At 36.8% G+C, this 136,933-nt stretch overlaps 8 protein-coding genes and 1 long non-coding RNA gene across 18 annotated transcripts in view; 4 read left to right on the forward strand and 5 right to left on the reverse strand.

Moving 5' to 3' along the window:
- The window catches only part of LOC104116970 (SAC3 family protein A), a 16,947-nt gene extending 15,444 nt beyond the window's left edge, over positions 1-1,503 (reverse strand). Inside the window, exons 1-2 of one of the 4 annotated variants that reach the window (XR_011415968.1) lie at positions 1,154-1,499; positions 207-281 (exon numbers count right to left, since the gene is read on the reverse strand). Coding sequence is in view for 3 of the 4 variants with exons in the window: in XM_070202067.1 (XP_070058168.1) it covers positions 207-266 (60 nt within the window). In the remaining variant the exon portion in view is untranslated. Of the gene's footprint in view, positions 1-206; positions 282-1,153 lie in introns of all 4 variants that reach the window. The other 3 variants (XM_070202067.1, XM_009627931.4, XM_009627933.4) reach the window with 3 other exon arrangements.
- A 35,791-nt stretch (positions 1,504-37,294) lies between these two features.
- On the forward strand, positions 37,295-40,851 carry LOC104115061 (serine/arginine-rich splicing factor RS2Z32-like). 2 transcript variants are annotated; one of them, XM_070202068.1, is made up of 7 exons: positions 37,295-37,419; positions 37,689-37,800; positions 38,812-38,851; positions 38,987-39,082; positions 39,574-39,770; positions 39,868-39,951; positions 40,284-40,851. In XM_070202068.1, the coding sequence occupies exons 2-7, from the start codon at positions 37,694-37,696 to the stop codon at positions 40,666-40,668; spliced, it is 909 nt and encodes a 302-aa protein (XP_070058169.1). In that variant the 5' UTR covers positions 37,295-37,419; positions 37,689-37,693; the 3' UTR covers positions 40,669-40,851. The 2 variants fall into 2 exon arrangements, with proteins under 2 accessions (XP_070058169.1, XP_070058170.1); XM_070202069.1 differs by having other exon boundaries at positions 37,358-37,419; positions 38,580-38,851.
- Positions 40,852-46,187: 5,336 nt separating this feature from the next.
- LOC108948314 (uncharacterized) lies at positions 46,188-49,006 on the reverse strand. Its single transcript, XM_018777288.1, has 2 exons — positions 47,675-49,006; positions 46,188-47,581 (listed from the first exon to the last, which is right to left on the reverse strand). The coding sequence occupies exons 1-2, from the start codon at positions 47,886-47,888 to the stop codon at positions 47,055-47,057; spliced, it is 741 nt and encodes a 246-aa protein (XP_018632804.1). The 5' UTR covers positions 47,889-49,006; the 3' UTR covers positions 46,188-47,054.
- Positions 49,007-51,447: 2,441 nt separating this feature from the next.
- LOC104115059 (MAR-binding filament-like protein 1) lies at positions 51,448-57,072 on the forward strand. Of its 4 annotated transcripts, none has more exons than XM_009625631.4 (5): positions 51,448-51,598; positions 53,400-53,695; positions 53,801-55,652; positions 55,746-55,952; positions 56,556-57,072. In XM_009625631.4, exons 2-5 carry the CDS (start codon positions 53,427-53,429, stop codon positions 56,868-56,870), a joined length of 2,643 nt encoding a protein of 880 aa, XP_009623926.1. In that variant the 5' UTR covers positions 51,448-51,598; positions 53,400-53,426; the 3' UTR covers positions 56,871-57,072. The 4 variants fall into 4 exon arrangements, with proteins under 4 accessions (XP_009623926.1, XP_009623925.1, XP_009623928.1 ...); XM_009625630.4 differs by lacking the exon at positions 51,448-51,598 and adding an exon at positions 52,273-52,629; XM_009625633.4 differs by lacking the exon at positions 51,448-51,598 and adding an exon at positions 52,636-52,737.
- A 9,640-nt stretch (positions 57,073-66,712) lies between these two features.
- LOC104115058 (deaminated glutathione amidase, chloroplastic/cytosolic) lies at positions 66,713-77,737 on the reverse strand. Of its 2 annotated transcripts, XM_033660991.2 has the most exons (10): positions 77,517-77,647; positions 75,091-75,389; positions 73,162-73,298; positions 72,732-72,860; positions 71,716-71,774; positions 71,215-71,327; positions 71,047-71,139; positions 68,298-68,400; positions 67,281-67,363; positions 66,713-67,001 (listed from the first exon to the last, which is right to left on the reverse strand). In XM_033660991.2, exons 3-10 carry the CDS (start codon positions 73,185-73,187, stop codon positions 66,963-66,965), a joined length of 645 nt encoding a protein of 214 aa, XP_033516882.1. In that variant the 5' UTR covers positions 73,188-73,298; positions 75,091-75,389; positions 77,517-77,647; the 3' UTR covers positions 66,713-66,962. The 2 variants fall into 2 exon arrangements, with proteins under 2 accessions (XP_033516882.1, XP_009623924.1); XM_009625629.4 differs by lacking the exon at positions 75,091-75,389 and having other exon boundaries at positions 77,517-77,737.
- Positions 77,738-89,531: 11,794 nt separating this feature from the next.
- On the forward strand, positions 89,532-97,251 carry LOC104115057 (peroxisome biogenesis protein 12). The gene is made up of 10 exons (XM_009625628.4): positions 89,532-89,814; positions 91,024-91,129; positions 91,514-91,662; positions 93,074-93,323; positions 94,166-94,275; positions 94,937-95,011; positions 95,242-95,328; positions 95,466-95,552; positions 96,310-96,447; positions 96,970-97,251. Exons 1-10 carry the CDS (start codon positions 89,707-89,709, stop codon positions 97,039-97,041), a joined length of 1,182 nt encoding a protein of 393 aa, XP_009623923.1. The 5' UTR covers positions 89,532-89,706; the 3' UTR covers positions 97,042-97,251.
- A 2,633-nt stretch (positions 97,252-99,884) lies between these two features.
- On the forward strand, positions 99,885-104,609 carry LOC104115056 (multiple organellar RNA editing factor 2, chloroplastic-like). Of its 2 annotated transcripts, none has more exons than XM_070202071.1 (4): positions 99,885-100,461; positions 101,977-102,074; positions 102,169-102,234; positions 104,233-104,609. In XM_070202071.1, the coding sequence occupies exons 1-4, from the start codon at positions 100,043-100,045 to the stop codon at positions 104,361-104,363; spliced, it is 714 nt and encodes a 237-aa protein (XP_070058172.1). In that variant the 5' UTR covers positions 99,885-100,042; the 3' UTR covers positions 104,364-104,609. The 2 variants fall into 2 exon arrangements, with proteins under 2 accessions (XP_070058172.1, XP_070058173.1); XM_070202072.1 differs by lacking the exon at positions 99,885-100,461 and adding an exon at positions 100,539-100,597.
- Positions 104,610-106,673: 2,064 nt separating this feature from the next.
- LOC104094392 (uncharacterized) lies at positions 106,674-113,148 on the reverse strand. The gene is made up of 3 exons (XM_009600315.4): positions 112,947-113,148; positions 110,449-112,320; positions 106,674-107,520 (listed from the first exon to the last, which is right to left on the reverse strand). Exons 2-3 carry the CDS (start codon positions 112,027-112,029, stop codon positions 107,134-107,136), a joined length of 1,968 nt encoding a protein of 655 aa, XP_009598610.1. The 5' UTR covers positions 112,030-112,320; positions 112,947-113,148; the 3' UTR covers positions 106,674-107,133.
- LOC108944812 (uncharacterized) lies at positions 107,897-110,434 on the reverse strand. The gene is made up of 2 exons (XR_001968938.2): positions 109,815-110,434; positions 107,897-109,761 (listed from the first exon to the last, which is right to left on the reverse strand). It is a non-coding gene; the product is annotated as an uncharacterized lncRNA (long non-coding RNA).
- Positions 113,149-136,933: the final 23,785 nt, after the last annotated feature.

Raw genomic sequence — 136,933 nt, forward strand, 5'->3', positions numbered from 1 at the left:
TTTTGACAAAATCATCACATATGCTAAGTATGCATAAAGCCAAAAAAACAAGAATATGCGACAAGGAAAAAAATATATGGGCCATAACAATATACATCTTTCAGAAACAAAGTTTGAATAAGAGACAACAACAAATCCAGTTTGATCCCATAAATGGGGTCTGAAAGTTTGAATAAGAGAAAAGAAAGCAAAATTCGGGTGGTTACCTCCTGTGGACTGGGATCCAAAGTGGCCATCGTGTTAGTAGTGCTTCCTTGATTCATCATCCTCTCATTAGCATCCTGCTTAAACAAAAAAAATCGCATTCAGACATACATTTATGACAAAACCCGAAAAAAATAAACAATAAACAGAACACAACTAGCTAAGATTTGAATTGCAACCTAATGGTTACAACTCTACTTATTTACATCGCAGGTGGTTCAAATCCCACAAAAGTTTTCTTTTCTGCACTTCCATCCCGACTATTTACCAGCCCACCCATCACTCCAAAAGATATATTGCAGAAAAAAAGAAACTAACTAGGACTGGAATTGCAGCCTAATGTTCACATATCCACCTACATATATCCATCTACCTGTGTCACTGGTGCACGGTTCCAATCCTCTAAAGGTGTCCTTTCCTAAATTCTATCCCGAACTATTTACATGCTCACCCAGGGGCAGACCAGGCGGATCCAAAATTAAAACTCTAAGGGTTCAGTCTTTAAGGTTTTTAGTATTGAACCTATTATATTTTAAAATATGGGTACAGACCTACTATTTGTTGCAACATTAGTGAACTTTTATACACAAATTTATACACTGCATCGAAAGAACGAGTACTATAAGGCTGCATTCGCCTCAGGGCAAAGCTATGTAAAGCCGAGGGGATCCAATTTTATTGGAAATTATATTGCGCAACAAGAGAAAAAAAGGAATTTTTTTGGATATATATAAACTGTTGAATCTCTTGTCTTAAGGTAAAATTCTAGTGTAGGGGCAAAATGATTAAAAAACTTTTAGCTCACAGGTTCAAATTTCAAGTGTAATATTCTAATGTTATTTTCCACAACTCACAGGTTCAAAAAAGAAGAACCTGGCTGGGACTGGAATTGCAACCTAATATTCTAAGAAATTTAATATATACAAAAAAGGAAAATAAAAGGACTAACCGAAATCTGAATAATTCAACAGCTTGAGCCTTCAAGGAACGTGGTTACAATCAGCCTCGAATAAAGCAGCAACAAATTGAGAAAAAATAAAACAAAAAGGAGAAGAAAAAAAAGAGAATAGATATAAGAAAAAGGAGAAATACAACAAATATGGATTGATTGGGAAGAGAAAGAAGTAAAATTATTCAGATTGAAGAACAGATAGTATTCAATGCAGAGAAGAGATTTTTGATGTATGAACGTCCGTCGGTAAAGAAAAATTATGGAGATTGAAATAGAAATTTTTCAGATGAGTTGTGTGTATTTATGCGTGACTTGATTTTAGTCGGAAAACTCCCAACCCGATTGACTTATTCGGGTCGTGATTGGGGGTTTGGCCAAGGTTTGTGTCCTTGGGTCTGGCGAAGTGCACAAAGTCTTAATGATAGCTATTTAGACAATAATCAAAGTTTGTAAAGTTTTTATAGTTTAGCTGTTTCATAATTTGAAATTTTAATCACGAATCTAAGTAGGCATTTGTCCATAAATCCTAAATAATTTTTACTTTATTTAAAATTTATGAAGCTGGAATTTTAAATGAAGTTGCGTTTGGTTATACTTTTTGCAAATGAGAGAAAAGAATATTTTATTTGAAATTTATAAAAATGGAGTTGAAAAAATAAGTTTAGAGCACTTTTCTAAATTTGGAATTCAACTCTAGATTGGATTTGAACATTTTATAATCAAATATTGATTTTAAAATAAAGTAAATTTTTATTCCGAGAAAAAAGTGAATAAAATTTATGGCCAAACGACTCCTAAATTTGTTTAGCTTAACTTTCTTTTATATGAAAATCTAATACTAGTAAGTTCTTTTAAGAAAGAATCCTGATGAAAAGTTGTCACGAGAATATTTGCTTATTCTTAGGGTAGTTTGGTAGGATGTACACGGAAAAATAATATATGTATTAGTTTTGGTATTATTAATTTCTTATTTGGTAATGATTTTCAACCTATCAGTATCACTTTTATACATGGAAAAATTATGGCATTAGCAATACCATAGCTTTTAATACATGGATAAGCATGTATAGAGATAAAATTGTCCTTTCAAATTATTTAATAGTAAACTACAACAAACAGTCGATAAGAAATTATTCCAGCATTACGAATCTCAATATTACTAACACAGCCTATTCAGATTCATGTTAAGGGAGATCGGCTACAAAAACTACTCACCTTGTGAGGAGATTAGTGGAGCGGTATAGGGAGAGGATGAGGGATTTGAATATGGTGTTCATAGACCTAAAAAATGCATACGACACCGAGGGAGGTTCCATAAAGATGTTTGAAGGCTAGAGGTGTGCGTGTAGCATAAACTAAGGTGATTAAGGACAAGTATGATCGAGTTATGACCTGGGGTAAGAACAAGGGAGGAGACTCGAAACACTTTCCAGTCGTGATGGGTAACACCAGCGATTAGCTCTTATCGCGTTTTTATTTGCCTTTGGCGACGAACGTGCTTACACATCATATTCAAGAGGAGGTGTCATGGTGCATGTTATTTCATATAACGTAGTATTGATTGACAAGACGCGGGGCGGGGTTAACGCGATGCTGACGGTTTGGAGATACACTAGGTTTTAAGGTCATCAGGACCAAAATATAGTACTTGGAGTGTAAGTTCATTAACGCGACTTATGAAACGGGCGTGGACGTGAAGTTTGATATACAAGTCATCCCTAAGAGAGGAAATTTCAAGTACTTAGGGTCAGTAATATAAGTAATTGGGAGATTGACGATGATGTCACTCGTCGTATTAGTGCGTTATGGATGAAATGAAGGCTCGTAACCGGTGTTTGTATGATAATAATGTGTCGCTAAGACTTAAAGGTGAGTTCTACAAAGTAGTGGTTAGACAGACTATGTCGCATGAGACTGAGTGTTGGTCAGTCAAGAACTCTCATATTCAGAAATTGCAAGTAGCAAAAATAAAGATACTGAGATGGATGTATGGGCATACTAGAAGAAATAGGATAAAGAATTTACTTATTCGAAACAAGGTAGGCATGACCTCCGTGGTGGACAAGATGCAAAAAATAAGAGTGAGATGATACAAACATATGGAGAGGATATGCATTGATGCCTAGTGAGAAGGTGTGAGAGGTTGGTCACGATAGGCACGAGGAGACGTAGAAGTAGGCCAAAGTAGTATTGATGATAGGTGATTAGGCAAGACATGACATATCTTTAGCTTACCGAGGACATGATTCTTGATATAAGGGTGTGGAGGTCGAAAATTATGATAGAAGGTGTCACGACCCAAAATCCTAACCTGTCGTGATGGCGCCTATCTGAATACTAGACAAGCCGACACTCTCAATAAACCACAATTACTTTTAAGTTTGAAACCATAATATTTGAATTCCATATAAAATTTCACAATTACTCACATAGAATACACTCTCAAAACCTAGTGTCACTGAGTACATGAGCATCTAAATGATAACAAAGTTTGACTAACAAAAATATTGTATGAAAATATAGAACAGTACAATAACTGAAAGGAAAGAGATGTCAAGTCCAGCGGACGCCAAGCAGCTATCTTGATATTATCCAACAGATAAGTCCTCAACTCTGACCACCGCCGTATCCGGATGTACTTGGATCTGCACACAAGGTGCAAGGTATAGTATGAGTACAACCAATTCAATAAGTAACAAGACTAACCTCTGGGTTGAAAGTAGTGACGAGCTCAGCAGGTACAGTCCAATATAGAAATAACAGTACATAAATTTAGGCATGCTTTCAAGTTAAACAGTTAAACTCAGTCCAAATAAAATAGATAATTTTTCCATGATACGAGGAATATGACATCTCTATATCTACATGCCAAAATATATGTTGTATGTGATGTACCATAATGGAAATCTCATATACTCACACTCTCAGAATACCCAATCACTTAGTACTGTATATGGTAAATCCAGCACAGGGAACTCCATCCCACATATACATATATATATATCGATTGACAGTCAGTCATTCAGTATTGTACAAGGCCAATCTAGCCCAGGGAACTCCATCCCAATATAAATAAATAAGACAACTCCATGCCTAGAGAACTCCATCTCAAATATAAATAGATAAGGCAACTGCATGACTAGGGAACTCCATCCATAATATAAATAAATAAGGCAACTCCATGGCTAGGGAACTCCATCCTTAATATAAATCATCTACGCTCACTGTGGGAGTGCAGACTCCGGGGGGAATCCTTCAGTCCAAGCGTGATATAAAGCCTATATGGTCTGCCGCAGGCGGGCAATCCCGATCAATATAATGTATATAAAGCCTATAAGGCCTTCTGCAGGCGGGCAACCCCGATCCCATAAAATATTCTCACAATGGATGAACATGACTGAGTATAAAATATACATTTTAAAATAATTAAATTTAACAGCAACACGATCCTATGGGTCCCAAAAAATCGGCACGTAGCCTAAACATGATCTTTAATACGAGTCCTGGCTCAATTTCTCTAACACATGGAGAATATGCGGATAATAACATGATTCTTTCATTTTACAACTCCACATAATTTATTCAAGTCACAATTTCTATGGTGCACGCCCACACGCTCGTCGCCTAACATGTGCGTCACCTCCAAACGATTGATATAACACCAAATTCGGGGATTCATACACTTAGAACCAAGCTTAGAAGTGTTACTTAACTCAAGCCGTGTAATTCTTTACTTCGTTATGCCTTTGCCTCGCGAATTGGCCTCTCAAAGCTTCGTATCTAGTCATAATTATATCAATTCAGTCAATACAAATTATAGGAATTAATTCCATAGGAAAATACTAATTTTTCAACAAAATTCGAAACTGCACTCAAAAATTACCCATAGGGCCCACGTCTTGGAATCCGACGAAACTCACAAAATCCGACAAACCCATTCAATTACGAGTCCAACCATACTAGTTTCACTTAAATCCAACTCTGAATCGACATTCAAATCCCAAAAATTTATTTTATGAAATTTCTAATATTTTCCCCAAATTTCCAGCTCAAAATACAAATTAAATGATGAGAACAATGATAGATTCATGTATATTAACCAAATACAAGTTAGAATCACTTACCCTAACGAATTTTTTGAAAATTCCATGAAAAATCGCCACAAACCGAGCTCTCAAAGTCCAAAAATAAAAATGAAACCCTCGTTCATATAGTACAAAATCTTATCCCCCATTGTGCTGACCGCAATATTTTTTAGCGGTCCGCACATTCCGGGTTATACGGCCGCAATCCAAATTATGCGGCCGCACTTCAGCAACCTATGCACTAATAGACTTTAGTAAATTGACCATAACGTTGTCTACAAATGTCCAAATGGTGATTGGTTTATCTTACTGAAAACTAGACACAAAGGGCAAAATCTTCTTTCTGTGGTCGCGAGAAGATTTCTATGGTCCGCACATTTACTCTACGGTTCGCACTTTTCCTCTGCGGTCCGTATTTTTCCTTTACGGTTTGCACCCGAGGCTTTGCCTCAGCACTCCAAAATGTGTCCCCCGCACTTCCAAAGTCCCAGAACAACATTAGAGTGCCGAAATGTCCAAATTCGCTCAAAACTCACCCCGAAAAACACCCAAAGCCACTCGGGACCCCATCCGAATATATCAACAAGTCCTAAAATACGATACGAACTTAGTCGAGCCCTCAAATCACATCAAACAACATCAAAAATACAAATTACACTCCAATTTAAGCCTAATGAAAACTAACAATTTCCAACGTTTACATTCAATGCCGAAACCTATCAAATCAAGTCCGATTGACCTCAAATTTTGCACACAAGTCATAAATGACATAACAGACCTATTCCAGTTCCCAGAATCGGATTCCGATCATGATATCAATAGTCAACTCCTCGGTCAAACTTCCAAACTTAAATTTCTATTTTAGTCATTTCAAGCCTAATTTAACTACGGACATCCAAATAATTTTCCGGATACGTTCCTAAGTCCAAAATCACCATACGGAGCTATTAGAATCATCAAAACTCCGATTCGAGGTCAAATACTAAAAGTCAAACTTGGTCAACTCTTCCAACTCAAAGCTTCAAACATGAAATTTATTTTTGTGAAGTAATTCTGAAACACCTAAAAACCAAAATCGATAATTTACACCAAGTCATAATATATCGTATGAAGCTATTAAATACTTCAAATAGTTGAAAGGAGCATAAATACTCAAAACGACCGGTCGGGTCGTTACATTCTCCCTTACTTAAGCATATGTTCATCCTCGAATGTGCCAAGAGTTATTTCCAAGTCATCAAATCACTATTCCACCTTACCACGCACATACCCGGGGGTGATCTCACGCCACCCTATTTCATAGGCCTTATAACACAACACAATTGAAGATCATTACGTTAACCTTAGTCCGTAAAATATAGAACCCAAATTCCAATATCCATAATTTCTTACAGGACCCGAGTCTCACATTTACACGCTGTATAAGTTTGAACAAGTCGTATCAAGCCATAACCATAACCACATATATAATCACATATCATACTACACAACTCGCATACTCGCAACACCATTATTGATCATAGTAACTACTTAAAACCAACATGGTACTAGTATTAAACCCTATACCAAATAAAATCTCATTCCAAAACCTTCGTACACTACTGATAATAAAATAAACAGGCGGAATCTCATGACCGCTAATCAGATCAACAAGTCACGGAGCTCTCTCGTCCCAACCAGAACCATAATCATTTTCTATGCCAACTTTCAATATTATCCTTTCGAATATACCGTAATCAAACCTGATAGTACCCATTCTAGGTCCAATGACCTTATATTATTAAACACAACTATCCCACAGACATGCCACACCAATATGACTCAAGCCATAACTACGCAATCCGTGTACCCAAAAATGGAAAATATCTAAAAGAAGAGAACCGTTTTTGCAGGGTCAACCAGCATCACCACAACCGCAATGCTATGACCTCATCATATATAGTAGAACTATGACACGAATCTAATAACGATAACCATCTCTCTCAGCGCTCACATTAATATCACCCGCATGGATAACTCACGTGTTATAGTATCAATATTTGGACTCACACGGACAACTCACGTGCCAATAATATAAATACCTGGACTCGCACGGATAACTCACATTCCAATAATATCAGTATATGAATCCGCACGGACAACTCACGTGCCAATAACATAATCCGCTTAGCATGGTCACATGCCTCCAGTCCAAGCATATCATACATGAGCAATCAAATAAGTACACATGTATATGATAAATGAAATGAGATTCACATGCTCCTAGACTGGTATAAATAACACGCCATAGAGTAGGCATGTACAAAGTGTGCTATCACAACTCAAATCGGCAAGTTAATGCAAAAATACTAACTACCGAGTTTATTCAGGGAATCAACCTCTTTGTAACCTCAAGTATAGCCCAAATAGTTCTCAACAAAGGTACGAATAAGATAAACGTTACAACTTTATGCTTAACAATAAACTCTAGGCATATCATAGCCGAAGCATTCCTCTGAGTATGAATACTTGCTCTGGTACTCGCACATGGGGTCACACCTCATATATATGAGCACTCATAGCGCATAGCTATCACAAATAATTTAGCGCAACTAGTGCCTCCACTGAGTTTAAATAAAAACTCACCTCAAACAGGCCGCAACCTGAAATAATATGCTTCGGAGAACTCCCAGTCTCCAAATTCATAAAACACATGAACCACCATAACTGATCCCAACTCCAGCACTCGAATGACTAACACATCTTTCATGCACAATCATCCCGCGAGGAATACTTTCATAATTTTTGTGTGTCACATAGCAATAATTTGAATATCGATAGTCTATCAACCAGGTGAGTACCACAATACCAATGAACATCTGTAAGTCAAAACTCAACGCGCCTTTTGAAATGCGCACCCTTCTCAGGGATTACAGAGCAATTATAACATTCATCTAAATATCTGAAGCTGGCCATTCTGTCCAAAATTTGTGATCTTCCTTTTAAGAATGAACTGTCACCTTGTACATGTAAATCTAAATCTCGCACAACACAACACATCTATTATATGAAAAGCACGAGAATCTCATTATAAACTCCGAGTTACCATCAAATTACATACTTTATTAGTTAGAAACCTTTCTCTTTCTTATTTCCAGAAAGAAATCACAATACACAACACGTTCCCCACACCGATAGAAAATATATGGCTCAAACCGTGGTAGAAACCATCAAGAACACTTTGAAATCCATTTGCACATAACCAAGCTATGGGAACTGAATTCCTCTAACTCGACCAAGCCACACAGGTTGCCAAATCTGAGAGTATTGCCACAAAACACCCATATAGCCCTACCTCATCATAAGAACCAAAAGAACCGAGCATACTATTATCATATTGATCCAGTATGTTACCTATTTGTCCTATTTTCTCCGAGTTTCTTCTGAATTATCCTCAAGTTTATATTTCTCCTTGTCAGAACACTACGATCCTTACTCAAAACTCACTACAAAACATCTTAACATAAAACCACACCGCCCTAAGGCCCAAAAGCCATTGTATTCTTCTTAAGCACCCCAATAAGTACCACAACTGAAACGCCCACTCTGAAAATACCTTATGTGAATTTAAAATTGTTCCTTTATCTTTCTTATACTGGAATGTAGAATCCATAGTCATACAAAATTACCGCATCTCCAGACACCATCAAATGTAAATATCAGATTCTATCCATACACAAATTCGAAAAAATTCTTGAATGCTATATATAAATCTCGAACCCATTAGAACCTTCTAGAGAGTCATCCACTCTGCTCAAATCTAAATTGCACCTCCCAAACTACCCGAAAGACACATGCTCCCTTAGCTTAACAATACTCAAAGAGGTAACCCTGCCTTAACACCACCAATCAATTTATACTTCGTGCGTACTATATCCAACAATAACAACTCGATCATCCCATAATTTTCATATACTCATAAAGTGCAATATAACTTGTATCCCAAAAATTCTTTACTCGAGTCATCCTCGATCTCAATCTCTGCAAGTCATAACAGATTCACATGTATACCTCAAACCAAAACTAGTACAACACATAACCATGAAATCAAATCGTTAATATCAGGCTCCCCCACTTGGGCCAAAGCCATAGAACAAAATATTCTATAACTCACAATATCCATACTCTATTACTACCATAATCGTAACGACCCAGCCAATCGTTTTGTGTATTATAGCTCGTTCCTTCATTTACTGCTTAAATTGTGCTTTACAGTTGTTATGTGACTTTTTGGGGTAATTGGTTCGGGTCCAGTAAAGTTTCAGAATGATTTGAGACACTTAGTCTCAAAGATGAAAACTTAAGTTGAAAATATTGATCGGATGTTGACTTATGTGTAAAACAACCCCAAAATAGAGTTTTGATGATTCCAATAGCTCTGTATGGTAATTTTGGACTTATGAACACGCCCGAAAATTATTTGGAAGTTTGTTGTTAAATTAGGCTTGAAATGGCTAAAATAGAAATTTAAGTTGGAAGTTTGACCAGGGAGTTGACTTTTTTGCTATCTGGGTCAAAATCCAATTATGGAAATTGAAATAGGTCTGCTATGTCATTTATGATGTGTGTGCAAAATATGAGGTCAATCGGACTTGATCTGCTAGGTTTCGGCATCGAATGTAGAATGTTCCAACGTCGTTTCTTCAAGATTTAAGTGGTATCACATTAATAAAATGAGCTCCAAATTCAGTTTTGATTGAAGCATTAGATTCTTATTGAAATTTTGGATACATAGCAAAAAAATCATCGAATTCGGACATCGTATGAGAGAGTTATGCCCATTTTTGTGTTGGGAGATATTTCCCGTCGTCCTCAGCGTTCAGGGTAGATTGGGGCACTATACCTGGTGTTGGAACTTCTGGAGTACTGGAACTGTGGCGCTACAAACATAATGGGGCTCTATAAACAGAGGGGGTTTTGCCATTTTTGGCATAAACATAGTTAGGGAGCTCGGTTTGGCAATTTTCAGAGGCAAACTTCACAAATTGGACTGGGGTAAGTGATCTTATCTTGATTTGGTCCGTTATTCATGAATCTAAAACAATTTTCCAGCACCTATTTTGTGATTTGGGGGATTATAATAGAAATTTTCCAAAAAATGATTTGAGTGTTTGAAGGCCGAATCGGAGTCGGAATTTAATAATTTTTGTATGGTTGGACTCGTGGTTGAATGTGCATTCATATTTTATAACTTTTGTCGGGTTCTGGGATGTGGGTACCACTGTTGATTTTTGAGCTAATTTTAGATTTATATTGTGACTTGATAAATTCCATAAAAACATGTAGTTGAATAATGTGTTGATATCCATACATTTTTCATGTATTATAGAAATGAACGATAAATCATGTTTAAACCATGTGTTGACACTGTAGGGACCCACAAAGGTCGTGTATATGTTAAATTATATGATAAATTATTGATTTGTACGCAATCACAGTTTTACTTGCACACGAGATCTCAGTCTATATTGTTCATTATTGATGCATCATATCATTGTTGTTTGGGTTGTTTATCATGATTTTTGAGAGACCGAGAAACTGGAGATGTTGATGACTGAATAAGACCGGGGGACTGATTGTGAGGATATTTATGGGATCGGGCTGCACGTCGTAACATGTTTCATTGTTATATGCCATGATTGGCTTGTTATAACGCTTGGGCTGAAGGAGCCTCTTCGGAGTCTGTACACATCCCCAGTGAGCAAGGTACCTACTAAGTACGAGTGCCGAGTGCTGAGTACTGAGTGATTTAGAGGAATGAGTGACTGTGAGGAAAGAGAGATTGTGAGGTTGGAGTGAATAAGAGGATTGAGTGACTGTCGATCCGAGAGGATGCATTAGTTTCATTATTGTTGCACTTGAGCTGTCATATATCAATGTTTTTGGAAAATTTTCTGACAGATATTATCTTATGTTTCAGTTGAACTTGATATGAAATTACTGTTTGGGTCTTAAATGTTGAACTTGAAAGCATACATACCTTCTTATGTTGGAAATTACTTTAATTGGACTTAGTTGTGAAGCTCGTCATTACTTTCAGTTCTTTATTTAGTATTATTACTTACTGAGTTGGTTGTACTCATACTACACCCTGCACTTCGTGTGCAGATCCAGGTGTTCCCAGACACAGTGGGTGTTGATTCCTTCGCACATTTGATTTTCCAAAAATTCCGAGGTAGTTGCTTGTGTTTCGCAGACCTTGTCTCTCGTTCCCTATCTTCTTGTTTACTGTATTTGGACTCAGACTATTATAGCCCGTGTTTCCAAACTTGTGATGTGTAGATGCTCATGTACTCTATGACACCCCGATAGTTGGGAATTTCGCGTTATGTTTGGGGGTCTTAATCCCGTTTATGAGAACTGTTGCTATTAAATATGCTTTAATTCATTCTTGTTAAAAGTGTTGGAAATATTTTGTGAGAAGTTGGCTTGCCTAGTACCACATTAGGCTCTATCATGACAGGTTCGGATTTTGGGGTCGTGACAAGTTGGTATCAGAGGCTAAGTTACATAGGTCTCACGAGTCATGAGTAGGTTTAGTAGAGTATTGGGATCGATACAGAGACGTTTGTACTTATCTTCGAGAGGTTGCCAAACCCTTAGGAAATTCCACTTTCTTGTATTATATCGTGCGACATTGATTCAGCTTGAAACATAACTCTTTGAATCCCTTCCACACATTCGTGTGTGCATGTGAGCGCTCAGTATCGTCTGTGCATCACTGGCTTGTGATTCCATGAACGAGGTTTGAGATGAGTATTCTGTATTTTGGTGATGGGCCAGTCTGGAGGACTTGAAGTCGGGGTTAGACCGCAACTTAAGCTCGATAGTTTTGGTTGTGAGAACTTGTGCGTTTGGACTTATGCTTTCAGTAGTATCCTTATGAGTGGAATTTGTGGCTCAATGAACGGTTGAATGACTATATGATAGGTATGATGTGAATGCAGGATGTTTTCAAATAGGTTGAATGAGACAAATAAAGTCTACTTGTGACTCAAGAGTTTGCTATTGTGTACTTGATTCCTGTTTTGATGTGACGTACAATCTTTAGTTGTGAGTGCGTCGAGGGATCTATCATGTTGTTTAATTGTAGAGCGAAGTAGATTTTCATGTCATGTTGATGAGTTTAAAATTAGAAATATTAAGTGATTCCGTAGTAATTGTGGTTGCGAAAGGGTATAACAAGATGCCAATTTGAGGCTAAGTAGGTGGGTTATCTCATGCGGAGTAATCTACGTATGTTTGTTCCTTATAATGTTGACTGGATGGTTTCTTTTATCCCAACGGAGTATATGTGTTGAGATTTGAGTTGGATTAGTTGAGAAAGTTGACTTGACCTTCACGGGGATAAAGACGTGCTTAGTAGATGATTTGAGGTATTTTATGGCTTGTGTTACATGAACTTATGAAGAATTTTCGTGGAATTGACTGCGGGATTATGACAATAGTAGAGTATGTGTATAGTGAGTTATCAGATGTTTTGTTATATGGCTTTGAGCCAAGTGGGGGAGTCTGCTATCTACGATTTGATTGCACGATTATGTGCGGTATTGGTTTTGGTCTGAGGCATGCTTTTTGATTAATTATGACTTGTAGAGGTTGAGATCGGGGTTGACTCGAGTAAGAAAATTTCTTGAATGCGGGTTATATTGCACTTTATGAAAATATAAAAAATTATGAAATGATTAAATTATTATTTTGAAGGATGTAGTACGCACGAAGTATGAATTTGATTAGTGGTGTTAAGGTAGGGTTACTTCTTTGGGGGATGTTGTGTTAATGGAGCTTGTGTCTTTCGACCCGTTTGGGAGGTGAAATTTAGATTTGAGCATAGTGGGTGACTTTTGAAAGGGTTCTAATGGATTCAAAATGTATATGTGTCAATTCAAAAAATTTCGGAATTTGTATATCGCCAGAATCGGTTATTTACACTGGATGGTGTCAGCCCTTGCGGTAAGTCTGTATGACTATGGATTCTACATTTCAGTGCAAGAAAGGTAAAAAAAAAAGGGAACAATTTTAAGTCAACATAAGGTATTTTCAGTATGGGGGTCTCAGTTGTGGTACTTTTGTGGTGCTTAAGAAGAGTACAATGGCTTATGGGCCTTAGGGCGGGGGATGGCTTTATGTTAGGATTGTCTTGTAGTGAGCTTTGGGTAAGGATCGTAGTGTTCTTACAAGGAGAAGTGTCAACTTGAGGGTAATTCAGAAGAAACTAGAAGTAAATAGGATAGCTGGGTAGTAGGCTAGACCAATATGGTAATGGTATGCTCGGTTGTTTTGGGTAATTATGATGTGGTGAGACTTTACTAATATTTTTGTGGCAATATTCTTGGGTTTGGTGACATGCGTGGCTTGGTCAAGTTAAAGAAATTCAGTTCTGATAATTTGGTTATTTACAAATGGATTTCAAAGTGTTCTTGATGGTTTCGACCATGGTTTAAGCCGGATATTTTATACCGGTGTGGGGAACGTGTTATTTATTGTGATTTTCTCGTAGAATGAATCAAGAGGGAGATTTCTAACTAACCGTGTATGTAATTTGCTGGTGACTCAGAGTTGATAATGAGATTCTCGTATTTGTCACATGATGGCATGATAGATGTGGTGTGTTATGCGGGATTAAGATTTACATGTACAACGTGGCAGTTTATTCTTGAAGGGAAGGTCACGAAATTTGGACAGAATGGCCAGTTTCAAATATTTAGATTTATGTTATAACTGCTCGGTAATCCCTTAGAAGGGTGAATATTTCAGAAGGTGCATTGTGTTTTGACTTACATATGTTCATCGGTATTGGGTACTCACCTGGGTGATAGACTGCTGATATTCCAATTATCGTTATGCGGCATCGAAGAATTATGGAAGTATTCCTAGTGGAATGATCGTTCATGAAGGATGTGATAGTCATTCGAGTGCTGGAGTTGTGATCAGTTACGGTGGTTCATATGTTCTATGAATTTGGGTAACTCAGAGTTATGAGAAGAAAATTGTTTCAGGTTTGCGACCTGGTTGAGGTGAGTATTTTATTTAAACTGAGTGGAGGCACTAATTGCGTTAATTATTTGTGATAGTTAGATGCCGTGAGTGCGTACATATGGGAGGTTTGAGCCATGTGCGGGTATCGAGGCAAGTATTTATACTCGGAAGAATGCTTAGGCAAAGATATGCCTAGAGTTGACTGTTAAGCGTAAAGTTATAACGTCTCTCGTATTCATACCTTTGTCGAGAACTATCTGGACTACACTCGAGGTTACAAAGAGGCTAATTCCCTGAATAAATTGGGTAGTTACTATTTCTGCGTTAACTTGCCGATTTGAGTGGTGATAACACATTTTGCACCTGCTTACTCTATGGCATGTTATTTATACTAGTCCAGGAGCATGCGAATCTTAATTTATTTATCATATACATGTGTGCTTATTTGATTGCTCATGTATGATATGCTTGGACTGGAGGCCTGTGACCATGCCAGGCAGATTATATTATTGGTACGTGAGTTGTCCATGGTGGATCTACATACTGATATTATTGGCACGTGAGTTGTCTGTGCGAGTCTAGATACTGATACTATAGCGCATGAGTTGTCTATGCGAGTGATGATAATGTGAGCTCTAGAAGAGCTGGTTACTATTATTAAATTTGTGTGTCTTGGTTCTACTATATATAATGAGCTTATGGCATTGCAGTTATGGTGGTGCTTGTTGAACTTGCAATACGGTTCTCTTCTTTGAGACATCTTTCATTTTGGGTACAAGGTTTCACAGTTGTGGCTTGAGTTGTATTGGAGTAGCATGTCTGTGAGATAGTTGTGTTTAATAATATATGGTCATTGGACCTATAATGGACATTATCAGATTTTATTACGGTATATTGGGAGGATAATATTGAAAGTCATCTTAGAAGGTGATTATGGTTCTAGTTAGGGCGAGAAAGCTCCATGACTTGTTGATATGATAATATGTTATGAGATTTCGCGTGTTTCTTTCATTATTAGCAGAGTACGAAGGTTTTAGAATAATATTTTATTTGATATGAGGTTTAATACCAGTACCGGGTTGGTTTTGAGTAGTTACTGTGATCGAGAATGGTTCTGCGAGTGTGTGAGTTGTGTAGTATGTTATGCGATTATATATGGAGTTATGGTTATGGCTTGATATAGTTTGTTCATACTTATACAGTGTATAGATGTGAGATTCAGGTCTTGAAAAGAAATTCATAATGTTGGAAATTGAATTCCAAGGGTTATGGGCTAAGGTTTAAGTAATGATTTTTAATTACGTGGTATTGTCAGGCCTATATAGAATAAGGTGGTGTAGGATCACTCCCGCGTATGTGAGTGATAAGGTGGAATAGTGATTCGAAGGGTTAGGAACAACTCTTGGCACGCAGTTTACATCACAGTTTTGGAGAGCAGTGCAGTGAGACTTAGGTACACAAGTTAAGTTGAGTACAATATTTCACCCTCAGATGTACGGACAGTCCGAGCGCACTATTCAAATATTGGAAGATATGTTACGTGCTTGTGTTATAGATTTTAGGGGTTTTGGGATCAATTTTTTCCACTTGCAGAGTTTTCTTACAATAACAACTATTAGTCGAGCATTCAGATGGCTCTGTATGGGAGACAATATAGATCTCTGGTGGGTTGATTAGAGCCGGGTGAGGCTAGGCTATTAGGTACTAATTTAGTTAGGATGCCTTGGAAAAGATTAAATTGATTCAGGAATGACTTCTCACGGCGCAGTCTAGACAGAAGAGTGACCAAAAGGTTCGCGATACTGCTTACACGGTGAGAGAGAAGGTACTACTCCAAGTTTCGCCTATGAAGGGTGTTATGAGATTCAGGAAGAATGGCAAATTGAGTCCTAGGTTTACTAGACCTTTTGAAATACTTAAGAAGGTTGGAGAGGTGGCTTATGAACTTGCTTTGCCACCTAGACTATCGGGTGTTCATCCAGTGGTTCATGTATCTATGCTCCAGAAGTATGTTGGGGATCCGTCTCATGTTTTGGATTTCAGCACAGTACAGTTGGATAGTAATTTGACTTATGATGTGGAGCCGATGCCCATCTTGGACCGACAGGTTCGAAAGTTGAGATAAAAGAACATAGCTTTAGTGAAAGTACAGTAGAGAGGTCATCTAGTCGGAGAAGCTATTTGGGAGATTGAGTGGGAGATGCGTAGCAAATATCCACACCTATTTGAGACTCCAGGTATAATTCTAAACTCATTTGAGGATGAATGTTTGTTTAAGAAGGGGAGAATGTAACGACCGGTCGATCATTTTGCTTATTACAACCCTATTCCCCTATTTACTGCTCAAATCGTGCTTTACAGATGTTATGTGACTTGTCGGGGTAATTGGTTCGGATCCGTTGAGGTTTCGGAATGAATTGAGACACTTAGTCTTAAAGATGAAAACCTAAGTTGAAAATATTGACCGAATATTGACTTATGTGTAAACGACCCCATAATAGAATTTCCAACAGCTCCGTATGGTGATTTTGGACTTAGGAGCATGTCCAGAAAGTTATTTGAAAGTCCGTTGTTAAATTAGGTTTGAAATGGCTAAAATAAAAAGTTAAGTTGGAAGTTTGACCGGTGAGTTGACTTTTTTTAAATATCGGGATCAGAATCCGATTCTGGAAATTGGAATAGGTTCGTTATGTCATTTATGACTTGTGTGCAAAATTTGAGGTCAATCGGACTTGATTTGCTAGGTTTCAGCATCGAATGTAGAATGTTCCGATGTCGTTTCTTCAAGATTTAAGTGGTATCACATTAAGTAAATGAGCTCCAAATTCAGTTTTGATTGAAGCATTAGATCCGTATTGAAATTTCGGAGTTATAGTAAAGAGAATCGTTGAATTCGGACATCGTATGAGAGGGTCGAAAAATATTTCCCATCAACGTCCAAGGTAGCGTGGGGCGCTATCCCTAGCGTTGAAACTTCTGGAGTACTGTAAACGGCACCACATGCAGCGCCCCACGCCACCTACGGTGCTACAAACATAAGGGGACTCTATAACCCGGTGGTTTTTGCCATTTTTGGCATAAAACATAGTTAGGTAGCTCGGTTTGGGCGATTTTCAGAGGCAAACTTCACAAATTGGACTAGGGTAAGTAATCTTAACTTGATTTGGTCCGTTATTCATGAATCGAACACTATTTCCAACACCTATTTCATGATTTGGGGGATTAGAATAGAAAATTTAAGAAAATGATTTAAGGGTTTGAAGGCCGAATCAGAGTCGGAATTTAGTAATTTTTGTATGGTTGGACTCGTGGTTGAATGAGCGTTCATATTTTGTAAAATTTCCACTGTTTATTTTTGAGTTAATTTCGGATTTATATTGTGAAATTTAGCATTTTCATATGGAATTGATTCCTATACCTCGTGTTGATTGTATCAAATTATTTTGACTAAGATTCTAGGCGTTCAGAGGTTGAATCGCGAGGAAAAGGCTTATTGGAATAAAGAATTACTCGGATTGAGGTAAGTAACAATTCTAAATTTGGTCTTGAGGGTATGAAACCCCGAATTTTGTGATACGTGATTGGTTTTGAGGTGACACACATGCTAGGTGACGGGTGTGTGGGCGTGCACCATAAGAATTGTGACTTGATAAATTTCATGATAATATGTGGTTGAATAATCTGTTGATATTTGTGCATTTTTCACGTATTAGAGAAATAAAAGTATAAATCAGATTTAAACCACGTGTTGACACTGTAGGAACCCACATAGGTCGTGTACATGTTGAATTATCTGCTAAATTGTTGTTTTGTACTCAGTCACAATTTTACTTGCACACTACATCTCAATCTCTATTGTTCATTATTGATGCATCATATCATTGTTGTTTGGGCTACTTATCATGATTTTTGAGAGCCAGTGAGACTGGAGTAGCTGATGACTGAGTGAGGCCGAGGGCATGATTGTGAGGATATTTATGGGATCGGGCTGCACGCCGCAACATGTTTCATTGTTATATGCCATGATTGGCTTGTTATAGCGCTTGGGCTAAATGAGCCTCTCCGGAGTCTGTACATACCCCCAGCGAGCGCATGTACCTACTGAGTGCGAATGCCGAGTGTTGAGTGCTGAGTGATTGAGATGAATGAGTGACGGTGAGGAAAGAGTGCTTGTGAGGTTGGAGTAAATGGGAGCACTGAATGACTGTTGATCTGAGAGGATGCATTAGTTTAATTATTGTTGCACTTCAGCTGTCATATATCACTATTTTTTTAAAAATTTATGTGAGATATTATCTTCTGTTTCAGTTGAACTTGATATGAAATTACTGTTTGGGTCTTAAAAGTTGAACTTGAAAGCATGCCTACCTTCTTATGTTGGAAATTACTATAATTGGACTTAGTTGTGAAGCTCGTCACTACTTTCAGTTCTTTATTTAGTATTGTTACTTACTGAGTTAGTTGTACTCATACTACACCCTGCACTTCATGTAAAGATCCAGGTGTTCCCAGACACAGTGGGTGTTGATTTCTTCGCATATTTGATTTTTCGGAGATTCTGAGGTAGCTGCCTGTGTTTCGCAAACCTTGTCTCTCCTTCCCTATCTTCTTGTTTACTGTATTTGGACTCAGACTATTATAGACCGTATTTTCCAGACTTGTGATGTGTAGATGCACATGTACTCTGTGACACCCTATAGTTGGGAATTCCGCGTTATGTTTGGGGGTTTTAATCCTGTTTATGAGAACTGTTGCTATTAAATCTACTTTAATTCATTCTTGTTAAAAGTGTTGGAAATATTTTGTGAGACGTTGGCTTGCCTAGTACCACGTTAGGTGCCATCACGATAGGTTAGGATTTTGGGGTCGTGACAATAATACTGTAGTCAATTCAACGAAAATTCTTCACAAGCTCAGGTATCATAAAACATAAAATACCTCAATCCATCTGCTAAGCTCGCCTTAATTCTCATGACAGTCAAGTCAACTTTCTCAACCATATTCAAATTCAAATCTCAACACATACACTCCGCTGGTAGCAAAACAACTCTCCACTCAACATTATAAGGATCACACATCCGTAAATTACCCCGCATGTGATAACCCGCCTGCTCGACCTCAAATTGTCATCTTTCTATACTTTTTTACATCCACAACTACTACGTAATCGCTTAACCTTCTTGAGTCCCAGCTCATTGACAAGACATGAGAATTTAATTTGGCCCGCAATTTAACAACGTGAAAGATCTTTCAATACACTCACAACTCGAGACTATACGTCAAATCAAGACAGAAATCAAGTACCCAATAGCAAACTCTTGAGTCATAAGTAAATTTTATTCGTCACATTCAACCCATCTGAACACATCCCGCAATCACATCATACTTATCATATAGCCATTCAACCGCTCTTCGAGCCATAAATTCCACTCATAGTGACACTACCAGACATATGAGTCAAAGTGTATAAGTTCACACAACTGAAGCTACCGAGCTTAGGCTGCGGTCTAACCCTGGCCTCAAGTCTTCCATACTGGCTCATCATCAAAACACATAATACATATCACAAACCTCGTTCATGGAATCACAAGCCAGTGATGCACAACTGATACCGAGCGCTCACATACGCACACGAATGCATGAAAGGAATTCAAAGAGTTATGTTTCAAGCTGAATCAATTCCGCACGATAGTTACAATAAAGTGAAATTTTCCTAAGGGTTCGGCAGCCTCTCAAAGATAAGTACAAACGTCTCCGTACCAATCCTCAAGACTCTACTAAACATGCTCATGACTCGTGAGACCTATGTAATCTATGGCTCTGATACCAACTTGTCACGACCCAAAATCCTAACCTATCGTGATGATGCATATCTGAATACTAGGCAAGTCGGCACTCTCAATAAACCACAATTTGTTTTAAGTTTGAAACCATAATATTTGAATTCCATAGAAAATCTCATAATTACTAACATATAATACATTCCCAAAACCCGGTGTCACCGAGTACACGAGCACCTAAATGACAACAAATTATGACTGGCAAAAACACTGTATGAAAATATAAAATAGTACAATAATAGAAAGGAAAGAGATGTCAAGGTCAGCGGACGCCAAGCAACTACCTTGATATTCTCCAACAGATAAGTCCTCAACTTTAGCCACCGTTGTATCCAGATGTACCTGGATCTGCACACGAGGTGTAAGGTGTAGTATGAGTACAATCAACTCATTAAGTAACAATACTAACCTTTGGCCTGAAAATAGTGATGAGCTCAACAAGTACGGTCCAGTATAGAAATAACAATACAGCAATGTAGGCATGCTTTCAAGTTCAACAGTTATACTCAGTCCAAGTAAAATAGATAATTTCAGCATGATACGAGGAATATGACATCTCTATATCTACATGCCAAAATATATGTTATATGTGAAGTACCATAATGGAAACCTCGTGTACTAACACTCTCAGAATACTCAATCACTCAGTATTGTATATGGCCAATCTAGCACAGGGAACTCCATCGTATATATATATATATATCGATTGACAGTCAGTCACTCAGTACTGTACAAGGCCAATCTAGCCCAGGGAACTCCATCCTAATATAAATAAATATGGTAACTCCATACATAGATGTGATGACCCAAAGGGTCATCTTGTGAATTAAGACTCTATTCCGGGCCCGTTAGCCTTAAAACCTTATTATTACTCATCTCGATTTTTGTGCGTAGTTCGGGCGTAAATCCGAAAAGCCTTTATGTGGAAATTTATGAAGTAATAATTTTTAGGATTTAAAATTAGTTTTTAGTTGACTTTGGTCAACGTTTTGAGTAAACGGACTCGGATCCGTGTTTCGACACTCCCGGAAGGTTCGTAGTAAAATATGAGACTTGGGCGTATGTCCGGAATCGAATTCCGAGGTCCTTAGCTCGAGAAATAAATTTTTGATGAAAATTGTAAGACTGAAATTCTATGGATTTAAAGAAATTGATTAATGTTTGATCTCGTTGGTATCGGGCCCGTATTTTGGTTCCGGAGCCCGGTACAGATTTAATATAATATATAAGTCATGTCTTTGAAATTTGGTAGAAATCAGAGTTGATTTGACGTGATTCGGACGTCCAGTTAAGAAGATAGTAGTTTTGAAATGTTCTTGAAAAATTCATGAGTTTGGTGTTAAATCCATAGTTTAGGTGTTATTTTTGTGATTTGATTGCACGAGCAAGTTCGTATGATATTTTTAGACTTGCGTGCATGTTTGGTTTGGAGCCTCGAGGGCTCAGGTGAGTTTCGGATAGGCCACATGATGTTTTGAACTTAGAAGATTTTGCTGGTATAACTGAACATGTTGCAGGCCTCTAATCTCGCAATTGTGAGATCAGGCATCGCAAATGCGAACCAAGCAGGTATGGCAATAACGAGGTTTTTATCGCAATTGCGAAGAAAGCCTAGACCTGCAATTCTCGCAATTGCGAGTTTATCTTCGCAGTTGTGAATGGCCAATTGTCGCAAATGCGACATACTCTTCGCATTTACGAATGCAACGGAAATGTGAAGGTTCTCGCATTTGCGATGAACCATTCGCAATTGCGAAACTCATGTCGCAAATGCGACATCCGCAACTCAAAGCTTTGGACTTAGACGAGATTTTTCATTCATTCTTCAATTTTTCGAACCTTAAACCTCACTCAAGAGGCAATATTTGGGCGATTTTCACGGAAAAACATTAGGGTAAGTGTTCCTTATCCTATATTGATTATATTTCATGATTTCATAGTCATTTATATCATGAATCAGTGAATTTATGGAAGAAAAATCAGATTTTTATAAATTCTTCCAAAAATGAAAATTTAAGATTTGAAGGTCTATTTGATATCGGAACTGGATAATTTTTATACGGTTGGACTCGTCTCGGAATGGGTGTTCGGATTTTGTAAGTTTTTTCGAGATTTGAGACATGGGTCCCATTGCTGAATATTTTAATGAATTTTGAATTTTATCCGGAAAATTAGTAAATTCATATGGAATTAATTCCTATGATTCATATTGAGTATATTAAATTGTTTGTGAATAGATTTGAAGCTTTATTTTATTAAGACCTTTATTTGTATTTATTCTAGAAGCTCGTGCACTTGTGACATAATTTCTGGGATGATATTTAGACATCGTCGTTTTTATGGATTAATCACTGTATTGCAGACCTTACTTCCGCGTTTATTTCTTTGTTATTAATAAATCTAAAGATTGTTTAAAAATTGGTTAATATCATTCTGACATTGGCTTTCCTAGCAAGTGAAATGTTAGGCGCCATCACGGTCCGAAGGTGGGAATTTTGGGTCGTGACAGTTGGTATCAGAGCACTAGGTTACATAGGTCTCACGAGTCACGAGCAAGCTTAGTAGAGTCTGAAGGATCGATACAGAGACGTCTGTACTTATCTCTCAGAGGCTATGAAGTTTAGGAATAATATCACTTCTTTCTTATTCTGTCGTGCGATTTTATTCTATCATCGAGGATTGAACCATTCTACTCTTATTCTCTTGCAGATGGTGAGAACACGTAATACCTCTACCGATGGATAGGGACCAGAACCCTCGGTGGCAACTATGGCCAGGGTTAGAGTTCGAGGTCGTGCCAGAGGCCGAGGTAGAGCTCAGTCCAGAGCTCGAGCAACTGCACTTGTTATAGAACCTCAGGTGGACCTTCAGGAGGAGGTTCCGGTTCAAAATGTACCAGCTGGACCAGTTCAGGTCCCAAAAGGATTCATAGCTACTCCAGTGCCTCAGGACACTCTAGTCCGTTTGGTAAGTCTTATGGAGGGTGTGGCCCAAAATGGTACATTTCTAGTGGCACCAATCGTCTCATAGGTTAGGGGAGGAGCACAAACTCCCACTACTCCTGCTCCGGAGCAGATGAATCCCCAGAATTAGGCTCCAGTAGCCCCGCCAGTTGGGGTAGTTCAACCAGCTGTTGCGGCACAGACCGGTGATAGGCCCGCCATGTCTTTTGAGGCCTTATTGAGACCGGATAAGTTTACTAAGCTCTTTCCAGTTCACTTCAGTGGTACACCTTCTGAGGACCTGCATGATTATCTTGAACGCTGCCACGAGGTGTTATGGAACATGGGTATAGTTGAGACCAATGAGCTGATTTTACTGTATTTCAGATGACGGGTTCCGCCAAGAGTTGGTGGAGGGATTATACATTGACCCGACCAGTCGGATCGCCTGCACTTACATGGGAGCAGTTCTCTCAGCTATTTCTGGAAAAGTTCCTCCTTATCACACTGAGAGAGGAATTCCGCAAGAAATTTGAGTGTCTATAGCAGGGCAGTATGACTGTTACTTAGTATGAGTCCCGTTTTGTGGATTTGGCCCGACATGCTCTCTTTTTACTACCTACGGGAGGGAGAGAGAGTGAGGAGGTTTATTGAGGGACTCACTCACCCAATCAGACTTCAGATGGCCAAGGAGACCGAGATGGTTCTTGCGCATAAGAGAAGGCAAAAGTCCAATAAGAGGCCTCGTCAGTTTGGTGGTTTCAGTGGTGCCTCGTCTAGAGTCATATGTAATTTTGGTAGGGGTCATCCTCCCGGACCGTTTCATTCAGCACTTCATGTATCTCCCGATGATTCAGGGAGTCGCGGTCCTATTATGCATTACTCTGGGCAGCCAACATTTAGTGCACATTTAACTCATATCAGTGCACCACCACTCCAGAGTTACTACAGTGGTTATCCTGCCCATCTGGGTCAGCTTCAGCTTCAGTAGCCATGACATCAGGATGGGTGTTATGAGTGTGGAAATATTGGTCACATCAGGAGGTATTGCCCTATATTGGCGAGTAACAAATCTCGGCAAGATTCTCGTGCCATCATACTGGCACCGGTTGCTTCACCGCCTGCTCAACCAGCTAGAGGTAGGGGTCAGGCAGCTAGAGGTGAAGGTCAGGCCATTAGAGGTGGAGGTCAGACCGTTAGAGGTAGAGGCCAGCCAGTTAGAGGCCGTCCCAGAGATGCAGTTTATAGTGGTGGGGCCCAACTCCGATTTTATGCTTTTCTAGCTAGGTCTGAGGCTGAGTCATCTGATGCTGTGATCACAGGTATTATTCTAGTTTTCCATAGAGATGATTCAGTTCTATTTGATCCAGGATCAACTAATTCCTATGTGTCCTCCTATTTTGCTTCATATTTGGTTGTGCCTTGTGATTCTCTCAGTGCTTCTGTTTTTGTATCTACACCGGTGGAAGACTCTGTTGTAGTAGATCATGTCTATCGTTCGTGTGTGGTTGCTATTGGTAATCTTAAGACTAGTGTGGATCTTCTACTTCTTGATATGGTAGATTTCGATGTCATCTTGGGTATGGATTTGGTTGTCACCTTATCATGCTATATTGGATTGTCATGCCAAGATATTGACCCTAGTTATGCCGGGGTTACCTCGGTTGGAGTGGAAAGGAACTCCTGGTCATTCTGCCAGCAGGGTTATTTTTTATATGAAAGCTCGGCGTATGGTAGAGAAAGGGTGTCTAGCCTATTTGGCTTATATTCGCGATCCCAGTGCGGATGCTCCTTCTATGGACTCAGTACTAGTTGTTCGTGAATTTCCAGAAGTATTTCCTGTAGATTTGCTGGGGATGCCACCCAACAGAGATATTGACTTCTGTATTGATTTGGCTCCGGACACTTAGCCCATTTCTATTCCACCATATCGTATAGCCCCGCCAGAGTTGAAAGAATTGAAAGAGCAGTTAAAAGACTTACTAAAACAGGGATTCATTAGACCAGTGTCTCGCCCTGGGGTGCACCATTATTATTTCTAAAGAAGCCAGATGGCTCTATGCAGATGTGTATAGATTATCGGCAGTTGAACAAAGCCACTATCAAAAACAAACATCCGCTGTCAAGAATTGATGACTTATTTGATCAGCTTCAGGGTGCCAAGGTGTTTTCGAAGATTGATTTGAGGTCTGGTTACCATCACTTGAAGATTAGGGCATCTGATGTCCCTGAAACAACTTTTCGAACTCGGTATGGGCATTTACGAATTCCTAGTGATGTCATTTAGATTGACAAATGCCCAAGTAATATTTATGGATTTGATGAATCGGGTGTTCAAGCCTTATTTAGATTCTTTTGTGGTTGTATTCATTAATGATATTTTGATTTATTCCAGCAGTCGAGAGGAACATGAGCAGTATCTTCGAAGTGTGCTTCACACCTTGAAGAATAATCAGTTATATGCCAAGTTTTCAAAATTTGAGTTTTGGTTAGACTCAGTTGCCTTTTTGGGACATGATGTATCGACAGAAGGCATAAAGGTGGATCCTAAGAAGATTGAGGTTGTTAAGAATTGGCCTAGACCTACTTCAGTTACAGAGATCTGGAGTTTCCTAGGTTTAACAGGTTATTATCGTCGGTTTGTGGAAGGGTTTTCATCTAAAGCAAGCCCATTGACCAAATTGACCCAGAAAGGTGTCCCATTCAGATGGTCAGACGAGTGTGAGTTGAACTTTCAGAAGTTCAAGAACGCTTTGACTACGGCGCTAGTGCTGGTATTATCCACAGGTTCAGGATAGTATACGGTATATTGTGACGCATCTCACATTGGGCTTGGTGCAGTATTAATTCAAGATGGCAAGGTAATTGCATATGCGTCGCGGCAGTTGAAAGTTCACGAGAAAAATTTTCACGTTCACGACTTAGAATTGGCAGCCATTATTCATGCACTGAAGATTTTGAGGCATTACCTCTACGGTGTCTCGTGTGAGGTATTTACTAATCATCGTAGCCTTCAGTATCTACTCAAACAAAAAGATCTTAATTTGAGGCAAAGAAGATGGTTGGAATTGTTGAAGAACTATGATATCACCATTTTGTATCACCGAGAAAGGCCAATGTGGTGGCCGATGCTTTGAGTAGAAAGGCTATGAGTTTGGGCAGTCTTGCGGATATTCCGGTTGGTGAGAGGCCATTAGCTGCAGATGTTCAGACTTTGGCTAATCAGTTCGTGAGGTTAAATGTTTCAAAACCCAGTCGGGTTCTAGCTTGCATAGTCTCTCGGTCTTCTTTATATGAGCACATCAGAGAAAGGCAGTATGATGATCCTCATTTACCTGTCCTTAAGGACACTGTGCGGCACGGTGATGCCAAACAAGTTGTTGTGGGGGAAGATGGGGTTCTGCGAATGTAGGGTCGTATTTGTGTGCCTAATGTGGATGGGCTTCGTGAATTAATTCTTGAAGAAGCATACAGTTTCAGGTATTCTATTCATCCAGGTACCGCCAAAATGTATCAAGATTTGCGGCAACATTATTGGTGGAGGAGAATGAAAAAGGATATAGTTGCATATGTAGCTCGGTGTCTAAATTGTCAGCAAGTTAAGTACGAGCATCATAGACATAGTGGTTTGCTTCAGAAGTTAGAAATTCCTGAATGGAAATAGGAGCGTATCACAAAGGATTTTGTTGTTGGACTCCCACAGACTCAGAGAAAAGTTGACGCAGTTTGGGTCATTGTGGACAGGTTGACCAAGTCAGCATATTTTATTCCAGTGGCAGTTACCTATTCTTCAGAGAGGTTAGCTGAAATTTACATTCGGGAGATTGTCCGCATTCACGGGGTGCCCGTGTCTATTATTTCAGATCGAGGTACGTAGTTTACCTCACATTTCTGGAGGGTTGTACATTGTGAGTTAGGCACGGGGGTGGAGTTGAGTACAACATTTCATCCACACACAGATGGACAGTCAGAGCGCACTATTCAAATATTGGAAGATATGCTCCGCACTTGTGTTATAGACTTTTGAGGTTCTTGGGATCATTTCTTACCACTTGCGGAGTTTGCTTATAATAATAGCTACCAGTAGAGCATTCAGATGGCTCCATATGAGGCATTATACGGAAGGCGATGCAGATCGCTAGTTGGTTGGTTTGAATCGGGAGGGGCTCGGTTGTTGGGTACCAATTTGGTACAGGATGCCTTGGATAAGGTCAAGATTATTCAGGATCGACTTCGCACAGCTCAATCTAGTTAAAAGAGTTATGCCGACCGTAAAGTTCGTGATATTGCATTTATGATTGGAGAAAGAATATTGCTCTGGGTTTCACCTATGAAAGGTGTAATGAGGTTCGGAAAGAAGGGCAAGTTGACCCCTGGGTATATCGGACCCTTTGAAATTCTTGAAAGGGTGGGTGAAATAGCCTACAAACTTGCATTACCACATAGTTAATCAGTGGTTCATCCGGTGTTCCATGTGTCTATGCTCCGGAAATATCATGGTGACCCGTCCCACGTGTTAGATTTCAGCTTTGTCCAATTGGACAAGGATTTGACTTATGAGGAGGAGCTGGTAGCCATTCTAGACCGGCAGGTTCAACATTTGAGGTCAAAGAGTTACCCTTCAGTTCGAGTGTAGTAGAGATGTGAGTATGTTGAGGCAGCTACTTGGGAGTCCGAGTCGGACATGCGGAGTAGATATCCCACTTGTTCGCCAGTTCAGGTACTTTTCTATGTTCGTTCGAGGACGAACGATTATTTTAGATGTGGAGATTGTGATGACCCAAAGGGTCATCTTGTGAATTAAGACTCTATTTCAGTCCCGTTAGCCTTAAAACCTTATTATTACTCATCTTGATTTGTGTGCATAGTTCAGGCGTAAATCCGGAAAGCCTTTATGTGGAAATTTATGAAGTAATAATTTTTAGGATTTAAAATTAATTTTTAGTTTATTTTGGTCAACGTTTTGAGTAAACGGACTCGGATCCGTGTTTCGACGTTCCCGGAAGGTTCGTAGTAAAATATGGGACTTGGGCGTATTCCCAGAATCGGATTCTGAGGTCCTTAGCTCGAGAAATGAATTTTTGATGAAAATTGTAAGATTGAAATTCTATGAATTTAAAGAAATTGATTAATGTTTGATCTCGTTGGTATCAAGCCCGTATTTTGGTTTCGGAGCCCGTTACGGGTTTAATAAAATATATAAGTCATGTCTGTGAAATTTGGTAGAAATCGGAGTTGATTTGACGTGATTCAGACGTCCGGTTGAGAAGATAGTAGTTTTGAAATGTTCTTGAGGAATTCATGAGTTTTGGTGCTAAATCCATAGTTTTATGCGTTATTTTTGTGATTTGATCGCACGAGCAACTTCATATGGTATTTTTAGATTTACGTGCATGTTTGGTTTGGAGCCCCGAGGGCTCGGATGAGTTTCGGATAGGCCACGTGATGTTTTGAACTTAGAAATTTTTGCCGGTATAGTTGAACCTGTTGCAGGCCTCTGATCTCGCAATTACGAGATCAGGCATCGCAAATGCGAATCAAGCAGGTATGGCAATTGTGAGGTTTTTATCGCAATTGCGAAGAAAGCCTAGGCCACTAGTTCTCGCAATTGCGAGTTTATCTTCGCAATTACGAAGGGCCAATTGTCGCAAATGCGACATACTCTTCGTATTTGCGAAGGCAGCAGAAATGTGAAGGTTCTCACATTTGCGATGAACCCTTCGCATTTGCGAGCTTCGTAATTAGTAAATTCATATGGAATTAATTCTTATGGTTCGTATTGAGTATATTGAATTGTTTGTGAATAGATTTGAAACTTTCACAGACAAATTTAAAAGGAAAAGCTATGGTTAATTGTTGCATAATTATTTGAAAAATTATAAATTATTTTAAATCATGAATTAATTATTATAATAATTATTTCTCTCGTATTTTTTGTCAAATATTAATTCTTGATTTCGTGCATTAATTGCTACATGCTATTTGAATTATGTGCCTTAATTGTTATTTGACATTTAACATATTAAATATTAAACTGCATATTTTTCCTCTGATTTTCATAATAATTTGCTATTTGCCTTTGTTTATTTCATAATTAAATCATAATTATTGTATGCTTGTTGTCGTATAATTTTATATTAATTGTTGTAATTATTGGGGAAATTTCTTCTATAAGAATTGGTAAATGAATATGTTGGAGGAGCGGGTTGCACACCGCAACATGATTGATTATAATGAATATATTGGAGGATCGGGTTGCACGCCGCAACATAATTAATGATAATGAATATATTGGAGGATCGGGTTGCACGCCGCAACATAATTAATGATAATGAATATATTGGAGGATCGGGTTGCACGCCACAACATAATAAATATATTGGGGAATCGGGTTGCACGCCGCAACAGACTTGATTAAAATGAATATATTGGAGGAACGGGTTGCACGCTGCAACATAACTGAATATGAATATATTGTGAGAGCGAGTTGCACGCTGCAACATAACTGAATGTGAATATATTGTGAGAGCGGGTTGCACGCTGCAACAGAATTGATGGAAATGACAATTGGTTATGACTGCTGAGTTGGCTTCAATTATTATAAACGAGTTACCTGATTTATTTCTATTGTTGTTGTTGTTGTTGTTGTTACTAATATTGCGTACAGGTAATGTAAGTGACCCGCCTTAGCCTCGTCACTACTTCGTCGAAGTTAGGCTCAGCACTTACCAGTACATGGGGTCGGTTGTACTGATACTACACTCTGCACTTCTTGTGCATATTTTGGAGTCGGTCCCAACGGCGTATCATAGCTCGGATTTCAGCTACTCATAGGAGACTTGAGATATAACTGCACAACGTTTGCAGTTTTGAAGTTCCCGTCTACTTTACTTTAGTTGTGTGTTTGTTTTCAGACATATGTATTTTATTCAGACCTTTATTTGTATTTATTCTAGAAGTTTGTGTACTTGTGACACCAATTATGGGATGGTATTTAGACACCGTTGTTTTTATGGATTAATCACTATATTTCAAACCTTACTTCCGCGTTTATTTCTTTGTTATTAATAAATCTAAAGATTGTTTAAAAATTGGTTAATATCATTCTAACATTGGCTTACCTAATAGTAAGTGAAATGTTAGGCGCCATCACGGTCCGAAAGTGGGAATTTCGGGTTGTGACACCAGGGAACTCCATCCGAAATATAAATAGATAAGACAACTCCATGCCCGGGGAACTCCATCCCTGATATAAATAAATAAGGCAACTCCATGACTAGGGAACTCCATCCCTAATATAAATCATTTACGCTCACTGTGGGGGTGCCGGAGGGGCACTTTCAGCCCAAGCGTGATATAAAGCCTATATGGCCTGCTACAGGCGGGCAACCTCGATCCACATAATATATATAAAGCCTATAAAGTCTTATGCAGGCGGGCAACCCCGATCCCATAAATATTCTCATAATGGATGAGCATGACTAAGTATGAAATGTATATTTTAAAATAATTAAATTCAACAACAACACGACTCTATGGGTCCCAAAATATCGGCACGTAGCCTAAACATGATCTTTAATATGAGTCTCAGCTCAATTTCTCTAACGTGTGGAGAATATGCAGATAATAACATGATTCTTACATTTTAAAACTCCACATAATTTATTCAAGTCACAATTTATATGGTACACGCCCACGCGCTTGTCACCTAGCATGTGCGCCACCTCCAAACAATTGATATAACATCAAATTTGGGGATTCATACACTTAGAACCAAGTTTAGAACTGTTACTTACCTCAAGACGTGTAATTCTTTACTCTGTTGTGCCTTTGTCTCGCGAATTAGCCTCTGAAAGCCTCGACTCTAGTCACAATTAATTCGATTCAGTCAATACAAATTATAGGAATTAATTCCATAGGAAAATATAAATTTTTCAACAAAATCCGAAATTAGACTAAAAACGCCCGTGAGGCCCACGTCTCCAAATCCAATGAAACTCACAAAATCTGACAAATAATTCAATTACGAATTCAACCATACTAGTTTCACTCAAACCCGACTCTGAATCGACATTCAAATTCCCAAAAATGTGTGTTATAAAATTTCTACAATTTTTCCTAAATTTTCAACTCAAAATACTAATTAAATGATGAAAATGATGATATATTCATGTATGTTAAACTAAATCCGAGTTAGAATCACTTACCCCCAATGAATTTCTTGAAAATCCGACAAAAAATCGCCACAAGCCGAGCTCCTAAAGTCCAAAAATAAAAAATGAGATGAAACCCACGTTCATATAGTACAAAATGTGATCCCCCATTGTGTTGACCGCAATATTTTTGTGCAGTCCGCACATTCCGGGTTCTGCGACCACAATCCAAATTGTGCGGCCGCACTTCAACAACCTCTGAACTACCATGTTTCAGTAAATTGACCATAACGTTCTCTACAAATATACAACTAATAATTGGTGTACCTTTCTAAAAACTAGTATGAAAGAGCTACAACTTTCGTTTTTGAATCATCTCTGAATTCCTTGTAGATTAAAAGATATAAGCTTCCGAAATCGGACCATCGAATGTGCAACATCTTCTTTCTACGGACGCGAGAGGATTTGTGCGGTCCGCACTTTTCCTCAGCGGTTCGCATTTTTTCTCTGCGGTCCGCACCCGAGGTTTTGCCTCAGCACTCCAAAATATGCCCCCCCCCCCCGTGCACTTCCAAAGTTCTGGAACAACATCAGAGTGCCGAAATGCCAGACTCGCTCAAAACTCACCCTGAAACACACCGAGCCACTCGAGACCCCGTTCGAATATACCAACAAGTCCTAAAACACGATACGAACTTAGTTGTGCCCTCAAATCACATTTAACAACATCAAAAACATAAATCGACTCCAATTCAAGCCTAACGATAACTAACAATTTTCAACTTCTACATTCAATGCCGAAATCTAATAAATCAAGTCCGATTAACCTCAAAATTTGCACACAAGTCATAAATGACATAACGAACCTGTTTCAATTTCCATAATCGGATTCCGACCTCGATATCAAAAAGTCAACTCCTTGGTCAAACTTCCAAACTTAAATTTCTATTTTAGCCATTTCAAGCCTAGTTTAACTACGGACTTCCAAATAATTTTTCGGACATGCTCCTAAGTCCAAAATCACCATATAGAGCTATTGGAATCATCCAAACTCCGACCCGAGGTCGAATACTAAAAGTCAAACTTGGTCAACTTTTCCAACTCAAAGTTTCAAACATGAAATTCATTCTTCCGAACTAATTTCGAAACACCTAAAAACCAAAGCCGACAATTCACACAAGTCATAGTGCATCGTATGGAACTATTCAATACTTCAAATAGTTGAAAGGAGCATAAAGACTCAAAACGACCGATCGGGTCGTTACAAAAATTTAGTAGGGAGTAGAGCATATCTCTTTTCCATATCAGTAGTGTTAGTAGTACTATTTTCGTAGTTGCCAATTCATATATTTCTATTACTATATGTTGTTTCTTTCACTTCGGTTATATTATCATCTTATTTTGTTGTTGTTGCTACTTGTTGTTACTATTTTTTTTTCGTGTCTTTGAACCGAGGATCTGTCGAAAACAATATTTTTATTTTCACAATGCACGGGTAAGGTTTGGATATACATTTGACTTGTTATTGTTGTTGGGTGTAGTGTATTATTTCTACAATTTGGTGACGATACTTTTTATTTAAAACAAATATTTTTTTATAACTCGTAGTAATCAGATAATGGAAAAATAATTTAATGAAAGAAAATTTCATGCCATACCATTTTACCAGTTTTTATCAGCCAATCTAGAAGCAAGCAAACTTGAGGTATTTGTGCACAAAGTTTAGATATCTCTTAAATATTCTTCTTCTCCTGGTGCGAAATATCATAGACATAATATGTCAAACTGAGAGTAGTTCAAATAATCAATCTTAGTGGGCGTTTGGACATGAGAATTGTAAAATTTCAAAATAGGGGAAAAAAGTTTTTCAAGTAAAAATGGTATTTGAAATCTAGAGTTGTGTTTGGACATGAATATAATTTTGGGTTGTTTTTGAAGTTTTCTGAGTGATAATTTTGAAAAAAAACTTTTTGGAGTTTTTCAAATTTTTGAAAAATTCCAAAATGCATTTTCAAATGAAAATTAAAAATTTTATGAACAAACGCTGATTTCGAAAAAACGTGATTTTGTTTTTGGAAAAAAAGGGAAAAATTTCTTATTTCCAAACGGGCTCAATATTCCCTTACAGTTTTTTCCAAACCTTTTCAACAATACCCACTTTCGGCTATTTAGGTTAATTTAATCCGACTAGATATTAAACTGAATCGGCCAGCTATATTTTTCTATTATATAGAAATGAAAAGATGGCCGACCACGAGCATAGTCATTTCATAAACTCATGTGTTCTTTGCATTTTTTAAATAATACCCCTCCTTGCATTTCTTAAGAGGTAATGTTTGATACACGTGGACCCCGCATTCCCTAGTGAGAAGCCACAACTCTCCTTATTCCATGAAGTATTGTGAACATTTTTTCTTAAATGCATTGTATGTTAGTGTCAATTAGACTATATTTGCAGGAAGTATTGTGAACCTTTTTTTCTGTAAAATTATTAATTTTGTTTTAGTCAAATAGACGTTTTCATAAAGAAAGTAAAATTAATCTATACTATATTAAAAGCACGAAGGCTTTAGCGAAATGTCGTTCGCCGTTTATACCATCTAAAATTTGATTTCACACTAGACAAAATAGTCATTTAATTATTTTCCTAATTTTTAGGAATTTGAAATCAACTAAAATTTTACTTATTATTTTTTTTCCTGATTTGAATTATGTAAAAGTCCTTACATTTTGACTTCAACCGACATGTAACTAAATCAAAACTACTAACGTTAACGTCCAAAGCAAAGTAGACCTCTTTTGTTAAAAGTCCTTCAAAATTTAAAAAGTAAAAAAAAAATTAAAAAAATATTGGATATTGCCAATATTTAAAAAATATAAATCAGCTAATATGTAGTATTCTAAATTCATAATTTACCACTTTTCCTTTTTTAAACTTTTTATCTTTTTAATTAATTAAAAAAGAATTTTCTTTCCAGCTCAAAAATAGAATAGTTCATAATAACAAGTAATATAACACTGAATTTGCATTGGAATAGAAGATCTTAAACTTTCAGTTGTAGCTAAATTAGAATGTGTCAAGCCTTCGTTGGAAGATAAAAATTAATTTGTACAATTAGGATACATTCTGTTTTTACTATTTCTTTTTATTAATTATAAGGGTCTAAGAAAAATTATTTCACCATCAAAATATTGTTGAATGTCTATAATAAAATAATAATAAGCACTAATTTTCTACCTTAAGGCTACGTATAATATACCCTCGTGGTCCGACTCCGCGCATATCGGAAGCTTAGTGCAGTGTGCTACCCTTTTATTAATTTTCTACCTTAAATTTTTATGACAATATTTTATTTCAATCCAGAAATAAATTTAGTTGAATTTAAATATTACCATCCAATTAAGTTCTTTCGTATGATAACTAAACTTAATAATATGAACTCTTTTTTTTATTTTTCGTATTTTCAATTTGAGTTCCAAGACGAATAAGATGAAGTTCATATTAGGTATTTGAGCAAATATAATTCATATTTCTAGGACAATGAAGAACATAGTATTGTTGCATTATATTTAACTACAAGTCAACATACTATATATTCGACTCTAACCTACTAAAGCAAACGCATAATCCATACATTGACGTTATAATAAAGCATTAGATTACTTTTGTGTGGCATAGTTTTTTCCAGCATTACGTTGGCTAAATATGATCAGTATTAATTATTTTTCAGTGTTTATGTTTTTTAAAATTATATTCAATAACTCAATTACATGGTTTAATAGTATTTGCATAATTTTAAAGTATTTATGCTCGTTAAAATGGAATACACACACAACGCGCGTACCCTAAAACTAGTTTTTAAATAATAGGGCAACAAAAATTTACAAGTTTTTTATATTTACCCATACTATTTTAAAGCATTTTATAAATAGAATTAAATGGTTTCACTTATCCACACTATTTGAAAGCGATTTCAAACTAAAAAAAATTATATTTAAAAGTAATTTTAAAAAGTATAGTTTGTTAATCCTCAAAAGTTAATTTAAGTAATGAGATTTGTTCCTACCGGAGACTATCTCTTATATACTTAATTGATGTAAAAATATAATCTAGGGGTTATACAGTACCCTTCCCAGACCTCACTTGTGGGATTATACTGGATTTTTTATTTTATTTTGTTGTTGTTATCTATTCTTCCATGATAAGTTTTCAACTGTCAATAAATTGTCTTAAATATTACTTGTTATAATTTTTATATTGTTTCATTATGAAAATTAACATTGATAATTCTGTAAAAAAATAAAAACATTTCTCCCATCTCCTTAAATTGAGGGGGAAAAAATTAAAATTCGCATAATTTATATAGACTTCTATCAAATATTTATTATTTTATCACCAGTTAACATAATTTTAAATGAGTTATAATGAAATATAATTTGAACTGCTATATTGAATTCCTACAGTTTATATCATGTAAAATATAATAATAAAAAGGCAATCTATATCATATTAATATTTGTTTTAGTGCCTATTGTTCTCTTTGTTTGAAGTAGTAAATTGCCTCATTAGGAATGCAAATCACCTTGAAAATTCTCTTGGCTTATTGAACTAAAAATAATTCTTAATTTTGATGTATACAAGATATGAAGTAAAATCATACCTCTTTTCATCTTTTATCGTATTATAAAGAATGACATTTTTTTCATCAAGTAGTTATTTGGTCCCACTGTTAAGACACTTGCAAGACAAGTTTGGATGTATTCCAGATTAGTTTATAGAAGATAGATTGGTATTCTTTTTATTCTATAAAATTATATTAATATAGATGACACTTGCAACTTTTTAATGTATTCTTTTTTAAAATATATATTCAAATACATTGGGGAAATAATATCATTGATATCAAATTTTCAATTTGATGTTTGTGTTTGACACTAATCGGAGATTAAAATGAGTATTATAGCACACAATCGTTTTATGCTAATTGAAGCAACTTAAACAAGTTATAATTTGTAGCTTAATTTTATGTAAATTATTAAAATAAATTAATTGTAAATTGTGATCCCAATATCATTCTCTATCCATGATTAAAGGGATATAATAATGATAATTTTTTATCAAAAAATTAACTAAGCACCGGCAAATAACATTTTTAAAATGAGAATATTATATAAATGTCTCAAATAAGTTCAAACTTACCAACCTCTAGCCATTAATCATAGACTTATCAACACTAGTCAAGCTCATATAAAAATTAAAAATTTAAATAAATAAGGTTCTTTCTCTCCAAAAATCACATGCAAAGATCACCTTCCATATTTTTAAGCGTGATCAACAACATTAGATGCAAGACGAAAAGAAATAAGGTTCTTTCTAAGTAAAAGGGGACGTTTTTCAATGAGTATGGTTGAAATTCATTGAAAGCATATAGATGAGTCAATATACGATTTTTAGGAAGATTGAAGATGATTTGGATTGATTTGGTATAAAAAATCATAGTTAAAATCGAATTCAATTTTTTCTCCGACACATATATCACATATACAAAAATATATGGATATACATGTGATATACCTTTTATACAAATATGATACATATGTGATACACAAATGATGCACAATACGATACACATCTCATTGTTATCAAGTTTTATCTTCTATTTCAGATTTTTCAATTCAAACCATATCAAAACTCTACCAAATCATCCCAAAATTGAGATTCAAACTCCTTAAAATGTACTCAGTCTAATCTAATAACAACCACTCAAAAGAAAACAGAAATTTAACACTTTTTGGCTACAAATAACTAATTGCTAACATTTGGCTAATACTAATAGGAGTAATATTTATTGAATTTGGCCAATTTTTATAATAAGCTACTTATAAATGCATATAACCGGTAATTTTTCCAAAGAAATTGCAATATTGGGCCCATATACGGGCCTTTCCTCATCTAGTAATAAGTGTATAATCTTTGTATACCGATTAAAAAAAATAAATAATGAATTAAGCCGGCTATTTCTGCAAAGATCCCAAATGAGAATGTACCACATTAGCTCAATGGGCTTGAAGTGAGAAGCCCGCTCTACGAAACAACAAACCCATTAGCTGCTGAGGCCCAGACACTGAACTATAAATGTCAGAGAGAGAATATGCTCCCTTCCTCTCTTCGATCGAATCGGATCTAGGGTTCTTGCAAAATTTTGTGCCTTCTTCGACCTTCAGGTAAGCAAATTGCGCTTTTCAATCTATTTTCTCACACACATTCATATAAAACATTCACTTATAAATGGACAGACGAAATGCGTATGCGTAATTCATTTAGGAATTGCTTTTTTAATCGACAAATTTGTTGAAGAGGTGTTTTTCTTGTTTTTAGCTTTGTTTGATGTTTTAATTGAGTTTCCATTTGTGTCAATTCATTTGAAAGCAATGGAGCTAATTATACTGATAAGTAAAAAAGTAATGGAGCTGATTAGATTGTTTTGTTGCAGAGAAGATGCCGCGGTATGATGATAGGTATGGTGGTACACGCCTCTATGTTGGACATTTGTCTTCCAGAACGCGATCTCGAGACTTGGAGGAGGTCTTTAGCAGATACGGGAGGTAAATTTTTAACCATTCGTAAGTTTCGGTTAATGATTGAACACATGCGATCGTAAATTAATTTTGAGTAGTTGTAAATTGAGGTTCAATAGGACCAAGACTAAACTTTTAGTGATTTATTTAGTAGTGGAATGAAATGGGCAGTAGAATGGATATTAAGGATTCTATAGCTGACTAGTTGATTAGTTGAGTGATGTACATATTGATTATCTTATTGTGATCACTTTTAAGATATGATGTTGCTTTTTTAGTAGTTCAGAGATCCCCGTTCTAGGAAGTAAGGTGGTCTTTTTGTTGTTTTTTTTTTTTGGGTGGGTGGGTGGGTGGGGGACAGTGTTGTCAAAGGCGCGCACTTAAGCCCTGAAGCAAGGCACAAAACCTGTTGAGCGCTTTGCTTCGCTTAACAAGACATACTTTTCCTTGCCAATGAGCGTAATCCTAAAGAGGCGACACTAAACAATTGATATTTCACTTAATCCTAACTTTTTCTCCATATCTTTGTCCACATATTTGTTATTTATGCTTATAAGCAACACATATATGTTTTTATTTTTTCTCCAGTTGTGCCTTTCTTCATTAAAGCCCACGCTTTATTTGCGCTTTGTTTACAGCCCCAACGGACCTTAGAGTTTTTTGCGCTTTTCGCCTTGGTAATACTGGGGGAGTGGGACACCCAAGTCGTTAAAATGGCTGTTCTTTGTTTTTTGAATTTGTACAAAATGTGTGAGAGCAACATCCCTCGTGTCGTAGTGTTTTTAACTCGAATGATGTTTATGAAGGTTTCTATGTTTTTGCCCATCCTGGAGGTTTGTGGTGGGAGGTTGCCTTGGTGGAATTGGTTCCCATTCTTGCGGAGTGTGGCGATTCTTTCTATAATGTTATTGCGTGTTTTTTTGATGGAAATGGCACAATCCCAAAGTGGTGTTTAGTTCATCTTTGAGGGGCGAAGTAATCAACCCTTCGGTTCTTATGACTTGATGGCCTTACTCTTTCTGGAACCCATTTACGCAGAGTACGTGATGTGGATATGAAGCGTGACTATGCTTTTGTGGTACGTCTTTCTTATTTTTTTTCTTCCCTTTTCTGTTAATGATATTTCTTAAGGTTGCACCGGGATTACCTAATCCTTGTCTCATATATTTGAGATATAAGCTTCTGTCTGCTTTTCATATACTGCTAAATCTAGGAATTTAGTGATCCTCGAGATGCTGATGATGCAAGATATGGCCTAAATGGACGGGACGTTGATGGAAGCCGTATTACTGTGGAATTCGCAAAAGGGGTGAGTTTACACAGACTGCATTTGCTATATGTTCCTAAATGTTATATGCTTTAGTTGTAGTATCTTTATGTTGTTATTCGTACAACACTAGAAATTTACATTCACATGACATTTGCATTTTGAATATTAGTAAAAAAGATACATGAAAACACTGTCAGGCTGTATGGCCAATGAGTAGGAAAATATCATGGAGCTGGTTGGACATAATTATTTTTGGGAACATGCTTTTGGAAGATTTGGAGATAATGTTTCAATTCTCGATATAGCTTTATTTACCTTTGGCATGTCGCCCGGGGGTGGGGGGAGGAGGATCTTGGTTTGTCGCTATCCCTTTCAGTAATTAAGTTGCTTTCAAGGATCTGGTTTTCTTGGTATTTTTCAAGGTATGCCTTGATCATGTGATTTCATTATTTTTCTCCTTGATCTATCTGTTGTTTTCAGATTGTTTAAAACAAGACGTCTTTTTTTATTAAAATTTATTTGCATTGCAGGTACCTCGTGGTCCAGGTGGATCTCGAGAGTTTGGCGGCAGAGGTCCTCCTCCAGGTACAGGTCGTTGCTTTAATTGTGGACTTGATGGCCATTGGGCTCGAGATTGTAAGGCTGGGGACTGGAAGAACAAGTGTTACCGCTGTGGGGAGCGAGGTCATATAGAAAGAAACTGTCAGAATAGCCCCAAGAAATTGAAGTATTTTCCTAGTTGCCATCTTATTTCACGCTGTGTATTCTTTGATGTTCTAGTTTGTTTTAATGGTCAAGTTTTTTATTTGTTTTTTAATAAACAGACGTGGACGAAGTTATTCCCGCTCACCGTCTCCTCGTCGTGGCAGAAGTCGCAGCCGCAGTTACAGCAGAGGTCGTAGCTACAGGTCTCTCGATTTGTTCTTCCTCCTTTTGGAATGTGCCCCGTTTCACTTCGTTGATGGCTTTGGCCTTATGTTTTGAGATACTGAATTGGCATTGTCACTCATGGTTGAAATAATACCATCGGAAAAGTAATTGCATTTGTCATTTCATGATGTATCGTGTGGATAATATGTGAAAGCTTACATTGATAAACCAAGAAATTGTTACTGTTGTGCCATCACTACTAACACATTCTGGTTATCTCATCTGGCTTTTATGATATTGAAACATCTTTACCATCACCTATCTAAATAAATAAATAAAGTATTAACAGATGTGTTTGATTTCTTCGCAGCCGATCCAGGTCTCCTGTGAAGAGGGACTCCAGGTCTCCTGTGAAGAGGGACCGAAGCATTGAGCATGAAGAGAGAAGATCAAGTAGTCCTCACCCTCGAAGATCATCACCACCTCAATCAAAAGGAAGGAAATACAGCCCTTCACCTGATGAAAGAAGTCCACAAGAGAGAGGTACGCCGTCCCCTAGGGGTGATAGGGCAGCCAATGGTTCTGAGTATAGCAGGAGCCCTACAGACGATGCTGGAATAGACGAACGCAGAAATTTGAGCCCTATTGAAGAAAATGGCCGCAGTTGCAGCAATAGCCCCATCCATAGGGAGAACGGGAGCCCAATGGGTGATGATGAAAATCATGGTTCTCAAAGGGGCAGCGAGTCACCTTAAAAGGTGCAACATATGATACAGTCAGCTTGGCAAGTGTGTGTTAATGTTAATCACAAGTAATTATTGTCCTTGCCTTTTAATTTTTAAAGTATTTCTCCTTCTATTTGAAAACATGTAATTGAATTATTTGGAATGACCTGAATTTGAAACTGTCTTGCACATGGCATGCTCTTTCTTCGAGAACGCTGTAAGCGGCTTGTTACTTTCTTCAGCTTGAATTCGGTTAGGTGTGGGACACTGGTTGGAAGTGCTTTAACTATGAACACTGGTTATATCACTTCTTAAATACTGTATTATAGCATGCACCATTTGTGAAGTTGAAGTACAGCAGTTGGTGCAAATTTGAGATTCATCTGGCAAATCGATTGGAAATATGGTGAGACGCATATGAATACCGTTCTGCTATTTGTGTTGCCCGTCTCTTTGTATCTTATGACCTGTTGTTGGAAGTGGCAGATATCATGCTTATGACCGTCTGTTAACAAAATGTTAACCATTCCATGGAGTAGTAAATTTGTTTTAACTACTGTATAGACATTGTGTGAATAGCGAAAAGCTCTGAGAGCAGTTCTATGCATTAAGAAGTTGGTGTATTATTGTCCATTATTTCTGGTTATGGACGGTCCAATTGATAACATAGAATTGTGAAGCATAAGCCTTGAATAGAAGCTTGTTGTAGGGCAAGGGTTAGCTACCCTTGCCGCTACACTAAAAGCTTCACTTATATTAAGAGTCCGTTTGGCCAAGTTGTCAAAAACTGCTTATTTTGAAAAGTACTTTTTTCCAGAAGGGCTTTATCCAAAAATACTTTTGAAAAATAATAATTTGTGTTTGGCTAATTCATTTAAGAAGTACTTTTTGTAACATTTGGTAAACAAATTGTGTTTGACCGATCTTTCTAAAAAGTATTTTTGAGTATCAAATTACCAAAAAAGATAGTATCAAGGTCTTATAATTATTTTAAAGAGAAAAATGAACATAAATATTTATCGTAAAAGATTTTTATTATTTTTTATTTTATTTTATTAAAATATACAATATAAAGTAAACATACATATTAAAGATTTAAATCAATATAACATATATAATTATACCAAAGCATATAATATTATCTAGTATAATTACTTATTATTACATGATGATTTGATTAATCAAAATACATCATTCAGTATGAATTAGAAGTCTATTCCACAAATTACTATGTATTGATAATCAACCATGAAATAATAAGCAAAGTCACTCACACATGATAACAGTTCTCAATAATTTCATCTTTAATTCTATCACACAACGCCTCTATATTAGTAGAAGACCTACCTTGCATTTCTAAAGGAATACCAGAAGGCCAATCTCCTTCCTCAATTCTAAAGTAATGTCTTCATTAGCATAATAGTTGAATTCCTTATCGGTAGAAGAATTTCGCCGGATAAAATTTTGTATAACTAACTATGGTAGCTGTAACAAGATAATTCTCAGTGTCAAACTTGAAATATGGCATTGCGCAAAAAATAGAAATAATTGTAAATATATATAAAAAATATTATTTTCGTAAAAAAATAATAGTTAAGTATGTTTAATTCAAATTCAAAAAGAGTAACTAATTATTAACAACACATAATGCATAATTTAATTTTTTTAAAATTTAAATTTAAAAAGAAACTAATTATTACCTAACATAACTAACTTTATCCTGAATTGCCAAGTGGCCTATTGCGAGGCTTCCATTTGACTTAGTGTAGAGGCCTTTTCTTCTTCTTTTAATAATATATAGATTATGCGAATATTATGCGATACAATTATAAATTTATTACCTATTTGTAGGAATTTTTCACATATTAGATTTGATAACAATTTTAAAGATCGGGGAATTAATAGCCTATAAGAGAAGAAATTATAAATAATTATTTGTAAGAACATAATTGATAATCCAAAGAACGTAGATAATTTGCTTTAGTGTGAGAAAAGATAAAGATAATTTGGAAAGTTACAAGATATTACATAAAGAAAAAATAAAAAAATAAAAAAAAGTCAATAAAAATTTTGGAAAGTTACAATATGATTCATGTATATGATATCTTTAAATTTAAAAGAATGGAAAAACTAGAAAAAAATTAAATCAATAAAAAATAATTTAGAAAATATAAATTTATAGTGAGGATAGTTTTGTCTTGAATAAATTTATTTTCTGTTTCTGCTTCTGCTGCTGGCTAAAAGTACTTCTCCGTCTTGGCCAAACAATTTAATTTTCTAAAAAAGTACTTTTTTGAGGGAAAAAAAGTACTTTTGACCTCCGAGAAGCTTGGCCAAACATACTCTAAAGAGATTTACAACTATTAATTTACTAAAAATAGTTTTTATCCTATTTGCACAATATAATTCTTGGAATTGATACGTTCTAACTCCCTTTGGATAATTTAGAGATCCCCTGCCCGCTATTCCCTTGCTTAGCAGGCAAAATATACGGATGGTTTGTTAAGATTGCCATGAGAATCCTACTGCATCGGCCAAATCCATGTATGTTTAAAAATTAAAACAAGTTAACCTCAGCCATTTCTTGCAGTGTATGTCATTAAAAGTGATAAGAATGGACCTTGTGCCTAAGTTAATTCCAAAAGTTAGCTCAAAGATTAAGGATTGCCCAAGCTATAAAAAGAGTCTAAGGAACTCATATATTTCCGATGTGGGATTCCATCACCTCCCGCGATGCCCATATCTGTCAACTGGAGCGTGAACAATCTATCCGGGAGCCCAACTTCGGGGGCCTGGCTCTGATAGCCGAACGGGTCTAGCTAAACTCAAAAAGCTAGCTCAAAGGATGAGGATTCCCGAGCCATATAACTAATCACCGAAGGAAACACTAGTACTGAACCAAGAGAAGGCAAACCTTAGAGTTGGTTCTTTTTTGTATTCATTAGTTCTTTGATTGTGTACCTGAGAATTTTTGGGTGATGCTGCTTTGAATATGGCATTGATGAAAAGGCAAAGCAGAAGCTCTTCTGTGCTAGAGGATCATTATCCTTAGGGTAATCATCTTCGAAGCAAAGTCTACATTCTCGTCAAGTCAAGCCCGGGGCCAGCTCTAACAGTGTATGGGGGTAAGGCAAATGCCTTAGGGCATCTCCAACCTTTATCCCTATTTTGATTTCACTATTTCGGGGACAACTTACTCCGACCATTTCCCATTTTTTTTCCTCCAAAAGAGAATATTCTTTTTTATATTCTTCTCTCTCTTCTATATTATATTATTATCTTTCATTTCAATTTTATTTTATAATTTCCATTAAACAAGTTCCATCTTTTATTTTCATTAATTTGTAATTTCCATTAAAACAATTCCATAAAATTTTAAATAATATAATTTGTAAGCAATTATTATAGATTAACTAATAATTCAAATAAAAGTGAAATCATTGCGATACAAGATTAATTAAATAAATATTACATAACGATAAAATTCATTCGAAATACTACATAAATATTCAACTTCAAACTCTAGTATTCTCCCATAAATAATCTATTAATGCATTACGAAGTGCAAAATGAGCATCTTTGTCCTTAATTCTTCTATGTCGAGTTAAAAATTCTTGAAATCGTTGATTTTCATCTACTGCCATTTTTACTGTTGGAGGTGGACCTTCCAAATCATCTTGAATTGGTGCATTAAGATCACGCTCATTCTCGATTATCATGTTGTGCAGTGTAATACATGTAGTCGTAGCAACATCAAATATTTTATATTTGCACCTTTCATTTTTTGTGATGGTTATATCGTTTTCATACAATTATAACTCATAATAAAATTAACTACCAATTTTACATAAAAAAATAGATGCACGATAATTAATTTTTTAAAATTATACGTCAAAGTTAAGATGAAAAATTAATTAGGTAAATATATTATATAAACATAATTAAGTATATATAAAAAGATAAATTAAAAGATTAAATAATAAAAATAATAATATTTTAATAGGGAATAATAAATGGGGAGATAAATAGTGTGTCCCCAAATTTGGGGAGACAGTATTCACTCCCAATTTTGGGGACAAAAATGGGGGAGGGTTGGAGTGAGATTTTTTTATTTTTGGGGGACAAGGTTGGAGTTGCTCTTAGGCCCCAATTTTGGGGAGCCCCATTTTTTAGGAATAATATATATTTTATAGGTTTGTAGTTTTTTATTTTATTTTAAATATATATATATATATATATATATATATATTACTTTTTATATAAAAAGAAAGAAAAACTTTTAAATATATTAATAAAGTAAAACTTAAAATAGTAGAAAAATAGTTGTCACTTTGATTTGATTTGACAATTTTACTTTTTACTCTTCTTCCTAAGTAATCCCAATCCAACGTTTCAATTTCATTTCATTCTTCATAGACATATATTCTTCATTCCTCTTTATTCATGCTCATCATCTTAGTTCTTTCTATTAGATTTCTTTCTTTCTCCGAGACTCCAACAAGCCAACAACTAGATATTTTGGAATCAAAGTCTTCAAACTTCTTGAATTCGTCAGTCATTGGGTAATATCATTCTAACTTTCTCTAGTATAATTTTTATTTGTTATTTATTATTTTATTAATTTTACTCTGTACATGTTGTTTATTTTTTTTAAAATATAAATATGTCAACAAGAAAATATGCATCCGGTTATTCAAAATCATCTTGGCACCAATAGCTAGATTCTAGAAGAATAGATTTTAAATAAAAATATATATTATAACATTCCTATAAATATTTAGGCCCCATATTAAACTTTCGCCTTAGATCCCATGTGCGCTTGAGCCGCCCCTGAGTTAAGGTGAGGTCTGCAATGACTAAATCTAAAGTTTTTTTTTGGTTCATCTTTCCTTTTTTCCTGCAGGTTTATATACGTGTTAGGTACGGTCAAAATATACTTTTGTTACTTTTTTTGATGTATTGTGAAGGTTTTTAGTATAAAGTATTTATACCATGCAAAAGCCGTTCGATACAGATAAGATGCATAATAGATGTCAATCAGCGGCGAAGTTACACTCCGGCAAGGGTGGTCTAGTCGGAAAATTATACTGCATATGTATGTAACTAAAATATTAGGTTTTAGAGGTATATAATATATATTGAACATTCTTTATCAATATTTTTTTAATTCTTTCAAGTTTGAACACCATTAAGAAAATTACTGACTTCGCCACTAATGTCAATCACTGAAAATTCCTACATGAAAAAGCACCAAAAGCACAATAGTCTAATATTTGAGAAATCATGAGTAAAACAAAAAAGAGAACAACATCCATCAAGTGATATTTGGACCAAATAGAAAAGAAGGCGGCTACAATTGGGATTAGTCATCAAATTGAGAGAGGTTTTTATGTTATGGTTTAATAGTCAACAAAGTGAGTGAAAATTCTAACAAATTAGAGTTCAAATACCTACTAGCAAAAAAGAAATCACGTCTTCTTTTCATCTGCTTAAATTTTGGTGGACATAGTTACCTAATATCAATACTAGTGGGGCTAATGAGAAATAGCTGTAACAACTTCAAAATACAGATTATATTGATGGTAGTATCTAACGATTACAACTCAACGAAGTAGAATAACAGTAATGGAAATACAAAATGCTGAAGTTAAGATAAAATAGAACCAAAGAAAGGGATGCTAGACTCAGAATTGGGGAGGAAAGGATTCAAACATATTTCTCAACAGTATTCGCATGCCCTGCATATCCCCTAGATCCCAAATATAACTCCCCGATATTCTATTCGGTTGTTTAATCCTTGGGCTTTCTCTTAAATTAGGTCCTGACCTAATAGTCCTAACTGGATCAGTCTTGTTCACAATAATACTCCCCTCCTCAAAAAGAACCTTGTCCTCAAGGTTCGAGTTAGGAACACTACTAGCAACACGTCCCGCACCAAATGTTGGCCCGATGTAAGCGAGCATTGAGCCTCCAGTAGGAATGGAGTGCATATACAAGTCTTTCAAACAACAAGAGAAAATATCCATTGCGCATAGAAAGGTGATTGTTGCAGATTCTGCCATTACAAACAAGAGCCTATCTTTTGAGATGCTTGGTTCTCAGTCTATACTCTTAGTACTGTCATGATAAGAAAGTAGATGGCTAACAAGTGATTTTGTCAAGAAGCCAAAGACCAGTGTACTAATGAGCATAACAATAGTTGTAAGGGTATATAGAAAAAGAGCCTTATCTTGATAAAGAGCCTGCAACATACAAATAATTTCCATTGCCGAGAATATTGCTCCAATATCTGCTACCAACACAGATTCAAAATATTGTAACACCCCAACATCACCTATAGTAACAATATAAGTATACCAACTTTTTCTTCCAACAAACAAATGAATGATAAGTCCACGTAAACAAATCATGGGGGACTAGTTGTTGGCATACACGACTTTAACTAAATGCTCATCACCATTTCTTTCTACTATTTCCACAGGCCCACGAACACTAGTTTGAATCTCGTCAAATTGCGCACCATAGTTCTGGAACCCAATAACAGCATCAAGCATTGCAATATGATTCATTCCAACAAGCACCATGTAACAAATCTCAGTTTCGCAATCAAGAGCAGTACTAAAATCATGTTGTGAAACTATTGACCATGTGAAGTTCTCCACCAAAACTTTATGTTTAACATCCAAATATTCATCTAAGACTATTGTATATTCTTCCCCTGCAATTGAAGGACATGTGGATGCACTATAGTCATAGACAACATACAACCCATTGGACAATGTGTGATTACCTACAATTATAAAATAAGACCACAAAGGTTCAACTAGAACCAATACCAAGTCATTTTCCGTTGAGTGCAGGCTAAAACAAGAAAGCATTAAAGCTTCAACTTGAGAAGCATCACTGTCACTTTTAAATGCCTTCATTAATATGTCCCTAGTCTCTGAATCAGCAATTGGAATGTCAATGATTTCATAGGTCTTGTAGAGAGAGAAAATAAGGGAGGGACGATGAGAAAAATAAATTCCCAAGTTACCCATGTCTTTAGGATCCAATGCACAGGCATCAAGCAATACTTGGCACCCATCTTCATATGTCAAACTCATGCAGTGATAAGAGAACACAAACAATTCCATTTTCTTTCTTTCCTTATTCTGGTTATTCTTTTCTAAGTAATTATCAAAGAGATTAAAAATTGAAGAAGTAGCAATTACCAATGTAAAATCAAATAGAAAAATGGAGAAATACATACACCATTGCTATCCCGGATCCCACACATGAGTCATAGAGTTAGAAACCATATACTTTGAATAGAATCTTAGAGTTAAGGTCTTGGAATTTATCCCTGGTGCCGTGATAATGTGATTTCTAAGAGGGCTCAACTCAATTTCTAGCTCAGTCATAGTTTGGTTGGTAAGAGATTGAAGACTTGGAACCCGAGACTTGATAATATACTCCAAATGTTTCGACAGGATTTTCTTACGATGTTCTGTATCTGTCCTGTGAGCGAGATGCCGTAAGATTGGGCAAAAATGCCCTGGAACCAATTCCTGTTTGATATTTGCAGCTTCCTTGATTAGGCTAGCAGCAGTCAGCTGCTGTTGAACCGCAGGCACTGAGCCTTCGACTAGCACCTTCACATCGCTCCCTTCCTCTGACTTTCCATCCTTGAAGGTAGACTCCATTGGTGTTATAGGGAGTAAGGTAGTTACGTTTGAAAGAGAACTAATGTTGACTACTTGGCCGTTGGTGTTCCCGAAATTTCCTGTGCCAAACAACCAACATCCATGCTATGCTTACGATCGATCTCCTTTTCAAACATTTCATCGAACACCTTGCATGCTTCCGTTTTACCTCTGTAGTCAGATCGCTCCGGCTCGCCAAAGCATAATAAAATAGCCTAAAAAAGACTCTGGTACTCGGACATAGTAGTTGTTTGCCGGAGCTTCGCCAAGCGTCCTTCGACTGATTCTAGTCCCCTTTGACGGAAACGAATTCGCACCTTCGCAATAAAATATTCCCAATCCACCAGTTGCTTGTTCCGGAAGAGCCATCGATACCAGTCTAAAGCTTCTCCATCGAGATAGGACGAGGCGAGAAGTAACTTGTTGTTTTCTGAAATTCCATAGAATGCAAAGTATCGCTCAGCCTGTGGATTTCTCGCCACAGAATCGTCGGAATTCCACCGGAGTGGGCTTACTTGTCACAAGGTTTCCAACTAACTCCTGTAGCAGTGAACGAATTTCAGCCAAATCCTTAGACTATGAATCCTTCGTGACCTTTATTGAATGGCCGATAGTCTGAAATATTTGTTCCTCCGTTGAAAACCTCTGGATCAGTGCCGACCCAGGCGTAAGGTTGCTATATCTTTGGGCGTCGTAATTTTTGGGGCCCCAAAAATATTTTTAATAGGTTATATATTAATTTATTTTTAGAAGAATATTTAGTACTTTAAATGAGAAAATATAAATTTTTATAATAAAAAAATAGGATTAAATTGTTGATCATAAATTTAAAAAAAAATATATTTTTGGGAATCACTCTCTAAACCATAAATTGATAAATGATTCGATTATTAATTCATAACTTAAAGAAGGTTAAAACTTTAATACAGTCCCACAATGTGTATATCTCAAGAAAAATTAAATGGATTAGATAAAATTATTAATAACTTTTCATATGAAAAATTAGAAATACAAAATTTAAATGAAAATATATATGAATTTTTTCTTTTATATAAAAAAAGGTCTCTCATTGAATTTTTGCTTTAGGCTTCCATATTTATTGAGCCGCCCCTGCTCTGGATGAAAGCACCAATGTAACAATTTCAAAATACAGATTATATTTATGGTAGTATCTAACTATTACAACCCAATAAAGTAGAATAACAGTAATAAAAATACAAAATGCAGAAGCTAAGTAATATAAAATAGAACCAAATAAAGGGATGAGAAGCTAAACTTAGAATTGGGGAGGAGAGGACTCAGACATTTTTTTCGACAGTATTTGCATGCCCGGCATATCTCCTGGATCCCAAATATAACTCCCCAATATTCTATTCGGTTGTTTAATCCTTGACCTTTCTTTAAATTAGGTCGTGGCCCAATAGTCCTAACTGGATCAGTCTTGTTCACAACATAGCAAATACTCTGATGGAATAGTAGAATACGCGCAAATGGTCCAAACATCACTTTAAAAAGGCACTTCGATGCATAAGGCATCCCACGTTCATGCAGGGGTCTGGAAAAGGATTGTACCTAAAAGGATATGATGTAGACAACCTAACCTAATGAAAGCATTAGTGACTGCTTCCTCGGCTCGAACCAGTGACCTATAGGCAAAGACAGATTCATGATTTAAACTCTATTGGTTCAACCTTCAAGGTTTTAATGTTGAACTCATTATATTTTTAAAGTTATGAGCTCATATCTACTATTTATTGTAATTTTATTGAATTTATAAGTAAATTTTATTCCGTGTCGAAAATAGAGCCGCACCTACTTATAACACACAAAGACAATTTTATATTTGCTCGGAAAAAGTTGAGAGAGTCTAACGTTGATAACGGATACGATCTTAGTTGGGAAAAAGCAAAAGCTGATTAGTCATTAGATTCAATTATAGAGGAGTGCATCATTATGCGTCACAAAGAATGAACAAACATGATTGCTTATTGCTCTTTCCCATTACCTTAATTATCTTTCTTTATAACCTTTTGAAACTTAATTTCTTGCATGTTTCTTGGAAATGAATATATTTGAGTGTGAACTGCTCTTAGTTTGTTCCTTTATTTATCGAATTTAATTATTATATACTAACATTGTAAATAATTTTCACATTATATGTATATCTTAACTGATTATAGCAGATTACTTAGTCAAATTTCTATGTTACCTAATTAAGATTACTATAAACAATCACATATTATTTTAAGATCTTTATACAAATAGTTAGCCATATTCTTTATTTTTTTTCCTAGATGATATACATAGATTATATACAAATTATATATATGCGTGTGTGAAATTTTACACAACTCTACTTTAACAATGTGTTAGTGTATGCTTATATGAGTATAATATAAGAAAAATTAATTTATTCGCAAATGACAATCCAATTAATGCAATGCACATGTTTTTCTTATACATATTTTCTACGTAATCGTTAATTATGTTATTTATTTACTTTAACTTTTACCTGATAAATATTGTATATGTATAGTCACTCGTAGAAACCCCAAAATTCACCTCTGGTGCACGCCTATTTGTGGAGTTTTCTAATGATTTAGCAGAAAAGGCAATTCCTACCCTACACACACATGTTCAAAATGGTTATTTATTGATAATGGTTTTAATTTTTCAAACAATGTAACTAAGGGATCATTTATTGCATTTATTCAGTGTTTGAATATTATAGGTATTAGCTAATATCAATATAAATCTTATATCAAAATTGTGGTAGTAATTATTATCCCACATTGAATGTGGGATAATAAAATTAGAATTATAATCCTTGAATAACTTTATCGCTAAGTATTATGCTGTATAATATATCTTTCCTAATATATTAGTAGTACTTGGCTATTACAAAAATAAAAGAAAATGAAAAAAAGAAAAGAAAAGAAAGTCCGCTCCTGAGGCCCACTGCCATAAGCCCATCCAACTAAAAAAAGGAAGAAAATGAAACGTTACCTTTTTTCCGGCCCCCGCTTTCTCCGCCACATTGAAATTTTAAATCTTTTTCATTTGGACATATTTACCCCTTTCATCCAATCTAATTCCCTTTAAATCCCTTATTATTAGTCCAAATAAACAGTACCTGCATTTTGCCCTCATCATCATATACATACATACACAAAAATTTCATACTCAAAAAATCTCTATTGAATTATTCTTTGATTCTTCCAAGTTAGATTCTCACACCCTTTTGCCGGCTCTTACCCTGTCAACTTTTTGATTCAGTAATCTCTTTTTCTTTCATTTTCCTTTTTTTAAGTTTGTATTTTTTCAGCACATGCGGATCTTGATTTAAATTGAGTGGATATACATTCTTTTGTGTGTGTGTGTGTGTGTGTGTGTGTGTGTGTTTGTGTTCTGACAATTTTATATATATATTCTGAACTTGAGGCTCTAGCTGGAGCCGTCTCTGCTTCAAGTTTTTACATTTATGCAATTCTCTTAATTACATGTAGGTATATCTGTTCTTTGTATCCTGCAAGTGTTTCCTTGTGATTTTGTGGAGAAAGTAGTTAAGAAAGTTAATTAGAATTAAATTTGGATTTAACCCTCCAGGTGGGATTTTCCTTTTAGTTTTAAAAAAAAATTACTTGCCATAAATGATTGTAGACTAATTATTTGTTTTTTTTTTCCAGAAGGATTTGGAGTAACTTTTGGTAACTTTATGAAGCTCTTTGAATTGTTCTTGTGCTGTTTGTTTGTGGGTATTTTTTTATATATTCGTCTCTAACAGTAACTTCAATGCTAAAAAAAGAAGGTGATTTTGACAAGTTAAGACACTTAGCTTCTTGTCTTAAGGTTTATTGAAAAGGGTTTATTCATCTTTTCTGTTTTTTATGTTATTTTTTTTAAATTTTCTTTCAATTAGATGTGATAATTTATGTTTTGTTCTTGGTTGTCTTTGATTTAATACTTGATTTAGTATTCTGATGTAATAATTGATAAATTTGTGAAGGTTTTTTCTTTTTCTTGTATTATCAGTATATAGTTAATAGTCCCAGGTGGATATGAATAATAAAAGGTGTGTTTCTTGGGTTTAAGAGGAATAGGGGTAGTCTGGTCTTTTAGATTATGATATATTTTTCTTAGATTGACAGAGAGTACTCATTACTGTTTCTGACACTAATGATTTTTTATCAGGAGTAAGAAACAACTTGATTGATTCTTTATGGGGTTCTCATGAAATGTTTCTTCCTTTAATGAAAGGGTTGGTGAAATAAATGCTCCATTTGCTTCTCCCTTGCTAAAACTCATGGTAGTTTCAGTTTTATTTTTATTTTTTATTTTTTATAACGTTGGTGTCAGTGCCAATTTGTGCGCACCTACTAATTCCATTGGATATATGCTACCTCCACCAGCATAGGTATCGGTTAACTCTGCCCTCATGGTAGCTTTTATACCACACAACAAGTAGATGTGATTTACATTTTCTGCTTTGAGTTGTGCCGATTAGTTTTCTTTTAGCCTTCTGAGAGTGTAGGGTCAGATACTCAGGAAAATAAGTTTGTTAGTTCTTGAAAACTAATTGATCAGCTTGTACCTCAGACCTATCAGGTAAAAAATTACTTTTTGGTGGGTTCAATAATGCTTCTTTGTCAGATTGATAGATTCTTTTATGTTGAAGAAGAACCATGTAGAAAGAGAAATCTTTTACTTTGTTTTCAAAGTTTTAGTTAGCTGCAATATTTGCATGAATTGCTGATTGGTGAGTTGTTGTTATGAGTATTTTCTGGTGGTTTTCTTGAAATGCACTTGAGGTATCAGTTTTACAATCGGAAACTGTTCTTTATCGTGATGTGCCTTGGAATTATATGTCGTGTTTTTAAGCGTGAACAAGATTGTTTTGATATAAAGGATTAATGTAGCTGATTGAGGTGTGGTTTATTGATTGATGATTGTGGGTCAAGTTTAGGATAAAATAAGGTTCAGTCCAACGTTATTTCAATATCTCTGTAAACTCTGGATTAATCTTGCAGTATATTCTCAATGTCCTCTGAAATATCATGGACTTGTTTGTTTGTGCAGATTCATGTGCAGTGTCCGTACATAGAGATGAAGAAGTTCTTCTTTTTCCGAACATCATCTAATGATGTAAACAACATCCCTTCACCACCATCAAAGGACAAATCATCAGACAACATCGACAAATCAAAAAGCAAGAAGGAAGTTTCTTCTCCAAGTCTTAGAAGGAGCGTTTCATTGTCATCTGGATCCTTTTATGACAGTGGGTTAGGACAAAGGAATTTCAGGGATCCGAGCAGATCTCCATGTCACAGTAAGAGAGCTCATCCTAAGAAATCAGGTCGTGATCCATGCCGCCGGTATGTATTTCATTTTCTGTAGCTGATTTTTCACACTTACAGTGATGTTTCAATTTGCATTTGCTTCTCCAAACTAATGACACATATTTTCATTACTTTTGTCAGTGGTCGTACTCGTACTCCTGAGAGGCAGCCCCCAGAGAATTTCTCTCAGGCATGTTATACAGAAAATGGTTATTTCAGAACACAGTATGATCCATCAGAGAGCTCTTCTTATTGCTCCAGTAATGTCTCGAGCAAAGTTTTAGATCGGTATATAGATGGAGAGCAAGAGCAGGAAAAAAGTGCCTCAGCTAACCACTATCCTACGGAAGATCATGTCGAGATTGGATACGCCGGCAGACAGCTGCCGCCAAGAGTTCACTATACTGCTCCTGCTTCGCCACCCGATGCCAGGAAGCAGAGACCAATATCTCAATCTTTCAGAGAAGCAAAAGCATCTAAACTATGTTTTACATCTGGAGAGATGGACGAGATTGGTTTTGAGCATGCGTCTCCGCGAAAACTAGCGAAGAAGGTGGTTGAGAGACTCTCTCAGTCTCGGTCGATGGCAAAAATAAGTTCAGAAGATTTTGATGCTGACGGTCCAATTACTATTGAAGATATCTACTGTGGAAATTTAAGTAGATGTCCAAGTGTATGTTCTGATGGTGTTTCCCGGAAGAGTAGTTCTGCAAATGAGTCTAATGGTAGGATGTATGAAGAGATTCCAGTCCTGTGTGAGAGAAATTATTTGGGGATGGAAGACGATTCAGATTTGGTATTACTGAGAAAACTTAAAGAAGCTGAGGATCGTGCTATGTTGCTCTCGGAAGAGCTTGAAGAGGGAAACTTTCTTCATGGCAGAGGCCTTAGTGTTCCAATGTTGATTCAGACTATTAGAAGCTTGACAGAGGAGAAGGTACAAATGGCTTTTGACGTTTCGAGCATTCTACGGGATCAAGTTGCTGAAAGGGCTTCTTCTAAGGAAGAAGCCGGACTACTAAAGGCAGAATTAGATTCATGGACACGAAGACTGGAGACAGAAAAGAATGAGTTACAATCAGCACTGGAAAAGGAGTTGGATAGAAGATCAAGTGAGTGGTCTCTAAAACTTGAGAAATACCAAGTTGGAGAACATAAACTCCGTGAAAGGGTGAGGGAGATTGCAGAGCAGAATGTTTCTCTACAAAGGGAAGTCTCTTCACTTAATGAGAAGGAGGTTGATAATAGAAGCAAGATATCATTTTCAGAAAAACAACTTGAAGAATTGACTAAAAGAATAGAGGAAGTGTCAAAGGAGAATCAAAATTTACAGCAGCAGCTTTCTCAGTTACAAGAGGAATACCGAGTAGCTCAAGATGATCGAGATTATGTCCGCGAAAACTATGAGGAAAAGGTTAAAGAATGCGAGGACCTGAACAGATCTATTGCTAGATTGCAAAGGACTTGCAATGAACAAGAGAAGACAATCGATGGTCTACGAGGATTTTGTGAGGATGTTGGCAAGAAGAGTCCAGCAAACTATGACAACCAGTTGGAGAAGTTGCAAGTAGAGCAAATAAGATTGGTAGGTGTTGAGCGTGCTCTAAGGAAGGAGGTGGAGTCTTATAGGCTTCAAACTGATTCTCTACGCCATGAAAACATTTGCTTATTGAATCGTTTAAGAGGCAATGGAAAGGAGGGTGGATTCTCAACATTTAAGCTTGATCAGGAATTGTGCAATCGGGTTTGCTGCTTGCAAAATCAGGGGCTCAATTTGCTTAGGGACAGCAGCCAGCTTTGTGGAAAGCTAATGGAGTACACAAAAGCGAATGTCAGACAAAGTGGGGGAATTGATGGTCAATTTTTAATCGAATGCAATGTCAAAATCCAGGGTCTTAACAGGGGAATTGAGACTCTGACTAGCAGTTTGCAGACAGTGTCGTCTGTGATAAATGAGAAGTCCAACCCAGTGCATTCAGATTCTCAGCCATCTGTAAGTTGGTGCTATTATTTTGCAAGCTGCTTATCATGCTCATTTATGTGTTGTTGATTAATCTTGCTACCTCTTTGTTTTGTTTCATTTTAGGAAATGAAGCAATTAGAGCTCAAATCAGAGACTTTGCTGACAACTGTGTTAAGGGAAAAGCTTTATTCCAAAGAGATGGATATAGAGCAACTTCAGGCTGATCTGGCAGCAGCAGTTAGAGGTAAAGACATCCTCAAATGTGAAGTGCAAAATGCGCTGGATACCCTTTCTTGTGCCAAACACAAGATGAAAGATCTCGAGCTTCAGGTAAGCAAGCGTATTAAGATCTTGCAGCAAAGGGAATTTTTTTTTCTGTTTCAGCTTTGGATTGCTTAGGAGCTTTTGTTTGCATGTTACTTTCTCTGCGTAGGCTTTCTATTCTTTGGCTTTTTCTCTTTTAAGGTTCATCTTTGTTCTATCTGAAAATCAGGGTTTTCTTGGTGGAATTGCATACATGAGTTACTGGCATGTGAATATACCCGCTGACTCCATTGTGGTAAATAATGAGAATTAATCTAAGGGAAGTAATGCTCATCACTGGGTTGGGCAGTGTGTAATCAGTTATACCAAACAAGAGCATGACAATCTTTGTGATATCCTTATATCCATTGATCTGATTGTGCTCTGATGTGGTAAAGTACTGTTGCCTGAAGTTCTCTCTTTCATATGAATTAAATAGTTGGACAAGTTCACAAAAAGTAATATACTGTGAATTAACAGTTCAAGATATTTTCTTCTGTTTTAAGCATGTAGAACTGCTTAATGAATTTGTTTGAACTTCTTGGTTATGAGTTTGATGTATATTGCTGAATGAAATGTTGTTCATGATTTTTTTCTCTCTTTTTTATTCTTTATGGTTGATTCTGGCAGATGATAATGAAGGATGATAATATCAATCAGCTCCAAAATGAATTGCAAGAATGTATGAAGGAACTTAGCGTCGTGAAGGGGATACTACCAAAAGTATCTCAGGAGAGAGATGTAATGTGGGAGGAAGTTAAGAACTGCAGTGAGAAGAACATGTTGTTGAACTCTGAGATCAACATGTTGAAAAAGAAGGTAGAGGCTCTCGACGAAGACATTCTTATGAAAGAAGGTGAGATCACAATCTTGAAGGACTCGATGAGCAAACCTTTCGACCTTCTTGCAAGTCATGATTCTAGTAGAGAATTTCTGTTGGAGTGATCGATGGCCAAATAAAGGATTTTGTTCATACTTCTCGTATACTTTCTGGTTTTACTCCTTTTCCCTTTCCTTTTCGTTGCATACTTGTTAAATAGAAAGTTTGCTTCTTTTTCCCCCTTTTGAATCCTCAATTCAATTGTAAACATTTCTTTTACTTGTGAATCTGTGATCAAGACAGTGAACTGTATTTTTTTTTTGTTTACCTTCATTTGGTTTTGTAAAGTATTTGGCTGCCTTTTTCTGGAATAATAGTTGGCAAAGGACCATAGGAAAATTAGATTGCTTTAACCTCTTGCTGTTAAAATTCCAAAGTCCCATTTCCATGGATAAGCCGAGGGTTTATCGAAAACAATCTCTCTACCTTCACAAGGTAGGGATACTACCCTCCCCAAACTCCCCTTGTGGAAATACATTGGGTACATTGTTGTTGTCATCTCCACGGAGAATAAGTAAATAAGGAGGTAAATAAATAATGGAAAGAAACTGTGAAATGCTGATTTGCAACTTTACTCATTATTTTGTTAGAGGTCAATGTTTCAGAGATCCATATAAAGTCTTATGATGCAAAAGATATATTTATTGTTTTTTTCAATCATAGACAGTGGACAATACATGGGATCAACCTGATTAATTATTAAGAAATCCAATAAGAAAAAACTAAAATCATTAAAAGAACTGATAAGCTCCATCAATTTAGGAAATTCACGTGATCTACAAATTATCTTCAAAATTTTGCATTAGTATTTATGACTATATTTTCAGTCTTCCATTAAATACCAGCTCGTTGAGATTTTTTTGACAAATATTTATCAGGTACCAAACATTTCCATTAAATATTTAAAGTATTGATGTGTATTTCTTTTGGTCATGGGGATTGCATATATATTAACAATAATTACACTGCCGAGTACTGATTGTTAGGGGAATACGGTAACCCCTCTGTGTCGGACAAATTCTGTTCCAAATTGTCAATATTACAAGCCAAAATACTTCTAGTTACTTCAGTTCCTAGGATGCGGAAAATAATTCATTTGCAAATACCCGAGGAACTCACATCGTTGTTATTCTTCCCAAAAAGTTGGTTTTTGCTCCTTGCTTTGCCAACACATCCGCCACCCTATTCTGCTCCCTGTAGTTGTGCTTCACTACTACTCTGGTCATCCTTTGGATCAACAATCTGCATTCACAAATAATAGAATCATAAGTGTTACTCCCTATGATTAACATTCTTATTACCTCTGATGAGTCTGTGGCTACTTTCAGTGGGGTTAGGCCATTCTGCTATGCAATTTTAAGTCCCCTTAGCAATGCAGTCAGTTCCGCGAGGGTGTTGGTAGTGTGTGGCATGTTTTCCAAATAACCAAAGATTCAGTCTCCACTGGATGTCCTAAAGACCCCACTAATTCCCCCTACTCCTGGGTTACCTTTAGCTACCCCATCTGTATTTAGCTTGTAGTGACTCCATTCTTTGTGCTTGCTACTATGTAGAATTCAATGGCTTTAGTAATGGTGTTCACAGTGTTTATGGGATGTTTCCTATTGTTGAATAAGTTATAGTTTCTTGTTAACCAAATATGCCAAAAGCAGAAGGGAAGGATAACCTCCCAGGAGATAGTATTATTAAAAGGCGTTTTCCTAAGTTTGTTCCATGTATGGCCCAAAGTTGGGTTGTGAAGTTTGGGTTCATTTGCTGGCTTTCATCTGTGTCTTTTGAGGTTAGATCATGTCAGAACAATATGGCATTTGGACAATCAAAAAAAATATGGTTGCTTGTTTCTGGAATTGAGGAGCAGAAACAACAGGCAGGGTTACAGTTAACCCCAATTCTGTGCAGGAAAGCTCCAGTTGAAAGCCTTTCATGAGATAACAACCAGATGAAAGTTTTGATTTTATTGGATACCCGTAACTTGCATAGCCAACCGAAATTATCCCCATCCCCATTCTTGAAAGGCTTACCATTGTTGCTAAGGAATGTGTAGGCTGATTTGGTAGTAAAGATGCCATTTTGTGTCAGACCCCAAATCAGCATGTCTTCCTTGACAGTGTTTGTAGGGATGAAGGTGGATTTGATCAAGTTCATGATACTATCAGGGAGATTGAGGGAGATGGAAGGGGTATTTCATTCTCCATAATTATAGATAGTATCCACCTTGGCATTAAGGTCATTGTGAGTCAGAGGACCCTCAATCATGTCCCTGATGGCTGAATTGTATGGTATCCATGCATCATTAAGGAAGCTTACCCCGTTTCCTTCATGAACAACCCATTTGTTGGCCTGCCTATATGTATCCCACCCTTTAAGGATACTCTGCCAGATTGGAGATTTTGATTTTTTTTTGTGTGATTCCAGTTACAGTGCTTGGAGATAAGGACTCTTGCTCAAAGGCAAGAGTGTTATGGAAAATTCTCAAGGCAAGGACCGCATGGAAAGCCCTGTTTTTGTAGTCCACTTTCTGCAAGCCCAACCCCCATGACATTTCTAAATAATGATTCTATCTCAGTTAACCGGATGTATTTTCTTCTTATTTAGAGTAGTTCCCCAAATGAAGTTCCTTTGTATTCTGTCTATTAGCTTGATTGTTTTGGTGGGTAGCTTGATGAATTACATGACATGGCTTGGTATACTACTAAGGGAAGCTTTGGCCAATGTTACTCTACTAGTCATGTTTAGATAATTTTTTTTCTAGCCAGCTTGGATTGCATATTGTCAATTATGAACTGAAAATCACTATTGGAAGGTCTTTTGTGGAATATTGGGAAGCCTAGATATTTACTAAAGGAGGTTGTAACTTGAATGGAAAGTGCACTAGTAAGATTTTTCATGGTGTCAGGTTTGCAGTTAGAGGAGAAAAGCACCCTACACTTTGTGAGGTTGATCTTTTGCCCATATGCTTTATTGAAAGACTGCAAAATGATGGTGATTTTGCTGCAGTTTCTGATGTTAGCCTTTGCAAAAAAGGTCAGGTCATCAGCAAAGAAAATATGGGATATCTTGGGGCCAATTCTACTGATGTTGATTGAAAGCCATTGCTTATCATAGACTGCAATGTCAATTAGCCTAGAGAGTCTCTCCATGCACATGATGGATAAATATGGAGAGATAAGGTCTCCTTGTCTAATTCCCCTGGTTGGTTTGAAGGTGTCAGTTTTGCCACCATTCACTAATATAAAGATAGAGGAGGAACTGATACATGATAGGATTAGCATTGTTAGTCCAGGTGGGAAATTGAAAGCCTAGAGAGTGTCTCTAATGAAAGACCACTCCAGCATGTAAAAGGCTTTCTCCAAATCTATTTTGAGGATCATGTTAACCTGATTTCCTCTCATCTTGCAAAAGTGAGTGATGTATTCTTGGACAATAATGACATTATCAAAGGCCCTTCAATTGGATAAGAAGTTATCCTGGCTAAGGCCAATTATGTCAGGGATGGGGGTTAATCCTATTTACAATGACCTTTATGACAATTTTGGATATGGTATTGTAGAGGCCTATGGGTCTGATGTTTTTGATCATAGTGGCATGAGGGAACTTAGGGATGAGACAGAGAAGGGTCTTATTCATGGCATCATGTATAGTGTGGGTGGCAAAACATGAGTTACAGAAATCAATCAATGACTTCCCCACTATGTGCTAGTACTTTTTGTAGAAGAAGGGATGCAAGCCATCTGGCCCAGGAGCTTTGAAAGGCTTGAAGGAGAAATGACCATTTTAATCTCACTTTCCCTTAAAGGTGTGTCCAGGTTGTCCCTTTGAGAGTTGTAAAGTATGTGAGACTGACCAACTGGACTGGTTGTTTGGAGATGGGCTTGAGTGTGGGATGAGGTGTAGAGGGACCTGAAATAGTTCAGGAAGGATTCTTTGATTTCTTCATGCTCATATTGCCAATTTTCAGGTTCATATTTTAAGGACAAGATTTTGTTTCTCCTCTTCCTATTGAGAGTAGAAGTGTGAAAGAACCTAGTGTTGGCATTACCCTCAGTTAGCTAGTTGACTCTTGATTTTAGTTTCCTGAAATCTTCCTCATTTTTGAGGATAAAGTCAAGCTCATTAATTAGTCTGCCTTCTAGGTTCAAGAGAAAGTCACTAAACTGGTAGTTTGGTGAATTTTGGATTATAGCTATTCTGGCCATATTCTTCTCTTCTTTTGGAATATGTTGCCAAAGGTATGTCTATTCCACTAAGTGATTATGTTTTTAAAGAGCTAGGTTGATTGAGTTAGATGAGAGTTAGGAGGGAATGTCTCAGTGTTGAGATTGGGGAAAGTTGGATGGATAGTCCACATAGATTCAAACCTAAAGGGTTTATTAGAGGTATTGACATATTCCCCCTTTAGCCTTATTAGCAATGGGCAGTGATCAGAGTGGGTCCTAGGTAGGTGGGATACACATGCCTCAGGGTATTGAGATATCCAGCAGTCATTAGCAAAATATATATCAATTCTCTCTAGGATTAGACTGCTCCTATTTTTATATCTTTTGTTAGTCCATGTGTATTTACTACCCTTGTAACCTAGGTCTACCAGTTTACATTCATTGAGACTGTTCCAGAAGAGATTACTTCTGTTAGGGTTGATGGTATTACTCCCAAACTTATCCCTAGCTTTCAAGACTTCATTAAAGTCACCTCATATAAATCAATTCCCAGAAAAATTCCTCGAGATAACAACTAAGTCTTCCCACAACAGTTTCCTATCAGTTAACAAATTGCTAGCATAAATTGCTGAAAATAGTCGGGGAATATGAGAGGGCAATATCTTAACTATGGCATACACACCTTGGAGAGTAGTAGACACCTCATCAATTTGCACAGAATCTGCCTTCCACATCATGACAATCCCTCTAGAAAGGCCCATTGTTGGGAACTGAATTAGCATGTCAAAATGCATTTCTTCAGCCAGCTTCTTGTGATCAGCCATTCTAGTTTCTAACAGCACCAACATGACTGGTTTATGCATTTGAACCATGGCTAGACAATGCCTTCTGACCTCAGCATTGTCCCTACCCTTAATATTTCATATGATGTAATTTATGAGGGGGTGGGTTTGGTTGGGGATTCTGTTCTCTGTGCCTTCTCTGTCCCCTGAGAAGGCATCACTAATTTCCTCTTCTCCTGGTTTTTCATACTTAGAATAGGGTTTAATGTCAACAGAGGCTTGATCACACCTTGACTTTGATGAGATCCCTGACCCACTCCACACTTGGTAAAGGTCCCGGGGAACAGAAGAACTAGGATCTCGCTGCTCTCTACACTGAATTCTATCGCCCTAACAGAGTCTATTAGGAGTGAGTCCATTCGTAGTGGTCCATAGACTTTCTATTCCACTTCCTTGGTTGTTTTTCCCTTTAATATTTCCAGCGCCCAGTTGATTTCTTTTGTTAAGTTCCCTAGTAGTGGTGTTTGACTCTTCGTGTTGGAGTTGAAAAAGATGGTACTTGTTGGGATGGTGGTTGGATAGTCACAAATTGAGGATTTGTCGTTGGGTCTTCCGTTGCTAGGTCTGGGAAGAAGGGGATCGATTGGAAGACTTGAGATATCAAGATATTGATCATTGGGGGTTCTATAATGGGATGCATGTTGCCATTGAGAGTCATCGATTGTCAGAGATTTGGGCCAAAGGCTGCCAAGGCCTTGTTCAAGGCTTCCACTGTTACCCTCACTAAATGAGCATGGTTTTGGATGATTAGGGCCCTTGGCTGGTTCCCTAGTTGGAAATTGTAGTCTAGTCCTTGTCCTTGTAGCGCCAGTTCCAGTCACGACGCCGGTATGTGGTCTGACGACAAACGGAGGGAGGTCACGATGGTGGGTGGTTGTTGGGGGTTTTTCATTTTTGTGTTTCTTAGCCTTGCCTCTTTGGGTAAAATTGGGATTAGGTTAGGCGTTTGGTACATAATGTGGTAATTAGGATTACATGTCAAATCAGACCCAACAATTTGAGCCTTGGTATTTGCATCTAATCCGTGGATTTGGAATTAATTGTGAATATGTTTGAGTGAACGGAAAGTGTCATATCACCTTAGTTTGGGTGATTTCTCAGGCAAGGCACTTGAGTATCCATGGATTATGGTAAAGGTATTCCTGCAGATTTCTATGATAGGGGATGAGTAGGGCACATGTAGGTACTGAGGTGGGGATAATCATTTGGGCTAGAACACTCCGATTGGGGATGGTCCCTGGTAGTGGATTTGGTTGGGAGGTGGTGACCCAATCCATCTTTGCATGTAGGCCAATACCCGATTTTGGGTTTGTGATGGGGGCCTCATTGTGTACAACTTGGGCTTGGGTGAGGCCATTAGTTGTTTCCATGCCTGCTTCTTCAGACCCCGGTCCCGCTTTCCTCTTTGCGTTGCACTTGGGCTGAGACTTTGTGGGGTGGGCTCTCATAGTTTGGGAATTGGATTTGTGCTTATTAGTAAGATTAATGGGACGATTAGGATTAGTAGCCCGGTTAATATTAGATTTAGAATTGTATTGAAAAGTTTGTGTTTTCAGAAACTTACTAGAATTTGCATTGAACATTTTCACATGTATCTTTTTTTATCTTTATTCAGAATGGTTTGCAATTCCTGCTTCATTGCTGCGTGCCTGCATGGATTGTTGATTTGCTTTCCTTCTTCATGGGAAGGTTACCGTTTTTCATTCGTCTTTGTCTTCTTTAGGACTACACGCTTTAGAGCATTCTGGGACTTCTTGTGATGGTGTTGTCCTTTCTTGCTTGTACGTGCAAGATTTAGAAGTGTGTCATTCTACCACAACCTTTACATAAGGTTCCTTCCCTTTCATAGATCATTGCATGCTTATGGTCCCCAATAGTGAATGATGCTTCCACCAGAATCTCAAGTGGAACTTGGATACATATGCGTGCATACCTACCCCTCAGAGTGGAGAATGTGCAGGTATCAATTTTAAGTAATTTGCCAAGCTTTAGGCCTACCTTTTCCAGAATTTCTTTATCATAAAAATTTGTTGGCAACTGTGGTAGGCGAATCTAGATTGTAGTGGAAGATAGGGTAGCTTCCTATGGAATGAACTTTGGTGGTTCCCATTTATGTACTGATAGGAAGTTTCCATAGATAATCCGTGGACCCAGGTGTCGAGTCTTAGCGATGTTTTCCTCCAAACTAAACTTGACTATGAAGAAGTCTCATCCTAAGTCAATCAAGATTAACTGTTTAGATGGTTTACAGAGGCCAATTAGTTTAGATCGGAAATAATGGTGGGCATTCTACGACCAAAGACCTTTATGATTATTGAAAATCACCACGGATGGTATAAACGTTTCTTGTTTTCCTAGGATAAGGCTATTGGACTATCAATTCCTTTATCCCTATCATCTTTGTTGTTTGGGGGGGGGGGGGGAGAGTCTCCTTCATAATACTCAGCTTGATTTGTTGCTTTTTATCTAGTAACATTTCTTTGTAAGAGTGCATTGTGGTTTCTTCCACGCCCATTTGATTAGTTTTATCCGGTGGTTCCGGTGGTTCCGGCGGGATAATTTATGCATATTAAATTCATTGATCTAAGTGTAGACCACTTCTTCGTTGCTAAGATATAGATTTGCTTAGATTTTGTAATACAAGTGAAAGAACGATAAATTTTTCTTTACAGAGGTGCAGAAAGGAAAAAGAAATTAATAAAAAGAGCTTTGGCTTATTTGGGGCCGCATTTTATAATCAAGTTGCATAATATACCGAATCCATTACTGACTTTACTACATCGATTAGGTGAAAGAGTAAGGCAATTTTTTTTTTTTTGATACAAGAAATATAGTTATATACTTTATTGTCCCAGCCATGTACTTTTTGGCCATAATGATGAAGTACTCTCTTAGTCTAGAGTTGATCGATTAATCCCTTCTAAATATACTTAGAGAAAAAGAGAAAAAAATCCTATCATATCCTTATATCGATGAGGGGTGGCAAATGGGCGAGTCGAGTCGAATATGGACGGGTCAAAAATAGATAAAATATCCGACCTGACCCATATTTAATACGGATAAAAATGAATTAACTGACGGATAATATCCATATTATCTATGACTTCTTGAATATGATTACTTTTGAGAGAATTTCTTGTCTCCCAAACTTGAGGAACCCCCAATTTGAGTATTTGCAAATGTAAAAGTTAAACCCATTGGTTATTTATTTTTGGCAAAATACATAAGTTAGCCCCTGAACTATGGACCAAATCTCTGTTACACACTTTCTGACCACGAAAATTATACAACACACTCAACCTTTCGAAAGTGTATCAAAGACACCCCACTTTTTCCTTGACCATTTGTCAAAACACGTGTGATGTCATGCACCAATAAAATCATGATACGTGTGTTTATTTTTATTAGAAAATAAAATACTTAAAATTATCCTGAACCCTTCTCTTTTCCATCTCCTTTTGTCCTCCCTTGCATCTCCATTGATGCCGACTGTACTAGAACCACCACCTTCCGATTTCAAACCAAAAATTAGGAGCCCAATTAGATTTAGTCCCAAATTTTAGACTTTAAATTCAAATCTAACACACAAAAAAAAAAAAAAAAAAAAAACCAAAACTCCAAACCAGAAAAGATGTTATGGCTGCCCGATTCACCGACATCCTCTCCGACCAGCAAACCACCCAATTAATAATTTTCTTGACAAAAGTCACTGATGTTGACTTTTGGCGATAGAGGGTGGATTTAGGTGTAACTATTAGCTGCAAAATGAAAAACCCATAACTAAGAACACCAAAACTACCCTATACAAACTAACACTTTAAATGATGGTTCTGCCATGGATGAAGCTAAAAGCTAAAATAATTATACGGATGTAGAGAATTAGGAAGAAGCAGCTGATTATATATTGTGTGTAGAAGAGGAAGATGAAGAATCCTGAGTTGGAAACTGTTTGATAAAGCAAGAGAGCCATAAAAATCAGGGGATCCACCGATCAGTGGACTTAGTAGGATACTATGTCCCTTCGCCGGCAACAAGGTACAGAAGATGATTAAAAAAGAAAGAAAATGAAAAGGCTATGCACGTAGGCTCCAAAAAAGGCTTTAGAAACAAAATAATTTACTATTCACTCGCCTCTTCTGAGTGTAAAATACTCGCGTGCCACGTAACTAAACAGGTGTGTACCAGACACACTCTGAAAAAATTGAGTGTGTAAAATAATTTGTGATCAGAAAGTGTGTAACAGGGATTTGGTCTATAGTTTAGGGGGTAACTTATGTATTTTGCCTTTATTTTTTTAGCGGATAAGTTGGTGACGTCCCTCGATATTCTGACTTCCCTTGATGGCCTTTATATGCCAAATTATTGATACAAATGACTCATTAGAACTGACAACTTAAATTTTCAACGGCAGCCACTTGTTGCTAATAAGGCGCTGTTTGCGATGCTCAATTTCTCCACTATCTTCCGATGTTATTACTGCTTTACTTGGTTGACATAACTTGGAGACAAGCCCCGTCACTGCTATAATATACAACCATAATAACAAGAACGGGCAGTTATTCATATTTGCATGGCCAGAATTATCCTATACATGTGCTGGCGGGAGACAACAATTACCCAATGTAATAGTCGATGTAAATGCAAGCGGACTCAAAGTTAAGTTTCTCAAATGTATAAATTATAAAACTTCGACAAATGCTAAAGTTCGTACAGTTTGAAAATGTTATTGAACATATCACTCTGATAAGTGGGGGGTTTCTTTCTTTTCCCCTCCAAACAAAATAACAAAAGAGACGTTATGACCCTACCATACATGCTCAGTTTCTCTATACTACTAGCTTTGCAAGTATATTTCCTTTTCCCCTCGAGTACGTATTAGGTGCACAAGATCTAGGGTCAGCACTGCAATAGTTGTTATGTCCCGCGGGCATGAATATAAATGAAAAGGAAGGATAACTTTAATTCATAATGGAGACATGAAAAACTTCAGCATTAGTAGCTGCTACTGGTAGACAAGGGATATTACGTCTAATGTACATGTACATATGTTATGAACCACATGACCAGTGCTCCCTGTAAGCAGCTTATATGAACGGACCAGAGTTTGGCGGCAATATTTGGTTGAATACAACAACTATAGAATGACATACCCGCTAACTCAAGGATGCTGATTCCAGAATTCAGCAGGCTTGCGATGCTGAAAAAGGAAAAGATTTGAAGCTATGTGAAAGGAAGAATAACGAATTACTCGTGTTTTAATGACAAAAAATGAGTTGTGATAGACATGCACAAATAGAGATGAAAACGGGAAACTCCAAATTGAACGATTAAAGTTAATGAAGTCCAAAAGAAACACAGAATCAAGTCCAAAAGAAACACAGATAAATATATTGCAAAAGAAGAAAACATCTTGTATTTCTGCAAATGGATGAAAACAAATATCAATACCTGATATACAGTAGCAAACTTTTCTTACCTTAGACACTGGCATCTTTGCTCGGACTGAATCTATTAATGAGAAGTCAATATCTGCAACAGTAATACCTGTTGACCATCGATCTGAAGCCGAAACAAAATGAATTTGTCAATGGAGTATACTTGATTCTCTGACTGTTGTGAACAAAAGCATTAAGGAAAAGCATGTCATTAAAGAAAGAAGGCAGAAGATGGATTTACCAGCTTAGTGCTTTTATCACCATGAAAAAAAAAGGAATTTTCCTTTTCAAAATACTAAGGTGGATATGTTGGAGCTATCGTCAAACCATACACCATTCAGAAGTGTAATCAACAAAAAGAACTTGGTAATCTAACTCCAGTGCATTGTCTATTCTTCATTCCTCATATAAGACCGTTTAGTCGAAACAGATCCACAAGTTCGATTATGCACTCCATTTTCAGCCAATAAAGGCAGTGGCCATCAGCGTTCACGCGTAGTTGCAACTTGCATCATATGTGATGCATAGAGTAATTACCCATCAATGTTGTTAACCTAAGCAAACCTTCCACGCACCATATTTTGCTATGAAGCAAAAAACTTAATGAGGTTCCCTCGTAATTCCATTAGACTTCCAGAACTTATAAACATAGGCGCTAAAAGCTTCACATTAAAAACTAGACTTCGAAGAGGAGGGCAGGGGGGACAAGAGTAAAGAAATACAAAGAAGAATAAGTTTCAAAATTACAAGCCATCAGGAAAAAAAAGTTTCAAAATTACATGTTACAGGTGTTATTCCTATAACGCGGATAACAATGTTAACAATATACCTGAAGCAACTATCTAAAAGAAATGGTCCGTGAATACAATAAGAATTTCCAAGAAAGTCCAACTGGTGAAGCCAAAACCATCAGCAAAAACTTGATCATAAGTTAACTTTCCCTTTTGCTATCTAAGAGCTAGTCTCTTGCTCGTGGGATAAAATCAGTGTCAAGACATTAAACAGAACAAAGAATTACAAGAAATGAGTACCTAAATAGTGATTAGATTAAGTGTTACCTGACAATTGACCAACTATTGTTCCCCATGGATCAATTATTAAGGTATCTCCATAGCTTTCCCTTTTTTCATTATGCTTCCCTGCTTGAGCAGCAGCTATGACCTGTTAAGATGTTAATCATAAGTATCCACAATGGATACAAAGTGAAGTAGCCAAAAAAAAGTATCAAAAGAGAGATTAATAACAAATAAGAATTAACTCTAGGGAGTTACTGTTCGACCATTAGGGAAGAAGGTTATGAACGCCATAAATCAAAGAAATATTGCTTTTGGAATATCTGATAATTTAACTACATCTAATGCATCACTGTCATCCCATCCAAAAGAGCTTTAACCTCTTTACTACAACCATATCCCTAAAGTTGATGGCAAATAAACTTCCACCTTCTTAGGAAGGACAAACACTACCAATAAATCTAAAAAACAGCTAATGCAAAAATTAGTAAAGTTACATTTCCTGCGTTTATTGCACATAATTCACCAATTTGAAGAATGCCTTTCAAGACTACAAAGGACTATGAATATTCAAGCTAATATGAACCTCAGACCATGCAAAATCTCATCATTTTGATGTGTTTTGGTGCTCTAAATGAAAATTACAATGTACAAGCTCTAGGAAGTTGTGCTTGCATGAAATGAGTGACAAACTTTCCAACTGAAACAACACAAAACTTGCTGAGCTTCAGAAATTTAAGATTTGAAAACGGTACACTTGAAAGGTGACTAAAGAATAAGCTTCTAAAACTCAGTGCCGCATAGATAGTGAAGAAAATTGGAAGTTCAGAGCCCCCCTACCCATCTAAATGATAATGGCAGCATTGCTTCAGACTATCTCCCCCTGTCCTCCCACCCAAAAAAAAAAAAGAAAAAAAAGAAAAAGAAAACAGAACTGCTTCTGACAATACAGGATTCAGAATTCCTGTTTTTCACAAAATTTTAAAATTAAAAGTTCCCCTTAAGTCATTAACAGAGAGCCAAAGTAGGGCTACTGAAAATCCTGCAGCTGCATAGAGCAGGATTTAAACAGCATGAAACTGGTTAGATCACCATCTGACATATCAATGTTAAGCCTAGCAGTTCTCTTTAATAAGTGTATGTTGTTCATCACAATCAGCATCAAGTGAGTGCTGTGGGGTGATAAGCTACAAAGCAAAAGCTAAGTCCATTTACTGCAGTAACGTGTAGCACTTATAAAAAAGTTAAAAGATTAGTCAGAGAATTCCTCAGAACTACCTGCATCATCAGAGAAGAAAAGAATCGTAGAGATAGAAATTTAGAGATGAGAACTAGAGACTCTTTTCTCAGGAAGCATTCAAATTGAAATACCAAGAAGTCTACAACCACAGTAAGACAAAGAAGAAAAGGGTTTTTTATAAGGCAATAATTAATTGATGTTGTGGGATTTAAGTCCTAAATTACTAGTAGTATACAAGAAGTTGAGAGCCTACACCAAAATATTGTTCTATACAAATCTGGAAGCATTTTTTTTGGATAACCGAGAAATCCGCTATTTCCAGCTTCAAAACGTGGTTGTTGATGGGCTTGCCCCTCTACCATTCTCTATTTAAATACCAGAATTGATTCACCAGCTAAAATTCGAACTCGTGAAACGCGTTTACCACACATCCACAGTTGTACAACTTTGACTGTTGAACCAAACACTGGAGTCCTAGATATATGAAATTTATATGAACAAGACCTCATGGCACCAAATACGTACTAGAACAAAAACTAGCCTTTATATATACAAAATCATTTTTTAAACAAAATCAGGAATACATCTATACAAAATCATTTTCTGTCCCCTCAAAGGCTCTCCTTTCCCTTAAAAGTTTCCACATAAGAGGCAAAGGAGTTACATACATACACAGATACACTTCAATTTTTTTTCCTTCTCCTGAAAGCCCAACCGAACATCACATCGACACTGCACATTGTATCTTGAGCAGATTTAGGACGTCTACCATAGTTGACTTGCAACCTCGCAATTTATTAATGGGGATCCATGTCTCCCCGGAATGTTTGCACATGTAGTACTAGCTGACGTATGTTATCTTACTTCTCAGATTTTCAGCTATGAGAATGTGCCCCCAAACCAAGTGAAAAAACATAATGAAGAAACAAAGCACCCTTGAAATTCCTCCACTGAATATTAGACTCCTTTCTTAGATGACTTTAATGTTTAACCAAGAAATTTCTAACTAACGCTCTCACCAGAAATGTTAAAATTAAAATTCAAAGCATTATTCTTAGGACAACATTAACATTGTCCACCAATTCATGCAATCAAAGTAGCATCTAAAGTCTGCCTGTTCCCAACAAATTCACTTTGGCTCAGAGATTGTCCCCATTCAAAACAGTACATCCTACGAAGGAGACTATGGACAAAATTTTGTAAACAGATTCGGCCTCTAGTATTGTTTAAAGGCACTTCACACATTCATCCAAACTTTCTTTTGATGCTTTGTGAATTCTGGAGGATATTTACGAAAACTTTGAAAAGAAAGGGAACTGATTGATCATGATACTCTTATCAGGAACAACAATTCAGCTAGATTAACCAGCAAAAAGGAAGTTAAATCGTCAATCCAAGGAAAGAAAATTGAATGGTTGCACGTGATGACACAACAAATTGTTTGATTCCGTGAGTTTTAAGATTGCCTAACTAAATATTTGCAAATGTCATGAACAACCAAATGGTGCTAAAACGAAAAGGTCAGATTTGAAGTAATACAGATAATGACCATACATAACACTGTGTTTCAATTGCACGAGCGCGGAGAAGAATCTCCCAATGTGCCTGACCAGTCACCGTTGTGAAAGCAGCAGGCACTAACAAAACCTGAAACCATATGAAAGTCTTTTCACTAACAATTTTCTTTTGGACAAAGAGAAACAAGAGGGTAACCTGTAATACCTGTGCATCATGATTGAACCTAAGTTGTTGATACACCTCAGGGAATCTTAAGTCGTAACAAACAGTGAGACCCAGACGGCCGAAGGGGCTGTCCACCACAACAATATCCTTCCCTATGAAGATTAGTCAGTAGGAATTGATAAGGAAAAAGAATGTAATATGCCGATTATTAAATTCTAAGACATGATTAATTAGAAGAAACGACCAATAGAATGTACCAGTGCCAAGCAACTTTTAAGACAAGGAAAACGCTACAATAATAAATTTAAGAAGAAAGTTCATGTTTCAATTTGGTCCACTGATACTGATCTATCAAAAGTTTCTGCAAACCCTAATGGTAAAAATTGCACATCTTTTTGTTGCATATGGTTCAATAAAACCCATTAAGAACAACTACTACTCAGAAAGTTTTTCTCATACAAGGAAACAATTTTCAAGAAGCTAAGTCCAGTCATTGTCTAAGGGAAATAAATGTTAGCACGGTCATATTGAGTTTCCTACCAGCTTCAGTGAAACTACTCTCTTTATAAACTGCACCTCCAGGAACATCCACATCAAACCTATAAATACAGCAGAAACCACAATTAGTGTTCCAGGTTAGATCAAGGAGCAACAAGGGGTCATATTGCGTTCAGATTGTTTCACAGTGACTCATATACCGAAATTTGGAAAAACACACCTAACAGAATAGGACTTAAATATACTTTCATCGCCTGCAAAGCCCTTCATGGGTCATTAAGTTCACATCCTTTTTTGAATAGTTAACTGCTTAGCAAATACATCATCCTATTTGTTTATCATACCTTGTCTCACAATTACCAGACGAAAGTTTGTCCTCTACATATTTTTTTTCCCCGGAAAGTTTGTCCTTTAAATAATTAGTCAAATGTTTTACATAACAAATACATAATAAGTGCTCTTACTGTGGTAGATAACAGTAGGCATATAGAAACACATATTCCATTTCAAAGTACTATAAAAAAAAAAAGGAGATACAAAGTTAAACAGTACTTGGATATCCTAACTGACTATATGCATGTTAGCATTCTTTATTCACAGAACACACATACTTCAATAACTCAACATTTAGAAAATGATGCTATAATTTAATTTATCAAGGGCTTCATATTTCTAAAAAAACAAATGATATCTGGTGTTTTTAATAGAGTAGTAAATTGTTCAACGCCCACAGAATATGACATAAGACATGTAGCTCTTTAATGGTGTTGTAGGGTTGCCTGGATAGTAAGCAACTTTAATTGTCCTGCATTATGTCATAAATTGGTAAACCTGTTCTAACAAAACCCATTAATTCTCTGTCACTCATATTACACTCACATGGTATGTCTAACATTATTTCTTGTCTTACCACCTCACATTAGAAACACAAGGTAATGACTAATGATCAAAACAGAAACACAATATTGTTTCATTACAAACAGTATGAAAGTATTGAATTAACTTAAGTATGACAACCTTAGTCCAATGTCCAACAAAGTCAAGTTTAAAAGTCTTACAGATGCATCTTACTGTACGTGCTCCTAATATTTCCATTATCATCAATGAGAACATGAGTGTTGCGCAAGTGTGCATCATCACTCCCTTTTTCTTGGAATCCTCCTAGCGACAACCAAATATTTGATTCCCTGCCAGTAATGGCATAAAAGATGTCATTTGACAGAATCCACTAGCACTTATTTCTAGTTCAGGAATTACTCACTAGCTATCATGGAGAGAGAGAGAGAGAGAGAGAGAGAGAGAGAGAGAGAGAGAGAGAGAAATAGATTATTAGAGTAAATCAGTATGTTTGATCACATAGTCATTAAGCATTGAAAAATGTCACAAAAAAGAGATAACAAGTTGTTAGGACAACGTGTATTAGTGCTTCTAAAAACAGGATAATGTGCATTAGATGGAGAGAAGCCAACTTCTCTCTCATGGTCACACCTTGCAAGAGAACAGTAGCCTTTCATAATAGGTCCATCTAGGGTCTCAGCAATTTTAAGACTCTCTCCCTGTAGGTCTCCCACAAAAGAGAAATTTTCAGGAAAACATAGCAATTTAGCCCCTGCTGAAGCTGCTTCCTGGAATAGAAGATATGATGTAGCAAAAAATAGTGCAAGATATCAGTACCAATCAACAGTAAGTATAGAAAACAACATTTCAGAATGAAAGAGAGCGTGAACCTCTCTCCACCTTTCATGCGGGGAGGGGGGGCAGATATGTTGGTGACTTCATCACTCATGATCGCGTGCAAAATATGAAATATTATCAAAACTAAAAGAGAGTTAATTGTTCTTTAAGTTTTTTCACTTTTAGTAACGGCAAGATATATTTCTGCAACCGTGTTAGGATCGGGAACCTGGGTAGTGCGGAATATAGTCAAACAACGGTATAATGGCAATAACAAAGACAATGGAAGTTGATAACAACGACAATTAAAGTAGATAAAGAAGACACAAATTTAACGTGGTTCGGTCAAAGTAACCTACGTCCACAAGCGGAGATGAGCAATTTACTATAACAATAAGAGTATAAAAGAGAGTACAAAATTAGAGTAAACACTCTAATTAATCCCAAATACCCTAAGAGAATAACCTCACAAGATCACTCCAAAGAAAGGGTTCACACAAGTGCTTCACAACACTAACTCTCATACAAAACACTCTTAATAAAGGAGGAAAGGAAGAAACAAGAAATGAAGACTCAAGTCTTGTTGGTGTGTTTTCAAATGAGTAGAGAGTCATCATTATATATGAAAACAAGAAAGAAATGCTTGACCAACAATTGGCCACATCCTCTCAAAATACAAGGCCATTTATTTGGCCAACAAGGCCTTAAATAAAAGGCTCACAAATAAAAAACCTAAAAATAAGGCCACATTTTACAAATCTCCACCTTGGCCTAATTTTGGCTGATATAGTAAACTTGCTTCACCTTCTCCGCAAAAGCCTCAATGGACCTATGCCAACATTTAATGCCATCAAAATCAGACAAGTTGTCTAATACCGAAACTGTAGTAGGGCCTATAACAGTGGATCCCAATAAAGTATACAACGAACCAGATCTGTGTGCTTTCATGATCACAAAAGCACCTTGAAAAATTTTCAGAACTCCACCTTCACCAGTGAATTTGCACCCAGGGGATTCTAAAGTGCCCAAAGATATGTGATTTTTCTTCAACTCAGGAACATATCTAACATCGGTGAGAGTTCTCACCACATCATCGTGCATTCTGACCCGAATTGTACCTTTGCCAATAACGTTACAAGTAACATTGTTACCCAGTTGGACAACTCCACCTGCAACTGGATCATATGTAGAAAACAAGACCCTGCTAGGACACATATGATATGAACAATCGGAATCTAAAATCCACTCATTGTCTAATCTGAAACTAGTTTCAGTTGTTAAAAATATAGTTCCCTCAATCTCATCAGTTGCTACACTAGCTTCGGCGGTATCAGTATTTTTGTGCTCATTATTTCTTTCTTTATGCTTTTCTTTATTTTTCAGTTTATAGCATTCAGAGATAATATGACCTTTCTTATGACAATAGCGACACTCTAAATTATTGTATCTGGAATTGGAGTCGGATTTGCCCCTAACAAACAAGCCAACTTTCGCTTGAGTTCCACTAGCTTCCCCAGTAATATCACTATCTATCTGTTCTTTTGATTTTAAGATAGATTTAATATCCTTATAAGAGATATTATCTTTTGCATAAAGCATAGTATCTCTTATATGCTTAAAAGATGGGGGTAGAGAACAAAACAGTAACACGGCTTGATCCTCATCTTTAATTTCAACATTCTATATTACTCAAATCCATAAGAATGGAATCAAAGGTGTCAAGATGAGAGAGAATAGAGGTACCTTCACCCATACGAATTGTATAAAGCTTCTGCTTCAGGTAAAGTCTATTTTCCACCGTCCTCTTCCAAAATTTGTTGGCACTGCTATACGGGCAAGATATGCCCCATCCATCTTATGATTCTTGGAGATGGGGGTTGCGTGATGATGGCTTGTTCACCGTAAAGTCCTTCTACCAGAGTATGTTGGTGAGACAGGAGGCTACTTTCCCATACTCATCGATCTGGATTCCTAAGGCGCCCACGAAAGTGTGTTTCTTCGCGTGGCTAGCAGCGAAGGGAGTGATCTTGACATCTGAAAATCTGCGAAAGAGAGGAATTACACATGTTAGTTGGTGCTACATGTGTAAAAACTCAGGGGAAGAAGTTGATCATCTTATGCTGCATTGCCCTGTGTCCTGGGGTTTATGGAGGGCAATCCTGAATCTTTTTGGTGTTCAATGGGTGATGCCAAACACTGTAAAGGAAATGCTATATAGCTGGGCCGGTTTCCGTAGAAGAAGCAAGCAAAAGGCGTGGAAGTTCGCCCCGTTAGCTCTCATGTGGTTAGTCTGGGGAGAGAGAAATAGGAGAGTTTTTTAGGGGATTGAGTCTCCGTTTTCACATCTTAAGAATAGTCTTTTATCTTTGATCGCTTTTTGGTGCACACATGTAGCACCTACTTGTGTAGAAGATTGGGCGTCATTTGTAGAGAATCATATTCTGATGTAAATTCTCTACTTTTTATATACTTCTTGTATGCGGGAGCTTTTTTTCTCCCTTTTGATTAATACAATTTACCTTATCAAAAAAAAATAAAGGAAAAAACAAGAAATGAAGACTCAAGTCTTGTTGGTGTATTTTCAAATGAGTAGAGAGTCCTCATTATATAGGAAAACAAGAAAGAAATGCTTGACCAACAATTGGCCACATCCTCTCGAAATACAAGGCCATTTATTTGGCCAATAAGGCCTTAAATAAATGGCTCACAAATAAAAAACCTAAAAATAAGGCCACCTTTTACAAACCGCCATAATTGTTAGGAGCTGATAAAGATATTGTTCACATAAATCAGTCTGTATTGGGTCATGTGAGAAGCTTTATTTTCCACAAGAGTTAGTGCCAACTCAATGACTAGAGTGGTTGAAGTTTTCAAGTATTGAGAACACATGAATATATGAAGGAACGACTTTAAATTTCAACAAACTATACTTCTTAAGTTGAAAAAAAAATGGCTATATTCAATGCATTAGTGTTCTTTATATTCCTAACATCATTGTGAAAGCATGATGCAGTAGCGACAGCACGTCCAGAGCACACAAACCCATCTCTAAGCTTAAAAATAAAATGTATAGATGGTCCCCAAATCAATTGAGAACACATTTTGCCCCAAAACAAGTATGAATTAACTATGCTAGTTCTGCTTCGCCTAGTAGTCTTCTCAGTTCGAAAAAGTATATTTGTGATTTTGCACTGTTGGACATTCCAGTTCAATATGCCAAGTTCTAAATATCTGTAGTGTTATCAGATAAAAAGTTGGATGTAAAAGCTTGAGAAGTCCATAACGTGTCTAAATAAAAACTTGGGTCCCTCCATGTTCTTCTTCTCCTCCTCCTGCTATATAGGTTTTCCTGTTTTACTACTTTCAGCCTATACTCACAACAATTAACCATCCTTTTTCCGGACAACCCAATAGCCATTCCGTTCTGGATTTCTTTTGTGCAAATAAGGAAAAAAAAGAAGAAGGCAAAATTCCGCTTACCCCCCCCCCCCCCCCCACACACACAACTAGCTGATCCCAAATGATTTGGGATTGAAGCATAATTGATTGATTGATTGACAAGCATATACTTGTGATTCGTGAAGCATGAGTTGCTCTGGGAGGAGGAAAGTCGCTCCTAGAATATCACTAGCCTTGTAAGAATTAAACAAGAACAGAAGTCAATGGTTGACCAACATTGCCAAATCATTTTGCTCCTAAATTTAATTCTAACAAAGTTTTGCAACTTATGGATATAAACTAAACCAAAAATTAGCTCAAAATCAAGCTCCTCAGTCTCACGAAAATCAGACTGCAAATCTTAGGATTGAATACGTCTACAACAACAAAACAACAACTGCGTCTCAGTCTCAAACAAGTTGGGTCCGCTACATGAATCCTCAATTACCCTGTCACTCCATTTAAACTCATCACGTGCTAGGGTTGAATACGTCTCTCAATGAAAAATTGCTCTTGAATATTACTAGCCTTATAAGAATGAACTAAGATATACAGTCAACCATCGTTGACCAACTTCAAATATGATGACGTGTCAATGACCAATGTAAAATACAAAATTCTCTACTTGTTTTAGCAAACTAATACTGTAAATATACGTACTAATACACGGCATGTGTACATAAATATCAAATTAAAATGCGAAAAAAAATGTATGAACACGAAACACATACCTTAACGAGGCGAGAGCAAGTAGCGAAGTTAACGGCGAGATTATTAACGGACGTCATCTGAGCAGCGGCGATTCTGACGGAGTTGGCCATGGCTATGGATTTTCCGGCAGATGCCACTGTGAAGTTGTAACGGGTGCTTAATTGTGTATTCAGACAGAAATTCATCACGCTGACGTCAGCTTGTCTATTGTAAATTGACTTGTGTTTCTTCAATATTTCTGAAGCTAGACAGTAGTACCATAAAGTTTTATTTAATATTCCTTTCGTCCCAAAGAAACGGTAATGTCAAAATTTAGACATGGGTTTTATTTTTTTAAAAGGAAATATATATGTTTAAAATTGCACTTAGTACCATAAATTATTTTGATTGGTGAAAATATTTCTAAAATTGTGAAGATAAATTAGCCAAATAAAAAATAACAAAGTATTGTCGCACCTCCTTTTTCACGAGGGGATAGGGGATATGGGAGTTTTTCTAATTTAAGTGACATTATTCGAAATGGGATTATTTATTTATACAGAGTCGCCACTTGGAATAATTTATGGTATCCCAAGTCACCAGTTTATTTTAGAATCCCAAATCGAGGAAATTTGACTCTTATTTTTGGTCCGCGAACACAGAAGATCGGGTAAGGAATTCTGTTAACCTGGGAGAAGGTGTGAGGCACTCCCAAGTTCCGTGGTTTTGGCACGGTCACTTAACAATTAATACTTAGCGTAATTATCTGATTTATTACATGTTTTAAACCTATTGTGCATTTTTGTCTTTTATCGCTTTTTAATATTTATGGAACTTATTTTAACAAGTCGCGATGTCGCAAGCTCATTTGTTTTTGTACATATTGCGAATCGAGTCACGTGAAACGCACCCGCGATTTACAATATGTTTATTTTTATTATTATTCGAAGTTGAAGTCAAGTCGCGTGAAACGCGCACTTGAGTTGGGGTGTACGTATCGTGACCATGCCACAGGAAGTATACCCATAGTCACGATGATTTATTAATCGTGCCTAAAGCAACTAGCACGTGTTCATGATTTATTTTTCCTTACGGGTTTGAGATTTGTGTAAGGTCAAGAGTTATGGAAATTAATTGTGAAAAATAGGTTAGCTTTTGCTCTTACTAAATTGGGCCTGACATAAACTATTTTGGACCAGATAAATTAAATTGGATCGTTGTACAATTTGCCCTTTAAAGCCAATTAATGAGTATGCCCAGATACTAGTTCATCAAGTTACTCCCTTATCAATTAGTAAATTGCAGTAGTATATATTTCATTAAGCACAACCCAACCACCGGGCCCAATCATTATTTTTTTTTTAAGTCCAACCTTCATTTTTTAATTTCAACTAGCACACATAGATTTTATCCCCAAAGTTCAAACATTCACTACGTGTCCAAAAATTATTTTTTTATAAATCTTCATGCTAATCATCAAGAAAGTAGCAAAATTTAACAAAAGCTAATGAGACCCAACAATTAATACAAAAAAAAAATATTTCAATCTTCATGAATCTAAATAAGATCAAATTATATATTCAAGCATAATATCTTAATAAAATAATGATGAGATAAATGGACCTTTACAAGACTGTGTTGAAGCTCGGAGAATGGACAAGGATGTAAATGGAGCCTCGACCAAAATCGACAAATGGAGCTCGAACTCGACGACTCAACTTTGGAGCTGTTGTTTTCTATACAAATAGGGACTGTTTCACTGGGTTTTCGGCTTGTTTTTGTGGTGCTTTTTAGCTTGGTTTTCAGTTGGTTCGGGGATGGAGTTTAGGTGATGAATTGCTGGATTTTTTGAAAGAAAGCCGAAGAAAGAATGACACGAGTAAAAATTTCCTTATCCTAGAAGAAGAAAATAATTTTTTCTCAATTCCTTCTTTCCTATTTTTTCCTTTCTCTCCTATTTTTTCCTTTCTCTCTCTCTTTTTTTCAATCACATTTCTCTTCTATTTATAGAAAAAAAAATTCGAAATTTTCAGATTTTTATTTTTTATTTATTTTTTTATTTTTAATTAAAAAGAATTTCCACTTCCTATTTTTCTTATTTTTTTTAAAAAATAATTCCCCACTTTCCTTTACTTTTATTTTTTAATTTCTCACTTTTTTTTACTTTTAATATATTTAAAATCCCACTTTTTTACTTTTCTTTTTTTATTTTCCACTTATTTTATTTTTCTTTTTTTATTTCCCACTTACTTTTACTTTTTTTTTTTTAAAAAGTCAGATACCCTTACTTTTATTTTTTAATTCCAACTTTATTTTACTTTTTATTTTTTAAATTTCCCCATTCTTTTACTTTTATTTTTTTAATTTTCCACTTTCTTTTACTTTTTTTAATTAAACAATTTTTACCTACTTTTACTTTTAATTTTTAATTTTATATTTCTACTTTTCCTATTTTTTAATTCCCATTCGAATTTTCTTTTCTTTTTTTAAAAAAAAAATAATTTTTATTTATTTTCGGTTTTTAATTCATTTTATTTAAAAATAAAGATAAAAATAATAATAAAAATAATACTAATAGTAATAATTTACCTTTTAAATTATTAATAATTTTTTCTATATATATATGTATAAGTGTAACAAAGCTAAAAAAAAATATATTAAATTCTTAAAATATTTACATAGTAGGAGGTGATAAAAATTCAAATATAGTCAAAAATTAGGTGCTCACAGCTGCCCCTCTTTGCTTGGAAACATGAAGAGTTTTCAGGCAAAGACTAGTGAGCCACGTGACTAATTTTTGACCAAACCATTATTCAAAAGGAAAAGAAATAAAAGATAGGGTGCAACCGAGTCCTGGTTTTGGACAGCCTACATATCCCGGATTATAGGGGAATCAGGTCGCGTGTAGTTCAAGGAGAATAGTGGAATGATGAGTTAAGGAGTCGAGTGAGGTTCCGTCGAGGCTCCGGTCCACGGTCCTGCTATTATATCAAAAATAAAAATAAAAACTAAACAAGCCTATCAATTATGAGTTACAAGATTCCTATGTATGAGTCTTCAGAAACTTGATCTTGAGTCTTGACTGGTTCTTCATGCAGACTCTGATCTAAACCTTGATGCTCGCTAGCTGTAGGTTCTAGTTCATTGTTCTATAGCTTCTTCTAATCAAACTGGGACTCCAATGCTCGTGGCTTCGGTCATGTATTAGCATTCCACATCTTTTCAATTGCTTTTGCATTTTGGATTCACTTTTTTTTTTCTTTTATTCTGAATTGAGACTTCTTCTTTTGGTCATCTCGAACCCTGTGCCTCGAGGTAAAACCTACTCAGACACCAAAACAAACAATCGAACAAAATTTTTCTGCCCCAATTTGCACTAGGAAAATTTCGTGAGTTATTGTAACAAAATTATAAACTACTTCTTTATTGAAAGCAATAAAAGGTCGGGAGTGGTGTACCCTAAAAATGTCTTTTTTTTTTTTTTTGGATTGTGTTCTTTTATTGTCAAAAGGATGTCTCAACTAAGGATTGGTGTACCTTATGTTGGAAAAATGTGGCCAGGGAATGGGATACCCTATATTGGCAAAGATATCGGGGAATGGTGTACCCTGCATTTAAGATCAAATCAACTAGGGAGTAGAGACCCTATGTTGGAAAAAGTGACTAGGTAGTGGAGACCCTATGTCAAAAATAAAATCAACTAGGGAGTAGAGACCCTATGTTAGAAAAGACGACTAGGGAGTGGAGCCCCTATGTCTACAATAACATCAACTAGGGAGTGGAGATCCTATGTTGTAAAAGTGACTAGGGAGTGGAGACCCTATGTTGGAAAATAAACTAGGGAGTGGAGACCCTATATCTAAAAATCATCAACTAGGGAGTGGGGACCCTATGTTGGAAAATCATCAACTATGGAGTGGAGACCCTATATTTGAAAAGAGACTAGGGAGTGGAGACCCTATGTCTAAAATATCATCAACTAGGGAGTGGATACCCTATGTTGGAAAATCATCAACTAGAGAGTGGAGACCCTATGTTGGAAAAGAGACTAGGGAGTGGAGACCCTATGTTGGAAAAGAGACTAGGGAGTGAAGACCCTATGTCTAAAATATCAATCAACTAGGGAATGGATACCCTATGTTGGAAAAGCGACTAGGGAGTGGAGACCCTATGTCTAAAATAAAATCAACTAGGGAGTGGAGACCCTATGTTGGAAAAGACGACTAGGGAGTGGAGACCCTATGTCTAAAAATAAAATCAACTATGGAGTGGAGATCCTATATTGGAAAAGTGATAGGGAGTGGAGACCCTATGTCTAAAATTCATCAACTAGGGAGTGGAGACCTTATGTTGAAAAAGCATCAACTAGGGAGTAGAGACCCTATGTTGGAAAAGAGACTAGGGAGTGGAGACTCTATGTCTAAAATATCAATCAACTAGGGAGTGAATACCCTATGTTGGAAAAGCGACTAGAGAGTGGAGACCCTATATCTAAAATAAAATCAACTAGGGAGTGGAGACCCTATGTTGAAAAAGGCGACTAGGGAGTGGAGACCCTATATCTAAAAATAAAATCAACTAGGGAGTGGAGACCCTATGTCCAAAATAACTTCAACTAGGGAGTGGAGACCCTATGTTGGAAAAGCAGACTAGGGAATGGAGACCCTATGTCTAAAATTATCAATTAGGGAGTGGAGGCCCTATGTTGGAAAAGAGACTAGGGAGTGGAGACCCTATGTCTAAAATAAAATCAACTAGGGAGTGGAGACCCTATGTTGGAAAAGGTGAGTAGGGAGTGGAGACCCTATGTCTAAAATAAAATCAACTAGGGAGTGGAGACCATATGTTGGAAAAGCGACTAGGGAGTGGAGACCCTATGTCTAAAATAATCATCAACTAGGGAGTGGAGAACCTATGTTGCAAAAGCAGACTAGGGAGTGGAAGCCCTATACTACCATGATTTTTTTTCTTTCTTTTTAATTTCATATATTTTTTAAGATAATGAGTAAAATGCGGGAAAGAGTTTGGAGAAGACTTCCCTTTTGGAGTAGTTGCTGCAAAACTGTTTCTAGCCTTTGCGTAATTTCGTTTTGGTTGCACCTGATTCTTGCAAGGTTGCTTTTGGATTGCACCTATTTCCCTTTCTTTTCTTTTTTTTCAAACAAAGAACAATTTGTCAGTTTGAAATGGTGGTTGGTTTTGTAGCCTTGATTGTTTCAGTCACTTGGTCTCGGTCCTTTTAGTTGCAACTGGTTGTATCCTGAATATCGATTGCATTTCTAACCTCGGAGAACCTCTGGCTTTTCCGGACTTTGCCATTATGGTTAGTCACGTGGGACTTAACCTTTTCAACTTTTATTTTGCCTTTGTGGTCATTTGACTTTGAATTTCCTCTTTCAACAGTTTTTGATTTCGAAACATTGGCCAACATGGCCAGTTGGAGTCAACTTGATGCCCTTGCCGAGATTGGGTGCCTTTTCTTTTGCACATTGGCTTGTATCAAGTAAGAACCCTGTAAATCAGTCCTGCCTTCCCTTCTTTGTCTTAGTTTCAGAACAGAGTTAAACCGAAAAGGATTCAAAGAAAAGCAAATAATGGAATGGACAAATAAATTTAGACAACGGGTATCCCTTTTGGGGAAAAGAAAGAAGGACTTATCTGGAGTGTATACAGACTTCAATGAACATGACATGCCTCTTGGACTAGATTCCTGATTTGTGTAAACCGTCCAACTCTCATAAATTCATCACAACTCTTGCTTTGAGACTAAGAAACTTTGCCCAGGACTGTGTCGATGCCAGTGACTGTGAGGATCCTCTTTTCGATCAGTGGCGCCCTTTGCGGGTTTTCACCAGCTGGCCTCTCTCATTTCTTCTCACCATCGCCTTATAGTGCTCTTTATGAGCTTTCACTAACAAGACTCTCTCATTTTCAAATTTCTCTGCTTACCATCGCCTTATGGTGCTCGTGAGGTTTTCACCAGTAAGACTCTCTCATTTTATTTCTCTTATTTTGTTGTATCAAATCCGAGTAACTGTATCCTCCCATTTTGAATCTCTTTGCCGATTGATCGGAAGGACTTGAAAAGAATTTGGATTGAATTACAACTTTAGAACCTTTCAGACAAAACCATCGCCAAACCATTATAACATCTGTCCCAGTTTCAGTTTTGAGGGAATTTGGATTTTTGTTTTGGTGTGACTGAACCCCAGAGAGAGGCTGCCTACCTATCCTTTCGGAATCAAGTCAAACGTAGTTCAAGGACGAGAACTTTATTTTTGATTCTCTTTTGTTTTGATTTTCTCTTCTGTTTTAGTTTCTTCTCTTTCTTTTTCCTTTCCTTTTTTCTCTTTTCTTTTTCATTTTTCATTTCATTTTCTTTTTCTTTTCTTCCTTTTTTTTGTATTATTCTTTTTTTTTTCATTCATTTTATTTTTCAATAATGACTTCCGGGTTCCAATGAGGGTAATCAAAGAATGGGAGCCGGTTCAAAAGGGTTTGCAAAGGGTTAAATATTTGGATAGTGAGAAAGAAAGCATTCTTTATCCCAACCGTAGAACATTAATGCTATATAAAGGACTCAACATAGTACCTTTTGACTGCACCTGTATTGACAATTATTTCAGGGACATTTTCTTCGATGTGTTCCAAGTACACCGCTCTCTTTTGGCAATACTCTTGTGCAATGTATGGACCTTTCCAACCTGAAGCCAATTTTTCTTTAGCTGTTCTGATTCTTTATTTTATTTCCTTAAACCTATCTTCATTGCATTTTGATTCTTGATTCATTATTTCGAAGTCTGACAGCGTTTTAGGATCGGGGCATGAAATCCGCAAGCATGTAAGGTTATTGAAATCTGCATTTAACTGAACTGAAAAAAGAATAAGAGAAGTGACAAAAGTGACATTCCTGGACAATGAAATATTAATTTCATTTGATTCTGTTTTTTTTTTATTTATTTCAATTGATTTTTTTTTTGAATTTTAAAGATAGATGGGTTTACACCGGAAAGTAAGACAATAAAGTAAAACATCTGGATCACACCCTGAGATAATCCGGACGCAGAAAGGAAAGCAAGACTGGCTACTGACACTCCCGTCTAATAGGGAACTTTCAGGCTTGGCGACCGTTTTTGGCTTTTCCTCTGTCTCGGAAAGGGTTGTAAGGGCCTTCAATGCCGTATCAAATTCCTCATCTCTCCAATTTATGTTCATCAAACCCTCCGAACCACTCTGAACGGCATGTGATGTGGCCTTAAAGGCAGTATGACTCAAGATTTGGCGTTTTTCGCTTTTTTTTGGTTATTTTTGTCACTCTTTTCTTTCTTCTCCTTTTTTTTTTCACTCACCTTATTTGATGTCAATGATCGAATCCGATGCGGATTGCCTATGTATCATGACGCCGCATGAATCAGATCTTGCGTAGTTCAGAAAGATTAGGAATAAACTAAATAAACTAACTCTTTTTTTTTTCTTCTGGATTTTGATTTTTTTTTTAATTTTCGAAAGACTTATAAAGAAGAAAGTTTTTTTTTTAATTTCGATTTCTTTTTTTTTTTTTGAGAATTTTTGAAAAGAAAGAAAATATTATTTTGGATTTTGTTTTTAATATTTTGGGAGAAAGACTTCTAAAAAGAAAAGGTAGAAAATATTTTTGGATTTTGAATTGATTTGTTTCTTTTTTCAAATGAAAGACTTCTATAAAGATTTTTTTTTTTTTTGGTTTTAATTTTTTTCATTTGGGATTTTCTAAGGAAAAACTTGTAAAGAATGAATTAAAGAAAAATATTTTTGGATTTTGACTTTTTTTTTAAAATTTCCAAAAGAAAAACTTCTACAAAAGAAGGAAAAGTTTTGGATTTTATGTGTCAAAGAAAAACTTATAAAGAAGGAATCAAAGGAAAATATTTTTGAATTTTTGAAAATTGGGGCCGGAACCGATGAGGTTTGCCTACGTATCTCACATCCGGTGAGAATCAGACCCGCGTAGTTCGGTAAGAAAAGCATGACCTTTTATTTTAAAAATATTTGGCGTATTAGGAAATGATTTTTTTTTCAAAATGTTGGCAGAGTTTGGGGATTTTCAAATACCTGAATTTTTAGAAATCGGGTAAATTTCTCTCTCTTGCATCACTCTTGTTTTTCTTGATTTTCTTTCCCTTTTATAGAAGAAGGTCAACATGCAAGCCGAAATAAATAAATGTACAAGTAGCACGTAACAATGCATCAGGATGGTTTTTTGATTTGGGTACACTTGTCCTAGACGGACCCAACCCCTGTGTTGAGTCCCCAAAGTCAAATGCACGTGATGCAAACAAGCGTACCTACTAGGGATCCAGCATGAGGTTATGTCATTCTAAGTTTAAATCCTGGGTGTATTGTTCTAGACTTGGCTTACCCGAGTAGACAACTAGGGGGGGGGGAGGAGGGGGGAAAGCAGCGTACCGGGAATACAGAAGCTTCACCGGCTTTGCAACTTGTCTGTACCTCGCTCTAAAATTAGGATATGACTCTAACAGAAAAAAAGCTACGCGAAGCGCACGCTTCCCAGAAGATTCAGAAGACTCAGAGAGAATAGGGTTTCGTAACAGTTTATATACAGTTCAATCAATATCAAAGCGGTAAAAAGCGACATTTAGCACATTAGGCTCAAACATGTAATATTAAAGAATCACAAGAAAGCCAAGCATAACAGTTATTCTAAGCTCGAATTCTGGACCCTGAATCAGAGATTTTAGGTTCGTTTCCCCAGCAGAGTCGCTAGAGCTGTCACACCTCCTTTTTCCCGAGGGGATAGGGGATAGGGGAGTTTTTCCAATTTAAGTGACATTATTCGAAATGAAATTATTTATTTATACAGAGTCGCCACTTAAAATAATTTATGGTGTCCCAAGTCACCGGTTTATTTTAGAATCCCAAATCGAGAAAATTTGACTCTTATTTTTGGTCCGCGAACACAGAAGATCGGGTAAGAAATTTTGTTAACCTGGGAGAAGGTGTGAGGCACTCCCAAGTTCCGTGGTTTTAGCACGGTCGCTTAACAATTAATATTTAGCGTAATTATCTGATTTATTACATGTTTTAAACCTATTGTGCATTTTTGTCTTTTATCGCTTTTTAATATTTATGGAACTTATTTGAACAAGTCGCGATGTCGCAAGCTCATTTGTTTTTGTATATATTGCGAATCGCGTCACGTGAAAACGCACCCGCGATTTACAACATATTTATTATTATTATTATTCGAAGTTGAAGTCAAGTCGCGTGAAACGCGCACTTGAGTTGGGGTGTACGTATCGTGACCATGCCACAGGAAGCATACCCATAGTCATGATGATTTATTAATCGTGCCTAAAGCAACTAGCACATGTTCATGATTTGTTTTTCCTTACGGGTTTGAGATTTGTGTAAGGTCAAGAGCTATGAAAATTAATTGTGAAAAATGGGTCAGCTTTTGCTCTTACTAAATTGGGCCTGACAGAAACTATTTTGGACCAGATAAATTAAACTGGATCGTTGTACAATTTGCCCTTTAAAGCCAATTAATGAGTATGCCCAGATACTAGTTCATCAAGTTACTCCCTTATTAATTAGTCAATTGCAGTAGTATATGTTTCATTAAGCACAACCCAACCACCAGGCCCAATCATTTTTTTTTTAAGTCCAACCCTCATTTTTTAATTTCAACTAAGAGACATAGATTTTATCCCCAAAGTTCAAACATTCACTATGTGTCCAAAAATTATTTTTTTATAAATCTTCATGTTAATCATCAAGAAAGTAGCAAAATTTAACAAAAGCTAATGAGACCTAACAATTAATACAAAAAAAATAAAAATTTAATCTTCATGAATCTAAATAAGATCTATATTCAAGCATAATGTCTTAATAAAACAATGATGAGATAAATGGACATTTACAAGACTGTTTTGAAGCTCGGAGAATGGACAAGGATGTAAATGGAGCCTCGACCAAAATCGACAAATGGAGCTCGAACTCGACGACTCAACTTTGGAGCTGTTATTTTCTATACAAAAAGGGACTGTTTCACTGGATTTTCGGCTCGTTTTTGTGGTGCTTTTTAGCTTGGTTTCCAGTTGGTTTGGGGCTGGAGTTTAGGTGATGAATTGCTGGATTTTTTGAAAGAAAGCCGAAGAAAGAATGACACGAGTAGAAATTTCCTTATCCTAGAAGAAGAAAATAATTTTTTCTCAATTCCTTCCTCCCTATTTTTTGCTTTCTCTCCTATTTTTTCCTTTCTCTCTCTCTTTTTTTTCATCACATTTCTCTTCTATTTATAGAATTTTTTTTTAAAAATTTTCAGATTTTTTTATTTTATTTTATTTTTTTATTTTTAATTAAAAAGAATTTTCACTTCCCATTTTTCTTATTTTTTTTTTTAAAAATAATTCCCCACTTTCCTTTACTTTTATTTTTTAATTTCTCACTTTTTTTTTACTTTTAATATATTTAAAATCCCATTTTTTACTTTCTTTTTTTATTTCCCACTTATTTTACTTTCTTTTTTTTATTTCCCACTTACTTTTACATTTTAAAAAAAAAAAAATCAGATACCCTTACTTTTATTTTTTAATTCCAACTTTATTTTACTTTTTATTTTTTAAATTTCCACATTCTTTTACTTTTATTTTTTTAATTTTCCACTTTCTTTTAATTTTTTTAATTAAACAATTTCTACCTACTTTTACTTTTACTTTTTAATTTTATATTTCTACTTTTCCTATTTTTTAATTCCCATCCGAATTTTCTTTTTTCTTTTTAAAAAAAATAATTTTTATTTCTTTTCTTTTTTTAATTCATTTTATTTAAAAATAAAGATAAAAATAATACTAATAGTAATAATTTACCTTTTAAATTATTAATAATATTTTCTATATATATATATATATATATATATATATATATATATATATAAGTGTAACAAAGCTAAAAAAAATATATATTAAATTCTTAAAATATTTACATAGTAGAAGGTGATAAAAATTTAAATATAGTCAAAAATTAGGTGCTCACAAGTATTATAAATAGCTATGTAATATGATTTAGCCACAAATACACTAATTCCAAAATAACACCTAAACTCATTATAAAATAAAATTTTATATCTTTAATATTTTAAATAAAAATATAAGAGTTTAGTGATTAATTAAATATACAATCAATATATTCGTTTTTGCGGTACTAATAATAATTATTTTATATTGGATTTTTTATTCTAAATTATTTTTGAGAAGTAACACACACACTTGAGGATGGGGATAAAAGACATAATAAAATTGTTACTCAATTCAGTGCAATTTATTTGCAGTTTAAGCCTTTAAATTTTTAGTTGAACACTTGGCAAAAGTACTCGAGCTTATATTAGTGGAGGTGGTTCCATCTCACGAGGGTGACGAAATATGAGAGTATTTGTTTTCTACTCATCATCTCATGTTACATAATGGTATTTGATTTGATGCGACTTTGATATAGTAACATGATTTATACATTACATTAGTGGTATTATCCACACACAAAAATGAGTTGTTGAAGAAGTTGGATACAACAAATCATATTAATGTTTCAAATTTAAATTATATAATGAGTTGAAATTATTTAATGATGCAAAATGTTGTGGATCGTACGAGAATACGAACTAATGTCATGTAAAACATGATCATAGAGTATTTTTATGCACTATTGACGTAAACAAAATCGCACAATTAAATTAAATTAAAAAATATTACAATTAAATTTATTTAATAAATATTAATTAAATTAAATTATATCAATGGTATAAAATCACAGTGCAATACTTTTATTTGTTTCTCATCCGGTGTCCGGTATCCATATTGGGGTCCGACGAAATCCTAATTCCTAACAAAGGCGACTTCATACCTAGTGACTCGAATCCGATCTCTGGTTAAGGATGAATTAGTACTTACCACTCCACCACAATCATTGTTGGTGGCAGTGCAATATCAATACTTAAATTCTTATATTCAAATCATTGGGTATTTATTTATTAAACTTATGAAGAAACCTCTAATATATCTATCTTTGTGAAAAATAAATGAAAGAGTATGCAAGAGCAGAAAAAGGAAAGAAAGAGAAGAAAACTGCTTTTATCATCTTCCTCTTCCCAACAAACTGAAACTCACTGAGTACAAAAAAAAAAACAGAAGAGAAGAGAAGAGAATAGCAGAAATATTGTTTGGAGAAGAAGAAAAGATGTTGTTTCAAGTGGGAGGACAAGGAACACGTCCCACCTTCTTCGAAATGGCAGCTGCTCAGCAGTTACCTTCTAGTCTCCGAGCCGCTTTAACTTATTCACTCGGTGTAAGTAACCAATTAGGGTTTCTAATTTCTAATCCATCTATTTCGGCTGTATTTATAACTCATAAGAGATAAATTGTGTAATGGGTATTTAGTATTTTTATAGCGGAAATCATATATTCAACCATCTTGGAGTTGAGGCGTAGTTTTTGTTAATACCGTTCAGCTCTACTTAGTAGATGTATTTTAGTTCTTAAAAGAAAAATTATTAGTATTGGAATGAAATGGGTCAAAATGGAGTGTAATGAATATTGAGGATTTATTTTGCGGAACTCTACTAGTTTGGCATTGAGGTGATGTTTTTATTATTACTGTTCTGCTGTACTTATTAGATGTATCTTAAAGACAAATAATAAGTATTGTAATGAGAAGGTCCAAGTGGAATGTAATGAATACTGAGGATTTATATAGCGGAATCCAACTAGTTTGGAATTGGGGCTTAGTATTTGTTATTGTTGTGCAACTGTGCTTATTAGACGTGCCTTAAAAGAAAAATTATAAGTATTGAAATAAAAAGGTTCAAAGTGGAGGGTTAGTGGAATTAAACTAGTTTGGAATTGAGGCGTAGTTGTTATTATTGTTGTGCGGATGTACTTAGTGGATGTGTCTTGAAAGACGAATTATTAATGTTGAGCGGAATGGATATGGAAGATTTATCTCTATGGACAGCTACTTTGGAATTGAGGCATCATTGGTATCTTTAAAAAGGATGACACCAAGGATATTACGTAGCTATCACACACCAAGGGTGCCAGCATTCATAATATTCTTTTATGAGGAATAGTAACTTGCGAGGGTGCTAGATTCAAGATGAAAATAGTTCTAATCTTCCCCACTTCCTCCTAGTGTTACACTGTTACTGCCTCCTAGGGGAAGGAAGAAAAGCAGGGCTTCCTTCCAGGAGCAGAGATGGTCAAACTCTTGGCGGGCTGCCAAGTTTCGCCTACGCAACAATTTCACAAGATCGAACTTTTTTTGTTCAGCATTGTTGTTATTGTTGTTGTTTAGCTGTAGTTATGTGATGTATGTTGGGTAATGTTAGTCATTGCTTGCTTGATTGCAAACTCTTGGCGGGCTGCCAAGTTTCGCCTACACAACAGTTTCACAAGATCGAACTTTTTTTGTTAAGCATTGTTGTTATTGTTGTTGTTGTTTAGCTGTAGTTATGTGATGTATGTTGGGTAATGTTAATCATTGCTTGCTTGATTGCAGGTTTTAGCTTTAAGAAGACCTTTCATCCACAAAATTCTAGATTACGAGGATGAGTGCTTCGCTTTGCTTATGCTAGTTCTTGAAACGCATAGCTTACGAACTACAGGTATGCGTGTTTATCTATCCAGATACTCTGTGGTACCAAACAGAATGACCAGTTTGGAGTACGAGACTCAAATTCTCTAATTTTTGTCTTGATTTAGACATTATTCTTAATATTGTTTGTATAATTTTTTTTTTTTACATATGTAGGAACTATATACAAATACTACACATTTTTTATGTTTAAAACATATTTTTAAAAATATATGACAAAATTTTGACTCCCCAAGGGGTAATGCTGAGTATTTGTAATTCGTATATGACTATGCATTTTCTTTTTCATCCAGTCGTGTGTGAAATGCTCTGGTACGATTGCAGTCTCTGGTCAAATGGTAGAACTAATTATTTGCTTTAGCTTTAACATTTATTACTTTTTACTTGTCCTCAGATGGGTCTTTTGCTGAATCTTTATATGGCCTGCGAAGAAGGGCAGTTAAGATAAAAGTTAAGGGTGATAACAAAGGTTCAGATGTGGGAGAGGAAATTAATCACACTGGTCTGGAGAAGCGCCAAAAAGTTCTTTCAGTTGTGTTTCTGGTAATTTGTTGCACTTGATAACTCACTTATATCGTAACATAAATTTCTCATATTCTGATTGATCTCGTGGAGCAAAATCACCGTTATCTTGCTGTACTAAACTTTGATTATTCTTGTTGAAACACTTTTTCATTTATAAATGTTATTGATAACGAAAAAGGGAAATCTTGTACAAATGCTGTTTGCAAAAAAAGAAAGTCTAACACAGACATGTCGATGAAAAGCAGTCGATCATCTACTCATGTAGGGATTTCATGTGTGCTCCAGAATCACATAAAAAAGAAAGTTCCAAGAATCTATTAGGAGAGTTCTCAGTCCCCTGAAAACCTTTCTGTTCCTTTCTTTCCAAGCTGTCCACACAAGCACCAACGGTGCCAACTCTCATGTCTATTACCCCTCCCATATTCTGTCTGATCCTCCAATTCAGCAACAAAGGCCTCCAACTCAGCATCAGGGGTTTATCGGTGACAGGCGTCACCCCTTCCACCCCAAGCGAGTTCAGTCCACAATTGAAAGGCAGTTGGTAGTGAATAAGTGATTTACACCCTCCTCTGTGTTCAATTCTTTCTTCTTTCTCAGGATTTCTGCTGAAGAATTTCTCCCCGCACCAAAAGAGCCACTTCAACCGTTGCATTCGAGTCCACTTGAAGAATGTGGAAATAGCGTATTCTGCTATGCCTTCTGTAAAAGATACAACAGTGAATAAACTCCTGTATTTTCCTTTCCATCTCTATAATCATGAAGGCCAGAAATATCTGCATATCTGAAAAATAAGAGTATGCATATCTCCCTGGCTGTAAGACCTTAGATTTGAATACTAGGTTGAATTTTCCGTGCTCCCTGTATATTTCTGCAGTACTTGCTGATTTTTTAATAGAAACATTGAGATGTTCTGAATGTCGCATAGAAGATTGTCTCCATACCATCACCAAGGGTGTGACATAACAATCAATGAAGTGGGTGAAAATCATGGAAACCATAGTTCAAATCCCATTAGAGAAAAAATATTAGGTGATTTTTCCCCATCTATCTTAGTCTTGGTGGGCAAAGTTATCCAATACCTGTACTGGTGGGAGGTAGCAAGTACAGTGAAATAGTCGAGGTGTGTTCATGGATACCATCACTATAGAAAAGAAGGATTCTCCGCACGCCACCTCGTTTGCAGAAACTTACTGCAATCCCCTTTTTTGAAACATCTAATAGGATGGAGGAAAAGCCTAGAATTGTTAGTAGGAATCGGAAGTCTTCTGGCTCTTTTTCTTATTTGCTAACTTCACCCACGAATTTAGCATCTAATATATGTCAATATGTGTAAAGCCATGACTTCAAAAATGATTGCTGTATCAAGTTTTTGCCTTTTAAAATTTACAGCTTTTGATAAATGCAACGACATAATTTGGATGTGTTTTAGGTCATATTGCCATATCTTAGATCAAAATTGCATTCAATCTACAATAAAGAAAGAGAGGTTGTGCTTCAAGCTACTTTATGGGGCCATGAAGGTGAGAGATTTGGTGACACGGACTATTTTGATGGAGCTGGGAACTCCATAGTTTCAACGAGCAGTTCAGATGCAGAAGAATCAGTTAGAGATCGGTTGAGAAAGAAAATTCGAAAGATTGTAGCTGCTTTCTACCCATGGATACATGCTGGAAATGAAGGTAAATAGGGCTTAATCCCTCATTTGTGATTATTCAACCACAACAACAACAACCCAGTATAATCCCACAAGTGGGGTCTTGGGAGGGTACTGTGTACGCAGACCTTACCGTACCCTGTGGGGGTAGAGAGGTTGTTTCTGATAGACCCTCAGCACAAGAAGATGAAAAGAGACAATAAAACTGAAATAGCAACAGAGGCTCATTTGTGATTAAGAATATACTAATTTTTTGTGTGTGTACTGTTCATTCTGTTTCACTTTTTGAAATGAGATGGCGAAGATTTTCCTATTCGTTCTGGTCATTAATCACTCATGTTGCCTCTTATAAAGTATCAAGGTAATGGAGGAATTTCTCTTGTATATCTTCGCAAGAAGTACAAGATATATATACATGTACTTCGAGTCCAAATAAGGAAATACTCAAAAGAAGAATCCTGTAAATCTGCTATCTTTATATGGCCTGTGTACATGGCTAAGAAGTACGTCTAGGTTCATTTTGTAACACCTCTAGATGGTCTTACCACCTGTACAATGTGAAAAGGACCCTAACCTTCATGGTGAAACCTTTGCAATTCCGTCTTTGAATCATTGCACCTTGTATCTTTTTGGGCTTCACGTTTAAAAGCTATGTTGCTCGGATCCTCTAAAAATGACGCCGCACCCGTGTCAGATCCTCCAAAAAATGAATACCTTTTAGAGGATCTAACACACACCCGGCGATATTTTTGAAGGATCTGAGCAACATAGTTCAAAAGTATAAAGTAACTTGTCACCTCTTCAATGGAGATCTTTTAGCAGGTCCTGATACCATCCTTCACTTATTTCTGCCCGATAATCTTGCAGGTTTTTCATTTGCTTACCAGCTACTGTATTTGCTGGATGCAACTGGATTTTACTCTCTAGGACTTCATGCTCTTGGTATTCATGTTTGCCGGGCTACAGGGCAGGAGCTGGTATGTCTGCAGACAGTTTCTTGTTAGTCTCTCTGGTTTGGAAGAAGTTATTAGTTCTGAAAAAGTATGAATTTGTTTAGAGAATTTTGTAGCGCCTGTACTATTTAGTATTCAAATACAAGTAAGATAACTATGAATCAGTAATGATCTCCAAGAACTTTTAGGCACCCTTGCATGAACTTCCGAAAGATTAATGAACTAATAGTACTATGTTAGTTGACTCAATATGTAGGTGACTAATTTTACCGTGTTAAGTCATCTAAATGTGTAACAAGTGACATGAACTATCTGTATGTGAATGATCAATTGGATAGTGTAATTTTCTGATTCTTGGAAGTTTTATTTTGACGATTAGAACGCTGGATAATTCAGTTGAAAATTTTAATTCTGTGCTGGTTTGATAATGGTTCTCATACTTACCTTATCCAAAAAAGATAAAAACAAAGAGCTTTGAGGTACCCCCTCCTATTACCTTGAATCTGTGGGTATAAGTTCCAATTTAGATCTGTGTCTATCCAATTTAGATCTGTACCAAGAAAAGTTGCAATTTAGATCTGAATCGGTCCAATTTAGTCTATCAACCAATTGATCTTATTTACTGTGTAATTCCTCTTTTACCATGTTGTTATTTAAGATTTTCATTTATGTGATGTCAAGGTAGATGGATACTTCTTCAAGGATTTCTAAAATAAGAAGCCGTGAACGCGAGAGACTACGAGGACCCCCTTGGCTAAAGGTCTGTGTTCATCCCGTGATCTCTTTTCCATGTTTCTGTTGTACTAGATGGGACTATGTATATCTTTCTTGGTATTAGTTTTACTTCTTTATTGAGTCCCCGGTAGTTAAAACAATAGAAAAACAAAAAATGGAAGTGCCCTTCTCTTTGATGTTTTCGTAGTGTCGTGTGAAGTTATCATCACAGTCAATATTCTGAGCTTTAATACTTATAAACCATTAACATTTCAGGCGGTACAAAGTGGTTTACTAAGTTGTGCATATGGAGTTCTTGACTATGCTCAAACTGGCCTGATTGCTGCAGTGTTTTTCTTTAAAGTAAGTGTTCTTTAGCTCAAGTTCTGCAGATTTTCTAAGTAATTCCCTTGGAGAGATTATTTTTCTTCTCACGTTTTGTTATGCTCATGTATCAACGCTATAGCTATATTTCCCTTTATGTTCTTCAATGAACTCAGATGATGGAGTGGTGGTACCAATCAGCAGAAGAAAGGATGTCAGCTCCGACTGTTTATCCACCCCCACCTCCTCCTCCACCTCCAAAGGTGAGTACATTTCCAACTGGCAATTTTGGAACATGTGAAAGATATTTTTGGCAGCCATACTGCTCCAACTTTGACGCCTTGCTTAGCTCAATGGAGATGAAGAATGTTTTTTCTTTGTTTATGATTCATATTGGATGAGCAAATACATTTGATACTTGGTAACAATTAGATGTGCTTTGCTCAGTAAATTGCGATCTGGTGCATGCATTTTGGCTTTTGCAAGTCAACCATAATTTCTGAAGCTTTAATATGTGTTCTGACTTGTCAGTTACATCAATCCATTTAAGCAGTCGACAGGAGCTGGAGCTAACGATGTAATACGAATATGAATTATATGTTACGTGTGTATAAAGAGTATCATTCTCCCTACATATGGTTGCACTAATGCCATTGAAGTTTTTATTTTATGTAAAAGCTCACTTGCTTTGGCATTCTTAAAGTAGTTTGGATAAATTAGGCCAGAGTATTTAAGCCACTTACCAATTGGAAGCGACCAAGATACTTGTAAAAAAATAAAAATTGGAAGCGACCACGATGGTGAAAATTCATGGTTTGTCTAAATCTTCAGCTAGTGAGTTTAGTGTGAGCCTCCTCTGAAAGACAACAACTACTAACCTTTTTCTGTTTTGGTGAAATATGGATCTGGAAAAAGCTTTTAGGTTTTGGTCTTACACTGGTTTTATTATGCATAAGTGAAGTAGTTTTTTCTTGTATTCCCGCAACAATGCTTATGTATAACATTTTTCAATTTAAGCAGGTTGCAAAAGAGGGAATTCCACTACCTTCAGACAGAACGCTATGTCCTTTATGCTCACAAAAGCGTGCAAATCCATCAGTAGTGTCAGTTTCAGGATTTGTCTTCTGCTATTCCTGCATTTTCAGATATGTTTCTCAGGTGAAATTTCAGAGTTAGTTGATACGATGCGCGGAAACTAAATCGCATGATGGCAATGTTAAATTGGCTTCTTTATACTTAGTACTGCAATAATCTCTTGACCTGCTAATTGCAAAAAGAACCCCGGGAAAGAAAACTACAAATACAATTATATAATTTTGTGGAAATATCGTTATATATATTTTTTCTGTTCAGATGCTTTGTTGTTAAGCAGCTATTCCCATGACTATCTAGTATCTACTGCTTTTACTTTTTGGTAGCTGTTAGTAAAATCATGGAGCTGATTCATCTATACTTATCAGTGATTCCTCCTGTTAGCCTTGTAAACTTGGTTACTAACCTATCATTTATCACAGTATAAATTACAGATAGTGTAAGAAAATTTTATACTGCATGTGTATATAACTTAAGTCTGTGTGCAAATATTTTCGGCTTTTGTTAATGTGTGGTGTTTACTTATTTCTTTTTTCTTTAAATATCTTTTCTTTTTGTATATTCATGTTCTGTTTTCCTTTTGTGCAGTATAAGCGCTGCCCTGTGACACTTATGCCTGCAACTGTGGACCAGATAAGAAGACTTTTTGATGATGTTTAATTTCTCTCCAGGATCAGAAGGGATGAATAACCGTGCCGTTACAGAAAACGTTGAGATTATAGGTGGATCTTTTTTCCAAGGCACTAATCCATCACATTGCCTCTACAGTGAATAATCTTGAGTGTATTCTACTTTTGCCATATTGTTGTAGTTCAAAATTTAGAATGCAATTAATTACGGGGAAAAAATATCTCTGTGTTTACCCCAGAATTCTTTGGTTCCCCGTTATCTTTCAGCCCTTCTGTGGCATCTGCAAAAAGTGTTAAAACATTTGAGTCCCACAATGTAAAGTGGATAGTAAAACTTAAAAGGAAAAAGGAGAAAACAGAGAAATTGTAAAAACAGAATAACATACATGATATAATTAGGACATGTAATTTGTAAGTAAGAAAGAATTTGTGACTCTACATAGATGAGGAAATGACGAAAGTTACAGTTACTAGTCATTAAATTAAGTACAAAACAAAATAGTCTTGTTGGATCAAAATTGATTTGACCAGTTGAAGAAACAAATATAAAAAGTACTCCCTTCGTTAAACGGCTATTTTGTATCTACTGAAGGATCAGACAACAATCAAGAGATCGCAAGGATTAAGACCACATTTAAAGAAACAAGGCCAAATACCCGGACGGTCCTTAAACTTGACCTCAATTTCCATTTTAACCCTTAAATTCAACTTAGTACCTATTGAAAACTCTAACTCAAATAAAGGTGTACCTATTAAACACAGATGATGATATGGTATATTTCTGTGACATGCACCTAAGTTAGACGCGTGAAATGATCATTTCTTTTCCTTTTTTTGTTTCAAAACATTTCTTTTCCCCCACACATATAACGACCACCCACGTTGGAGAAGAAAAGAAAGAAACAGCCACTCATATCCACCGTGTAACCACCCGATCACCACCACTCTTCATCCACTACCGCCACTATTCACCGTCTTTCCCCAAAGATCAGTTGCAAGCCTACAACTATGTGAGATCCGATTAAATAAAACCCACTGTCTTCTTCCTCACCACCTATCTATCGTCGCTCACCATGGTTCAAACATAAGATTTCAAAGCTTAAAATGCTAGAATCTGAAATTTTTCAAAATTGCCTGCTTTATCCCAGAAATCAGAGGCAAAACTACCACAATATTAAAGAACAAAGAGAGAAACCCAGCAGAGAAACCCCATAATTCTGTCTACTCAAAAATCAAAATGGATGATTCAACTCAAAATTAAACAATTTCAAAAGTGTTCAAGCTTAATTTCGTGAATCACAACATGCCCGACGAAATCAAAATAAAACTTGGAAGCAGTCAAACGTTAATCGACTTGTTGTGGCGTCACAGTGGTGGGTAGCATGTTGTGGATTTTCAAATTATTCTTGTAGGCCATGAAATTGGGTAGACATTTAAGATAGATTGCAGAAGAATTTTAAAACCTGTGGAATAATAAGTGAAGTGGAATGTGAAGTATTTGAGATAATATTTCTTTTAGTGATGGTGTGTATGTGGGTGGGGTGGGGTGGGGTGGGGGAGGGGGAAGATGATGATGATGGGTGTAGAGAAAGGAGACGATTGGTGAGAAGATGATCTGCTAGGGTGGGTGGGAGGTTTCTATTCTTTCTCTTCTTTTTTTTGGTTAGCTGGACTTAGTAGCCACATGGTTGTTTGTCATTCGTTAATTTTGCTATGTCACCGCGTCTGAAGTGCACGTATTATCCCATTTTTACTAGTTAGTCACGAGGTATTTAATATGTATACTTTTATTTGAATTAGAGTGTTTAATAGGGACTAGGCTGAGCTTAAGTGCTAAAATGGAAACTGGAGCCAAGTTTAATGTGTCGTCTAGGTATTTGGCCAAGAAACAACTATTTGTATAGTTGTAGGGATGGCAAGCAGTGCGGGTTCTCTCTTAACCCGCAAAATTTTAACTTGCTCCGCCCCCGCATAGCTCTTTTAACCCGCATCCACCCGCCCCGCACCACACCCGCGTCCACCCGCCCCGCCCCGCACCTTTTTTTTCCTTTTCAATTGTCTTATTTTATTTTTGTGATCAATGAACGCGGGATCAGCATGTACACACACATAGTCAGAATAAATATTTTACCATCTTAATTTATTTCAATAAAAAATAGCGAGTAATTTTCTCATTTTCTGTTATTGTTCAAGTTTTTAGTCTATATTTTCATATAGTTACCGTAGAGATTTGTATTATACTTATTCGTCAAGTGACCTCATTGTTTTTGTCATAATGGAAGAACATTAATTTATAGTGTATGAGATTGGATTTGTTAAAATTAAACATTTTCTACTCCTTTTCAGTTGTGTGAAAAATTAGTATTTAAACTCACACCCGTACCCGCGAAAAAATATTTTTCTTTAGTTTAACCCGCCCCGTCCCGCCCCGTCCCGCACCCGCATATGTCTAAACCCGTACCGCTCCGCATATGTCTAAACCCGTACCGTCCTGCACCCGCACCGCCTCATTGTCATCCCTATATAGTTGTCTCTTCCTAACTCCATGAAGTGAAAAAAATATTGTTACTATTCAGTAGTTTTATTTTACTTTTTGTTATAACCATATGGCGGGCACACATTTTTTCAATCTCAGGACTCAAATCCACAAAAATAGTCGTTTTAAGACCACATTTAAAGAATAACCATAATTTAAAATATTTAAAGTTTAGTCATTTCATAATCAAACTTTAAATCTCGGGTATGAAAGTTTCAAACTTCAAACGTCGGATCTAAAGTTGTTAAATTTCAAACTTTCGGAAGTTTAATTTTGACAGTTCAAAACTTCAGACCTTAAAGTATAAAGTTAGTGAAAGTTCAAGACCTGTGCTGTTCCCCCACCCCCCGCCCCCACCCCAAAAAGAAGAAGAAAAAAGGGAACAACAATAAAGCCGACTATCCCTTCCCATAAACCCTCGTCTTCACCTCACTTCTCTCCATCATATAAACCCTCCAACTCCAACAATCCCTAACTCTCAAAAAATTCATCAAAAATGGCGTCCTCTAAAATCACCAAATCCATTACTCGAACTCTCTACACTTCTCGCCACTACTCTCGCTTCCTCTCCTCCTCCGCTTTATCTTCGTCGTCAATTACACATCCTCCACCTCTTCCAGCCGTCGGATCTTCACCTCAACCGTCATTTCTCCTCTCCCACTCCCTTCTACCCATAAACCCTAATTTCCTCAAACCGTTCAGTCTCAGTTCTGTTAGGTTCCGAGTGAACCGGGCCGGTAACTCGCCTTATACTCCGGGGACCGGCGACCGGGTTCCCACCGAGATGGCCCCGCTCTTTCCGGGCTGCGATTACGAGCACTGGCTCATTGTTATGGATAAACCTGGTGGAGAAGGCGCTAATAAACAGCAAATGATTGATTGTTACATTCAAACCCTCTCTAAAGTCCTCGGAAGGTAATGAAAACATCTAATTTTTTAAGTTAATTGTTAAATTATAAAAAAAGTTATGTGTAGAAACTATGTAAAATATACTATAAATGTAGCAAATGATGTATTGTTACATTGAAACCCTAGCTAAAGTCCTCGGAAGGTAATAAAAACACCCTAGCTAAAGTCCTTAAAAGGCAAAAATAGCATAGTCCTATCGTCCTGAAAAAATGGTAGGCTTAGGGCATGAGAGATTACAGACATTATTTTTCAGCCTGAGTAATTAGTTGTTCTAAAAAAAATAAAGCTTACATATGTAGAAACTATGTAAATATATACTATTAATGTTAGAAACATCTTAAAATTTTGAAAAGGAATTGCAGGGAAATAAGAAAATACTCCCTGTGTAGTAAATGTCTGTGTTTTGATTGTGACGATTAACTAATCTAGTTTACAGTTGTTTCAAATAAAACTTACATATTCACTCTATATAAAAGTAGATATAACCCTTATCAAAAAAAAAAAAAAAGTAGATGTAACTTAATATTTTTTACTTGAATATGTTTAAAAGATATACTCTCTCTGTTCCAATTTATGTGAACTTGTTTGACTGAGCACGGATTTTAAGAAAAAATTAAGACTTTTGGAATTTGTGGTCCTAAACAAGTCAAAAAGGGGTCCAAAGTATTTGTGTGGTTATAAAAGCTTCTCATTAAGGGTAGAATTGGAACTTTAAGCTGAATTGTTTCCAAATTTAGAAAGGAGTCATTCTCTTTGGAACGAACCAAAAAGGAAATAGGTTCACATAAACTGGAACAGAGGGAGTATGTTTTAAAAAAGTTGTTTTGACTCTTAAAATTTTGGAAAGGAATTGCGAGGGTGATAAGAAAATACTCCCTCTTTAATAACTGACGGAGCTTTGATTATGAAGATTAGCTGATGTAGTTTCCAGTTTTTTCCGAATAGAACTTGCATATTCAGCCTATATAAAAGTAGATATACCTTAGTCTGTTTTACTTGAAAATGCTTAAGATATATATATTTTTTAAAAGTTGTTTGACTTGCACCCAAGGTCGTGGCCTAATAGTCACTGCAGTAGGAGGAGAATCATGAGATCTCAGGTTCAATCTTAGTTGAGTCAAAAAAACATTAGGTGCTTTCTTCTTATCCGCCTAAGCCTTGGTGGGTAAAGTTACCCAGCACATGTGTTGGTGGGAGACAGCAGGTGCCCAGCGAAAATGTCGAGGTGCGCTCAAGTTAGCCGGACACCACCGGATCCAAAAAGAAAATCGTTTTGACTTTCAAATAGTAACACTTTCAGTTTTCTTTGGATGGAGGAGTATAAATGTGTCTAGATAACTCATTTGTGCTTTTCTGTTCATGTAGCTATTCAAGTGTATTAAGTACTAGAATGAAAAAGGCCCGCGTGAAGCACAGTTGTTATTGAGGATTCATATAACCTACCCTGACTAGTTTAGGATTGATCTGTAATAGTAGTAGTTTTTTATACCTACTCATGTAGCCTCTCATTTGAATGTGTAGCGAAGAGGAAGCAAAAAAGAAGATTTACAATGTCTCATGTGAGAGGTATTTTGGCTTTGGGTGTGAAGTTGACGAGGAGACTGCAAATAAAATGGAAGGTCTGTTGAAAATGATTTACTTTCATTTGAATTGTTTTTTGTGATAGTCATCAGTTTATATCAAAGAATTGACTTCGAATGTTTTCTGCTATAGGTTTGCCTGGTGTCCTCTTTGTGCTGCCTGATTCCTATGTTGATCCTGAGTACAAGGACTATGGAGGTAAACATTCTTTTAGCTATTTGCTGATTAAAACAAAACATTCTTTGAGCAATTGTTTGCTCTTTGTTTGGCAGATTCTGAGCTGTAGGTCATTTTTCTTAAGGTAGGAGTATGACCCAATAGCTAGAATCAAGAAATGCATAAAAGAAGTCTGTTCTTGCTAGTTGTTTCTTAAAATTCTTGTCTTTGTCCTTTATGTGTAACTGTTTCCAAAATATAATCCAAACAGTAATTTGAATTGTAAAATCTATAGTTTGTTTCACCAGCATGAGCATTCAGAGGTAACAAACTGAGATTAATGTTGGCTTATTTGAAGAAAAAATAGATGAAGAATGTGGTTGGAAGATTCCATGGTTTCTCTTATATAGTGAAGACAGCTAAGCAAGGGAAAATGGCATTGACAACGTTAAAAAAAATTAGAGGAATATACATTTTATTGGTTAGGATGTATGAGTTGCTTTGAGATATAGACAATAATTGGTAGCGGGGAGAAATTTCAAAGACGTCTTACTAAGTCAAGACATAAAGAAAATGTCATATTGTGAATTTAAATCAACAACAACAACAACAACCACCCAGTATAATTCCACTAGTGGCGTCTGGGAAGGGTAGTGTGTAGGCAGATCTTACCCCTACCATGGGGCAGAGAGGCTGTTTCCGATAGATTCTCGGTTCCCTCCCTCCAAGAACTCCCCACCTTGCTCTTGGGGTGACTCGAACTCACAACCTCTTGGTTGGAAGTGGAGGGTGCTCACCACTAGAGCAACCCCCTCTTGTTTGAATTTAAATCCTCACATGATATAATTTCTTTTCATAAAAAGTTGTCAATCTTTTCGTGATAAACCTGAGAGGATGAATAGGTGAAGTGAATAAGGAGAGTACCCAAGGGTGTGCTCTAATGGTCAATGAAGTGGGTGCAAATTTTGGAGACCATATTTCAGATCCTAGTATAGACTACAAATATTAGGTGATTTTTTCCAATCTGCCTATGGGCAAAGTTATTCGTTACATGTGTTGGTCGGAGGTAGTAGATACCGCGTGGCATAGTCGAGATGCACACAAGTTGGTCCGACATCACCGGTTGCAAGGGAAATTTTTTTTTTTTTTTTTTTGGGGGGGGGGGGGGGGGAGGAGAGGGGCGGTTACACTGAGCATGAGGTTCCTAATCACCACCTAAAAGTGATCCACTATGATGTAAAGAATTCTAAGAATGTGTGAATTCAACATATACAGACTCTGCTTTAACTCAGTCATCTGCTTTGTAGAACGTGCCTTTAGAAGGATGGATCTACCGGGTGACTAATGTATCCCCTATTGCATTAGTGTTATTGCGAAGATACCTTGTCTTTTACCCATTTGCATTCCCCCCTAATTAACTTGCTGTGTGCTCACCTAAATCCAGAACAGTTTCAAATTTGCTCTAACCGATACAAACCGTGATATTTCTTTTGGACTTGCCAAAAAAGATTTTGCTTTTTTCCTAATGAACTGATAGTATTTTGTGAAAACCTGGAAACATTCTGATTTTGAAGCTTTTAGATTTTACGGAGTGCTCCATGTAATTGCTGCTTTTAAAGGTGTTTTTTTTTAATTGATACTTTCATTGAGTTCAAGCTCAGTATTTTCTCTATCTTCAGGATTTCCTCTTCTGAGGTGGCTAGCTTCTCAACAGACAAGTACAGAGTTCAGACTCGCTTCTGAAAAATAGAAAATTCCTCCCCCCCCCCCCCCCCCCACACACACACACACACACACACACACACACAAAGTAAACCCACTAAAACTGCTTTTTGGTTCATAGGAGAAAATTGTATCTGTTAGATGACCTTGATTTTGTCTTGTTATAGTATTATTTTTCCTATGCCTTCCATGCTAAGGTCTGAGATTCATGCGTCGAATGTATTTAGTTTTAACTCTATCGGCTCTTTCACTCCATTATATTTGATGAAGGATGTGTGTGATTTTTCTCTGGCACTGATCTTATCTAATTCTTTGCAGCTGAACTTTTTGTTAATGGAGAGATAGTTCAGAGATCACCTGAACGACAGAGGAGAGTAGAGCCTGTCCCTCAGCGTAACGACAGAATAAGACCCAATAGATATAACAGGCGCAGAGATAACATGCGATGAATTAAGGTTCAGGTGGCTTGGAGTTGTAAGCACGGTTGTGTGGAAATTCGCGTGTTAGAGAAAACTTATTAACTTTGTTTCCGCATTTGGACATGTCTTCAATCAAGCTATGTTTCTGTATTTGCTCTATTTCACATTTCAAACCAGTAGTCCTTCATCTTCTCAGTTACTAAAACTTGAATTTGTCTGATGTATATACTACTATGAGATAATTTTAAGAATCTAGTATGATTGGCTCTTTGCTAATGCCATTTGTCGAGGAAAACCTTTGTGTGGAAGGCTTTGCATTTTGTAGGTTGAACGTATCCTGGTATAGCCACAAATTCCTATGATCATTTGTTAGTGCATGGTTCATATTCGTAGTGGAGTTTCTGCAAACAGCAACTTGTAGACAGTGTAAAAGAATTTTTGCACAGTTGAGTCACTGTCCATGAAAGTGAGATTAGTGACCTATAAAATAAAGCAGGCTATTTGTTGCAACAGCTCAAAATACATTGATGGTGTAAAATTGTTGCACTGTCTGTGTATAAGTCTTCTAAATTTCTTGGGGAAAGAAATAGAAAGGGGTCTTGACCTTAGATTGTTGGTCCAATCCTGACCTTGCCTGAAAACAATAATTAGATAATTGTGAACATTTTGAAGGCCTAGTTAATATGGCAATGGCATCCTGTGTGTCTTAACTATTAACGTGTGCATGGCAGAAGTCACAGTTACCATTTCAGTAAAGTATTCAAGCCATTGCTTAGTCAAATTAGCAAAAATAGTGGAAAAACAAGGCGAAGTATAAACCAGAGATAATTCCAAGCAGGAGTTGGTGGAAGGAATGTACTTCTCTAGCCATTTTAGTGAAGCATCGAGCAATACTTTGTCAAATGAGGTAGAATAGAAATTGTTCTCTGCTCTATTCTTTTTCCTTTACCTTCTGGCTTCTGGTTCGATTATATGGTGACTGATCTATTCCAGTAATGGGGCGCTCAGGTATGTGGCGAATGGGGATTAATACAAGGCTAATATAAGACTGCCATCGAAGCTAAATAGGTTTAGCATGTCCATAATTTAGACTCCATGGGTTCTAGGTTGAAAATGTACGTTCTGAAATACATGTCTAACCATATCTATATGCGTTTTTTCGCATAAGTTGGAAGGGGTGAGTTCTATCGAACCAGTGGCTTCTATATTGGATCTGCCACTGTGACTGAAATCTGAAGGTTGAGTTTATTCAAACGGTTTTGGGTTCCAATAAAAAGGGATCCATTGTCCTCGCTGCCAGCCAACTCGTCATCGTTGCAAATTATAGTTGTGTCAAACGTCAATTATATGTTGCAAAGATATGCAAGGCAAGAAAAGTAATATGCTTGGGCGAATGCGTTTGCACAAAGGTTTTTTTATATGAAGTATGCATTTGTTATCACAAAGAAGCAGTAGGTATAATGACTAGTAGTTCTTCCTAGAGTTAAAATCTTAGATCTTGTAATGATATCGCTCATATCTTTTCTTGTTTAAGAATGACTAGTATTGAAAACGCTAACTTTCTTAATTTTCTCATTTATTTCTTTAGTGTTTTCCCAACTTTTTAAGGTAATGGTAACTTAGGTGTCTTACAATTAGTATAATCTTTTGGTGTCTTCCTATGCTTCCCTCAAATCAGTATCCCCTAAGTTGTTACTTTATTCAATATCCTAGATGCTAAGAATAAGGGGTATAGGAGGAATATAGACTTTGTTTCGGGATTCTTTCAGGTGTCGAACTCTTTATCTTCGTCAAGATGCTTTCTCAGCGATATTCGACACCTCTTTTATCTTCGTCAAGATGCTTTCTCAGCGATATTTTCTCATCCCGAAGTTGATCTCCTATCCTCTAGAGGTTAAGGTAGATAATGTTTGTAAGAGCCCAGTATTTGACCACTTTTTTTATTAATTACTCTTTGATCCCCTTTGTTGAAGCTTTTGCTCCTTTAGTGACTAGAACCTGACTCGAACCCACGACCCAGGGGTTGTAGGTGGGTATTTGACCACTTTATGCAAGCTATTATGGAATAACCTTCTAGGAAGTAGGAGTAAAACTATCCCCTAACTTCGAAGTTGGGAAGTCCCCTAATTGACCCTGCTTGTCTATTAAAGTTCTAATTAGTGAGTATGATTGTTTCCATATAAGTATATAAAACACATTTGACTGATTCCCACTGGTGCAGTTTCTATTTTCCTTCAAAGTCCACTGTAATACAAACTAACAACAATTCAACATCTCAAATTATATAACAGAGATTACGTTAAATGTAAGTACTTCAAGATTATTACGAAAAAAAGAACAGACAAGAAAATGCAAAGCTCTTTACAAATTTAATTTGTTTAACCAGACGGCCAAGCACAAACTACTTTCCTCTTTCAAAGTGTACGAAGAAAGAAAAATCTTAAAAAGGATAGGACTTGTATGCCAATCATTGTTCTACAAAGTCCGAGAGAACACAGAAGCTCTCCCCAAGAAATCTCCAACTCGAATCTGCCTATTGTACTTAGCTCAGTAAACATGCTGGATTATAGCTATGAAGAAGGGGAAAAAAGATGTTTTGTAAATCTTCACATTAAATAAAGATACAACAACAGCAGAAGATAAATATCGCTTGATGAAGATAAATAACTTCTAATATAATAGAGGCAAACCCCCTAAAACTTGCCACCCCCCCAGGAAAGCCTCAACTTGCTTGGCAAGAGTAGGGAAGCACAGAGCTTTACCTCTTCTTCCTATTGTAAGTAGGAGAGGAGAAATCCCGTCACAGTTGTTCGTCAACATCCTCACTTGTCTGCTGCCCAGTCTCTAGATTTCTAGTGGCACCGTGCTTTTTATGCTTCCTCTTTGCTTTCTTGGCTTTCATCCGGCGTTTTTTCTCATTTGCATCAACCCAAGCATAATCAGAAGGTATACGGAAAGGGTCAATCTCATCCTGGAAACTGTGGCTTTTACTGTCGCTAGATAGCTCATCACGGTTCCCCCTCATCCATGAAATCCAAGACGTAGAGCCATCCGATTCCTTGGACTTAGCATCTTGGAAATTGGTAGGGCTTGAAAGAGGGGTTGAGAATTCATCCACTGGTTCAAGCTCTTCGAACTTTGTAAATGTAACAAGAACTCGAATGGTTGGAACAATAGGGATAGCTACCTGAAGTACAGCAGACTCTTATAAGTAATGGGAAATATTTCATAATACGGTCGGTCAAATGAGAATGCAGTTCAAGTATATGCATCAAAATCTCAAGTATGACTTTCAATTGGAATGAAGGAACGATTTCCCATTACCAACTATAATATAGACAATAACTAAGAAAGCTGAGACTTTCCGGTAGATCTAGCAAATCTTGCCACAAACCAAATATAACTTCTTACAACGACACCATCACCTTGAAATTTTTATCTCAAATTGCAGTCATTTTTTAATTCTGTTTTCGCTTGTAAGAATTTAGTCCATATAACAATTTTAAGCTAATTTGCCATATAGACAATTCACAAGCCAAGCCATTAACCATTTGTTATCCGGCCCCTTATAATAGAACATCTGATGATAATAATAATAATCAACAAATAAGTATATTGACCATCCACTAGATACAACTATAACCATAAGAGAGAAATCTTTACTTCAAATGCTCTGCAACAATTCAACATATCCTATTGGATCAGAGTTTATCCATTTGTAAGCATCTTTTCAGGACAAGAGTGACAGATTGTCAATAGATTTCCACATGAACAAGCAAAATGCTTTCTTTATTAAAGGAGGTGATAAGTAACTAAACTAGTTTTGTCAAAGCAGGGGCAGGAAACAATCACATCAAGAGTCAGAAAAAGAGCTGGTTTTCTGTGTACACACACGAAAACTCTGAATATGACATATGCTCGATGAAACTCTTTGCCGTTCTATACTAAATTAGAACACAGAAACTTTTCTTTTTATACAAGCTGGAGGTAGAGGGAGGGTGTAATCTCATACTCGTTTGAAAAATCAAAGTTCCATTATTACGTAAAAACAACCATCCTACTTATTTAGATGCCCAAGTAATATTTTCATATTCTTGGATTTGTGAACATGTATCTTATTAAGTACCCAGGTAACCTTCTCCTATGCACATGGATTTGGGTGCAGTTATTGTATACAATTGGGTTCATTTTTAACAAGTTCTTGGGGTATTATGAAGGATCCACAGAAAAGGTTCAGGAACCAATTTCACACCCGCTTGATAGTGCTACATTAAAACAAATGAACAGAAACGTTACCCTTCTACTATATTCTCTTGCTATTTACAGGTTATATATATTTTTTATTCATACTTGTTACCTTTCACCAACTACACCTTTTTTTTTGGGATAAGGATCATTGATCAACTACACTTATATTAAATACAGGTCTACTGCATGGATGAATCCATTTATTTTCAGATCTTCCCTTTAACTTTACTGCTCTCTTGTTAAACGAATACATTTCAGAAAGAGTACTAGCTTGTGAAGTGATAGAAAACACACAGCTAAAATTGATTTATCAGAAGATATGCCCCAACTATTGAAATGGCAATAATTTTTCTCAGGGAGAATCATTTATCATTACTAGAGAAAGAAAGCACAGTCCAAGACGTGAAAAAGGCGAACCAAAAACAAAAGGGAAAGATTCTAAGGTAAGGTTTTTTCCAATAAAACAGGACATCTTAAATTAACACTAACAAGCAGAATCAACTCAATGCTTCTTCTCAGAAAGTATTTACTTTCAAGAGTAGTTGCTATCAAGTCTCCCACATTTTGAGGAAATTGATTGTAGTCTCCTTAACAGTCTTGGCAATTGCTTACAAACTAGCTTTTGGAGTTGTGTTAGGCCCAAGGTCCATTTTTTTAACATGGTATCAGAGCCAGATCAACTACAATTCTTGGATTACCAATGTTAAGACTTCCCAAGAAAAATGTTATATTGTCCATGCTCCATATGTTCAGTCTTGGGCGTATGAGGTGTTAAGTGTCCAACATTGATTGCGGAACCGGGTTGTTCTCTCCTTATATGTTTTTGGCAATCCCCATCTCATGAGCTAGCTTTTGGGTTGAGTTAGACCCAAGTTCTATTTCTTCAATGGTTAGCATTGGAAATATTGGCATTGGTCTAGGATTCAACCATGATTACTATGCTAAATGGCAATAGATGTTAACTTGAAAAAGATTACGTCTAACTTATGAAAGGAGACATACTACAAAAAAATGAACAGAAACGAGATAAGCAAAACACTAGACGAACACTGAAAGCCCTGAAGCCTAAGAGATGATCTCTTAAACTTAGTCTAAGATCAAGAGTAAACCTATAGGTGTGACTATCAAGCTAAACCCAAGTGTTCATCTCAAAGGATTTTCTTCTAGCAAGGGACTCTACCTCATCAAATGGATGAAAATTGTGGTCGATTTTCTTCTAGCAAGGGACTCTACCTCATCAAATGGATGAAAATTATGGTCACTCATTGGGTATTTCCTCTTTTGGAATCTATGGTTGGGAAAAAGTAGGCGAGTCTTCTAAGGCGAGAAGACGCATCTCTCCAGATTTGTATCTAGCTTCTTTTCAAGTTTTATTTTTGGTGCTTGGAAAAGATAACTGACATATTCAATGAGATCTGTATAATCTTTTTAAAAGATCTCATGATGTAAAGCTGTAATTCTTATCTTTTCCTTTCTGTAGGCATCCTGAACCTGTGATTCTTATTAATGAAACCATGTCCGGGTTAGCAGTCTCAAAAAGAGAAGGACACAGTACATGCATATAGTATCTGATTGTCCATTCTTTTCAAGTAAATGCATCGGCATTTTTTGTTCCATTGTGACGCACATCACTGCATGACTTGGACATCATGCACCCCAGGCAAAAGTGCTTTTATGAGGTTATTGAGATATAGAAGAACCCCCTCTCCCGGCACAGAAAAGTAGACAAGGGATAGGTCAAAAAAACTATTCTAAAAGGAATAACAAAATAGTAGAGAGAGAGAGAGAGAGAGAGAGAGAGAGAGAGAGAGAGAGAGAGAGAGAGAGAGAGAGAGAGAGAGAGAGAGAGAGAGAAGGTATCAAGTACCTTGACAGGAAATGTGCCAGGAGGTAGTTTAGTAGTTAAAAGCTCCCTTAGTCTTCTGATAGCTTTAACCTTGTTGGCTAGAATGTCAAGCAATGGCAAGAGTTCCTCTGTTTTCAGGGGGAAGTCCGGCGTCAACCACAAAACAGGTCTTAATCCTTTTTTATACTCGCTTTCGGTCTTTGACTCGCCCACGGTTCCTTTCTTCTTTTTCTTCTTGCTGCTCTTATCTTTGCTCCTTTTGACATCCCCTGTATCCTCCCGAGGAACTTCGGATGATGATCCGTGACTATCATTTGGTCTCTGCTTGCTATCCTCTGGAGCCAACTTTGAAAACTTCTTTACAAGCTTTGAATCCCCTGAATCATCACTAGTATCTTTGGAACCTTTCTTGCTCCAGCCAAACCAACTCTTCTTCTCCTTCGTAACACCATTGGATTCACAGCTCTGAAATGAACCTCCATCAGAGTTTCCATGGAAATCCTCATCCTCACCAGGTCCATCTGCATTGCCCATCCGAAGAGCAGAATCTAACTGGATTCGTTCTTCAGCTGTTAATACATCATCATAATCATCACGCTCGCCCCCATTCACTATTTTGTCATCATCATTCACAGTAAAAAGCTCCTCATCGGTTATAGCACCAGGAACACGCCTTGATTTTACACTGACCATAACGTGAAGCATATCATAAACCTTTGCCTTCCATGCACCAACCATCTCAGACCTCTCCTGTCTCCTCCAGTTTATGTGGGGAACAAGCTCCGCCTGAGTAACATCTATTCCTGGCCTATACATATTTGTTTGAGACATCAAAGCCACTTCACGGGCAACTTCAGCTTCTGATGGTTGAACACCAGCTCCCTCTAACGCATTTGTAATCTCTTTCTCCTTATGAGCAAGCACAATCAAAGAACCAGGAGTCAAAGATACGTTCCCGTCTTCCGATGAATACCCTTCTCCAAGAAAGAGGAAAGTTTGATCTGAACGTTGAATGCGGAACCCATCGAATCCTGCAAGAGTCATATCCGCACGAAGATTAGAACCCCGTTTCCAAATCCGGTAAGTGTCTGACGGGGCAATCCGTCCAATGAATGGTATTACCGAGCTCTCAAAGTGAAAGGTTATCTCCATGTAGAAATCACGAATTCGAGCAGCAGAGGCAACAATCCTAGGAAGTCTGCGGCACCACTTGGCCCAGGCAAGAGGCTGATAATGCCTAGCAATAATCATAGCAATATTCTCCTCCTTTGTACACACTGCTTCCTGGAGAGCACTCCAACCGTTCTCATTTTGAAGACTCCAATCGGCGCCTGCAGCCATTAAAATCTCAGCCGAGATAGGATCCCTTATCCGAACAGCAAGGTGCAACGGGGTTTCACGGCCAGGAACATCCCGCCTATCAATTACTGCAGTAACAGCATCTGCATCAAGCTCAGCAGTCAGGGACTCCGTCTCAGTGTTCACTTCACCAGCCTTAGCCAATTGAGGAAGGCCAGCAACTATCCTTTTCAAAGTGGCATAGTCTCGCTTAACCACAGCCAAATGAGCTGGACTATGAACGTACTTGGACAAATCTTCCATTGACTTTTCTTCGACCCTCTCTTTGTCCTTTCCAAAATTCTTGGAATAACCTAGATTTCACCCATCTTTCTCTTCAAATCATATTTGACTATTTTGATGCGCACCGTCAACTATATCAACTAGAATTGAAATGTTTGGAATTTTGCCAAGCTCAAAGAATTGATTTTTCTCGACTGATATCAGCTTCAGCTCTCATATACTTTACCAATTAAAGCATTGCAAGTTTCAAGCTTAATTTGCTGAAACACTAACACCAATATGCCCTGAACTCCGGTATCACTAAGCTCAAATCTGAATCAATAAAGAAAAAAAGACCAAAATAAATACTTCTCCGCCCAAAAAAAAAAAGACATTATTTCTATTTGAAGTCTTAAGTAGTATTCTATTTGAGACCTTGACCATGATTTTTCTCAAATCATGAATTTTTTTCTAATTATAGTAAGTACTTATGCAGTTTCTAAATATGTAGATTTTATTTCGAAAACTGAAGTTAGATGTGTTCACTTTCCTTCTTGAAGCCCGCTCACTCTTTTTAAAAGAAAAAATTCAAAACAAGGTTAATTGAAAAAGAGGCATTACACACTCATCGATCTAGCTCTATTGCATCTTTCATTGTAACAGAATTTAGCATAATAATACCCAAATCTAACATATTTACACCGATAAATACAAAATATGCATAAAAACCCACAAATAAAATTTGGAAAATTTACCCCAAAACACGATAAAAGCGATCTTTTTGGGGTAACAACAGAGGGGTTTCTAGAGAGAGAAAGTAATCAAATTCAGCATAATGATACCCAAATCGATTAATTTAACCTAATAAATACAAATAAGCATAACACCACAAATAAAACTAAAACTTTACCTGAAAAAACCAAATATGAATAAAACCCACAAATAAATTGAAACTTTACCTGGAAAAAACGATAAAAGCAAGATCTTTTTGGGTGAGGGGTTTCTAGAGAGAGAAAGTGAGTAATCAAAATTCAGGTTAAGATTTTAAAAGGGTTTCTCTCTCTAGAATTGATATGTATGTATAGATTTATATCTTTCGTTCTTACTTTCACTTTTGGGTTTGTGTTGCTGTTATCATCTCTGCTTCCCCCACTGGCTGTTTACTGTTGTTTGCTGTTTCTGTATTTAGATTCAAACTCTTTGCCCCTGGATTTGTTTTTAAATTACCAAATTGCCTTTGCCAGTGTTACTGTAAAGCGCGTGCGCTATCTTTAATGCTTTTTCTCTTTGTGCAGCAGCCTTGCACTGGACCCAGCGTGGCCAATGAAACATCACCTCTAAGGATTGTTTTGTTAATTAAAAAATTTAATTTTTGTTTTTTGTTTTTTTTCGTTTCTGTACTTAATTCGGATAAGTAAGTCTTGGCGTAACTAATAAAGTTGTTGCCACGTGATCAGGATGTCACGAGTTCGATCCGTGGAAACAGCCTCTTACAGAATCACAGGATAAGACTGCGTACAATGGACCCTTGTGGTCCTGCCCTTCCTCAGACCCCTGCATAGCGAGAACTTAGTGCACATGATTGCTCTTTTACTTACTTTGGAGTCCGACTAATCCGAAACGTCTCACTTTTGAGGGTAGAACATTCCCAACTAAAGGTGATTTCATACCTAAGACTCGAACTCAAGACCTAGAGTCCGACTAATCCGAAAAGTCTAACTTTTGAGGGTAAAGTACTCACCGCTAAAAGTAATTTCATACGTAAGACTCGAACTCGAAACATTTGCTTAAAAGTGAAGAATACTTAACACTCCACCACAACATTACACAAACAATTTAAATATTCCTTTTACACTATAATTTTATGATAGCAGGTTAGCCAACAGCTTTATTAGATTATTGATTAATATTTATTAAGAAATTTACATGTAATTATTTAATAACTAATTTGATTGTGTAATTATTATTTACACTGTCAGTGTGTTTTTTGAAGACTGATCATCTTACACTGACAATGAATTTTTTTTTTTTTTTTGCATTGATCATGTTAAAAGGAAATTATTCATAATATATTAAATTAGTAATATGAAAAATAAGATAAATATTCTTTTAAAACTAATTAATTCGCATCTATGGTATAAAATTACATTCACACTAACATAAGATAATCCTAAAAAGAGTAATAGGAATATGGTATAATGGTAATCAATATCTTTTGAATTAGTAATATTAACTAATATACGTTAACTTTTTATTGTTAAAAGTACATTTAAAATTTTATAATCAAGAAAATTTATTTCTCTCCCTATATAGTAAAATGTCATTCTTTATTTGACATTGACAGAATAAGTGTCTGTTTTTGCTTGACTCTGTATGTCTTAGTGTGAGTAATGTCGAGATTTCATTCTTTTTACTTTTATTCTTTTATCTCTTTTAATGTACACATATTTTTCTAGTTTAGTCTAAGTTCTAACGATCCTTTTGAAGATGATGCTTATTTTTAAAATTTTGTTTTTCTTATCTATATTTAGGAGACGTCTTATAAAAGAAAGAAATGGCAATATCTGGACGTACATTTAAAATAGTTTAAAAGAAAGAAATTATTTTATTTTATTTTTGAGAAAGCACTAGAATATAGCTACATGAGTTAAACCTATGACTATGGAGATTGACACAATAATTTTGTTTGGCACTTTTACAATATTCTATAATCAATTTCAATTGTCTGTGGTTAACTTGTGTAGACTTCCAAGTTTCCCAAAAAGGATGAAACGAAAATGATAAAATGCACCTAATTATAAACTTAGTGTTCGGACGTTTTATAAAAGTCTTCGGATATATATTGAATTCTTCAAAAATAGTACTGTTTACCCGAAAAACGGATAGAGTTGAATTTATACGTAGTTCTAAGGATACGTGATACAACTTGGGACAAATCGGAAAGTAAGTAGAAATATACTGGGTATTGACAGTATGAAGAATGAAATACCAACCAAATTGAAATAGAAAGTTATTTTATGAACAAGCAAGATGAACCAATGTATATAGCTCACAAGAGGATAATCTCAATATAAATATTGGTATATTTTTCTCCGTGAATAGTATGAGAGTGTATCAATGCCTCAATCTGCCCCCCTTTACAAAAATAGTGGATATCCCTCTTATAGTGGAGGAATTCTACTTTAGATATAATTAAAAATATATAGTGGGGATCCCATGATAGAATAGTTTTTCCCTAATTCCCGCCGAGATTATCTCTCCTTAGTGCAACTGTAACGGCTCTTGTCCCTTGGCTCGATCTTGACCGAACTTGGCTCACTCTTGATCGGACTTGGTATTGGTTGGTTTCCAGATTTAGAGCCCGGTATTGACTCGGGCTCGATATAGACTCGGGCCTAGTATTGACTTGGGCTCGGTATTGGTCGGTCTCTGGCTCTCAAGCTCGATGACGCCGCTTCGCATCATTCAATTTGGATTCGAGCTCAGTAATGACTTCGAGTTCAGTATTTGATCGGTCCTAGAAATTACAGCTCGGTAACCTGGCTTCGGATCCCATACTTGATATTATGAAGATGACCTTCGGTCCATTATGTTTCAACCTTGACTAATCATATGAAGGTCGAAACCGGTTTTGACCGTATAATTTTGAAAGATCTCACACGAGTACAATAATTTTTTTGAAGAATTCGAGCAATATAAACAAAAATTAATCAAATTGGACATTTCTTTTTCCTACTGACCATTTCAAGATTTGGTTCTCAAAACTAAACTGAAAATCAAATAGTCCCCTCGTTTCTCACGAAGAATGTGGCGAGAAACAACATGATTTTCAAGCGGTATGACTCGATACAAACTGACGTTTGCATCGAGCACGACCATGACGTACGAGATATATGTCCCGTCGGTTTAGGTTACCAAGGCATTAAATGCGTGTCAGACGAACCGTCATTGCCAACCCTATAAATAGCCCCTCTTTTTACTATTTTTTACTTTTACATCTCCAAATCTTCTAAGTTCCCTTTCGCATCTTCTGAGTTCTTTATCTGTAAATTTGTGATTTTCACTGCAAAATCCCTCTTTTAGAAAACCAAATCTTGTCATCTTCCTCTATCTTCAATCTTCAGATCCTAATGGCGAAAACATCAAAAAATGTTCCTCATAAAGAAAAAGCTTCTTCTTCTCGGCCCGCCGGCGACAACATTGGTGGAGCCACGACCTGAGGAGTGTGTTCCAGGGAGGTTTACCTCTAATTTTAAGATCGACAAAGCTTCGCCGGTCCCCGATCGATGCGAACCAGTATCGAGATATATGTGCTCGATAACCGAGGGCCATATTAAACAGTTAAGGAAAGATTGTAACTGGGAGGACGTAGAAGTGATAATCCCAGCTCCCGGAGAAGAAATTACTACGCATGTAAAAGGGTTTCTAAGTGTGTACACTTACCCTTTCATGTTGGGCCCCCTCGACCCTGTTGTCATCGATTTTTGCCGCCAATACCAAGTAACTCTAGGCCAAATCCACCCTTCTTTTTGGCGGATCGTTATTCTGATCCGCTTCTTCGTGAACAAAGTCGAGGGGATGGCTTTCACCCTCGACCACCTCATTAGATTGTACAGCCCCCGCCTCTATCAAGGTGGGTTAATAAAACTCCAGCGCCGGGCTACCAAAGTGATGTTCTCGAGCATATACAAGGACAAGACCGGGGCTGGATGAGCAGGTTCATTCGAGTGAAGACTTCGGACCTAATCCCGGCCGAGAAGATATCATTTCCCGAAGAATGGAACATGAAGCGTAAGTATAATTCTACTTTTAGCTCATATTGTCTTGCTCCTTCGTTTCTTTCTCATCGATATCTTTTTTGTGATGCAACGGTTGCTTGGATGCCCGGTGCAGCTCTTGACCTTAAAAGCTGGGTACAGGACCTGGCTTCGACCTCTACATATGCCGAGCACTCGTGGCGCGATTTATCAAAGGGCCAATGGGAGGCCAAAAACCATGGTAAGCCTCTTTCCCGTGTCTTTGATGATTCAAACAAAATGTTTTTCTTATACTTAATCAATTTTTTTTTGTGTAGGCCTGGGCAAAGATGCGGGTATGAGGTCCCTGTCTGGCGAGGAAAAGATTTTGGCCCCAGTTCCAAAAGCGGTGAAGGACAATAAAAGAAAAAGGATCCTCCCTTCCATGGCCTCCTCCGAGGATTCGACCTATGAAGGCTCACAGAGTAGAGAAATGCCCTCAAACTTCGTTGTGAGCAAAGAGAAGAGGAGACCAAGGACCTCCGAGCCGAGTTGACCAAGGCTCACCAAGATCAGACCGATGTGACCGAGCAGATAATGAAAATCTTAAAATCTCATGGGTTCGATTCAGTATTGGAGGCTAATATTTTGATCTCACAGCTGCAGCAGAAGCTCGAGATGATCGGGCAGCTCCGTGAGGAGGTCGATATAATAAAGGTGGAGACCTTGGGGTGAAAAGAAGGTATGGACCGCCTTACTGCAGAGAAAGAGGCTGCTCGAGCCCAATTATCATCGGCTGAAAGTCAACTTCAAGGCATGAAGGAGAGGAGCTCGGTTCAAGCAAGAAAAATAGAGGAGCTTGAAGCTTGGTTGACTTCTGAACTTGCCAAGGCCAAATCTGAAGCTGAAAAGGCAAAGGCCGAGGCGGATGCATTCATGGCTATCTATCGGGCCGATGCCAAAGCCGCTCAAGTACAAGCGAGAAAGGCAACCGAGACCGCTCAAACTCGAGCATATTAGGTTGCTGAACTCGCCAAATGCCAATCTCTGAGGGAAACCCTCGAGGAAATCCATGCTCGAGGTTTCGATCTCACCGAAGAGATAAAAAAGGCTAAAAAACTCAAAGCCGATGCTGGAGCCCTGACTTCCTATGATGATGATGATAAAGAGAGCAAGAACGGGTCAGAGAGCGGGGTGGAGCTCGATGGAGAAGAGGCTGCTCCATGAGATAATCAGGAACCTTAGGGTTTTTTGTTTTTGATCTTTTTTGTGTAGGGGCCTTCGAACCTTGTAAATACTCAGATATATGAAGATCTTTTCCTTTCCCGATTTGTCTTTGTTTCATTTTCTGCCTTGTGAAATCTTTGTTTCATTCATGCCTTATGAAAGTTTTCATAAGTTTGAGTCTTTAGGCAATTTGATCGAAGATGGACCTTGAAGTCTTTATAACCGAGTGAGTTATTGCTCGAACTCGAAGTAATGTAGCCCGTAGGCTTAGTAGTCGAGTGAGTGCTTGTTCGAACTCGAAGTAAGAATAGCCCTTAGGCTTTAATAGTCGAGTGGGTGATTGCTCGAAGTCGAAGTCATGTAGCTCGTAGGCTTAGTAGTCGAGTGAGTGATTGCTCGAACTCGAAGTAACATAGCCCGTAGGCTTTTAATAGTCGAGTGAGTGATTGCTCGAATACGAAATAAGATTAGCCCTTAGGCTTAATAGTCGAGTGAGTGATTACTCGAACTCGAAATAAGATTAGCCCGTAGGTTTAGTAATCGAGTGAGTGATTGCTCGAACACGAAATAACGTAGCCCGTAGGATTTTAATAAACGAGTGAGTGATTGCTCGAACTCGAAATAAGATTAGCCCTTAGGCTTAGTAGTCGAGTGAGTTCTTACTTGAACTAGAAGTAATGTAGCACGTAGGCTTAGTAGTCGAGTGAGTGATCGCTCAAACTCGAAATGACGTAGCTCGTAGGCTTTTAATAGTCGAGTTAGTGATTGCTCGAACTCGAAATAAGATTAGCCCTTAGGCTTAGTAGTCGAGTGAGTGATTGCTCGAACTCTAAATAAGATTAGCCCATAGGCTTAGTATTCGAGTGAGTAATTGCTCGAACCCGAAATAACGTAGCCTGTAGGCTTTTAATAGTCGAGTGAGTGATTGCTCGAAGTTGAAATAAGATTAGCCCTTAGGCTTAGTAGTCGAGTGAGTGATTGCTCAAACTCGAACTCGAAATAAAATTAGCTCGTAGGTTTGGTAGTCGAGTAAGTGATTGCTCGAACTCGAAATAACGTAGCCCGTAAGCTTTTAATAGTCAAGTGAGTGATTGATCGAACTCGAAATAAGATTAGCCCTTAGGCGTAATAGTCGAGTGAGTGAACTCGAAGTAATGTAGCCCTTAGGCTTAGTAGTCGAGTGAGTGATTGCTCGAACTCGAAGTAACGTAGCCCGTAGGCTTTTAATAGTCGAGTGAGTGATTGCTCGAACTCGAAATAAGATTAGCTCTTAGACTTAATAGTTGAGTGAGTGCTTGCTCAAACTTGAAGTAATGTAGCCCGTAGGCTTAGTCTGCATAATAGATCTCGAAATAGAGGAATTTTTCTAGGATATAAGATATCGGTAAAGAAAAAATTTCTCTTTGTCATTATACACGTGTTCATGTTTTGTGCCAGGGATCGACACGAGCATGGTTCGTTTTGACCATTTGGCTCTTACAAGTTTTCCTATCGAAACCATGTTATCATGAAGTAACTTCCTTGCATCGAACTTGATATATTCGACGGTAATGCCCCCGGTATTCGAGGTTGATTTTAAAGAGGCCTCGAATATTGTTGAATTGTTCTAAGTTAGCACAATCAATGGTTGCCTCATTAAAAACCCTGCTGAAAAACCCATTTGGGATAAAACCGGTCTAAGGGGAAAAGAGTGCAACGCGTGCTTTCAGGCGTAAAGGCTTCGAGTTGAATAACCCATCCCTGTTTCTGATCGAACACTTGCAAGGGTTAATTTCGACAATAAATGAACATAGGAGGGTCGTACCTTAACAGTAGTATCGTTTTAGGTTTGCCACGTTCCAATTGTTTGGTAGTTGTTTGCTGTTTATTACACCGAGCTTGTAGGATCCTTTTCCGACGATTTCGAGAACCTGATACGGTCCTTCCCAATTAGGACCCAGTTTTCCTTCATTTGGATTTCGGGTGTTGAGGGTGACTTTCCTTAGCACCAAGTCCCCGATTTTAAAATATCAAAGATTGGTTCTTCGATTATAATACCTTTCGATCTGCTATTTTTGGCCGGCTAATCGGACGAGAGCTGTTTCTCATTTTTCATCCAATAATTCTAGGCTCGTGTTCATCATCTCGTTATTCGACTCATTTGTTGCATATCGAAACCTGATGCTAGGTTCTCCGACCTCAACCGGGATAAGAGCTTCGGCGCCATAAACCAATGAGAATGGCGTCACCCCGGTACTCAATTTCGATGTTGTGTGGTAAGCTTATAGGACTTCGGGTAGTATTTCTCTCCATTTTCCTTTAGCGTCGGTTAATCTTTTCTTAAGATTTTGGATGATGCTTTTGTTGGTCGATTCGGCTTGTCCGTTTCTGCTGGGGATGATAAGGTGTTGATAGGATCCTTTTGATTTTATGGTCTTCGAGAAATATGGTTATTTTGCTTCCGATGAATTGCTTTCTATTGTCACATACAATCTCGGATGGCATCCCGAACCGATATATGATGTGGTCCCAAATGAAGTTTATCACCTTTTTTTCTCTGACTTTCTCGAAAGCCTGTGCTTCAACTCATTTAGAGAAATAATTAGTCATAAACAAAATAAACTGAGCCTTACCTGGGGCCGATGGGAGGGGACCTACGATGTCCATTTCCCATTTCATGAAAGGCCAAGGAGCTAGGACCGAGTGGAGAAGTTCCTCGGGTTGATGAATCATGGACGCATGTCTTTGATATTTGTCGCATTTTTTAACAAACTCCCTTGCATCTTTCTTCATATCGATCCAATAATATCCTGCTCTGATTATTTTGTGGACCAATGAATCGGCATCGGAATGATTCCCACAAGTGCCCTCGTGAATCTCATGTAGGATGTAGTCGGTATCTCCCGGTCCCAAACATATTGCCAGTGGACCATCGAACGTCCTTCTAAATAGCGTCCCATCATTAGATAAGGTGAACCGTGCAACTTTTGTGCGTAGAGCTCTCGATTTCTTTGGATCTGATGGAAGTTTGCCATTCTTGAAGTACTCTATATATTTATTTCTCCAATCCCAGGTTAGACTTGTGGAGTTTATCTCAGCATGACCTTCTTCGATTACCGATTTCATGAGTTGTACGACAGTCCCCGAGTTGAGCTCGTCATCTTCGACCGAAGAACCTAAGTTTGCAAGAGCGTTGGCCTCATTGTTCTACTCTCGAAGTATATGTTGCAAAGTCCATTACTTAAATCGATGTAGAGTCACTTGCAATTTATCCAAGTACCTCTGCATTCGTTCTTCCCGGACTTCAAAAGTCCCGTTGACTTGATTTACCACGAGGAGGGAATCACATTTAGCCTCCACGACCTCGGCTCCCAAACTTCTATCTAGTTCGAGAACTGCAATCACAACCTCATACTCGGCCTCATTGTTAGTCAATTTTGTAGTTTTAATAAACTGTCTAACTATATTACCTGTGGGCAATTTTAGTACGATGCCCAGTCCGGACCCCTTTGCATTCGAGGCACCGTCCGTAAAGAGGATCCAGATTCCTGAAGAAGTACCTGATTTTATCAGTAATTCCTTTTCGATATCGGGTACGAAGGCTGGTGTAAATTTAGCCATGAAGTCCGCTAACATTTGAGATTTGATAGCGGTTCGAGGTCGATACTCGATGTCGTACCCGCTGATCTCTATGGCCCATTTGGCCAATCAACCCGAAAGATCAGGTTTGTGTAAAATATTTCATAGAGGATAAGTTGTTACAACATGTATTGGATGGCACTGGAAATATGGTTTTAATTTTCTAGAGGCACTTATTAAAGCAAGCACTAATTTTTCTAAGTGTGAATATCTAGTTTCGGCCTCGCCTAGAGTTCGACTGACAAAATAAATAGGGAACTGCGTACCTCGTTCTTCTCAAATTAGGACTCCACTTACCGCTACCTTCGAGACATCTAGATACAGTTAATGTTGTACGTCTGCCTTCGGGGTATGAAGCAACGGAGGGCTCGATAGATACCGTTTTAGCTCTTTAATGCCTGCTGACATTCCGGAGTCCATGAAAAATTGCTTTTCTTTTTAAGTAAAGAAAAAAAACGGTGGCTCCTCTTCGAGGATCTCGTAATGAATCATCCCAGGGCAGCTATCTATTTTGTTAGCCTTTGCACAACCTTTACATTATCTACCACTGTGATATCCTCGATTGCTTTGATTTTATCGGGGTTAATCTCAATTCCTCGATTGGACACCATGAAACCGAGAAACTTGCCCGAGCCAACCCAGAAAGCACATTTTTCGGGATTGAGCTTCATATTGAACTCTCTTAGTATGTCGAAAGTTTCCTAGAAATGCTTTAAATGGTCCTCTGCTCGCAGGGATTTAACTAACATGTCATCAATATAAACTTCCATTAATTTTCCTATTTGCTTTTCGAACATTCTGTTTACTAGGCGTTGATAAGTTGCACCAGCATTTTTTAGGCCGAATGGCATTACATTATAATAGTAGGTCCCATACTTAGTGATAAATGAGGTCTTTTCCTGATCCTCTGGGTTCATCTGTATTTGGCTGTACCCGGAATAGGCATCGAGAAAACTAAGAGTCTCACGGCCGGCCGTGGCATCGATCATACGATAGATATTAGGTAAAGGAAAAGAGTCCTTAGGGCATGATTTATTCAAGTCTTTATAATCTATACACATTCTAAGTTTGTTCCCCCTTTTAGGGACTACCACCACATTTGCTAGCCATTCGGGGTACTTTACTTCCCGAATGGACCCTATTTTGAGAAGCTTGGTTACCTCGTCTTTGATGAAGGCATGTTTGACCTCAGACTGGGGTCTTCTTTTTTGTTTTACCGGGTGGAATTTCGGGTCCAAGCTTAGCTTATGAGTGGTGATTCCCGGTGGGATCCCTGTCATATCAAGATGGGACCAAGCGAAACAGTCTATGTTAACTATAAGAAATTGAATAAGATTTCTTCTGAGCTCGAGATCTAACCCCGTGCCCAGGTATACCTTTCGTTGGGGAAGATATTCGATTAGTATGACTTGATCCAGTTCTTCAATTATTGATTGGGTGGCGTCGGAATCATCGGGAACCACGAAAGATCGAGAGATCCTATGTTCATCATCTTCACCAGTCTTCTGATTCTCTAATTGGGTGGAAGCTGACGTTTGTAATTTCTATTTGGTATTTCGTTCCTCCTTCGAATCCGATCCTTTTGCTGATGATAATGATGACATCAGAATCACTTCGTCGACGACAACATTTCTTTTGCAACCGGTTGCTCCCCGTAGACTGTTTTGATTCCCTCCGATGTTAGGAACTTCAAAACCTGGTGGAGGGTCGAGGGTACAACCCTCATATTGTGGATCCACGGCCTTCCAAACAGGGCGTTGTATCTTATATCGCCTTCGATCACGTGGAACTTCGTTTCTTGGATGGTTCCAACCATGTTAACTGGCAAGATTATTTCTTCCTTAGTAGTTTCACATGCCATAATGAATCTGTTTTGTACCAAGGTTGCGGGCACGACCTGGTCCTGTAGACCGAGTTGCTCTACGACCCTCGATCGAATGATGTTGGCCGAACTACCTGGATCAACTAACACACGTTTAACTTGAGTTTTATTCATAAGTACAGATATTACCAGCGCATCATTATGTGGTTGCATGATTCCTTCTGCGTCTTCGTTATTAAAGGACAAGGTTCCTTCAGGGGTGTAATCCTGAGTTCGGGATCGCTTTTCTCTTATAACCGACATCTTAGTGAGTTTAAGCACCGGCCCCTGGGGGTATCGATCCCACTAATGATCATGTGGATGATGTGTTGTGGCTCTTCTTGTTCATTTTGTCTATTGAAATTCCTATTTTTGAAATGGTTTTTGGCCATGTCACTTAAAAATTCTCGAAGGTGCCCTTTGTTAAATAACCGAGCTACCTCATCTCTTAGTTGCCTGCAATCTTCCGTTCTGTGGCTATGAGTGCCATGATATTCGCACACTTGATTGGGATTCCTCTGGGCAGGATCGGTCTGTATAGGTCGAGGCCATTTAGTATCTTTGATGCGTCCGATAGCCGATACGATAGCGGATGCATCGATGCTGAAGTTATACTCCGATAACCGAGGTGCATCCTTAGGTCCGGTATGCCTGTCGAACCCATTCCTGTTCATCAGCCCCTGAGACCCTTGGCATCGATCATTTCTCTTTTCGCCTCGTGCGAGGTTGCGTAAAGGTTCGCTACCCCTACGATCTTCGTTATATGGCTGGTATCGATCCTCGTTTGACCTTGGTTCTTGGTCGATATCCCTTTTAAAATCGAACCCAAAACCCAACTGGTCGTCTTCGACTCTTATTTTGGATTGATACCGATTGTGCACATCGGCCCAAGTAATAGTTGGGTACTCGATCAGGTTATGCTTCAGCCGCCGTGAAGCTATCGAGCTTCGTTCGTTTAGACCTTGAGTGAAAGCTTGAACAGTCCAATCATTTGTGATTGGTCATAGATCCATTCGTTCCATTTGGAAACGAGATACGAATTTTCTTAGCATCTCGTTATCCTTTTGTCTTACCTTGAATAGGTCCGACTTCCTGGCCTCGACCTTTATGGCCCCAGCATGTGTTTTTATGAAAGATTCTACATGCATAGCAAAAGAATCAATAGAGTTAGATGGTAAATTATGATATCATATCATTGCTCCCTTTGACAGTGTTTCACCGAATTTTTTCAATAATACAGATTCGATCTCATCGTCCTCTAGATCGTTCCCTTTGATGGCACATGTGTAAGAGGTTACATGTTCGTTGAGGTCGGCCGTTCCATTATATTTAGGAATCTCGGCCATGCGAAACTTCTTTGGGATCGGTTTAGGGGCCGCGCTTGAGGGGAAAGGCTTTTGTATGAATTTTTTGGAATCTAAGTCCTTCAATATCGGTGGTGCCCCCGGGATCTGATCAACCCTGGAGTTATATGTTTCCACTTTTTTGTTGTCTGCCTCGATCCTCCTTTCTCATGACTCTATTCGTTTTGTCAGTTCTTCGAGCATCTTAATAATTTCGGGATTAGTCCCTGATTCTTGCTCATTTGATCTTACTATAGCTGGCCCCGTTTTGTGGGTGACTTCTTGGGGTGGACTAGGCTTGAGTCTGGTCGGTGCCTGGTTTTGGCTCTGCAACTGGGCTATTGCTACTTGTTGAGCTTGCAACATCTCGAAAATCATACGCAAGTTGATTCCATTTTTCTCAGCATTTTGGGTATTTCGAGTTGCGGACCGAGTTCCACCATGAATTTACGTCTATCGGCTCTTCGACCCGAGCACCAACGGGATCGACAAGTGGCCTTCCAACCCAGGGGGTTAAGTTGTTGTTCTCATCTTGAAGGCCAGCTTCGTTATCGATAGGTATGTCCATTAATTGAGAATTCGTCGTTTTCAACCTGAAATCAAAGATACTTCCAAGAGTAAGTGTAAAATTGTGTGTTTTGTAGAGATTCGTACCAAACAACCACTGTTATCCTTAGCCCCATGGTGGGTGCCAAACCGTTTATCCGAAAAACGGATAGAGTTGAATTTATACATAGTTCTAAGGATATGTGATACAACTTGGCACAAATCGGAAAGTAAGTAGAAATATACTGGGTATTGACTGTATGAAGAATGAAATACCAACCAAATTGAAATAGAAAGCTATTTTATGATCAAGCAAGATGAATCGATGTATATAGCTCACAAGAGGATAAGCTCAATATAAATATCGGTATGTTTTTCTCTGTGAATAATATAAGAGTGTATTAATGCCTTAATTTGCCCCCCTTTACATAAATAGTGGCTATCCCTCTTATAGTGAAGGAATCCTACTTTAGATATAATTAAAAATACATAGTGGGGATCCCATGATAAAATAATTTTTTTCTAATTCCCGCCGAGATTCTCTCTCCTTAGTGCGACTATAACGACTCTTGTCCCTTGGCTTGATCTTGACCGGACTTGGCTCGATCTTGATCGGACTTGGTATTAGTTGGTTTTCAGATTTAGAGCTCGATATTGACTCGGGGCCCGGTATTGACTTGGGCTCAGTATTGGTCGGTCTCTGGCTCTCAAGCTCGATGACGCCGCTTCGCATCATAGTTCGATTTGGATTCGAGCTCGGTAATGATTTCGAGTTCGGTATTTGATCGGTTCCAGAAATTATAGCTCGGTAACCTGGTTTCGGATCTCATACCTGATATTATGAAGATGACTTTCGGTCCTTTATGTTCCAACCTTGACTAATCATATGAAGGTCGAAACCGGTTTTGACCGTATAATTTTGAAAGATATCACACGGGCACAATACTAATTTTTGAAGAATTCGAGCAACATAAACAAAAATTAATCAAATTGGACATTTCTTTTTCCTACTGACCATTTCAAGATTTGGTTCTCAAAGCTAAACTGAAAATCAAATTGGATGCCACCTTTGTATTTTGTGACTAACATGTGCAAATATTTGTAATTCACGCCCTTTTATTATTATTTTTGTGTGGAAATTATACGTGAATATTCAATGAGGTGCTTCTTATTGACACATAGCATTCCATATTTACTTGTTTTACCTTGACCTTTTGTTTTAAGAAACTAGCAGTAGTTTGTTCATTTTCCTCTTAGAAACTATTAAAAAATAGTTATTCTTAGCCACAAGTTTACGGTCAAAATCTGAAATTTCTTCCAACATCTTGAATACAAAAAATATTTTTTAGTCTAACACAAGTACTGAATCTACAGATTAAGTCATTGGATCCTTTTTTAAGGAATTGTTTAAGAGTAATTACTTTCCAATAATGTCAATGTTTTGGCCATTATGTTCTTTAGAAAAGAAAAACTAAATAAATAGACACGATTAGGTATTTATTAATTAAATCAGTAACCTCATGAAACCTTGAGGAGCCAACTAAGCTCTCACCCTCTCAAGTGAATCTACTCACTATAATTGTGTATTTGGCGTATTATGTTCGGAGATCTCAACTGAAACTTTTCTTATTCTTTTTCTTTTTGAAATTACATTATTGTTAGTGTTAATGTTACCCGTGGTGAAACTAAGAATTTCGCTAAAATATATATATATACTAGATGGTTCTTTATCCCTTAAAATGGTGATTTTCATCTTTCTTATCTTACAACAACTTTTAGATTAAATTAATACTCTACTTAGCAAGATTAATTTTTTATATAAATTTTAAAATTTAATATCATATATTAAAAAAATCATAAAAAATATTTAAGCGTTGCGGGTTTATGTGGAGTAGGGTGGGTTGTAAACAACAAATTATACTATGGAGAGCAATGCAAGGTGTAACGACCGGACCGGTTGTTTCGAGCTCTAGCGGTCGTTCGGCAGTTTGAGACCTTGAGTAGCTTCACTTCATGTCTTATGACTTGTGCGCGAAGTCGGCATTGAATTTCGGGAAGTTCGGAGTTGATTCGGAAGAAATATTCTCAATTCGGAAGCTTTAAGTTAGAAGAAATGACCAAGATTTAACTTTTGAGTAAACGATCTTGGAATCGGGATTTGAAGGTTTCAATAGGTTCGTATGATGATTTTGCACTGGGGAGTATGTTCGGGTTGAGTATCGGGTGGTTCGAGAGTATTTCGGCACTTATTGTGAAAAATTTTTATTTTGAAAGTTTTAGAATTTTCTAAGTTTGTTTTGAAGCGGACTTTAGTGTTATCGATGTCCATTTGAGATTTCGAACCTTGGAATTGGTTCGTATCGTGATTTATGACTTGTACGTAAAGTTTGGCGTCATTCCGGAATGTTTAAGTATGATTTGGACGCGTTCGTCGAAATTTGAATGTTTAAAAGTCAAACGAAAGATTTTGATTGTTGATTCATGGTTTTGATGTTATTCGTGGCATTTCGAGCCTTTAGATAAGTTTGGATAAGGTATTGAAACTAGTTGGCATGATTGGACGAGGTCCCGGTGGCCTCGGGTGAGTTTTGGGATGAGTTCGGACCATTTCTCTACGCTATGCAACTGCTGGTATCTAGAGCCTTTGGTATGCATCGCGATCGCGAAGGGTTAAGGGGACTGATGGCATTTTTATTCATTACGATCGTATAGAAGGAGTCACGATCGCGGAGCTGGAGCAGGTTGTTCTTCGCCTTCGTGTGGGCAGAGTCGCGAACGAGATGGGTTGTGGAGGCAGGTCTGTTTGGGAGAGTTGAGCTATGCGATCGCGGAAGAGGAATCTGCGGAGACTAAGTTTGGCCTTCACGTTCGCGATAATGGGCTCGCGTTCGCGAAGGCCTGGGCAGGTTGTGCTTCGCGATCGCGAGTAGGACCTCGCGTTCGCACAGGGTAAATTCATGGGCGAGGCTAGTTGGCCTTCGCGATCGCGAAAAAGGGAGTTGCTGGGCAGTGAGCTATTATTTTGGGACTTAGCCCATTTCTCTCACATTTTCATTTGATTGGGCGATTTTTGGTGCTCTTGGAGGGATGATTTTCATCATCTATGTCAAAGTAAGTAATACCTACATATTGTTAGTTAACTACATGGATTCTATAAAGATTTAAACATGAAAATTGGTAGAAATTGTGAGATTTTAAAAGAAACCTAGAATTTGGTATTTTTGGATTTTAACCACGAAATTGGATATGGAATTGGGAATAAATTATATATTTGAGTTTGCGATGTTATGAGCAATGTTTATCTTTGAAAATTTTTGAAATCCGGGCACGCTGTCCGAGGGTTGACTTTTTGAACGGAGTTAGAAATTATTATAAATTAATTAATTATGAGGTTAGAGTATATATTTATTAGTTTTCATGATTGTTTGACTAGTTTCGGATCGATGGGCATTGGTTTGAGGTGCTAGAGAGGCGTTGGAGCCAGTTATGGTACTTCAAAGCGAGGTAAGTCTCATGTCTAACCTTGTGAGGGAGAATTTACCCCGTAGGTGTTATACTTATCACATGCTACATGTTATGGGAGCTACGCACTTATGAGGCGACGAGTGTCCGTGCGTATGCTAGAGTTCCTGATTATGTCCAGGTAGACTTAGAATCACGCCATGCTTTAATTGTACTAATTGAGTTATTCTTGCCTGTTTATTTACTTTAATTCACATTATGACCTGAGACTAGACTCGTGTAGAGCAATGGACTCACTATTTTAGATATTTGACGAGCTATTTGATTAGCAGTAAGCATTGTACTTCTCTTTCAGATTTCTCCCGCGTTGTGCGTATTCATCGGAAAATTTCTTTTAAATTTCATAACTCACACGTATATTCGTGAGTGGAGTCATAGACCCGTAAAAGCTTCATATCCTTATGGGATCGGGTTGTTCGCCTCGGTAGGACACTGTAACACACTCTTATGGGATTGGGTCATTCGCCTCGACAGGATATTGTAACACACTCTTATGGGATCGGGTCGTTCGCCTCGACAATATCACGTATCAAATTCTTATGGGATCGGGTCGTTCGCCTCAACAGTATTGTATATCACACTCTTATGGGATCGGGCCATTCGCCTCGGTATTTTTATGAAACACTCTTATGGGATCCGCCTTGGTAGAATTGTGCGAATACTTGATAAGGAGTCCGTGTACTCATGTGTTTTCTGACTTGAGATGTGACCATTGATTTGGTATTGACCATTACGTATTCCAAATGAGGAGGTACCCGATAATTGAGGACTTGGTGTTCATTGTTCAGTCGTAGACCGTATTATTTGCCTATACTTGTACTCATTTTTACCTACCATGTTTCATACTTGCCTACTTTATTATATTTGAATTGCTGGACCACTAGTAAGTGTCAATGTTGACCCCTCGTCACTACCTCTCTGGGGTTAGGCTAGATACTTACTGGGTACGCGTTGATTCACGTACTCATGCTGCACTTCTGCACTAAATATGTAGGATTTGACAGGTTCATTTGGTGGTCATTTGGGCGCGTAGGCACAACTGTTGAGGGGACTTTATAGTGAGCTGCATGCCATGCTAAGATTTGCAGCACATAGAGTTTCCATCATAATTATTTACTTTATCGTGTCTACCTTGTATTCCAGACAGATGATGTATTGTTATTGTACTTCCTAGTAGATGCCCATGCACTTGTGACACTGAGTTTTGGGGTGTTCTAGAATTTGTGTAGGGTTTGCTTTACATTGTCACACTTTTACTTTATATTTTATTTAAATTGTATGTGTCTAAAGTTTTTAATGCATTGATCTCTCTATCTAATAAGATTCATGATTTCAAAAATAATAAAATGAATAACTAAGCTGATAGTTCATTGTTGGCTTGACTAACAACGACGTTGGGCGTCATCACGATCTATAGTGGGTTTTGGATCGTGACACAAGAAGTGTTGAAGTCTTCGAGGGTGTACCCCACAACTGCATCGTACCGCACTACTTACGATTAGAGACGGGACCAGAAATTAAGTGCAATTTAAAAACTTAACGACTATGACTTATTTAACAAAGTACAAACTCTCCGTTGTTGTCGCAAGAATTGATAGGTGTTGCTACTTTGTCGAAGTGATTGTTGAAGGGAAGTAGAAGGGTTATAATTTTCTATTTTCTATTTTCTATTTTCTATTTGAAGAGAGCAATAGTTTGGAGCTTTTGATTTTTGGGAAGACTTAAAAGAAGAATAACATTAATAAGTTGAGTACTATGTACAACAGTACAAGTATTAAACGATAATTGAATGTAAAAAGATAAAATTAAATAAAATTAAACTAGTTGACTTCGGCAGTACACTCAACCAACTTTAGGCACCAACAATATATTTAAGGGTTCTCGATGTACATACCTATATACACACGTCGAAGCCAACGGGTCCCCCGTTACCCTTACCCCTAACGTAGGTTCGCCTCTGCAAAAATAATTAGCCTAATTAGTTAAGTTTTTGGCACATGCAGGGCGCATAAAATCTTCCCTGTATATATAGTAATCATGAACTAAGTAGTATTTTAATACTCGCCAGTCTCACATATTTGAAACATCTATGAAAGTTGAACTGTGTTATGTTTTTTTTTAAAAGAAAGTAACATATAGACGAAGATCAGGTGTAAAGGAAAATAAATATATAATCAAACTGAAAACTCAGCAGAAATTTGCTAAAGAGTCACCACTCTGTTGGGTAAGTACTTAATTTTTAGTTGAAAATGCTCATCATCTTCTTTGGTGACATTTCGGGATTTAAGCATCCCAAGCCAGCACATTTGATTTTTTTAACATACATTCAAAGCATAAAAAAAATGGAAAAGAATAATAAAACTTAAGAAGTAAAGCTCCATACATTATTAACTTAAAGATTTTGTAACACTACGTAAATTAATGATTCCATGATTAATTGCTATTTGCCTTAATTGTCTTACTTCTACACTTTAACCGCCATATATTTGGCTTGTCTTGTTGCTGTTGTATTAATAGTAGCATTCCTTGATTTGGTACGGGGTTCCTTTATTGCCTTGCTTTCATATTCTTTAATCGTAGAGATTCTTGTGAATTGAGTTGTTGGATTGATTACAATTATTGAATTTGTTTATGGACCGGGTTGCACGCCGCAACGGTTGTGATATGGTGGAATAAGGAAGGATTTTGATATTGATACGGTGGGATCGGGTTGCGCGTCGCAACGGATTTTATATGTGATTATGATATTGATATGGTGAAATAAGGAAGGATTTTGATATTAATACGGTGGGATCGGGTTGGGCGCCGCAACGAATTTTATATGTGATTTTGATATTTATGTGGTGAAATAAGGGAGGATTGTGTGTGTAGGTGAGATCGGGTTACGCGCCGCAACATATTGTGTATTTTGTATTCATTGTTGTTATTGTGTTGATACCTAGTGTTGTTACATGAAATTATGAGGTTGGTTATTTTAGATTCTCTGATTATAAGAATTGAGTTCTTTTTCATAAGTTAACTGCCTTGGTGACCCGCCTTGTTGCATGTACTTTTTCATATTATTATTATTATTATTATTATTATTATTATTATTATTATTATTATTATTATTATTATTATTATACTACGTACATGTTATTATAAGTGACCCGCCTTAGCCTTATCACTAATTCGTCGAGGTTAGGCTCGGCATTTACAGAGTACATGGGGTCGGTTGTACTCATACTACACTCCACACTTCTTGTGCAGATTTTGGAGTCGGTCCTAGCGGTTGTCGGTAGATTGCTCGGATTCGGTGCTTGACGGAGACTTGAGGTACAGCTGCACGGCGTTCGCAGCTCTGAAATCCCCTTCTACATTACTCTAGCTATTTATTTCGTTTCAGACAATTATATTTTCATTCAGATTGTTATTTGTATTACTCTATTCGCTCGTGTACTTGTGACACAAGTTCTGGGATTGTATCTGGATATCCCTATTATTTTAGTTTAAACATTCTAGTTAAGTTTATTCAGTTTATTGGTTTTCATTTAAATTGAATTGTTAAAAATGAGTAATAACTATATCTAACGTTGGCTTGTCCAGTCAGTGAAATGTTAAGCGTTATCACGGTCACGATTGTGGGAATTCCAGATCGTGACAGCAATAAAGCAAGATCGTGAAAACCCAACCAATGCTTACCGGAGTTGTCTTGAATCTTGGAGGTGCAACACTTTTTCCGAGAGAAAAGTAACAAAAGATTAAAGATGTAAGCGGGAGGAAGGGAAAAAAACAGAAACCATAGGGTAAGAACGGAGGAGGAGAATGGGAAATAAAAGAGAAGTGCATGCCAGATGTCCCACGTAATAAAAATGGTAGACACGTTTCAGCCCAAAAAAGAAAAATTGAAGGGTTGCAATTGAAATTACAATAGACGTGTCCCTAGAGAAGGTAAATAGATTCATTCACCAATGACCGAAGTCCAAATTTATAGTACAGTCCAACAAACTGTTTGTACAATAGTTTAGTGCAGTGTTCGTACACCCTATAGTTTAGTGCAGTGTTCGTACACCCTACTCTCATTTATATATATATATATAGTATTCTGTTAAAGAATATTCAACTGTCATTCGCTAAAGATAGTTCTGTTCCTAAATATTATAATTATTATTATAATCGTTATTGTTGTTATTGTTATTATAACAAGAGTTATTATCAGTGTTATGTGCTATGTATTTTTGGTCAAAGGCGGAGGTAGAGTCTTATAGTTTGTTTGGCCACACTTCTTGTTAGCCAAATGTACTCTTCTTTTTTTTCGCCAAAAGTTTTTTTACCCCAAAGTTAATGTGTTTGATCAAGTTTTTAGAAGGAAAAAAAGTAATTTTGAGTGGAAGCAAGAAGCAGAAAAAAATAGTTTATTTCCAAAAGTACTTTTTTGAAATATACTTTTGAGAAAATATTGAAAAACTCTTCTAAAAATAATATACAGAGAAACACTTTCTAAAACTTGACCAAACACTAATGGTCCATCAAAAGTATGTTTCAAATTAATTAGTCAAATCTCAACTACTTCTCACCAAAAGTCTCTTTTTTTTAAAAGTACTTTTGAGAAAAATATTTTTCTAAAATAATTTGATTTTAGAAACTTAGCCAAACATGCTATATAAGGTATAAATAAGATGAACCCAATAACTTTTGCTTAGACCTTGTATTTGCAGTAGGAAATACACTCAATAGGTATAAATATTTATTTATTAACCCAATATTTAAAATAAGGTAGAAGTTTAATAATAAGTTCAGAACTTATAGACTTCAAATCCTGGCTCCGCTTTGGAACAATAATTTTCATACTATATTCATCAGATTTCTGCCTCTCTCATCTTACGTTCCATTTACAAATATCCAAAATCACAGACTGTGTAAGTTTTATGATCCCATATTCGGTGGCGGAGCCACATTGAACTAAGGGGTGTCATGCGGCACTCCTTCACCGGAAAATTACACTATATTGCTAGATAATTTTTTTTTTATGTATATTTACTATACGTTGGTTCTCCTAACTTTTCGATGTATCTAATTTTTTATATTTTGACATCCCTTGATGAAATTTTAGGCTCCGCCGCTGCCCATAATGCATTTAGTTTTACTTTTTATTTTTATAATTGTTGGTGTATAGCTTTTGTACGTGTGTGGTTTCACATGTGACATGGTTGGGACAAATTGATAAACCTGATTCAAGAACCAAACAAGTTGCCTTCTCAAAGGTTAGTTTTTATTTATTGTTTGCTGCCTTTTAACCCCACAAAACGCTAATTTATGGTACACTTAGTTCTGAATTTTGTGAAACCTTATGGGCTTTGTTGGAGGCCCATATCTCGTTAGCTCACTTTTCATTTCTGGCCCACTTTTGCTTCTCCAAAACACGGCTGATTTACACAAATGTCCCTCTTATAGGCTACTATTTAGATTTTGTCCCTATGTTAAAAGGTTGTACAAATATAGCCCTTAAAAATTATACTTATGGACAATGCCAGACTCGAGTCTAATATTTGCTCATATACTGCTCAACTTTGCTAACAAAATATTAGAGTGTCGTCTAATATTTGCAAATTGCAATAACTTACAAAATTTTAGATTGTTGTCTATCCTTTCTCATAAAATTTTAGTTTGCTCAAAAAGAATCTTTAGACTATTGTCATTTACTAAGCCGTTGTCCCAAAACGAGACAATCGGGAAAAAATTGTGCAAAAATACCAGTGGGTGACTTCCCCCCCCCCCCCCCCAAAAAAAAAAAGAGACTTTTAAGGGTCGTTTAATTGGGAAAATAATTATTTCAGAATTAATTGTCCGAGGATTACTTATCTTACCCTCACATAGGAACAAAAATAACATTACAATCTCGGGATAACTGATCCAGGGATTAGTTATACCGCGATTTTATCACAATCAAACGTGGGATAAACTCATATCAAATTTAATTCCGAAATTAATTAACACTTATCTTTCGTACCAAACGAGCCCGAAGGCACACAAAATTAAGTGGTGTTATTCGACATGATTTTGTCACAAAAAAAATATTATTATACATATAATATTATGTAAAAATACATTAAATTGATAGCGCTTACAAAAAAATCTTACTTACGTCACGACGCGTACACACAAACACACACTAACAAATAGAGACATATAAAAGAAGGCATGCACAGAAAGTCACATGCAATGCTTGAGATTGGTCCCCTCTAGCATGTGGAACTGTTCTAAAATGGACAGAGTTGGAAGCTTTTTATTTTTGCCATCATCATTGTAATGGCTCTTTCAAAGTACAATCCGTAACAAACATCTTTAAATATGGTGTCTCTACCTAGGAAGTTCATTTGTGTTAAAGGTATTAAAGATGATTATTAACAAGGCCTAAGAGATTTTATTTTTATTTTCTAATGAGAAAGATAAATTAATCCTTTAAGCTGTTATAACATATGATAGTCTCCTCTTGTTGGTAAAAATAATTCTAATTACATACTCGGTCTCGAACGAATAATTACTTTGTGCACTAAGCTCCCGTTATACGCGTGTCCGGGGAAGGGACGAACCACAAGGGTTTATTGTACCCAGCCTTACCCTGCATTTTTGTAAGAGGTTATCTCTACTGCTCGAACTCATGACCTCCTGGTCACATGGCAACAACTTTACCAGTTACGTCAAAGCTCCCGTCTCTCCCTCTTTAGAAGTAAGGAGAGAAAATAAACTAATCTTTCTACTTGAGTCAGTCTGCATTAGAAGAGGGATTCAATCAGTCAAATATAGATCAGGTGATTCTCCTATAGTTTCAACTCGCTTCATTAACAACTAATTCTTTTTAATCTCACATTATCAAGTATAAACATCTTTTAGATGTATTAAAAAAGTGCATCAAGAAACCTTTTTGTTGTGATTGTGACGTCCGCACCAGTATATAAGTATTTGATTCTTAAAGTTGGTGATGACTCTGTTGAAGAGAATATAGTTAAGAATGAGCATAGGTTTTTGTAAGGTAGCTTAGTTAGATTTTGCCTTTGAAACTTTATTTAACGAAAGTTAATCATTAATCAAATTTAGCGAGAGCATTCTAGTCGTCCCAAGAAACAATTTAATGATCAAGATGTCACCGTTCAGATAACAAGGTACAAGATCAAATCTCAACAATCTCATGATGTGTTCAATCAAAGCTTGCTCCACTCCATCTCAATTATGTGAGCATCCAAGATCGCAACCTAGTGCTCAATAAAGTGAGTACAAACCTTGAAAAAACTCTTGAAGAGTTCTTTTGATCTGCCTAGGTCGTTGTGGACAAGATCACCAAGTACTCGTATTGATAGAAGATAGCATATACTCGACAAAACAGTAGATGTGTACGCAAGCTAGCACAGACATAACCATCATGAAATAAATTGTCAAAAAAGGAATCAATTACAGACGAATTTTAAAATCCTAGTTTCGTAATTATATACTATTGATTAACTATTTCTACCTTATATACTTACGAAAATAGCATGAGAAAGATAAGTATTTCCGTATGCATCTTGGAGAGTTATTCATGCTTTATAAATTACTAATTGATCTTGTCGACAAAATTGAGCTCCAAATTGGACGAGGTGAAGCTAGCTAAGCGTTATAAGTATAACAAACATCACAAGTTTATTTATGGCCTACTATCTAATTCTCACTCACAACTGGTGTTATACATTAAATAACATTAATTTACTATAATAGTTCACTGATTACAATTTATATATAATGCATGTCATGTATTTAATAAGTTTGCCTAAGTTTTTTACTTATTCCACCCTTACAAACTTATGTTTCTTAAAGCGCAATATGGTAAGGTTCAGGCAGCACCATTCTCACGCTCTACTTTTGAGATGAAAACTGGAGGCACGCACAAATATGTCATGAAAAGGGCAAAAAAAGGTTGTAATAATGATGAGAAATGAACAAAACTGACCTTTTATGATCTCCTTAGTACTACATCAATTTGTGCCTCAATTCCAAACTAACTAGGATACCTACACCTTTTACTTCACTGTATTCGCCCTTTTGGACATTTTATTGAGTGATATCAAAGACGAAAAACA

This window comes from Nicotiana tomentosiformis, chromosome 5 (assembly GCF_000390325.3).
Source record: "Nicotiana tomentosiformis chromosome 5, ASM39032v3, whole genome shotgun sequence".
NCBI classification, from domain to species: domain Eukaryota; kingdom Viridiplantae; phylum Streptophyta; class Magnoliopsida; order Solanales; family Solanaceae; genus Nicotiana; species Nicotiana tomentosiformis.

Excerpts from the sequence above, each read along its gene's own strand:
- LOC108948314 (XM_018777288.1), bottom strand. The coding sequence starts at position 47,888 with ATGTATTTCTCCATTTTTCTATTTGATTTTACATTGGTAATTGCTACT. Across the intron at positions 47,582-47,674 it reads ATTGGATCCTAAAGACATGG|AGACTAGGGACATATTAATG; the intron begins GTAACTTGGGAA and ends TTGCTGATTCAG.
- LOC104115059 (XM_009625630.4), top strand. Across the intron at positions 53,696-53,800 it reads GGTCGTGATCCATGCCGCCG|TGGTCGTACTCGTACTCCTG; the intron begins GTATGTATTTCA and ends TACTTTTGTCAG. Across the intron at positions 55,653-55,745 it reads ATTCAGATTCTCAGCCATCT|GAAATGAAGCAATTAGAGCT; the intron begins GTAAGTTGGTGC and ends GTTTCATTTTAG.
- LOC104115058 (XM_009625629.4), bottom strand. The coding sequence starts at position 77,681 with ATGAATTTCTGTCTGAATACACAATTAAGCACCCGTTACAACTTCACA. Across the intron at positions 71,328-71,715 it reads GAGTAGTTTCACTGAAGCTG|GGAAGGATATTGTTGTGGTG; the intron begins GTAGGAAACTCA and ends TAATCTTCATAG. Across the intron at positions 71,140-71,214 it reads GGTTCAATCATGATGCACAG|GTTTTGTTAGTGCCTGCTGC; the intron begins GTATTACAGGTT and ends ATATGGTTTCAG.
- LOC104115056 (XM_070202071.1), top strand. The coding sequence starts at position 100,043 with ATGGCGTCCTCTAAAATCACCAAATCCATTACTCGAACTCTCTACACT. Across the intron at positions 100,462-101,976 it reads CTCTCTAAAGTCCTCGGAAG|CGAAGAGGAAGCAAAAAAGA; the intron begins GTAATGAAAACA and ends TTGAATGTGTAG. Across the intron at positions 102,235-104,232 it reads TGAGTACAAGGACTATGGAG|CTGAACTTTTTGTTAATGGA; the intron begins GTAAACATTCTT and ends AATTCTTTGCAG.
- LOC104115061 (XM_070202068.1), top strand. The coding sequence starts at position 37,694 with ATGCCGCGGTATGATGATAGGTATGGTGGTACACGCCTCTATGTTGGA. Across the intron at positions 37,801-38,811 it reads GTCTTTAGCAGATACGGGAG|AGTACGTGATGTGGATATGA; the intron begins GTAAATTTTTAA and ends CCATTTACGCAG. Across the intron at positions 39,952-40,283 it reads AGCAGAGGTCGTAGCTACAG|CCGATCCAGGTCTCCTGTGA; the intron begins GTCTCTCGATTT and ends ATTTCTTCGCAG.
- LOC104094392 (XM_009600315.4), bottom strand. The coding sequence starts at position 112,029 with ATGGAAGATTTGTCCAAGTACGTTCATAGTCCAGCTCATTTGGCTGTG. Across the intron at positions 107,521-110,448 it reads CTGGCACATTTCCTGTCAAG|GTAGCTATCCCTATTGTTCC; the intron begins GTACTTGATACC and ends GCTGTACTTCAG.
- LOC104115057 (XM_009625628.4), top strand. The coding sequence starts at position 89,707 with ATGTTGTTTCAAGTGGGAGGACAAGGAACACGTCCCACCTTCTTCGAA. Across the intron at positions 91,130-91,513 it reads GCATAGCTTACGAACTACAG|ATGGGTCTTTTGCTGAATCT; the intron begins GTATGCGTGTTT and ends ACTTGTCCTCAG. Across the intron at positions 94,276-94,936 it reads GGGCTACAGGGCAGGAGCTG|ATGGATACTTCTTCAAGGAT; the intron begins GTATGTCTGCAG and ends ATGTCAAGGTAG.